At 40.3% G+C, this 144,179-nt stretch overlaps 1 protein-coding gene across 1 annotated transcript; it reads left to right on the top strand.

Annotated features, from left to right (window-relative positions):
* The first annotated feature begins 2,484 nt into the window (after window positions 1-2,484).
* Window positions 2,485-96,305, top strand: uvrag (UV radiation resistance associated gene). Its single transcript, XM_061740199.1, has 15 exons — window positions 2,485-2,784; window positions 8,156-8,273; window positions 14,384-14,418; window positions 16,535-16,696; window positions 19,211-19,285; window positions 19,412-19,497; window positions 28,224-28,329; window positions 33,955-34,081; window positions 40,817-40,901; window positions 43,283-43,370; window positions 43,668-43,728; window positions 46,624-46,789; window positions 60,547-60,622; window positions 85,290-85,381; window positions 94,967-96,305. Exons 1-15 carry the CDS (start codon window positions 2,680-2,682, stop codon window positions 95,796-95,798), a joined length of 2,214 nt encoding a protein of 737 aa, XP_061596183.1. The 5' UTR covers window positions 2,485-2,679; the 3' UTR covers window positions 95,799-96,305.
* The last annotated feature ends 47,874 nt before the right edge of the window (window positions 96,306-144,179 follow it).

Below are 144,179 nucleotides of genomic sequence, written 5' to 3' on the forward strand. Positions count from 1 at the left end.
TCATCATTCTAAATTTTAGAGATGTAAATTCACATCCAGACATTCCAGTTACAAAAAGATAGTGTAAAACATAAATAAAACAGTGATTTACAAACGTATAAATATTTTAACTTGTGAAAGCTTGCCAAAGGGGAAACTTAGAAATTGGAATTGAAATGAAAATTTGGATTCATACGACATTAGAAAATGTTCAGCTTTGCTCCATTCCTTTTGGACGAGCTTCAATTGAGACAAGATGGACAGTGTTTCTGGAGCTTGTTCACATTTGGCTTCTTATTTGCATAACAGAGCTTTATCCTGCATTGGATGGAATTGAACAGTGTTCATAGTTACTCATTTTTCACCTCATGCATATCCAGACTCAAGCCTATTTTTAGTGCACTTTAGTCACCTCAGGGTATAAAAATCAGTCCCCCAGCTTTGATTTATGGTCTTGTCTACTGTGCACAGAGATTTATCTAAATATTCAGAATCTTTTTCTAACATTGAAGAGATATTCAAAATGGTTGCAGTTATTCAAATTTGTATTTTGCCCATTCTAACCTCTGTGTATTTCTACTTTGGCCTCTGTGAGACTTTCTCTTTTTTATACCTGATCATGTTAATGACATGTCAATTAACTTACTTAGTCATGAAATGTTCCCTCATGCTTTCCTTTAGTACTGTTCAATTCCCCAGCCTTTTGGTGCCTATTTCCCAACTTTTCAACCTATGCTGCAACTAAGTTAGCTAATATGTTTCATTAAGTTGTGAAATGTTTCACTTTCAACATTTGATATGCTTTTCTATGTTCTATTGCAAATAAAATATGGCTGTGATTTTATAGTGATTTTCTTTAAAATTTTCCTTTTGCAATTGAAGCTGTAGGTGGCTGAAATTATTATTTTTTTTTCCAAGAAAAGATTCAGCTTTCCTCCATTTTTATACTACAGCATTGCTTTATGTCAATGATTACTTTAATGCATCATCAACAATCTTGTCATAGTTAGTAATATAGCAAAGTATACCCTTTCCTTATGTCCATATTAAAACAATGCAGGCAAACTCAGAACACAGTGCTAACTAACCACACGTAAATTGAACAGTATTTGGGTTATTACATTTCCATCACTGTCTGGTTCACTGTGGTTTGGATCCGCCACCAAACTAGACAGGCACAGACTGCAACGGACAATTATGTCTGCGGAGAGGATCATTGGGACTAACCTCCCATCTATCCAGGACCTGTACCTGTCCAGGACCAGGAAACGGGCAGGTAACTCTTCAGACCCCTCACACCCAGGACACAGTCTGTTTGAACTCCTGCCCTCTGGACGGCGCTACAGAGCACCGTACGCCAAAACCTCCAGACTCAGAGACAGTTTCCTTCACCAAACTGTTGCTCTGATGAACTCTCGTCACTCATAGAGTCTCAGAGTAATCAACCACTGTGCAATAATAATAATAATAATAATAATAATAATAATAATAATAATAATAATAATAATAATAATAATAATAATAATAATAATTACCACAATCATATGCTGTAACAATGCACCTTTCAATAACCATGTCTACCTCATACTGCTGCACCCTTCATTTTTTTTAAAATTGTATATATTTATATATAAGAGCCATTTGTCTATTTACTGTTTGCAACTATTTAAATCTGGCTTCAGTGAGCGAAACAACTGAAGTCTGGCATGTTCATACTTGGCCAATAAAAGCTAGTTAGTTCAGAATCAGAATCAGAATCATGTTTATTTGGCCAAGTCAGGTCAAACAAGACAGGGAATTTGACTCAATTATTTTCGCTCACTGTACAGTAAATAGGCAAATGACAGCTCTTATTAACATATATATATATATATATATATATAATTTTTTTTTCAAGTGAAAGGTGCAGCAGTATGAGGTAGACATGGTTATACAAAGGTGCATTGTTACAGCATATGATTGTGTTATTATTATTATTATTATTATTATTATTATTATTATTGCACAGTGATTGATTAACGGTTTGGGGGAAGAAACTGTCTCAAGTCTGGAGGTTTTGGCTACAGTGCTCTGTAGCGCCGTCCAGAGGGGAGGAGTTCAACTAGAACCAGAGAACCAGAGAACCAGAACCAGGAGTTCCTGGTGTACTTCATGTACATTAGAAAGTTAGTGCTGATAGTCAGTGTGATTAAATTATTTTCAACTTTTTTTAGTGGCCCAATTGGATAAATAAATAAAGTTGCCTTAATGTCAGCGCTTTACTGTCTGTCACCTGCATGTCACGTTGGTGCTTTGCAACTTCCTCATATTTTGCAGATTTGACATATTTCAACGGGCACTGGCCCCTTCCTGGATGAGAAACAGTCAAACTGACCAATAGCAGCTCGAGCTTTCAGAAACAAGCCCCGCCTCCAATTGACGGACTGCAGTTTGAGCCAATCAGGAACGCGCGTCGCGGTGACGTAGTTCCAAGCCGGACACGGATTTCCAAACCAACTGTGGCAAGATAGCCGCACTTCTGTTTACGTCCCACTTGCCCCGCACTGACAGCACTTGCACGGCGTGGATCACCGCGAACGGGACAGCCTGCGTCGTGACTGCGTCGCTCGCTCGCTCGGAGCTTCGTGAACTTTTCAGGGGCATGCTGAGGACGGGCTGTTGTCGTTGAATGAAGGGGAGCCGCTGGACGCCGACAGGAGGATGAACTCCATCAGCGGTCGGGCTCTCGCTCTGCCCGCCGCGCCGGTCTCCAACTCCGGGGCTTCATCCTCCCGAGCCCTGCACGTAGAGCTCACGTCCCAGCAGGTAAACCACAACCCACCGTGTCATCATGATGCACAATCGAGGGCAACTTCGAGCAAGAAGCCGTGTTAAACCTGAATTATGGTGCCAGCGTTAAATCGACGCAGAGACTACGGCGTAGGTTACGGCGTCGACGCGCACCGTACGGCGTAGGCTCTGCGTCGGTTTAACGCGGAACCATAAATCAGCCTGTATTGTTGCTGCGTTCCATTTACCTCGGAAGTCGGAACTGGTAACTGGGAATGACGTCACAGTCGAGTTATCAGCGTTCCAGTTACAAAGTAGGAAAACAAGTTTGTAGTTCGCATATACCACATGAAAAATGTAAATTACACTATAGCAGCATATATATGCCGAACAATACTTGTATACGACTGATTTAGTGTGACCAAAACTAGAATGAAGTGCTACGAATTTTTACAGAGCTCTCTTCTACTGTTTACAACCGTTTACAACCCGTTACAACCGGGGCAGCCATCTTGGAATGTGAACTCGGGGGTTGTGAAGACTCTCCCACTTTCCCAGTGGGAAATCCCACTTCGAGGGGCGTTCCAGTTGAAAATTCCGACTGGGAACTGGGAAATCCCCACTTCCGAGGACAAATGGAACGCGGCATGTGTTATGCAGTTGCAGCGGACAGGCCCGCCAGGCTGCTAGCAGCTGCTAGTTAGCCTACAGGAAATAAACGCACTTCTTCTGAAAAATCCTGACACTCAAACCAGTTTAGCTCTTTTCCATATTATTGAGGTTAGGATTTTAAATCAATTGCATCATACGACACCTTTTCAGTGCGTTCAAAGCCTGCATGTGTCTGTTCATGGTACCATAAGTTATGTGACAGCAAGTGACAGCTCAGCTGGGGGAGAGACATTCTGGTTTTAATATCAATATATATCACCCACACAGCTTTTATTGTCTTAGTCATGTCGGAGATTTTACTTGTTTTGCTCGTGTTTAAGCCAATGCATGCGTTAAAAAACAAACAAACCTTGGTAGTCCTTGCACCGTCCTCTTTTTTTTTTCATTCATTCATTCATTTATGAGGACGGCCAAAGTTGATGGTTCTCTCATTTGGGCCAAGCTCGACTGTAACAGCACACTGTTAATACAGAGATTACTGTATTGAAGCAAGATAGTGTTTATAGTGAGTTAATTCTCAGCAGTTTTCGGTATTTTGGTAAGGCTAAATCCTATAAATACAGTATGGTGTAACTTTAAGAAAAACACTGGATCCAGTCATTGTACCAAATCGCCTCATCAGTCCACATCAGGAATCTAATCATCTACAAGAACTGAAGTAAACGGTAAAGCTGACGAGATTGCATCCTCTCTCAAACTAGTTATATTAAAGTCTCTTGACATACAGTAACATGGTTTATGATGGCGCCACATGATCATATGCTCTATAATAGAGTATTTTGAAAAAGTCTTGTCGTTTTTATCAGAGTTTTGATGACATCCATATTTGTTTTCCAGTCTCTAACTGCTAACTCAAAAGACATTAACCTGGCTCTTTTCCGCCTAAATAAAATGGAATCCTAATCAATAACGTGGCAGATATCCGTATGGGATAGCGTCCTTTAAATCTGTTTAAGCTTTGTTCAGAGGGAAGTTAGGGGACTTTATCTTGAGGTGCAAATATGTGGGTTTTTCTATGGCCAATACTTGGCAGATTATTAAAAATCACAGATCATGGGCCAGCCAATTAATCATCCACTTCTAACATGATTACAATGTAATACTTTGCATATTGATAGAGAGATGGACATTTAAACTTTACTAAAAGAGCAAGTTGAGGAATTCATATGAACACAGTGTTATTTATAACTGGAAAGTTAAACTAAATATAAAATTGAGTTTCTATGTAAAACTCTTAAAATAAAATTACATTAAGACTAAGAATATTTTTTTCTTACATCTGTAAATATAACTATCAATATTTATTAGATTAACATTTTTAACAGTATGGTTTGGGCTGATGACAGATTCTAGTCGCAGTTTGAGATAAAGATGCAAAAGCCTACTATTCTTAGTATTTTATAACTCCTTCTCTTCCTCTTCAAAGGGTCAGACTTCTCAAAATACTATAAAACAACAAACAAATCATATGCCTTTACTCCAACACTAAGTAGAGACCAATGCGCATTTTCTTGTTTTCCAATGCACTGATAATTTTTCAACGCATTGACAAGATAATGTTTTACAAATCATCTGTAATAGCTGAGCTACAGAAATCTCAAATGGATTAAAAAAAACACATTCTTAATAGCATTCTTATGTTATACTGTTTTTTAAATTTTCATTCAACTTCTCATATGATTGATCTGCAACGTCAATAAAACTGTGACAAACTCATGTGTTATGCTAGTTGCATGTGCAGCCATGTGACTAAACGCACACACCCAAAGGCACTTGCTGAATGCTTGAATATGTTTGCACACCTCCTATCCCCTTTTGAATGGTGCTTATCATGACTCCCAGTCTGCAGTCACAACACCAGGTGAGCGCAGTGCTGTGCATTGTTGGCTGCAGTTTTTACATGTCCACTTGTAAGATCGCTGCTTGCTTTGAATCTGCTCGTCCCTTCGAACTGTCGGTACATTAAAAAAAAGGAAAAGATAATTCAAATACAAATAACCATAAAATAAAAGTAATGTAATAACTTTGGAAATTAATAAAGTATAATTGAAATGACCTAAACACATCCAGAATTTTCCATTTTAATTGCATTACAGTGGATCATTCTTTTGTTTGTTAAATTAACTAATTTCTCCTGAAAGTTTGTTAGTTTATGTAAATTATCTGTTTATTGCAAAAATCATTTATAAATCAATTCAAGACAGGAAAATTACTATACTGAAGTATTGTTAATTTAACCTGCGTTTTTTTTACATTATTGTGAACGATACCCCTTAAATCTTAAGTCTAGAAGATCAGTGCTACTTTTGGCAAATAAATTTAGAAATTTGCAGTCTTTTTTTTGATTATTTGAATCCAATTGAAATGGATACTAAGTAAAAAACCCCAGACATCTTGCACTTGGATGTAATGGTGAAGAATACTATATGAAGAGTGACATTTTTCAGGAAGTCACTGTTTCCTTCTGGTGGGACATTTTGAAACTGTCCAGATACGATGATCCCTGCTAGGGGAGTAAATATTTGCTTCTGAGGCTAATACTTTAGCCTATTTTTATTCTTTATTTGAATGGCTGTTTTTATGGGAGTCACTGTCCTGCTGGTCACTCTTCTTTCTTCCACTCACCTCTACCACGTCCACTGGGATCATTGTCTGGTTCAGTGTTCTACCCAAGGGTACTTTGAGATGTGTCATTGTAGCAAAACAACTTCATCAACTTTGTCTCAAATTCCCACAAAACCTTCCTTTTAGAAGGCCTTTTCATCAGTGTGGTCATTAGAAAGAGTCCCGCTTGTAGGAATGTTGTATAAGACTTGTTTAAAGAGTCATTACAATTTATGAATACAAATCCTTGCTTTGGTGTACTGTAAAGCTGATATTAAATGTAATATGAATGTAAAGTTTTAGTAATTGATTGTAGGGCTTTTTAAAGATGGCTGCATAAAAAAAGGACTAGGCCTATGTTCTAGGTTGTTGTAGTCCTGTCATGGTCAACTATCATGTTGTCATGTTTGTTATATTTTGTTAATGATTGTGGATTACATTTGGAGAAACATCTACCTTTCTCATCACCTGACACATATTGCACATAAATATTGTTAAAATTGTTATTGTTAAAATTATTTAAAGACAAGAGAGATGTTTATTGTTTTTATGTTCAATGTCAGCTGTTACAGCAAAAAGCAGCCAGAGGAATAATTTGTTGCCTCAGAACTACAGGATCTGTTACAAGTCCCCTTTCTGAAAGGGTGTTCAACTCAGGGAGGAACAAATATTGTTCAAAATTGTTATTATTGTTTAAATTATTCAAAGGTTCGTGTAAAGAAGACAAGAGATGTTTATTGTTATTATATTTTTGTTCAGCTGTTGCAAAGTTAAAGTAATAAGTGCAATAAATTTTATATTGGAAAAAAATCGTGAGAGAATCGTGATCTCAATTCTAAGCAAAAAGATCGTGATTCTCATTTTGTCCAGAATCGTGCAGCCCTAATTGATTGTATGTTCTGATTTATACAATGCGTATTAGATTCTGATTGTTAGTTCATTCTTTCTTCACGTTTCCCAAAAATGTGACATTGTGATAATGTTTTGACAGTGTTGTATAGTAGAAATAGAGTTTGTACATGGTAATACATCACAGCGATTCAGACCAAGACTTATGGACATCTAATCATTTACCACACAGATCGCGTGCCATACCAGAGTTAAATGATATTATAACATGTGGTCAGCTTTGCAGTGGTGCTGACTTTGATCTTTGGTCAGATTACACTTGGTAATAAGAACTATTGTATTTGTATAGCTCTAGTTTTAAAAAGTCTGACCTGCCACAGAAGTTCCATCATAGCTTTTTGGCTCAGCATGGCTTCCTCACTGGCCCATTCAGAAATGTGGAGTGACATTTTCAGGGGGGGTTGGTTGAAAATCCCCACTGGAACAATGGTTTTTTCTGTTTCTGAGGCTTGTAATCTTATAGGGAATCCCATGACTTGGGTTTGCGTGTATGACCACAGGAGAGAAACTGGGCTGGCTGGTTGAGAGTTGTAAAGGGAAGTTACAAATGTTATCTTTGTACCCCCCCCCTTCCCCATTTAATTTATTTCATTGTTTATATCTAAAATGTTTTTTGTTGAATTGACTCTTGTAGAATTAAGTTTAATTTTATTTTTGGATTAATAAGATTACTTAGATTCAGTTAATGTGAACGCTGGCAGCAGACACTTTTAATTTATGTATTATAAAGTCTTGACTCAAAATGGCAATGCTTGTTTGAGGAGTCATGTTTAAAATGATGTCTTTTCTTTATTGTTTTGGTGTAAATAAAAAAACCTGTGATAAGTCATTTGTAGAGCTAATGATGTTACAAGTTGTATCATGTGATTGTCATGGCTAACTGTGCGTGCCTGCTTAACTGCCTAATTAATTCTACCACGGAGAAGTCATCCCCCTGTTATGTGAAAATAAGGAAGCTGGTTTTGCCATGGTGTATTAAAAAACAACAAAACATAGCTATTTTAAGCTGTTTATGAATAGAGTAGGCAGCTTGATACATGCCTGATCTTCACATGAATCTTTCTTTTCAGTTGTCCCGTGACCGGATTGAGTATTTTCAGAACTTGCCATTGACCATCACATGAGCGAAATGAATCTCAGTACAACTTTGATGTGTGTTATCTGTTGTTAATGTTTCATCACTTTTTCTCTATCTCTTTCTCTGTTTTCCGCTGCCAAACAGAGACGATTGCGTCATCTCCGAAGCATTGCTGCCAGGAACATAGTCAATAAGAATGGCTCTCCACTGCTGGACACTTATTTTACCCTCCATCTTTGTATAGGAGACCGCATTTCTAGAGGTGAGAGTTAACTTTAATCACACACAGAGCCAACTTCTTCAAATATGTTTGTTTTCTTCTCCTTGCCATACAGAGGTTGGCAAATTTGTTGGTTTTCTCCTACAACCCCCAGCCCTCTGTTTCAATTCACATTTACCAGATTAATCACTGATTACAAATGGTATTTATTCCATGTTTAACACAAAAGTAAAATTAGGTGCATTTCCACAAGCAGAGGTTCTGGGTGTTTTTTTAGGGGCCGGATCATGGATGTGTGCCTCCATTACCAGAAACGGCCTTGCAAAAGAGGCTTCTGGGAACCTTTGCCAATCGCTACCACTGGAGTGTATGTTGAAAAGCAAACAGAAATGCAAGAAACATCTCTACCCTTTGCATGTTTACTTGCTTCTTCTTCTCTTTCCTCTTTTGCTGTTTGTTTTCACACGGATAAATATTCTAGCACACCTAAATTCATCATTTCAATTCACGCAAGAACATCCTAACTGCTTATCAGCCAAATGCGTCTGACTGTGGTATGGGTGAAGAAAGATGGAAATAAAAAAAGAAGAATATCATGTGTTGTGTAATATACCAGTATAGGAGCCCTTTTTTATGACTTAAGCCGGGCATAAACTGTGCGATATTTTAAATCGTATGAGACTGCCCCATCTCACACTGCACGACTAGATCGCGGAGTTCAAAAGTTCAGAGCCCACGATTTATGTTCTCACACTGTATGAGCCGATGCTCGGATGCGACCCGTCTGCTCACACTATACGATTATAATCCTCACGTCGGACCTCTGTGTACTGGAACTCGAGGCCGGTTTTGGGGCAAGAGTGGGCTGTTCCCACCCAAACGTGCGTCCTGCCCACCTGATCAAAGGTTATGGGATCCTTTATTTTTTTATAATTATATATATATATATATATATATATATATATATATATTAAAAAATCCCAAAATATCTGTACCGTTTCTGATTGGGTCGGCACTGCGCATCATTTTTTGACACAACAAAGAACGCATACCGCAAAAGTTGTCTCGGCGGAGGAACCCAACGTACCAGCAAAATGAGAAGAGAAAAAAGAGGTGTTCCGAACAACAGACAGCGCACACACTAAGAAAAGGCCAATTTATGGTTCCGCGTTACACCAACGCAGAGCCTACGGCGCAGGGTACGCGGCGACGCGCACCATACGTGGAAATGCAGTCTTTTTTTGCTATTAAAACATGATTTGTAATGTGAATTTGCAACACTTAAACTGCAAATAATAGTTTTTTGACGTGAGATCAGAGATTTGCGCATGCTCTCTGCGAAAGGATGAGGCAAATCGGGTCGCAGCACTGCTTCAACTGTGCGATGCCTTCACGAGGAGCGACCAGGATTTCAAACATGCTTGATTTTCTTGCGACCTCACGATTTGTGATCGGGAGCTCGTCGTGAGTTGTTAATCTCTCGTCGTTACCCCACGTACACTGCACGAGGCACGAGCAACGATTGGGTCAAAATCGGCCCGATCAAAAAAAAAAGTTGCACGACTGGAAAATCGGCTCAAAACGAGCCGATAATCGCACAGTGTATGCCCGGCTTTACTGATAGATAGATTGGTTGGTTGTTATGCTGGTGGTTCTTAATGTCTTGTGTGTACAATTATTCAGTTTGAAAATGAAGCACTGCTGAGGTTTGAACAGTGTTCTGAATGCATTGGAGTCACTGAAGGTGGATAGCAGAACAGTAGAGGAGGGGGATGTTGAAACTCTGAATATGTTGAAACTGAACTTTTCCGTTTCACAAAGTGAGGTCACTTAACCTCTAGCAAAAGGGGTCAGTTGAGCCGGTTTCAGAAAGTGAAAAAAATCATACTCCGAGTCTGTTACCGTGGTAACCGACTCTGTGGTAAACCTGGTCCAAAGCAGGTTTATGTCAACATACCTTGAGTTACTTTCAGTCTCCTTCCCTTCATGAAGCAGAAACAAGTTCAATTTAATCAGACAACGGATCATAGAATGTAATTTTAGAGACATCTAAATGATGACATGTCACATTTATGTCAGAATAGTATATTAATGATCTGAGTAGATTATAATGTGGTGAAATCAGAATTGTACTTGTGACACCCTGGCTGTTTTTAAAGAGTGTTGCGTGTCTTTTTTTTTGTCACCGTCAGCGTATATGATCCTGTCTCACAATTATCACATATGTTCATACAAAATACCTTAGGTTATTAATTATATCAGCTGATATTTACTTGAAAATGTCAGTTTTAATAATAAGGAGGTGGCTACTCTTATCTTCCATCACATTAGACAGTGAATGATGCAGAACTGACTGAGAAAAGTGACTAGAACGAGAAACATTTCCTGCTCAGACTTGTGAGTAAAGAAATGTCGCTTTAACAGTTATCACTGTGACTGGATGCACTCATATTTCTCAGCTTGAATTATTTGATCCTTTGATATTTTACATTCACATTACTCACTGTTCACATTGACAGTCTATTTTTTTTTTTTACAATTGTTTTCCACGTGTCCTAAAGCCTCCAAAGGCATCTATAAGCTGTTATGCATTTTATATACATTTTTATATCCGAAAACAAAGTCACTGTTCACATCGATATCAATAATTTTTTTTAAATAGTTTTCAAACCACATGACCTAAAGACTCCAGATCTATCCCGAATTGTTGCAAATACCTACATGAGACACAATTCTTTATTTTGCATTTGTACATGTAATGTTTTATATTAATTTTTATATCCAAAAAGTAAATGTTTGCATGAATTGCCTTTTTATAGTCGGTGTAACTGAATCAAGATGTGAAGTTGACTGAAACAACTTTGAACAGCTTTACTGAAACTGAAAACTCCGACTTTGTTGTTGGTTGGCGTTGGTTAGGGCCCACAGTAAACTGTGTAGTTGTTTAATAAACACCTCTAAGCTGGGAACGTCTCGTGAGTTTGTTGAGACAGTATTTTCAGTTTGAAGCTATTTTAATCGTTCATTGAGTATTTACGCAGCTGCAGACCAGCAACAAGGAAAGTATCGGTGCGTCCGAAATGCTATAATAAACAGTATATAATAAAAAGTATACTTAAGTTCGGCACACTTTTGAGTAAATATCAGTAGTATGCATTAATTCGGACGTACTATTCAGAGCGCACACATCACTTCCTGCCGTTGGGAAGAAGTGACGTGTCACAGCAGCAGTAGCAGCGCTCCGCTCCGCTCCGCTATTTCCCGTTTTTTCTGGACGAAACAAAATTACATTATATAATATTATTATATACGAATATTATAATATTAATATTATATAATAATATTATTATACTTAATATTATACTTATGACATATACGTATCACTTAGCAACCAAACACCGCTGCATTGCATTGTGGGAAGTTTCTGCTTAGCTAGTGTCCATCAATCCACACTAATACATTTCTCCAGAATAAGTATGGATAGTGCATACTATTGAGTACGTACTAATGTTTCGGACGCGCTAAAAAATCTTGCATACTCTTTAGGGTGGAAGTATGCAATTTCGGACGCAGCCAAAATCTATTTATTTACTTATTTCATGCTTACATGAAATAATGGGATGTAACATTCTTATCAAGTCACGTGCAAGTGGCTTTACAATTCGCTTTTATTCAGAAACATCTGACAGCAGAGGCGGTGTCGAGAGACTGAAGTCGAGCAAACTATTTTAAAATGGGACTTCGATTTTCAAGATCTAAGGGTAAAAAGGAACGTCTTAACAGTTGGATTAGGGCAGCTCAAGCCCCACAGAAGAATGTTCAAGTTGCAGGAGCAAAACAAACGATGGCCACTGAGAAAACACAGGGAAATTGCGTTCACCTGAGGACTGAGAAAAAAAAAAAAAGACAGTAGGACTGAGAGCCCAAGTCAGACGCCCACTAATCCAACGGAGGAGACTTCTTCTTTAAAACATACTGATCAGATAGACAGTTCACCCAACTCCCGTAGTAATAATGATAGATATGAAAACAAATCAAACAGTGATTTCCAGGTTTTCAGCTTCAGCTCTCTGAATCATCAACAAGTGTCTCTGAAGAAGACATGTTCGTTAACCACTTATCCAGATTTATACTCTGTGATTTTTTTATCACGGCAACGACAATATAGAAATCATATCAAAAGGTATACCTCTGAAAACCTCAGGACCAGGAACATACGTCTGGCGCACTTGATTAAACAAATATTACAGAAATTTGAATCTAAACAAATTAAGTTTTTTAAACGCAACATACATCATATAGCTGTAAAAGTAACAACTTGTCTTCAAAAAATATACAAATCAGATTTACTGGATGCAACATTAGATGTGGAAAACAGCGGTTTTGAATGGGGGTTCAAGTGTACTTTAGAAATGATCCTAGAGAAATGTATACCCCAAAAAACCACAATAAATATGTTCGGATGCTTATAGGTTTTATAACGATAGTGGCATTACCTCTAATAGCATTCGTTCTAATTTGAATCCATCCATCTATTTTATATACCCGCTTAATCAGCAGATTCCTGTGACCCTGAATTGGAATAAGTGGGTATAGATAATGGATGAACGTGTGGAAATTGCAGAAAATCGAGCAGACAATTTCCCATACGAAAGCGTGAAAAGCCTGCTGGCTCTCTCAGCGTCCGACAGTTCAGACGTCTGGGTGGGATTTGAGCGCTGTATATTTCTCTATGCCGGAGGATTTTTAAGAAGGCTCACCACTCATTCTGTTGAATTTCTGAGAGCCGACACAACGTAGTAGTATTTAGTTGTATCCGCGATGATGTCACGCAAGGCCAACTGCGCTTCAGTCTGGGCGAACCATGCAGATGCCGACGATTCCCAGAATTCAGGGAGTTTGAGGGTAACAGCGTTCGTAGACATGATCGTGTCGTGTCTCTGGATACGTCCAGCAGACCAACGTCGGGGTCACCAGTGTGGAAATTGCAGAAAAGTCGAGCAGACAATTTCCCATACGAAAGCATGTGTCGTTTATTGAAAAACCTCAGAACACCGAATCAACAAAAAGGAGCTGTCCAGCAACGCAACCGGCATGGAGCTCAACGTCATCATCACATTTAAATGGACCACGATCCCTGAACAGTCATAGTTGCATGAAATAACTAAGGACAGTAAATTACATGCAACATATTCATTTGGCATTGCATGAAGGACAACATGCTGCATTTAATAATGAACGGTGTGTAGACACACACACTTGATAACCAAGGTGAATTAAGTCCGTAACATTCACTACAGACGGAACATTAAGAGGCTGGCAAATCGACAGTGTCACATGCATCACCTCTCTCTTTATGCAAACCCTCAACCACAGAGCTCTGCATCACCTGACGTGCACCTTCCAAATTTTCTGACAACACATAATATTTTTTTGACAACAAGTTCCTGTTCCTTTGTGAAACAGCCCCCCCCCCCTCTCTCATCAGGTTTCTTTACAGAAGACACACTGGTGGCATAGGGCTTTCCTGGTGGATAGGAAAGCTACAGATGCTACATCTTTCTAGATGTGGGTCTGGTGTACCAGGCTACATGCCATTCCAACGATATCAAGCCAGCCTTGCATCACACATGAAGACGGGATCAATACTCGACTCAAATGAAAATAATAGAAACCCATCACTCACACTTGTGTTGCTAGTGTGAAGCCTGTCTAGACATATTGAGAAAAGTATACACAACTAGGAAGAGTGCCAGATATCCAGACAGGTTGGTTACATCCCACATAGGATGTAGGACCTTGGTAGCAGCTGTAAGGGGGCTCATATGAATCTATGAGGCAGCAGCTTTGATTAAAAGTCACACAAGCATGATCCCTGGACCCTTTACTCACCCCCATCTCAACTTTTTTGAGTTTTGTTGAGACTGCTGTTGCCTTTGGAGATTGACAGTCGACTAGAGTTTGAGTTGACTGAACCGACCCTGAACAGAGTTTATTAACTCAGAGTTTGTTGACTCTAAGTTATATGAAAGAACATTAAAAAAGACGAAAAAAAAGTAACATTCCAGACGTTCCATGACATGTTTGAGATTTGTGTATTTACACCTGTTGATTTTGCATTTCTTACTTCTACCTATTCTACTTTCTTTTAGATTTTTACAAGAGTGAAGTTATTCGAGACTCACTGGTGAGTATACGTCCATGAACATTCATGGGCTTTGTTTCTGTTTCGATGCAGTCATTACCCGCAACCAGACGCTGTGCTGTGTGCCTGTTGCTGATTGGGCCTCATTCATGAAAGTTGAGCAGAATGAATTTGTGCTTAAACAGTAAAAGTTTGAAACTACTTACATTTTAATGAATGCCAAATGGCTTAAATTTTGCTCTGCGAACAGTTTATGACGAGGTGTTAAAGAACAGGGGAGCAAAGTGCCTGTGTACCAGGGCTGCCACTAACCATTATTTTCTTGTCGATTAATCTATTATTTTTTTTAACTCAATGATTATTTTTTTTCCACTTTTTGATAGATCTTTCTGTTAAATGCCAACAAATAATACATCTTACCATTCTCACAATTGTTTTTAATTTAAATGTCATACCTGAACCAAAGCAAAGGTGTCTTAGGGCATCATTTGGTTTATTCAGAACAATCACCATAAATCTAAAATACGTTATTCAAAGCCCAAAAAATGCAAACGCTGTTTAACACGTTACTTTGTGTGAAAGTCCATAATTTGAACATCAATTCTGCCCAGTGTTGTGAGTCTGTGGGTTAACATCACAAGTGTTAATTGCTGCACAATTCACGTTGAATATGTACTCACTTTTTTAATCTCTAATGATCTTTTACCAGGTGATGGCACAGAAAGGGATGTACATTTGCCAACTGTTATATTGACAGACTACACAAACATAATAGAAATCAATATTGTTTAGTTTTAAGTGCTCAAAAAGATCCAAATAGGCTGTAACACTTTGAAGCAGGGAAGCCGCTAGCGTCATAGTTTTATTTTTTACACCAGAAAATGATCAAGCCACGACTTACACGTGAAAACTATAAAATAACAAACTACATTTAATGCAGCTAATGCGTTTACGTCGAAGCGTCGTTGCAGCTCTACTGTGTACGATTGATTGGCATGCACAAAGATACACAGGTTCTTGTGATAAAACCCCAGCTTTACGCAGTGTCATGAATCCGGTTTTTATTAACACAGTAACTTGTGTGCAAATCTACTTTCGAATTTACGATTTCGTGAATGAGGCTGGTTGTGTTTGCTTCCTCTACACAACGTTCTGCACTGGCCCATAAGAATTAAGTCGATGTTTAACTGTCCCTACGAAAGAAACTCCTACATGATATTTTTCTGTTCTCATGTTCATTTTCCTCGTAAATGCAGTCACGCTCAAAACATAGAAGCAGCCAAAGATTGCAAGCAATTACTACTGGGCCTGCTGCCGAGTCATGAGCTGACTAAGCTGCTCTTTAGGTGCTCTGCACTGCTCAGTCAGGACAGACGGACAGACAGGCAGACACACAGGCTAGCACACTGCAGGAGTCATGCCCCCTGTCTTATCCCACTCTAACTTCCTCCTTTTGAATTGTTTGTGCTTGCTGATGCTTGTTTTCAAGTAATCTGTCTTTCTCCTGTCCTTGTTCGTCCAGGGATCTCATTCTTGGTCTTCCTGTTTTTATTCCAACTCTTGTTATGTCCTACTGTGTCTGTCACTGAGTATCCAGTTTTCTTTTTGTTTTTTTTGCCTTGCTCGACCCCCATCCCTTATGATTTTGTTCGCCTGTTTCTGACATTCCTCGATTGCCCGTCCTTTGAAATGACCCATGAGCCCAAGAATTTTATTTATCTTTTCCCAGGGGGAGGAGGAAGCTTGTACGTGTTTTAATTACATAAATGACCACACTGCTCCGTTTAGCCAGCAGTCACGATGGCATTCTTGAAGTACAGAGTACAAAGAGAAATAGGCATCAGACCTTGAGATTAATGTTTAAGAAAATCATGTAAGTGGGTCACATTGTATATCTAACAAAAGTGACACAGATTTTTGCTCTCAATTTTTTTATCAATCTCATTACTGTACCATCACATGCCTTCAGTTGCCTGACAGATGATCTGAGTTGTTAGATTACCTCAAAGTAAACCCATCTTTACTTTGTGCTCATTGGTTCTTTTACCATTTACTAAAGGTTAATTCATGCTTGATAATGTTTGCTGTTCTCACTATGACAATCCTCACGTGTTTGTGTGTGTGTCTGTGTGTGTCTGTGTGTGTTTGTGTGTGTCAGAATCCAACTTGGCGGAGCTTGGACTTTGGCATGCTCCCAGATCTTTTGGACACTTCGGTGTCTTGCTTCGTGGTGAGGATCTGGGGAGGACAGGAGGAAGAATACCAGCTTCTCATTGAATGGAAGGTCAACTTGGATGGCCTCAGATACACAGGACAGCAGGTCAGCAAGCACTCATCAAAAACGATTTATGCGTTAGTCATGATCGTATACTGTGCAGAAATCTGGGGCAACAATTACAAAACATCTCTACAGCCATTAACCATAATGCAAAAAAGAGCAATAAGAATAATCCACAATGCTGACTACAAGGAACACACAAACCCATTATTCCTGAAGTCCAAAATACTCAAATTTTTGGATATTGTGGGCTATCAAACAGTGCAAATAATGTTCAAAGCAAAAAATGATCTGTTACCAACAAATATACAGAAATTATTTAGAATTCATGAGGGAAGATATGGTTTAAGGGGCAAAAGTAATTTTAATGTCACATTAATACGCACAAACAGGAAAGGTTTTTGTGTTTCAGTCAGCGGGGTGAGGCTATGGAACAAGTTTTCAATGGAATTAAAGCAATGTCCAAATATTAAACCGTTTAAAATAAAATACAAAGATATTATTTTTCAGAGGTACAGGGATGAGCAAAATGCTTGGGTGCAATGATACAGTGTTTATTTTTTATTTATCTATTTTTATCCTTATTTTCTTACACTAGTCAGTAGCTTATGTTGCTACAATGTTTTTATTGTCTTGTTTTGATTGTTTTTGTTTTTTTATTTTTATTTATATATTTTTTTGTATTATGTTTGCATAATGTTATGTTCGCATGTGTTAGCTAGTCATATTTAAGGAGAGGGGGTGAGAGTTTATAAGTTTTACTTCTTCTCACTCCCTTTCGAATATGTACTTTGTTATGTCTCATGTTAAGACGATTGTCTTATTTTCTTTCTTTTTTTATATGATTCATATTCGAAATAAACACTACTACTACTACTACTATTATAATACCATAAATATGTAACAGCACATGTCATTTCTACAAAGTTTCTACAATGACATTCAGATTAACATGTTGTTGACATAGTGGCGTTTTAGTGTCTTGGAGGGCTGCAATGAATAATTGACACAGTCGACATAAATCAATGACAAAATGAGTTGCCAGTGAATTAAGTAATTGATTATTATTTGTTTACGTCGTCACACATCTGTTTCATGCTGTGGGTTGGCACTTACATCAGACCACTCTACTACCTGAGCCACAGCTTCCCCCTGTTGTTTGTGGACCCCTTCTGACTAAAGATGCCTTTTGGAAAATAATTATGTAGTCATGTAAAAAAACAGTGCATACTAAGTCAAAAGGCAGAAGCTCTTTGCATAGACTACACCCTTACTGCTTCAATTATACATCTAATCAAATGCTCTTAATACACTAATCATCGGTACCTCAGCAGATGTTTTAGCTCTTTTACAGTTTTAAAAGATCTACATGGTGTACAGGTTTGGTAAACAAACCTGTCAATGGTCGCTTTTTACAATAATTTAATAATCAATACCTTTTAGAGATTACATGTAGTGTTAAAATGTATTGATTTATTTGTTTCGTCTCTTTTTTTTTGCCAATGGCTGACCAAAATCCTGTTAAAAGATACCAAACTGACAGGACTGCTGTGTAAATATAGGTTATTTACTATGTGGATGACATGTCAGCATGTGTGTGCATCATTCAGTATTAACCAGCCTCCACAGATCTGCAGGTCAAGTATGAAAGTACTCCACCGTACCTTCACACTGGATTTTAAACAAAGCTGTGCTAACAGACTGGACGGTTGCTCAACCGTCTAGTCCGGAGCATGCAGCATCTAGAATATACAGAAAATCAGTTTATGCGTGGATTAGTTGTTCATGTTTTAGTCTGACCATTTAAACATTTCAAGTCTTAACTGTAACATTTGTAGGTACAATGATAAAATGTGTTGAATGATTGGGGTTTTCAGAAGTGCTCCTGAGCTCGCATCAGGACAGTGTCTATTATAAATGCAGAGCGGAATTTGAGGCAGTGTTATTCTCATGGTATATTGAACGGGCATGATCTTCAAAGAAAGCTGAACAATCATGAAATTTTACTGATCAGGGGTGGTTAAAAGATTTGCTAATGTTTGCATTCTGTTCTTGTTTACGTTGCTCAATTTTTTGGGGGAAATCGGATTGTAAATCTACACTTTACACTTTTTTAAGACCCGCATTCCCCTCTGATTTACCAAAACAGTAAATCTTACACAATACTAAGCCCTACATTCCCTCATTTCTTACTTATTTTCTCTGCAGTAAATCCTCCTTTCATACATGGGAAAAGGATGATGTGAGAGAAGCTCACAGAGTTGGATTACGGGTTCTGATCTGTATGGATAACTCTTTTTGTCTTTTTAATCAAAGAAATATATTTTAATCTGACTGTGGAAGATGGTTTACCTTTTTCTTTTAGGAGTTTTTCATATTGAAACGGTGTGAGTAACATCACACTTAAAATCCCGAGGAGAAGCTCTGTGGTCTTTGCAGTCATCACAGTCAGGCTGCATAACAAGACCGTTTCATGCACATCCTAATGTGTGCTGTTCTTTGTTCTCTCCATCTCTGTCACTGCAGTCAGTTTCCTCTGTCTCGCTTTGTCCACAGATTCGATCCAGAAATCCAAATGAGATCATATTTGGATTGAACGATGGCTACTATGCGGCAGATTTCGATCTCAAGGTACAGCCTTTTTGTCTTTTTTCCTTAGCTTTTACATCTTAATGGAACGCCAAGTTCTAATTGAATTATCTCCATTCGGACACCAATTGGCTTCTGCACTGAAACAACGACTTGTGGCTGTTTCAGGACCAGACGGAGCAGAAGGATCACAGCCAGCTCCAGGTCGACCAGAGTTCAGTCAGGAACTCGTACAGTGTTTTCTCTTTGCTCAGGTAAGATTCTTGCAGTTCAGCAGTATTAAATCATATTATCATTTCATCAAGTTTGAACTTAATTTTTTCTACTTAAAAAAAAACAACTTCTTTCATCAAATTTATTGCAATCTCATAGTGTAGCAGCATCAGAATTCACTTAAAAAATCTCCAATATGTTTTTCATCCAATCTTGTTTCCATAAAGCTTTTGACAGTTTTTTCAAATCCTTTTTATTTAATAATGTACATGAATGACCTCCTGCCTTAAGATCTGCCTTTTGAGTGTTTGTTATCCAGCAGGTGGTGCTATACGAAGGGCAAGATTATTGAGCCATTTTTCAGGGAAGCTCAGCTGGCCTCCAACTTAATATGAGCCTAGACCAAGCCTGCATTGTGTTTTTAGACAAAACAGAACAAATGCCAAACATTTTAGCCACCTTTTATAATTAATGTAATGTCAAATTGAGTATTGACCACAGACTTTAAGTACTTTGATCATGTTAACTTAGAAAAATGCCTGTTGTACCATTTTACGCCACAAGAAGGCGACAGAGATTTATCAAGAAGTCCCTTGTGTGAGAAGAGCCCTCGTACGTAACTAAGAGCATGAAACATCATGGAACGGGCACATCTGTTGACAAACAAGTTTGTTGTTCCAACACTATATTTAAATGTGGCAGAATGTAAACAGTATTTTCAGAGTAACCAGGGCTTCCCTGGGGAAACCCTCTTAACTGGCGCCTGATTGGGGAACAACTAAATTATGCCCAGTTGGGCCAAAATAAATGCGTAACGGGAAGATTCAATTTAGACACTTCTAAAATGAGGATCCTGTCATTAGGGCGCACTCTCAAAGTTTCCACTAACTTCTTCCCTTTTTTAAGGGTGTCAGGTTTTTCTTTTCTTATTTACGGTAATCCAAGTCTTTGTGGTATCAAGAAAAAGCAGCTATAATTGGAGTGAAGTTCAACTGTTCACACCGATTCTAAGGCTGCTTTATGTCTAAATGAAAGGCGGCTGGCTCTCTAGGCAGCTTACAGGAGGAAAAAGTGCATTTTGAGTCATAACTTTTATGACCTCTGCTCTTGCTTTTCCTATTATTGCAGCCTTCCCTCACATCCTCATCGTATCCACGCCCTGTGGGACTCTTAGGAGTTTAACACGTGCACATTGATCCCAGTCTTTCCTCACGCTGCTCAGCCTGCAGCTTTTCACCCCTGTCAGAGCTTTCACTGGGCTTAGTTTGCTCATATATGCTTGGTCTATGATCATGTGCTGGAGAATGATTAATTAGATATTATACACTCCAGCAGGAGTTAGTCTCTACCCCACCCCTCTGTGCTAGATGGCTGTATGTTCTCCGTTTCTGACCCTGGGAGCACTGCATTTTCTCAAAGTGCATTCACTTTCTGAAGCATTTCTGCGAACTGTGGAACTGTGGATACACACATTACTTGGAGTACATTGCACTCGTGACGTGGTACCATTCATGACTTGTTCTTTGGGGTGGGAGAAAACAGTTAACCATACCCTGAAGGGAAACACAGCGTAAGACACTCATCCAGTTCTCTCCTAGTCAAGTACAAATCATATTTTTCAGCGCAAAGCTTTAATGGAAAAGGATGAGAATTGCTTTACTAAGAGCTTTTGATCTTGATGAATTATGGGTAATTTGTCAGCAGATTTAGTCTGTTCTTCGGCATGGGTCCCCTTGCCGACTCCCTTCGCTTGTGAGAGTAAAATGGTTATGTGGGCTTGCAGATATAACATGTGTCAGATGTTGAGATGAAGATGGAGCGTGCAGATCATCAGTCAGCAAACTCTTGTCTCTTAAAGAGTGGCTGAGGTGGAGGGAAAGCCACATCCTATGCAGAGATGGGCCCCTGTGAAGGGAGCATAAAAAGCCAAAGCAGACAGCGATGAAGATGATCCAGCTGCCTTACGAGGCAGTTCTTTTTTTTTTCTCCCCCTTTTTGCAGGAAAAAGCTTGAGGGGTAAACGGTAAGAGGGGCAGGATGACCTGGTAGAGCTGGTTTAACCTAGTAGCCCCTACAATAAGCAACACACAGATTAGATGGATATTAACTAAAAGGATTGGAAGTGGGTTACTGTTTCACTTTTATATCCATTCAATCATCTTTCATGGCATGGTGTGTGCTTAAATGGCAGATTGAAGTAGTGTTTTAAGTGGAAATACCTGAGTGATACTCACAGCTCGCTGAAAGTTGATATGTACTTATGCTGAGTGGCCTTTCTATTGGCAGCAAGACCATTGTGTAGGCTAAATATGAAAACAGTGGCTCCATGACACATGGTAAACATCATTCTTGGGGCACAACTTTCACGGTTCATTGTGGTGTCCCAAACTCCTGGAAGAGAAGCTTTCTTTTCTTCTCCTGTGATCAGAGCCATATGTAGCCTGCGTTTTCCCGACTTGCTTGTGTATGCCCCAATGTGAAGTATACATGTAAGTGCAGTATGTGTCAACAGAAGAAATGCATGGTAAAGGAAAGGCTCTATGGGAGGTCTAGTACCTCCTGAGACAGTTGAAGGAATAATGTTTTCCTGCGGACAGCCCCTGAGGTCTTCTGGCCTGCTGCGTGGATGCTGTGGGCCACAGGATGCTGTTATCGTCCTCCTTTAAAGCAGGCAGCTAGACCTGAGTCTGGATGGCCGTGGGGGTCTCAGCCAGCAGCAGGCAGACGACAGACCCAAACTGGCTGCACAATCTTAAAGCTGCACTCCAGGTTTTCATTACACTTAACTGGAGCTGACCTCTGCGGAGTGGGAATAACTTTTCTTTTACATTTTGTTTTAGTTTTCAGTGTTTTCTTTATGTCACCTCATAGAACACTCCTGGGGAGGAAAGAGACAACAAAAACAAACAAACAAGAAACATCTATTCAGAGAATGCATTTTGTCTAGACATGTATTTTCCTCGGTTGGCTGCCGTCTATTCTCTCCGCGGGTCAAACTGTTTCATATTGTCTTCTTTTGCCTCTTTGTCTCTAGTGGTACGGCCTTCCTTGTGTGCAGCGCTGTCTCTGGTTACATCTGTCAGCTTGTTGATGTTCATGGGTTCATTCCTCAAACCTCTGCAGTTATGCCACAGTACCAAGCTCGAGTCTCTGTGGTGTTTACACAATTACTTGTGTTTTCTGGCTTTCTACACACACAAGAGAAAAATTACCAGGGTTTGGCAAGAGGCCTTCACAGTTTTTTTTCCTTTTTCTTTTGTCCTATTAACTACAGTGTGACGATCAATTCGATATCTTAGCGTAAGACAAGAGCAGGATGCGTCACAGCGGGGATCCAAACTTTTTTAATAATCCGCACTTACCAAAATGCATAACCTCTTTCTGACCTTTTCAAGCCTAAACACGTCGCTTTTGAGATCCCGTTGGCGCGCCTGTATCATTGTTGTAGTTTTCATGTAAACATGGCCTGCAGCAACCTAACAGCTCTTTACGAAAACATCAGCCCGGAGGAGCAGAAATGCACATGCAGTTTTCTAAAAAAAACACAACACAAAAAAACTGCAGTAATCTTATCTTCCATTTAGTGTGGATGAACACAATGGCAAGGTGATGTGAATAGCAAGTGAGTAAATGTGTTGACATTCCTTTGCAATGAGATATATATATATATATATTTATACAGAATTTACAAGAGTTATTTTGTTGTGATTATCTGCTGTTGTGGTGTCTGTTTTGTTCCCAGTGGATGTGTTCAGGGGGATGTTATCACAGCACTGTGTTGAATTGGTGATTTGGCCACTCTAACCCTGATCAGTAGAGAGTAGTAGAGATTATGCAGAAATCATGTCTCTAATTCAGCATCACTGTTGTTTCTGGATGCTGAAAAAACTCTGGATCCACTTGAATGATGCATCAGGTGTAAGACTCCACACAGATGTAGATATGACAATAATTTCATTAACTGTATTATGATGTTGTACACCAAACCAATGTATTGCATTAAAAACACAACCATCCCATCTCAACGCCATGTTGTTTACACTGTGGAGCTTAACTAAAATGCCTAACATCTGGATTTCAATTGAACTTTGTCATCGAACCATTAGCTGAAAAAATAACAATTGATTATGCTTTTAAGGGTATAAAATTGAGAGTAAAACCTGCACACTGTCATAATACTTTGATAACATCATCTTGTTTCTTCCTGATGTGGTGAGGATTCGCCACATCAAATAGATAATTTGCAAGTAAGGCTCAGTTTCAGGTTACAAGGTTACAAAACTGTGGAAATATGATCTCCTGTCTTTTAGCCAGCCCTTTAATATCAAACATGTGCAACATTTTAAATGAAAACAAACAGAAATAACATATTTGGGTTTGAAGATCACAACAAACTGCCATAAAACAAAAGATAATCTCACACAGATGTTTCATAAAATCAAGGCATGCCTCAAACATTGGTCAAATCTTTTCATATCTCCGAGGAGTCTTGTGAAAATTGAAAGGATGAAAATTCACAAGAATGTTGCCTGTCAGTACAAAAGGGTTGATATTGCATGGATAAAATGTTTCAGGCTAAATGTTTCAGGCTTTCTCGCTCAGATAAAAATGGAAGATTTTAATTACATCATTCTACAACTTGCTATTATACTGTATATCGTTTTCATTATTTAGTAAAAAAACATTATCATGGGCAAGTTCAACTTAGCAACGCACCAGTTTGAAAAAACGGAAAGAAAGGATTATCTGCTTTTTAGTCGTTCCTAAATATGCAGCTAAAAAGTGTTTCCTTCTTGTGATATGTTTTTTTTTATTTTTCTGTAGCAGAAAACCCAAGTTAAAATATTGTACACACTATTAAATTGTAGCACTAAAAATCTATTGAATGCCTGGGGTAAGAAACGATCCAGGGATATTTAAAAAAGGGGAGGGGGGGAAAGAGGATGACATTTCCTGGAAAGATATCTGGAAAAAAGCAAGACAGCCCTTTCGTGGCTGGGAGGAGAAAAAAAAAAAGAAGCTCAGTCAGTCCAGATTATTAAACAGATTATATTACTCTCCAACAGAGTTGTATGAAATGTAGACGAGAGCAAACGAAATGTGTTCAAAGCAGCTCAGTTCGAGCCACTTCGCTTGGTACGTTGTAAGACGGGGATTAAATCAAAGAAACCTGATGTGGCCAAACAAAGCAATACACAATTATTTTTTTGTTTGTTTTTTTTCCTCTTCCATCTGCGTGACTTTACAAATGCATTTGCCATTTGCCAGCCTCAAATCCCCAACACCCCCCCACACTTAAAAGCCACTCAGAGACTGCTCAGAAACAGTTAAAAGGAAACAGTTAAAGAGTCTGTGACATTCAGGCTGCATCACCCGGGACCCCCTTACATGTTCTTCACCCCAGAGCCCAGCTGGATACGATACTTTCTATGTGGACTTTATTTACTCTGTGCCTGCAAGGGTTTTTCTCCAGGTCGTCTTCTTATGGTCCAAACGTATGTATGTCAGGTAAATTGATTGAAATTGTTGTTGGTGTGGGCATGTGCTGTTGTTGTTTCTCTGAGTGGTCCGTCATGGTCTGGTGACTCGTCCAGACGGTCCCCGCCTCATGCTTGGTGACAGGTGGGACTGCAGCTCTGAACAGGATGAGCTGGGCTGAAAAATGGAAGCTGTTGCTTTATTAAACAATATTACAGAATATAATGAAATGGGCACCAATAGAGCAATTCTGAATGTGAATGTATATATTAAAAGAAAAGTGTATTTTTATAAGTCATGCCATGTGTAAGGGATGACTAAGACAGAACATGAGGAATATCAAAATATTTGAATGTTTTCTTGGATGTGGTGTGGTTCATGTACTGAAATAGGGACTTAAGATGAAAGTGCTCTACGTTGATTGAGTTTCTTTTATTTCTCTCTTCTTTTTTCCCTTTGTTGTGTCATTTGTCAACAACAACAAGACTGCTCTCTGTAGTAGCAGCAAAGGAACTATTTAGTGGCTTTCCTTTTCCAAAATTACTTAAACAAGTGCAAGTCTTGCAGTGAATGCTTTTTTTTTTTTGGTAGTTTGATTAAGACCTTGCTGGTCTGCAGGTTGTACTGGTAAAGTAAGAAAGGACCTCATTACAGTTACTTTTATCTTTATACTGTCACTACATGGGACATCTAATGATATTTATTGAATATGTAACAATATCTTTTCATTCTGGCTCAGGATTTAGAGGTAAATGTGTGTCAGTCTTCAGTGCGTGACAGAAAAAGCTGCCCCAGAAAGCGCTGTGTGAAGTTGTGTGTGAATGTAGTTTGTAGTGTAAAGTGCTTTGATTCCTTGAGAAGCCTTGGAAAGCGCTGTATACAGGCAGTCCATTTACTAGTTAATTTATTGGTTTCTAAATATTCAGCAAAGGGTCTAAGATGGTTTTACAAGACTTTCAGCTCTCGGAAGACAAACTGTGTGCTCATTTATATCTTCTTCAGAGCCCTCTCTCCTGCACATCTCTGTAAGCCAGATGACACATCTGTATATTGCTGATTCCTTCCCCAAATTGCGGATACTGGACCAGAATCAAGTGTATAAACTGTGGCAAATGTTTACATCAAGGTAATCAGTAAAGGTAAATGAAAGAAAACAAATCCTGTTGGATGGAGATTTTGGCAGGTGTTCTCATATTGGAAACAAAAAAGGGGGAAGGGAAGGAGAAGGGGGCTGATGGGTGGTCTTTTTTCAGTTTTAGTTGCTTGGTTGTGCCATTCGGTTTGCTGCAAAATAAAACAAACTGATTTACTGTAATTAAAGAGTCTGTTGATGAACTTGAATGTGATACCTGCTGTTTATCAGGAAGTTTCAAAAGCATAATTATATCTGACACCCTTACAAAACCTTGTTCCATGGTGGAAGGAGCAAATGTTATTGTTTTGTATGATGTTTATCTGCATCACGGGTTGAGTGCACAGCCTCAGCCATAACTTCCTGAAAATCTGCAGAGGAGTTGTAATGTTCCTCGCGTGCTCGGGAAGCGGAAAGCTGTCAAGGCTTGTGTGTCAGCCTTCTCTGCCCAGTGACTACAGTGCCATCCTACCATGGGTGCACACTGGGAACAGCCCGGCCCGGCGCTGCTTTTCCAGGTTGTAGTGGTGGACAGGCATTAAGCCAAGACTTTAGGGGTGATAAGGAGGCAGACATGCGTGAAAAGGAGAGGGGAGATAACTATGCTAACCTGAGGGAAAATACATTATCAGATTCTCGTGCTGCAGTCACCCCCAGAGATGAAGCTGTCAAAACAGATTTACCCTGATGTTCTAAAGAACTATCTCTATACGCTATCACTATCACCTCAGACAGATTAACAAATGTGGGTAGAAAACATTCTCCTGTAGGATCACTCCTGCTCTGCTTATATCGTCATGCAAACCCTTTTTCCAGCTTGGTTGCCAGGAACAGGCAATAATATCCAGAGGTGACTATGGGAATTTCACGACCAAAAAAAGCCTCCTAGGATTTGTAAAATAACCCAACCAAGCTGCTAGCCTGATTAAGAAAGAAAAGAAAAAAAAAAGCCTCTGATACTAAACGCACTCACGGGAACGTTTCTGGAAGACCAAGAGTGAGCACGTAAAGACAAACCAGTTTGTATCCTCCTTCAATTCTCCAACCAGAATCCCATCTTCTTGTCTGCCACAATCAGCGTCCAGTTTCTCCCGGCTTTCTGTGATCTTTACCAGAAGTGAGTCAAAATCTTTAACCATGAAGGGAAATAAACACATTTGCATTCATCTGCAATTTTGCTGCTCATATCTTCCATGTAAGTCCTCCTTCCTTGGTTTAAATGGAATAAAATCTCATTGAACCCAACTATTTACTTGGTTCCCGCTTGAAATAAGAGCATTCATCACCAAAGCAAAAGAAGGCTCTGATCTTGAGGCCGCTTTTTTATATGCAGCTAAATGTTAGCACTTAAAACTATTGTTGGATCTTAAAACTTTTGAAATTCAAGATCGTTGCTGTGGTGTTTATGTTGTGGTATATATTAAGACTGAGGGTAACGGGGGGAAAAGAAAAAAACAAAAGGCTATGACAGCAGAGCCTCTCTGTGTACTTTTAGAGAAGGTTGTCCGTCTGTCGGTGGCCCCTGGACTTGGAGCCAGCTCTCTGGGAAACGAGCTGCTCCTGTGATTGATGGTCTGAATAATGTGTTTGCTTGTCATTTCTGCACTAATGTTGCTGCTCCATATTTCAGTGATGACAGTGACATGGAATTTGGTAATGCTCGTGGTTGATTATTGGGCCTTTTTGAGGGTTGTCTTTACTGTCAGGGACTAATAGCTTCAGGTTTGTCAGACAACGTGTGATTTTTGAACCGAATTGCGGTTGGATCAATAGACAGTAGCACTTTGCGCTGCTTTATACTTTGATCTGTCTGTTCTCAACTGTGGACTTTCTATACTGGATATGTTCTCAGTGTTGTTTTTGTCCATTAGTTCATGTCAAAACCTGTCATTAACTTTTACAGTTATAGAAAAAAGTAAACAAAGAGAAAAATACCCTGAAAAAATGACTACTCCCCACAATCATAATTCATAGTGTCATATAAACAGTTACACTAAACAATCAGGCTGGAAAAAAAAAGATAAATTACTGTTATACTCACAACCAAGTCAATTTTTACTCAACTAATCAATTTTAATCATCTCTTGGAAACACAGTTTCAGCTGTTATTGTGGTTAAATGTATTGTTAAATGTATTGCTCTTCCTCATCGCCACAGGCTTCACACGGCACAGAGAGCCATCAAACAAACCCAAACGACGGTGCAGAGGATTGGGAAGGAGATTGAGGAAAAGCTCAGGACGACGGCGACCTGCACTGAACGGGTGAGCACCGACGCCCACGAGCAAACCCATCCCAACTCCTCAGCAACTTCAGCATGCTAGTTTACTGCCAGTAGCAGTAGTTGCAATTTGATCGTGCTTATGTATACTGCACACACAGTGGCGGGCGGTGCATTTCACACATGCCTTCGGTGATGTCCAACTTAGTCAATAAATACCTTTCATTATGCAGCATTTATAACACCAGGACTGGAGAGTAGCTAGAAACACGCTTAAGCACTAATAGGCATTGCATCACCTCAGTTGTTTACAAAATGGGCTATTATCCGGCGCATTTTAAAAATCAACAAACCCGCATCAGCAATTAAAACAAATCTGGTAAGCTACTTTCAAAACATAAAAATAAAAGGGTTTGACTATGCATTGCTAATGCATTGATCTGCATAGCACTGCCGTGTCTCAAACTAGTAAGTATCCATATCCAATCACAGGATGCGTAAATGTCACGTTCAACGTGAGGGTAGCTAGAGGGTCTTACTGACACAACATGTGATCTGATTGGCTATCACAACTATCTATGAACTGTATTTGCGCCCGCATTGTTTCTTCTGAAGATCCCGGGCAGATTTCATACAGCCTGGCAACATAAGAGCGCTGAATTCTGATTGGAAAAACTCTAAACTAAAAACAACAGCACTGGAAGGAGCATAGTATGACATGAAGATAATATTAATACTTTTAGATATTTAGGGAAAGTCGATTCAAAATTAAATGTACCTTTTATCATAATTATGGTCATGATTTCTAGTTATGTTAGGCCAACAAAGAAGGCCTTGTTGGCCCTGACGGCCCACCACTGTGCAAACGTGATAACATGAAGCGGGTTTTGTGTTGTCTAGGATCACAAAACACCACCAGCTGTTTTTACTGTGATTAGCTACTGGTTTTTCTGCATATCAGCTTCAGTAGATTTTGTTATGCTTGTTAATACTTTCCAGGTTGAGATTTTATCACCTAAAGCCACATATGTATAGTAATCTCACGTTAAAGACATTTTGAGACGTCATTATAGCCCGGAGCAGCTTTTGAATGTTGTTTGCTTTTATGACCCAGCTGAAAACTGCAGACGGACTAAACTGGGTCAATGGGAACGCCTTGACCAAATCTTCTGATTCTCTGTAGCAGTCAGCACTGGCTGATATTATCTTGACAAATAAAAGGCTGAAATGTTATATATATATAAAGACGACCTGCTAGTTGAAATATGGTGTTGTTTAAGAGCACTAACAACATTTTAGAGCAGTAACTGCTGTGATCAGCGATAACGGCCCTACTGGCTTCTCGTCTAATAATAAACATCAGTATTTACTAGGATTTACCATTTGAGAAGTTTTGTTGCTTTTATTCCCCAAAGTCCAACATGTAATTGTATTATAAGTCATATTAGTATCACTAAAACCCGTCAGCGGCTACTTAATCTTTTGATGGATCAGCTGAAAAATGAAGGAGTAATATCCCGCTCTCCGAGTGATAATGTTGACCAAATCCCCCGTTTATGTTCCCAACACCTGCTGTATCCTCAACTAGGTTCCTCAGAAAAAACAAGAAAGCCTGAAGTCCAACATTTTTGAAACTGACAGCATCACAGCTGTGAAAATGCAGCGCTAATCCCAATATGGACTTTGTGTTTATTCTAAACATTCACTTCAAAAACATCCCTCATCTTTTGCTGCTACAAACGTCCTGAGGAATTGATAATAACTGTTTCTATTTTACCTGGTAGTGTTGAATGGGGAAATTCTTCAATTCTTTTTAGTTTTTTTGTGCTCACTAAAAGTGTCAATCTTTGACATTGTGTATGTGCGGGGGCAAATAAAACAGATTTAAAGATTTTCAGTGCCGCTTCTTGAGCCTCCTTTGCCAGCTGTTACAGCTGTTGCCTACCTTGTTGCTCTTCATCAGCTTTTGCCATGGATCATTCTCTTGATCCTCTCCGCAGAACCTCCCCTTACCCATTAAAGCTGCTGCACCAGCGTTGGCCTCCCCACATTAAACATTGAGGCTTCATAATTCTGGCTACAAAGGGTCCCTTTCAAAACCTTGTCTCGGACGTTTCTCCCTCTGTGAAACATTCCTTTAAACCCCTTTTCAGGGCTCAAACCAGCTAATAAATCACATAATCCTCGTCTTCTACCTTTCTGTGAAAGCTCTGCCACTTGGAGTGAGTGGAGCATTGTGTGGCTCTTCTAAGGGTTCTCCCTTTTGAGAGCTCTGTACTATCCTTATGTGCACCTCACAGTGAGCATGGATCAAAGGAGGACCGAAACGAGGCCACCAACCCCAGCACATGGCCCTTTCACCCTCTCACCCACTCTTTGCCATTAATCTGCTGGGTTGGAACACACTCTCCATGCTTTCTGCTTATTTACTCAGCTGACCCACTGCCGTTTGATGTTCGGTAGGAGTCAGACAGACCCTGGTGGTGGCTTACAGTCTCTCTCCTGCAAACACACTCACATGCCTGTGACCTCCTTGTCAACTAAGCCGCTCAGTGAAAGTGTAGGAGGGTCGTGGTTCGTGCCAAAGCCAGTCGTGGTTAACATGCAAGTATCAGGGTGCGACACGCTGGAGATATGGAGGCGCTATCAGTTGTTTCTGACAGATTCCACTCTCTGTTCTCTCCTCAAAGCCGTCAGAAATCTTCAAGGAGAGACATATCTGTGATTCTTCAGATCCAGGCCACGATGACTATCTGTGTGTGTGTGTGTGTGTGTGTGTGTGTGTGTGTGTGTGTGTGTGAGGGAGAGAGAGATATATCACAGTTGTTTGTAGGTGTTGATAGGATAAATAACAAACATATTCCCTGTCATATCTCCATTATGCATCTGATTCTCCTCTGTAGCTCTGTTTTGGTCTTAAAGCTCATATTACACAAATATTTCTTTGCCATCAGTTTATTAATGTTGTCTCATAAATCTGTTCATTCCTACTTAATATTTTTCATAGTATTATTTTGTTCCCCTTTTAAGTTCTGCAATCTATCCAGAAACATCTTGTGCTATTTCTATATACAGGAACAACACAAATGTGATTGACTCAGTCTGCTGTTATCAGAAATAAATGAAGCAATAGGCTGCTAACTCACACATTTCATGGGATGTGTTTAAAAAAAAAAAAAAAAAAAATCTCATCTACCTGCTTGGTCCAAAGACAAGTAGGCCCAATGATTATGTGGCATTTTTATGAAACCTTACATGCCAGGTGGTCATTTATGTGACCTACACCGGTAGGTGAGTAGGGCCAGGTGATGCAGACCGTGTCTCCTCTAAACAAACTCAGCTATGAGTTAGCAGATGCATGCTAAACCAAACCAAAAGCAGTCTGTTACGACACATCTACAGATTTTTCGCAGTTGCCGACAGGCTCTGGCTATGACTGAATCCCTGCTGACATGATTACCTATGAAGTTTAAAATAGTTATGGTAGCTCATGTCACTCTGCTGCTAATCGCTCTGCACTGGCTTCCAGTTGCAGCGGGCATCAAGTTCAAAGCTCTGCTTCTGGCTTACCAAACAATTACCCAAACAGCTCCTGCCTACCTTCACTGCTTCATCCAGAGCTACACCCCCCCTCGTCGGCTCCACTCTGCCAGGGAAAGACGCCTGGTGCTCCCACCACAACATGGCGTGAAATCAGTAACTAGACTCTTCTCCTCCATTGTCGCCGATGGTGGAACCTACCAAACTCTGTCAGATCTGCAGGGTCTGTACCTACTTTAAGAGCAAGCTAAAGACTCAGCTCTTAAAGGAGCACTTCTACATAGAGTAAACGTCTCTGCTCATCAGAATTAGTTAGAAGATTTGCCGAGGTCTTTGCAGGACTCAGCACTGAGTCAGCTGCATGCACTTATGACAAGATGATCCCATGATGGTGTCTTTTTAGATGCAGCTTTCTTATATAAAGGGAATGTTGTCTTAGGTGGGAAGGAAACAAAAAAAAAATAATAATAATAATTCTAGCACTGGCATGGCAGCACGTGTGTCCAACTGGACTCACAGTCTGACCAGCACTTATCCATGCTGGACCCTCATATGTGGTTTTATTGATGTGGTGTTCTCTCAGATGTAAGTCACTTTGGATAAAATTATCTGCTAAATGACAGTAGTAGTAGTAGTAGTAGTTAAAATCACGACATTTTGTTAGAAGTGATCATTACTTTAAAAAAACAACAAAAAAACAATACAACAGCAATCCCCATTAAAGAGTTTCTTTCTGCATGTATTTAAATATGGTGTATTTTAAACATATCTACAAAATGATTTCTGCATTAGGAGATGGTAGCAGTACTTAGTTGGGCAGGGTAGTACTGAAATATAATGTTGCTCAGTAACAAAAAACAAGTATTCTTCATTTCCATGAGTCTCCCCTCGCAGCATCCTACCTCATAGACTTCTAACTTTTTCTCAAAATGTTCCAGTCTAGATATTTTCTACTTCCTCTGGTGCCATTCAAAACACATTCCTTGGTGTGATAACACACTGATAACGTCACCGTCTGCGCCAGTTTGAGAATGCCCTCTGTTTACACCTGCCTGACTGGATGTCTTTTCAGGTTGAAGTTGGAGGGGGGGCAGCTGTTTCCTCCTACTTCCAGTTTATGCTGCGATAACAGTGTATGCAGCTTTATCATCATGAGAACACTGTCACAATAATGACACCACGGTAGACAAAAAGCATGCTCCGCACATTACTGTGTGGTACGTTGGCGGTGATCTTGGTACCGAGACGCACAAATGGAGTAATTTTAAAATGAAAACATTAAAAAAAAAAAAATCTTAAGCAAGAAGCCAAGAAGTTAGAGTTGTTCTTTTAACCGGCTGAGGCCAGATCCAGCAAATCGTGTCAGTGAACCTGCATGCAAAACCTTTTAAGTGGTTCAGCTCTCGCATATGCAACATAACTAATATCGAACCGATGGAGCTGTCAGACAAACACGCTCTGCACTCCCCCATAATCGGCTACAAGAAGTGAAAACACATGGAAGTGAATTTAATATAGTTTTATCCAAATATAAAGAGGAGCATTTGAACAGACCACAATTATGCTTAGTGATGAAATGAACACATTTATGCAAGATTGACTGCAGAGCTTTCAAGACATAACTATATTCAGCGCAAAATATGCGATTGCATATGGCAAAATAAAATTAGTATTTTTAGAAATGTTGCAAGGAGGCCAAATGCAAGTTTGACCCAGATTCTCATGTGCTCACATCTTATCGGATCAGCTTCTTGAACACCTAAAGCCAGAAGTCCACACCACTTAATTTAGGCAGCCGTTCCCATGACTGGAGCTCACTACTAAAACGTTAGACCAATAACACTAAACTCAGGGCTCAGTGAGATGTTTTCGGTGGCCAGGTCGTTCTTTCTCACTTGTCATTAGTTTAGCTGTTGACAGTGGATTCGGGATTATTAACTGCAAGCATTTCTCTGTGGATGTGTGTTAAATCAGTGAGACACGGGATCAACCTGCAAAAACAAAGCGTGTTTGTGAAAGAGCGAGATGGAATTTTGGACTCTCGGCAAAATGTAATAAACCCTGAATTTTTCTGAATCTTTGCCCCTCATCATATTTCTCTGGTTCTCGTCTTGTTTTCTGTGAACAGAAGAAAGAGCGGGAGTGCATGCAACTGCGTATCGCTGTGCTGCGCAGTGAGCTGCAGCGGCAGAGGAAGGCTCTTGGCAGAGAAGTCGACGTTCAACGGAAGGAGAGAGCGCAGCTGCAAAAGAAAGGTAAACCAGATGGAAGCTGATTAAAATCACATCATCTACAAATCGGCTTTTAATGTTGTGCAGGAGTTATACATTGTTTTTAATTTCTTTCACCTTAATTGCAGAAAAATAATCAATGTGTTAATAATAGCTGAAAACCACTGTTTTTTCAAATTAAAAATGTCATTTATACATATTTTTAAACAATTAAAACAGTTCTTTTGAAGGACTGTGAAATACCACCGGGCTCCTTCGTTTTTGTTGAAAGGTAGTAGTCAGAAGCAACAAACAATTTATCCAACTATATGAACTGTCTATTGATGCACTCACCGAGTGAACAACATTTGTGTTTCTCCCAACTGTTAGAATAAACACGGACACAGAAGTGTTTAAAAGAAACTGAAAAGCAACTCATTTTGCCGTCACTCGTGGTGTAAGTCAAACATTCAAATCACTTGTGTAAAAAGACCTAATGCAATAACATGTTCAGTTAATTCCTTCAAAAGTTCTTGTCAAAATGTTCCTCGACTGGCTCTGCTGCAGCTGCGAGCAGAAAAGAAAATGGAAGAAAACAGTATTTCTGACATTGTTTATTTTAAAAAGGAGACAGAACTACCAGAGGGTTTTTCACTTCAGCACACTGTAGAATGGATAAAAAGTATTTTAGGATCAAATCCTTTCTTCGTCAAAGCATCTATGTTATTCCCAGTTAATTAGTTATTAATTAGTTCAGTTATCACTGTATTTTCCATTTAAATTTAGTTACAGAAGCGTTAAGAACGTTTTTATTAACAAGATAAAACATTTAATGTGTAAAACTATGGAATCAGTTCTGGAAATACAACTCGCAGAATGTCTCAAGTTCATTAGACGTGTCATTTGTAACTTGAGCACATGTTTGAGCTCATGAGGAAAAATGACTCGCGCGTTCGGTCAGAGCTTTGTTGCTTTACGCAAACATACATGCACAAACATTGTGTACAAATATATAAAACCATTGCTGCGGTTTCTGCACTTTGTTCCAGTCACTTAACCGAGAATGTTTGTGCAGTGGCGTCACTTCAACGACCCTGTGAAGTCTGCAGCTCGTGGGTTTCACTGCTGTGTTTACTGGTCATAAAAAAAATCAAAACTCTGTGTTTGTGTTACCGGGCAAATGTATGCATATACATTTGTCAGAGGTTTGCAGCGCATGGGATTCCACTCTGCTTGGGAATACTGTGTACAGTTACTCTCCCACCTCAAGAGGCCCTTTACTTGTGAATGAAATTATAGCTTCCTGTAAAATGTAATCATTAGTATCAATAACGAAGTTCCTGTCAACATTTTTACTGTTATTTGCTCCTACTCTCAGGCCGCCATCAGCATTGACGTTTTTGTCAAAGCAGGTTGTTTTGAGATCTGTTTGGCCAGAGGATAGGGCATAACTGAGCCCTCTGATGTAATGATTGGTAGAAATACACACACACACACACACACACACACACACACACACACACACACACACACACACACACACACACACACGTCCTTATTTTCTTAACTTCTTAACTCTTAACTCTTTTCTGCTTCTGTCATCACTGCGTCTCCAGCTGTAAGACTGTGCTGCTCTTATGCCCCACAGCTCATTGATGGGATGTTTACAGACAAGACAGGTGCTTGTTAAGAGACGGGTTCAAAAGAGAAAAGGTATTTTTGGTTAAGCCGGCGTTTTATCTCTGAACTGAATCCTGTTGTTTGTTCATAGACTCAAAAGTTGAAAGCCACATGCTGCTGTACTCTTGTGCAGTTGCAGCTTGTTGTTTAACTCTTCTAATCAGCTCCAATACATTAATCTGTTTCACGATGGGAAAAACCAGGCATTTATTACAGACAAAATGCTTTCTAAGACATGTGTTTACAGTGTCTCACACAGCAGCTGATATTATGTCTGATTGCATTTACATTGGCATTAAAATGTGTTTGTAGTTTAAATTTCCTTTCCCTCGTTTTGGTCTTTCTGTGCAACAATGAAAAAGAAGAAAGGAATAAAAAAACCTCTTACAAAATATAGCAAAGGCCTGATCTTTTTACGCACTTATCAGTCACAACTATAGAACAACTGACAGACAAGATAAGCAAAATTGATTATGTTGTCACAATCGCATGTGTCAGTAAAAAGTACTGGGCTTCAAGCAAGCAGTGACTTATTTAAACGGATGTGTTGGAAGCAGTAAAAATGGTTGTAATTATCTGAATGAATCAGAGAGCTTGTGGCGGCTCAACCGCTGAGTCTGAGCATCTCTGAAACGGTAGGCGTTGTTGAGTGTTCCCAGCGAACGGTGATCGTCACCCAAACTGGTCCAAACACTCAAACCCAGTGACCTGGCAACAGATTTCTTGAGTGATTTTTATTTATGCTCATAGTTATTACAGCCCCGGTAATGACTAAGACGGAAGTCTGAAGAGGCACAGTTCACTGAGTTTGCTTTTTTGCAGGCGTGCAATGCCACAAACAGAGTGTTGATGCTGAGAACTCTGACAGCATGGAACAGTGGAAGTACTTTAGGTGGCCTTGCCTGATGTTGATGTTTTTTAAAAATATATATTTTATGCATTACATGGACTCACTGTAGCAAAAATGTTGGTTTTAGCAGAAAAAGGTCAGGGAGAAGCACACACAGCTGGAATACAGCATACAAGGATAGTGAGTGTGATCCTCTGGGTAGCGCTCGGTCTGGAAACCATGCGTCCAGGCCATCATCTCGCTGTAACTTTGAGTACTACTTAACTGCACATTGTAGTACACCGCAGACCTCCCATCATTGCAAAGGTATTTCCTGATGGCAGTGGCCTCTTTCAACAGAATAATATGCCCTGCCACTCTCCGAAAGCTGCTCAGGAGGACTTTGAGGAACATGACAAAAAAGGTGTTGACTTGGCCCCCAAATTCCCCCCATCTCAAATCTATCAACCATGTGTGGGATGTCCCGGATAAGCAAGTCTAGTCCAAGGCCCGGCTTGAAAATGTGAGGGACTTGAAGGATCTGCTGCTAATGTACCGGTGTCTGATACCGCAGGACACCCTTTTTACTGAGTCCATGCCTCGACAGGTCAACGCTGTTCTGGCGACATGACGGGTCCTACGCAGTATTTGCAGGTGGTTTTAATGTTGTCACTAAAAGTCTATGTGTGTTGATTAGATTAGAAGCACTTGTTGAATATGTTTAATTTTTCACACATTCCAGTGTCTGTTAGATCCGGCTATCTTTTAACGGGTTATTGACAGTTTAACAGTGTATATAAATACATCCTTATGCAGCATGTCCCCGGAGGGCACACCGTATCGACTGTTAATCTCCAGTCTTCGTCACGCTCTTTAGGATCTCATCTGTAGCCGGCCGTGTGGTCTTCCTGCCTCTCACACATTCTTAGGGGCCATTAGCAAATAACTCTTATCAGCCGTTTATGCTCCACAAACCAGTTTGTCTCAAAAACAAGTGCCCAAGGAAACCCAAACATGTGTGGGCTCTGCAGGTGTGCGCATGAGCTAGAAGGAAAAGATGAGATGAAAGAGCACGCTTTTTTTTCCTAACTAATAGAAAGTTGCCGCAGACGTGTTGATGCCTGTTCTGTGTGTGTCTTTGTCACATCTGTGCACACTCTCAGTGCCATCCTAGACAGTATTAGCACAATGAGCAAAAGAATACGTTAGCTGTCTGAATCATCCTGATGACAGGTTAATGAGTAGCTGTGCCGTGCCTGCTGATCCATAGTAATGGCAGTGAAATTGTGACAAGTGTAAAGAAAGCTTGTTTTTTTTTTGGGGGGGGGAACACACACACACACACACACACACACACATACAGTACATATGCTATATGTCTCTCATACACTCCAGAATAGAAGATATATATGACCATGACCACAGTTTTAGATTTTGCAGCTGTGATTTTTAAATAAAAGTAGTCATTTCCTTTCCCTGAAATGAATAAGTTTGGTTTTGCTGGGGTCATGCCCTTGTCGCAATTTCCTCCTGTCTAATTTCCCTCCTTCCACCTTGAGCAGACAGCATAAATCAGGCCCGAGAGCGGCATTTATTGTACTAAGCAACAGTCATTTTTCTCATGCTCTGCATTGCAGCCGGGGCTCTGGACCAATAAATGTCAGTGGCAGTGTTTCCTAAGTGTTTGGAGCGCCGTTTTGTGAAGGGGGTGTGCAAAGTTATTTGTCACCTCTGAGAGCAGGTCTCATGTTGAAGCCATCATGATTCAGGCCCGTTCAGCAGAAGCTCAGAAGCTGTGAAATGCATTCCTTTTTAAACTATTTAGCAGTGATCATCAGCTCTTTCTCACTGTAAAATTGCATCTGATTCTATGGGGGATGCTCAGTTCATTCATAGATGTTTTATTTTTGTAATTTTCAATCAACAGCCATTCAAGAATGTCTCAAAGCCAAAGAAAACCTACCATGGTGGTGTAATAAAGTAAAAAACATACAAACCACAATAACTGAGATTATTTGCAGTCTTTAAATGTGATAAGACTGTGTTTGAAAGTATGTGTTCTTCTCACTGATATTTTGTTTGATTTTTTTTTTTTTTTTCTCATAAATGAAATCTTTGTGGGTAACAATTTCAGAAACACGAGTGAGGCAAAGTAAATTTGCTGATAAAATGCACCTGACTGAGACATTTGACAAGAAAAAAACTGATCCTGTTCCTTTTTGCGTATGAAATCCACTTGGCGGGTGTCACAGAACCTCTTTTACTGCTCAGGTGATGACACCAGTTGAACTGTCCAGAATGATCAGGAATACCATGAGAGTTAGGAAGTTTAGCTTGTGCGTTTTTGTATTAGCTGATGTTGACTCGTGCTGAAAGTCTTTGACCCTGTTGCACACATGAATCAGCGCATCATTAGTAACGTCCATTCTTGGTCCGCTGCAGGAAGTCCATTTCGTACCAATGAATTACAAAAGACAGGTTGATCTGAATGATCCTATAAAAGCAGCAGATGCTGCCTTTTTGCAGCTGGATTATCTTTTGAAGTCCTCCATCTGCTGCGAGAGGCGCCCCGCTGTGCTTTGGCTCACAGCTAATACGAGAAAAGTTGTATTTTCTCAACATTACGTTCATAATGAAGCTTCTACATGTTTATATTTGTTTTTTTGTTTTTTTATTGACGTGTGAAGAAACAAAAAATCCAGGGTACCACTTGTGTGTGTGTGTGTGTGTGTGTGTGTGTGTGTGTGTTTTTCTGCTATGGATTGTATTTTGATACTGTACCGCTACACAAACTAGAACATGTTGGAAGGATGAAAGGAAGACAAGATTGATGGATAGAACAGATAGGATGGAGCTGGGCATTACATGAAAGCGGTAGTGCAGAAGAGGCCCATGCTGTCCATGTTAAAGTATGTTTTGGTGTCATCACTCACAACAGAGGTACGGCCTGTCTGATCTGTCTGATGCCATCTGTCTTTGCAGCTAATCTGATAGAGATGTTTCAGTGTGTGTCTGCTCGCTTCATCCCTCTCTCACCTTATACCCTCATGGTGCCAGTTTGAGAAGCATGCGTGTAAGTGGAAATATGTGATAACAAGTACGTCCCATCATCCATCTGATCAAATGTGGTTTGATCATCTTCATCGCTTCAAGCTCACATTCGTGCCAGTTGCTGACAGACTTGTCACTTTTCACGATTTCTCTCATTTTTTGTTTTGGTCATTCTTCAGGACCTCAGTAATCCATAGACCTTAAACTGTAAGAGATTTCCTTGTTGATTTTTAAAGTTCTAGACTTGGACTTGCTTTGATTACACATTTAAAATGATAGTAAATCTGTGTGAAATGTGTTTTTTTCTTTCCTCTGATGTTTGTTTCTTGCTGGTCATGCTTGAACATCAGCGCACATGTACACTACTTACACGCCAGAGCTGGTGCTAAATACTGTGACACAAGTTTCACAAAACACTGCAAGGCTTCCCAGGATGAAAACATTTCAGCCGTAGAAAAAGCAAAATACTGTTATTGACAACGCAAAGTCCTAAACACTTGAGTCAGAACAATTTAAACTGTTAAAATGTTGTTCCTTGAAGACGACTGCACAGATCAGAATTCATTGACTTCAGTGGAAGGAATTGAAAACATTTTTTTCTTCTTGTCAAAGCCTCGAGTTGCATTACCTCCTTTCTGACTTCCAATCTATATGTGAATTGGTGGATTATTCATCTCTCACTTGTCCGTGGGGCAAAAACATCTTGGGATCATGGATGAATTTGAAATGTAAACACCTGAAAACACCTCACTTGACAACAAAATGGGTTGTGAACCTTGACAGTTTCAGAAATGGTGAAGCTTGATGTCTTAGGGAGGAACATCACCACTGATTTTAAGAGCCCTTTATCACAGAGATCTGAGAAACAGATCCTAAAGTTAAGCTGATTATACCTCTGTGTGATGTTGTACTTCATTGGATTAGCCTTTTAGTATTGCAGTTGCAACACTTCCAATTATCACCATTCAAAGCGTATCTCCCCGAATTTATTTATGTGGCCTGCTGTGTATTTACAGAGTCTGACGAATCCTATGATCTGCATACATATGTTGTTTGTTTTTATGTGGTGCCAAAAGGCAATGGTTTGTGTCTGATCAAACAGGCTGCATGAGTGCGCTTGACTTTAACAATGAAACACGGGCCCACCTGGATGTTCAGATGTAGTGGAACTGAGTAGCCAAACCTGATCATTTACATTTTTGTCTTTTTGTCTCTGTCAGAGGATGCATATTCTGTTCAACACGAGAGTCTGAAGGACGAAAAAGAATCCTTAAGCACGCTGCAGAAGGAATGCACAGCCAAGAGGTATGCATAAACTGTAATCATTTTTTATGTATTTGTTTTATTTCTGCCTGGAAAAAACTCGGATGGATGCATTTATGGCGGTCAGCCCTCTAAATCCCTCCTTCTGTGAACTATACGGCTCAATTAGTTTGTCAGTCTTATTAAATTGCGTTGAGATCGCGCCCTTCCTCTTGGACCCTGCCTCACTCTTTCAAAACAAGCTGATCTCTCTGTGCTTTGCGCTGCCTGTTCATGTATGTAAAGAGAAGGTTTGCACATTGTGTGTAAAAGGTCCACTGCCTGTTTTTTGTCTTGGCCTGTGAACAAATGTTTGCGGTGGGTGCAGATGCAGCTTTATTTATCTGAAAAGTACCTGGCAATTCCGAAGGGGAAACCAAAGCTCTGCGAAGGCCAGACGGGGCGCGAGACCCGGCAAACAGGAAATTAATACCGACACTTGTACATCTGCCTAACATCCACTACTTGGAAATATGTGAAGTTTGTTTCATTGAAGCTTTCTTTTTAACTTCTTTTTTTTAATTTAGCCAGAAAAGGTGTATTTTTAGCACTCCGATTTTTTTTTTTTTTTTACCCCAACTTTGTCAACGTCTCATGGAGTCTGTTAAACATGTTTCTAGCATGTTACTTTTACTTTCTATGAATGTGATCTTCTGAGATGTTTTTATTTAATAACAGAAGATATCAGTATATCCAAAATCACAAGTTCCTAAGAAGGCAGACGAGTGTGAGGGCAGCAGACTCTCACTAGCATCTTGTAGCACTTTTCCACGCAATGCAGTCCCAAATGAAGAAAGTTATGAATCCAAACCATTCATGAACTTTACTAATCTTCAAACAAGACAAGTTGAAATGCAATTCATAGACTTGACTGTAGATGACATCAAAGGAGTGCGACGGTCAAAAGGCCGTTGCTCTCTGTGGTGCATGACACCTCAAATTTCCGCCTGTTCTTACAACACTTTAATATCCCACTCAGCAGCCAATTAAAATAATTCAGACAAAAAGGTAACATATTTTAATTTAGGGACTATTTTAACATTTCACTATTTTGCAGACTTAATATTTTTCAGGTTTTATATTATTGAAATATGTTTATTTCCCGTCTGCCTGAGACATAGATGAGATCATATAGTAGATGGAGACACCATGTTTATTTCTCTGTTCAACAAACTGTAAGAAAAAAATGAAAATAAAATAAAAAGCCCACCTCATGTATGTGTATTCCGAACCAATGTGGGGAGCGTCTGCACATCTTAAGGCAGGGGTCTGCATGGAGCTGATATGGTGGGTTAGCCAGTTATATAAACCAAAGCCTGCTGGACACATGAGTCGTTTCACATCAAACGCTGGTCACACACCAGTCTATCTGCTCTCTCACTTACACAAAGCTACTGCACACTGAGAAAATAGAAATAATAGGAGTTTTCCAACCACAGGCAAAGCCAAATAGGAAATTCAAGTGGAAGGTGAGGAGCATTCATGGAAGGATGGATCACATTCAATTACCACTTTCTCCTAAAATCCCTTTTCATCTGCAAGAACTGCTCCTCCAGCAGTGGTTATTGTTGCACAAGACACCCAGAGAGAGACTTCTTAAGTCAAACTTAACACACATCTTTGCTTCTCGAGCACTCAGCCTTTCATAGATAATTAATCTCCCTTCAGGGATTAATGTATTTTTTTCATTGAATTTGACCTGAATATTGCGTTTGTGTAAAATCATCTCGACGATTACCTACTGACATCACCTGTTAGATATTTTCCTCTTTACTAGTACTAAATTGACCTTTTACCAAATTATATTTTTTTTTCCCCTCAGATCTGTTTCTGGCTTGACCAAGAATATTAGAAAATTAAATAAATTTTTTTTTTAATCTACTGACTGTAAAGGAATATAGGTAAATTGAAATAAATTATGATTTCAATTTCTGAATCACTGTGTATGTATTTTATGTATTCGATTTTTCTTGTTTTCTTGTTTCTTGTTTCTGATTTGGCTTCGTAATCAAATTTAAATGAGACTAAGTGGAGGTACTGGACTATGGAGCTTAATTGTTGGATTGAATTAGACGTTGACCTGCGTTCCTTCTCTGTAAAGTTTCCCGAGATTCATTTTGTTGTTAATTGGTGCTTTAAAAAACAACTAAAATGAAGTTAAATGTCGTTGAATATCTACTGAATTGAAGGGCAGATTCAGATGTCCTCCTGCTCCAAATCTCTTCAGAAGTCTGTTTTTTTTTTTCTCTCTTCGTGCATTCAGTTCTCATCCCTGCTTTATCTCTCTTTTGCCTCGCGGCTCTCTCCAGCCTCCGTCCCTTTGTCTCGTCCTGCCAGTCTGCTGTGTCATTGTGTCTTTCTTGTGTCTGGTTTGAACTCCACAGAGAGCAGTTTCTCAAATCCAACGCCCAGCTCACCTTCCGCTGTCGTCAGCTCCTCTCTGAGCTGTCTTATATCTACCCCATTGATGTGGTAAGTGAGGCCTGATTGTAAACTGCTGCATTTTGTCTCGGTGTTTGCAGAGATCATCCAAAGTTGTCACAATTCTCTAACATGTCTCACAGACACTTCGTAATCACTCAGTTTTGTAAGACATTTGGCAAACTTAATAAGTTGAAATGCTGACACCACGAGACAATAAGAGGATGATTTAATGTGAATTCCTCTGCCAGATGCCAAGCTGGTTCTTCCATGAGGTTTCATTTTATTTGGGTCTGTTTCTGTTGGCTATATTGACTTTAAAATGAAACTTCTTACTTTAATCCACAGGTCAATCAGTCAGATTATGTCATCTGTGGAGTGAAGCTGCCGAACTCGGAGGACTTTCAAGGTAATTTATGATGTGCCTACTTGCTCTGAGTTACGGATCTACTGGCTGTGGAAATGTGTGCTGAACAAATGTTATGTCTTCACCCGAAAGGTTGTGATTAAAGGTAGATTTCTCTGAGATTTTACATTGTGAAGTTGAAAGATTTCATTGACCAAGTCTTTTTATTTTTCTTAATTTTGGTTATTTATTGCAGTTTAGTGAAATTTCTACTAATCCAGTTTTTGACGTGAATAAATGACCGATCTTCTACATTTTGCTAAAATAAGGCCTTTTAAATGTCTTAATTTGTCTTAAATCTCAATCCAAGGGTCTTAATTTTTGAATCCTTATATTGGAGGGAATATATGACAGTCATCATTAAAAAGTTGTCTTGCACTTTGAAAAGGAAAAGTTTATTTAATCCTTTTGAGGAGAATACACTTGTTATCCCGACACGCGCTTGCTTGACCACACCTCAGTCAGTGGGCTTCATTTGACTTTGGGCTGAAAAATATAGGACTGAGCGGGTTGATCAAATTTGGGCTGCTTTTCCTGGTTTCTACTGAATATTTAGGATAAATTATTGACAAAAAATGTGCCTTTATGGCAGAGAAAAGTAAAAAAGGTACACAATATACTCACTGATATTATATTTGCTTCAATCTACTCAATTTAATTGTAGTCTTTGTTTGGAACCTGAACTTTTTTTGGCTTCATTTGCTTTTGACTTGAAATTGATACCGAATTGAATAATTGACGGTTTTAACATGGAGGATGTATGATTCAGGCTGTTTTTTCATTATTTCAGTGGGTTTTACATCACGTTTGGGCTGGAACCTGACAGCCAGATCTGGCAACCTTGACCTCAGCGCTGGATTTCTTAGTGACTGTCTGTCGGCATGTTTGTTGTTTGAGACCCGACTTAGTTCGGTGTTGAGCTTGAAATTGTTGCAGAGTTTCCATGTTTTGAGTTATTTTGAGCATCACCATTACCTGGGATGTGATTGCATCTGCTGGCCGTTCCCCTACTCTTGGTTGTTTTGCTGTCAGCAGGGTTTCCTCGTCAGAGGTGGTTGACATTGCTTTCAAACTCTCATGCAACAAACTAACAGCCAAGTGTGTGTGCATACGTTTTAGATGCTCAGGTTAAAACATTTAAAACAATTTTTCATTCCCTTTTTTTTCTTTCCCTGGGTTCAATGAGATGCTTGGAATGAGTTTGTATATCATTACTTCCTAATGTATAGTTGCAACAGTGAGGATTCAGTAGTCGTGATAACTGCTGCAGCTGAAATGAATAAATGAATGAATAAAAAGGTGGAATGGAAAGAATTCCTTGCGGGAATCTTTAAACACAGAAAATGTTTGAAGCTTTGCCCCTGCCTAATTGCTGGTCACGGATGTCAGGTTTCATTCTTCTGTTTTTCAGTACTATTAGCTCTTTCTGATCTTTTGTTGGCTGCTATTGCCGGAGTTGGTCAGCACTCCCACAGACTTATGAAGTCTTTTCATGGGATGGATTAAGATCTGTTTGCACCAACCTGGTGAGACACATGCACAAACACTGCATTGTTCTATATCAAAGACATTGTATCAGCCAACAGAGCTTAAAAAACAAAAACTGGCAGTTCTCTTCACAAATCTCAGCTTTGTGGAGAAAGTTACAGGGGGAAGGGGGTTTCGTACCATATGTGGAGAGATGATAAGAGTCGCTGTTGGAACAAGAAAGACGTGGTGACTTCATGACCCCTGAAGAGGTTGGATGAATTTGGTTGAGACCGGTCTAAGGCACTTGTATAACGTTGGGAGCAGTCGGTGTCCACTCATCATCCCTTCCTCACAGCTGGTGAGCCCCAGCAGGCCTCAGAGTCCATAATTCAAGAACAAGCCTCCCAGTTTCCTCCTCTCTCTGCTGTCACACTCCACCTGTTAACCTTCTTTTAATGAAGCACAACAGCAGACCATAGTGACAACCAGCCCATTTGTGTTTTTCCTTCAAGCTGGAGGCTCGTAATCCTAAATGGGTAGATACCTAACAGTGAGTAAACAAACTGCGGGTCTTTAGTTGGCTTAATATTTCCAGAGATCAAACTGTTATCTCTGGAGATTTGATCTGGTGGCATAAAGAAAGCTGGAAGGAAAATTATCCAGTGTAGGGGTTCTGTGTTAAGTTGAAAAACACGCAATTCAGTATGAGCCAAGGGATTCGCCACAATGCTGCCATAGCCTATTATTTCAGAGCATATAGATAAAAACCACAGGGATTTTAAGTCTTTGCCTGCAGCGGTGTCCTGCTGTTGTTCGTGTAGGCAAAACCACTTTGCATCTCCTCTTGAAACAATTTCACAAATGTAAAACCTGTTGGTTGTTGATGATTTGGTTCATGAAGGCATTCAGTGATCCAGTCCGAGTTATTTGAACTAACAAGGAATTATTCTGCTGTACGGGAAGTTTTTGCTTCTCAACTACATATCTGCTAATGTTCTCTGTCTCTCTGTGTGTTGTCTTGTATTCTGCAAGCCTTTTAAAAACACTTGAATCCACACATGAATCCCCCTGATCATCTTGCTGCTGATACTTTTCGAACAAAGCTATCTTTTGTTGGATGTTTATACAGTTTTATTTAGATTCACATGATGTGGACGTGTGTTATGTCAATTCTATTTATTTTTCCATGGAAAGAAATTCTAAGCAGAGCAGACAGTGGTGTGTGCTGTATGCTTTGAAGCTTTGTACATACGATGCTGATTGTTGGTTTGAATAAAAGGCTGCAGTTTTGAGTTTGATTTGCTTTAAATGACACGCCCAGATGCTTTGATGTGCTGATGCCCAAATCTTAAACATCAGGATTTTCTTTAAAAAAAGAGCATATTTCTGAAATGTTCACTGCTGAATAAAATCCTCTTTGTCCTACAGCAAAGGAAGATGGGAGTGTGGCAGTCGCCCTGGGTTACACGGCACACCTGGTCCTGATGATCTCGTGCTTCCTTCAGATTCCTCTTCGGTATCCAGTGATCCACAAAGGTTCCCGTTCCTCCATCAAGGACACCATCACTGATAGGCTCACTGACAAGGAGAGAGAGTGAGTACACTCTGTACCACACAACACAACACCACATTTACGTTATAGTTTGCTTATGCATTTAGTTCACTTGACGCAGACAGAGACATTTTTAAGCGGACCAGAGTTGACTTCTGTGATCCGCTTCAGAGTTGTTTGCACATTCATTCCACTAAATAACTGGACTTTCTGAGCAAACGAACTCTGGTCTGTTTGAAATGGACCAAACAGCTCTGGTGTGAATGCACTCTCAGAGTTCTAATTAGTCATAATTAGTCATAAAAACTGATTTCAGCTGTCACCTGGAATGGATTTTGTCAATATCTTGTTGATTTCTTTGAGGTTGCTCTCCAAATTCCTCCATGTATGCAGTACTCTGCCTTTACACATTGAAATCTCAACTTTTTTTTTGTTCTTCCGTTTGAGCAGTGCTCACTTATCCCCAAGAAGAAAATAAAAAGCATTATCCAGGGTTGTAAAAAGACCACAAAAGTCTTTTGTATCCACCCACAATCACGCTGACTGAACCACGGAGGACCAGTCAGCCGGTCCGCTTGGGGCCAGCCAGAGCAAAAGCAACATCATGGCGACACAATATTCTCTTAAAATAATAAACTTAAAATAACTGTTTTTAAGTTTAAAAGGATCCTTATTAACAGGAGTAGAACTTTTTAAAAATATCTGTAAACCACCCCATTTTGAGGAACATTTATGGACTTGCACTGTTCACAGTAACTGTGGAGCAGCGCCTCAGCACTCTTCCCGTTTCTCTTCATCCTACTCACAGTAAGGATCCGGACTGCTGCTCATCTATCTGGGTCTGCATGTGGGCCTTCTGTTTTCAATCAAGATTCCTCAGTTTTTGCTACTTTTGTCAACATATTCAGCTGTGGAGGATAAAAGATTGAGTTTTTCTCTGATCTGACAAACTGTGACCTTTTTTGCGCAAGCGATGCTGGACTGTTCTCTGAGCTTGCTTTACTTGTCCAAGCCAGTTTTGCTGTTGCCTTTTAAACAAGCCAATTCAAAGGCAATGCATAATCCATAGATCCATAGATCCATAGATTCATAATCCAACAACAAAAGTAAAATAATAATCACAGGTGCTTAGTTAAATCACATCAACAAGAGAGACGGCTCATTTACTCTTGTTATAAAGGAGAATATGGGCAGGCTTTTTGTTGTGTTTCTAGGTATTTTCCCTCCATTCCATTTTTTTCCATTACTGTGGGTAGGGTAACTTTGATTGACAGATGACTCATCCTTCTGGCTTGAGAAAATCAAGCTCAAAGAATCCCAAGTTGACACTGTTGACGTTACTTTGTTTCAAATACAGTCCTTCTAAAATTATGTTGCAAAGATACAGTATATCGTTCGTAATTAAATGTAATCAAGACTATAAATGTTTAGACTAGATCATGGAGCCTCACATGCCATCATAACTGCAGTATGATGGCCATGTTGTTTTTTTTTATTAAAATAAATCAGTAAAATGCTCATATTTTGGAAGCAGCTGTACAGATGTCACATAAATACATTTTCTCTCTGGTACTTCATCTTTGGGCACTATAAATGCTCATTAAGACCTTTCAGAACATTCAGAAAAATGTTTTTTTTTTAAGCCCTGGTGAAACTGGCATTTATATATTTCACCTAAAAACAAGAGCCCCTGTGTGTGTTTGTGCGTATTTTGGCAGAATTTGGTGAAATTGCACAACGGCCAGTAACTCACAAACCTTCCTGAACTTCTTTTCTCTTTCCAGTTAACATCAAGTGTCTTAACAAAGTAGAATTACTGTATTTAGTATTACATCAATTGAATGATTAATTTGAAACAGGATTTTTAGCCCTTTTCCGGCAGAAATACGTGATATTAATGGCTTCATCAATCCGGTGAAGTCATGGCATTTCTACATCCAGGTCACTTTTCCATTAATTTGATTCAGAGACATATTTCAAAGTTAAGGACAGAGCAGTGTTGTGTGCACAGTATTTGCCATTTACGTGAGACTGGGGAGTAAATCAAGTGAAGTATGTCACTAGTCTTCGTTGAGTCATAAATTTCTCACAAAAACATGCTATGTTGTCACAGCAACTCATATTGACATGCCAAATGTGCAGTTGTATAAAATATGGTGGAGTTGGATGGAAGCAGCTGAAAATATCACTTTTCTGCATGTTTATGCCTTTTAACAGTCTGTTATACTCATGAAGATTTAATTTCAGCACTGTGAATGAGAAAAATCTATTAATTCCACATAAATATGATCTTTTGCTTCAATCTGAAGACAAATAGCAGGCCATCATTGCTGTCTGAGAGTACCAAACACACCTTTGTTGGTTCCTCTAAGGTCAACGGTTTCTCACAAGTACATGATCTTTTTGCTATCAAAAGTCACTTCAAGCTAACAAGCATTTTGCATCGAGCAGTCTGATATCCAGATTCACAGTCAGACAGGAGGAAGACAGATAAAACATCCTTGAATAGTCAGCTGGTTATGATCAACTCAGGTAAAAACTGAGGCGGGGAAAGTTTGGACAGCACCATGAATTATCTGCTTAATGTGATCTGTAGGATCCCTTATATAAAGTTCCCCCCCGCTGCCACGAATGTGCTGCAGCTATTGCGCCATGTTGAAAGTGATACGTGTATGTTACGAGCGCAAACCTCGTCAGGTTGTTGTTGTGAAATGTTGCAGAAAATCACATCATATGACACATTTAGTTGCTGTCCCACTGATGCAGAGCACTGCAGGAGTTTCTGTGCTCTTACATACACGGTCTTGCAGGCTTTCACATCTTTTATGTGTGATTGATGAGGGCTACGGTTAGGATCGTGCTCCACAGCTTTACAAAACCCCCCAAAATAGACATTTTATGACCTTCAGATTGTTTTATGATTTCAGATTGACGTGATGGACAAACCCTTTTTATTAGATTGTGTTTGGATTTAATAGGCTTTATTGGACAGTAAAGTGACAGTATGTGGGGAAACAGCTACCAATATGTATTAAATATATCATAATACATTTGATTTGAAAAAAAAAAAAATCTCATTAGACTAAATCCTAAGAATACTTTATTTATTTATATATGTATCTATTTTATTTAGTATTCAGTCAAATAATCAAACGCAACAGGTTTGCTTTAAAAATATGTTTTATTAATGTTTTCTGCTCAGTTTCTTGTTGATCTGCTTTGCTCACTCTCACTCACTTTAGATAATCTCATAATTTTTATGTAATTGAGCTGTTCATTTTTTTTTTCAGTTTAAGATATGGCACAGTACATCGTACACAGCTCTAATAATTTATAAAGATGAGCCTTGGTAAATATGTTTTTAAAAGTAGTGTGAGCTGCAAAAATGTTTTCGACCCTCTGACCAAAGTTAGCTGGTTAATGATCCCGACTCTTACTCAACTGGGATGTAGATGAAGCAGTGACTGCAGTAACTGGAGGCTGTGACCTCTACTCCTTCACCCGTAACTGCACTTTAGTGTTTCAAGAAAAGAAAAAAAGTCTTACATCCGCTATACATCAAACTACCGCTCAGTGCCAACAAATGGTTGTTTTGTTTTGGCTCTCCCTCAACCATGGTGCCTTAATCTTGTTAATGTATCTTATTAACTTTTGGCTATTTCTTTGATCACAAATGTACCTCTCAGATAATGTGATCCCTGAAACACATTGGACGATCACCTGAATATAGATGCTCGGTTTTCAGGCCATCACATGTCTCATCTGTTCTAGTGCATAGTTTTATTGCTTGGACAGGAGAAAGCACTTTAGTTGTTGTCTTAATTTATTTTAAGCTGCCTTTGGGAGCAACTTGAACTTCCAAGTGTTTTCAGTTTATTCAGGTGTTCAGAGAGCTGAAACTGTAAATCACATTACCCACTTTGACAGTGTCTGTGTCATGCTCCGGGGTTGTAACCACATTGCTTCCTATCGTTGCAGCATTTTATCATTTTTTGTTGATTCAAGAGCTGCTGCGGATTGAAGAAAACTATGTTGACATAGAGCATAGCAAGTGATAACCTTATAATCCATCTTCACCCGCCACTTCGTCAGAGCCGCTTGTATGACTTATAACCTGTGAAAGGAACTATAATTACAGCAAGGGCTAATGTAATGAAATTGTTATTTGCGTGTGTTTATGGCCTCGTAACTATGCATCAAGAAGGAATTTTTTTGGGAATTCGTGCAGTGTGATTATAAGCGCACGCATGTGATGGACATGCTTGGTATGCATTAAACATTCCACACGTACGAGACCCCCTCACGAAGTGGGAAAGGTGGCGTGATGAGAAACATTTGCGATAATAAGAAGTCTCTGTGATAGCTGAAGGCATGCATTAACCCATCATTTCCTCATCTTTTCAATGCAATGCACGATACTGAAGTTGTTCATTTGTTTGTTTTTGCAGATTTAGGGACTTTCTCAAATTTTGTCTGCTGAGTTTTACAGCCAGATGTAAAGAAATCAGTCGTTTGAAGTCTTTCAGTGGGTCGTTAAAAGGAATTATTTAAATTGGCGAGAGAGGACATGCAGGCCACATGATGATATTCAGCATTAAATGCAGTTATTTTCAACATACTGGACTAGTCAGGCGCACCCTGCTTTTCTTTTCTTTATTTTAATCTCATCAATGCTCTCATGTCATCTGCTGATGGTTTTTCAGGGCAGACACAAAAAAAAAACAAATACATTGTTCATCTATTTTTCTGCATTCATGGTCGCCAGTAGAGGTATATTTAGGAAACCGTTGTGCAAATAAGCGCTGACACTTTGACATCCACATGACTTCCACAGAAAGACAGACAGCTGGGAGAAAGTGTGTGAAACGAAGAGAGATTATCAGGTAACCCAGTGATTAAGTGGCAGCCTCTTGATATGGGTGATTATGTCTGACAACAGCTGCAGAGGCTCACTGGGAGTCACTTAACACATTTCCAGTCCTACCAAGCAGGATATTTACATCGGCGTCAAGCAAAAATAAAGTTAACCCGTCACTTAGTGTGACTAGTTCAAGGTTGGTCTTAGGTGTCCTTGAATAAGGTCAAATGTTTCAACGAACTCCCTCCCTCCCTCCCTCCCTCCCTCCTTGTGAGGCTATGGTGGGCAGCAGACACGTATCACAGCGATGTGTTGGGAGATGGAAAGCAACTAGCAGGGCTCTGAAAGTGTACAAAAAGAGGGTAATTAAAGTGTCCGAAAGAGTTATCCAGTGGTGATAAGTGAGGTGGTGTTGGATCACTTTCTCAAAGTGTGGATGGATTAGCAGTAATTCACAGTGGTGCACACAAAAGAACTTCATGTGGTTTCAGTTGCATGCTGCCTATGGAAGGCCCAATTGAAAAGTAATTGTTCTAACATGGCTTCTGCCCTTATAACTGATGTTGGTGGGTAATTAATCTTTCTGACTTCACAAATGTTGTACTTGAAGCTCGACAGCCTGTAACCGTAGCTCTGCGGCAGTGAAGTGGAACTAGTACGAGTCCAGATTTGTGTGTCTAACTATCCGACCTAAAATAGGTGTAAGACCTCTGGCTCATGTTGAGCGTGAGATTTTTCCTATTTGTCATTGTTAATTGGACTGTAACAAGCAACAGAGCTTCATTGCGGTGAAAAGAATGTGGGTATATTTTAGCTTTTGGGTTTGGTTAATATGACTTTACCCCTTCCCATCTGCAGGTAGAATAATGACTGCCTTATTTCAGTTTAACAGATTTTGCCACCAGACAACCAGTTGAGGCCTGTGTTGATTTGTTACCCCACTAAATATGGACCAAAAAATGGAAACTGACCTTGTCCAGTAGGAATGTTTAAAGAAAGGCGTGGAAAAAGACTGAACTTTGACTTTTTCAGCCAGATTCAACCTTTTTAGGTTCACAGGATCTGCATTCTTCAGGCCAGAGAAGTTCTCTGCAATCACCGGACATGTTGTGCCCACATTTGCTCATGTGAAGCTCTCGGTTCCAGTGTTTCTGATTGCATGAGGCAGAAACGGGGAGATGTAATCCAGATGTCCAGTGTGTGATTGAGACCAGAACCCAGCCATTATAAATCAAGAGCAACCTCTTATAGTTGTAGAAAGTCTTGAAGTAAATCTTTATCACTGGCTGAAGGAAAATAGATGCAAGTGGCATTCACACAATTTTTGCTTGGTTCAAGCACAAAAGAAACCGCCCGTGAAGGTGCTGAGTACTGCAGTACGGGGACATTAAAATCAGAGGAACTTATCAGACCCAAGAAATGGGCCTGTATCATTTCTTTTAGCATTGTCCATGTGGACTCGTGAGGAGGGGGAGGTTCGCCCAGCCTCCCAGCCTAGCCGGTCTCGCCTATAGTTGCACAACAGGAGCTATGAGGAGCACACTTGTTTAGCAGAGCAGACTATTTGCATGATGCATATAGGTCGAGCTGTTGCACTGGTAAAACATGCACACATCAAATTGATTTGAAATAAGGAGACATGTGGACAGTTCACTTAAATTTACATTCCCATAAAACCGTATATTATTTTTGCTTGGTATCAGTTTATGCAGGCTGATTTAAGTTTTATCTGCAGATGTTTCTAAACGTCTTCTCAGGCCAGTGCTCCGCATCAGTAGAGTTAATTTTTGATAGCTCAGTAACATTATCCTTCTCTTTTTGTCTGTCCACGTTCAATGACAAATGGATGTAATTGCACAAATATTCAGCTTCAACTGAAATTCAAGACAGTGTTTAGTCCCGTTGCAAAATTAATCAACCGAGGCATTATCCATATAAAAAATATGTGTTATTAGGGGAGGAAAAAGAGATGAACAAAGACGCACTTTGTCCAGTATAATGAGCCAAGTTCCAGTATTTATTGTTTCAGTGTGATATGCACGTGTTTAGTGGTGGTTCAGTTGCACTCTTTAAAAGAAGAGATGAATAAGACGATCAGCTTGAGAGCCAGTGGATTTAAATAAAACTTGAAAATGGCCCATTATTTAGGTCATTATGTCATCTACAAAGGCTCTCCGGGACTGGACAGAGTGTTTACTTGTCTTTTTGAGGTTTTCTGCCAAATCGCCTCAGGACAATGCCAATAATGGTATGTTTATAATAGCTCAGAAGGAGTAAGAGTCTCCACTAGGATGACAGTTTTAGTTGTATAAGCAGCCCTTCATCCTGAAGCCCTGCTGTTGTGCAGCCGATTCAGGCAGTCTTTGTCCATTCGTCATTAAAAGCATAATAAGAAGCATCTGTGCCGCATAGCTTCTTGAAGGATACTGTAGGGTGATTGCGCGCTCAGTTATCTGCAGGGACAAAAATGTGTGATATTATTGCATTTCTTTACACCTCATTTTCCATTTTAACAACATGGTTTTGAGGATTTTGAGGCCGTTTGTCATTTGTTAAATGAGGACATGTCTTGTGGACTCTCCCCTGTCATTGCGAGTCATACCATAACTAAAAGGTTTGTTAGAATGGATCGTCTCTTAATTTCACAGATTGATAGTGGTCAGAGGAATATTGCTTATTGGTAATGTATAACATTTGTGGTTTTAAAAATCTCAAAATTTACCACTTAATGGTAATTTGGTAATTTATTTTGACCCGGGTACTTTTATTTTTTTCCCCAGGATTGGTGGACTTAACTTAACATCTTCTTACATATTGAATTTATTTGCAAATTTGCAAGGTAAGATAAATGTGTTTACTGGGAAAAAAAGCAAAATAAGAAGTAAAACGTTCACTGTTCTTCTGGATGTTGTGATGAGGGACTCTGAAGAAATGTGGTAAAATGTTTACTCTCCCAAGAGATTAGAAAAGACCTGAAGTTGAAAAGACAAGATATGAAACATCTCCGGTTCATTCTACCTGCCCGTACCAAGCCTAGTTTTCCTGATTTGTGTCTGTAATTTTTGAAGGGGGGCATTACAACAAAAATGTTTAGCTGAATTGTTTTAGCCAGTATGTATTGTTAAGGATGCAGGTCGGACTAAACTTTCCATTCTCATATCTGCTTGTGATCAAAAGAAAGAAGGAAAACAAAGGCAAGGGGAAAATGAGCGTGTGGAGTTTTGGATTTTAGGTCAGTGGACCCCTGGATATTTTTAAGAGCTGCGATGAAAACTCGCTATGACAGAGCGAGCAGCCGCCAGATCATTTAAGAGACACTTTAACAGCATAAACAAAATGGCAAAATGATTATGCTGGGGTCTTAAGTGCAGCAGCAGTCATTAAAACAGCATTCACCGACAGATGCTCGGTGTAATAATTTCTCAGATATTGAAAATTACAGTTTAGTGTGATTTATATTGAGACTGCAGTCATTAGAGCTTTAACAGTTGCAAAGCAGGTGGGGTTTTTTTTTGGGTGTGTTTTTAAATCAAACTGAAATGATTAATGGTCCCATGCTATTTGAAACTGCACTTTGAAGACTTTGTGAAACACCACCCACCGCCATTGAATACAGAGGTGTCAGCTTGTGAACCAGAACTTGTTTTGGACATTTAGAATATTAATGAAGGTGTCTAAACAGGCGAGGCAACACATGTGGGGGACTCGGCCCATGTATACATGACTGCAGGTCAGTCAGTCACTGGAAGCTTTTCCACCTAATTCTCATGAACTGCGGCAAAGCCGAGCTCGACCACCCACCAGCATGTCCTCCTTTAAACTCTTAGACAATGGACCCAACATTTTAGCTTTCTAATTGTTGTAAAACCCCAAAAGAAATGTTGCTTTTAAACCGCCTGTGTGTTGTAAGCTAAGTATATTACAAAACTCCTTTTCTCTTTGTACAAATAACCCACATATGTGGCCATTAAAGTTGGGGCAATAAAAGACATCATGTGCTCCTGACACCTGCTAGTAGCCCCCAGAGGTGCAGTCCACGGACACGGTGTAGACGGTGGTGCTCGATTAACCAAAAGATGAAAGAGTTATGACTCACCCTGCTATTTAAAAGAAAATAAATAAATAAAAAAAAAATCCCTCAACAGAAATAACAGACAAGGTGAGCAAGAGTTTTAAAGGGAAGTGGACAGGAAGACGGAGCGGGGAATGTCCTCCTGTTTCATCTCATCATTGGAGCAATCGGTTTATTGGTTGTTCCTCCCTTTTTAACAAGAGTCTCTGCTTCATATTTTAAGATTGTCTGTGTGGATAACCGGTGTCTAGAAACTGCAGTAAAAAATCTGGCAGGCTGGAGGCGTTCATATTTTCACCCATAAAGCTGCGGGACTTTCCTCAGAGGTGCTGCTTTTTTTCTTTTGTCTTTTTTTTTTTTTTATATACAAAGCCTTAGCCCCATACGTAATAATTACACATATTTGCGCTACACGCACAACCTGAACTTGCACGTAAGCATCCCGTGGTGACTGCTCTGAAAGGCTGCGAGGAGATGAGAAAGAAAAGGAAGGCAGTATTTCAGTGAGAGTGGGAGAAAAGTGACAGATTTTCTTTTGCTCTCAAATCACTGTCATTTTCTTTTCATCTTTTTGTCTGGTGCGTGCCAAGTCGATATTAGTTAAACGAAAACAGACTGCAATTCAGTAATCAGTCTTCTGAATGAAAGTTAAAGTGAGTGGGTGTGCTGATTACGGGGCCTGTCATATTGGGTTTGCTGTGTTAGTTTCACAGACGTGACCCTTCATCAGAGCTGCCACCGAGGGGAGCGGGAGAGGGATGTGCTGACGGAGGAAATGACTTGTTTAGGGAAAGTGTAGAAATGTGTGGAGGACAGCCCAGATAGAGATGATTAGAATTGATATATATTTACAATAAATCTAAACAAAAGGACCAAGTACGTTCTGCAGAAGGTGCGAATGGCAAAACAGGTGAGGCCTAATTTAAACCAATCCAAGAACAAAAGGTTTGGATCCAGGAGCTACGCAAACTTGATGCCACATACATTACTCGTGCGGGCTCGTAGGTGAATCTGTTTTTGTTCTGAGACGTTCATGTTGATGAACAGACAGGGTACCAATGCTGTGCTGCACAGTCCGCCAGGACTGTAATTTATTTCATCCTGTCTAGTAAAGTAGTCTGTTTCAGCTTGCGCTCCTGGCTAAGAGATTAAAAAAGGTTTTTTTTTAGTCTCCTTTTTCTTCTGTTTTCATACGTTTCTCCCACACGCTTGCACGAGCATGTCTACTTTTGTAGCTGCAATGATAGCACTGGCGGTCTGTCCCCAAGGCCAGAGCTGGAGTAGATGCGAATAATAATGCAGAAAAAAATTGCTTCTTCTTTTCAGAAAACTTTAAAAACCTGATAAGATACAATAATATTAAAAAGAATAACAAGGAAGATGCCTTGTAAGTGTAGAGGTGGTAATTTCTGGGTACAATTTGATTTGATTATGATCCAGAGGATATTGACACATGAATTAAAGCACTGATGTATCTTGTTCCTTCATTCATTTTCCTGTTATATTTTGGTGCTTTTGAAGCTGTTTTTATGAAACATTTATAGTACTGTATGTTCAATTATAAACTGAAGAATTGAAGAGAAAGTAGGGGGTACAGCAAGTCAGCTTGAGTATTAAATTTACCAGCATTTATTCCAGTATTGCAAATAACCAGTAAGGAAAAGCAAATTATGCCTCCAACAACATTGTTGGAGTACATGCAGACAAGCAGATTCTGAATCATGAAACCTTCTACAGCCCAACTTCATCAACTCCAGATGGTGTTTCACCATCTGAAATCATACTCCTGTATGAAAAACCTCATACAAGACCGCATACCTAGAGAACATTCTGGAAAACAAACTTCAACCGTAACGCCTGAAGTGACATGGATTCCTGTCAGAAAAATCACAAAATCCAAAACCACTTTCATACAAAAATGAATAGACAAACAATTCTGTGGCTGTGGATGTTCTTGTGTCACATGATCGAGCTGTCCTACCTGCTATTCCTTGGCTCAAGGATTGGCTTTAGTTGAGATGTCAACTTTTAATTCGATAGAAGTCTTGCATTCATGGCTTTTTGAGGATGCCGGTTTGATCTCTCGCTAGTCCATCTCACGTGTGCATGGCACTTCTGCTTTTTCTTTATTTTTGTTTTCTTAAAATTTCATCAGGGCTACATTTCCCATTAACAGCCACCAAACTGATTTTTCATATTTGTCATTTGATACCAAATAGTCCCCATCTTGATGCATCTAAGAATCAATTTTTGTCCCCCCACCCTTATGTAACTGTATCATAAACGCCCTTGGCTACCTCCCTTCCCTCTCTCCTGAGACCTCTTCCCTCCATCCCCCCGGTTGCTCTGTAATGATATATTTGACTTCACTGGATGTCCCGTGAGGAATGCGTGATATTTGCTGAACCAGTCTCTTTTTCTTTTTTTCTTTGTTGGTGTGATTTCAGCCTCAGCGGGCAGTGGTCATTAATCACGTTGCAGTAGTTGTGCCTCATGTGTGTTCATGTGTTTGAGTGTGTGTGTTTGATATGGCTCTGTTGTCCCTTTCATAAGTGTCCATCAGCAAACAACTCCTATCTGTTTGTGTGGAAGTGATATTGGGTATGCCAGCAGTGGGACGGGAATGCCTGTTGTGTTGTTCTTCCTCTCTCTGGCAGTCATTTCCTATTGCCGAGATATAAGCTCCGGCATGTCACTTTCTCTGCAGAGCCCTGGCCGTGTCTCAGGGATATGGAGGATGAACAAGTAAAAGGCTGTGTGGCCCCCAGGCTACAGTCACTTTTTTACTTACAGCAGCCTTCTGTGAGGTTTCACTCTGGAGCTGCAGCCATCGCCATCTGTTAAAGGTTTGCCTTTTAAACTTCCCAGGGCTGCAGTGTGCCGTGTGAGTGAAGAGGTGTTCACAGCGGTCACAGGTTCACAACGCCGTCTGCAATCTCCAGACAGGAATAAAGATGATACAAAACAAACTTGGAGCGCAAGGATCAAAGACAAATAAAAGAACGTGATCTCATCCTCAGATACATAGTGTGTTGATGTTTGTGTCAAAATATGTATTTTATTGAACATTTGTTGTCTGAAAAGTCAGCTGCGTGTATATAAATCTAGGTTCCAGTGTTGAGTATGAGTCCGTAGCCTGGGAAGTGTATTATCATCTGTTTTCTCCCTTTTGCCACAGACACCTATTGGCCACATTAATCTGCTTCTACATAGGATTAACAAAAGACTGTAACCCAATAACTGGGGAAGGAAGGAAGTATGCTGAAAGCCTATAATCACTCGTGTACACACACACACACACACACACACACACACACACACACACACACACACACACACACACACACTGCACTGTACACATGCAAACACTGTTGCCTTATTGTAGCAGAGGAATGTCTCGTGGGTATAATCTTGAACTGGTTCATGATTTTTTTTTAAGTGCCCACAGGAAGTAAACACTGATGATGTGACTCCAAACACAAGTCTGTGCTGCTGCTTTGACATAAGGACTCGGTGACGCACGCGTTATCAATTTGTTTTCAGATGGAGACTGCTCCTTTGTGGAGCTACCCTCCACGTATGCTGTACCTTCCTCGGGGGGAGATCAGTAGATGTAATCACATGACTGGAAGGGATGGATGCTATAGAAAAAAACAACTTTCATTGGCAGCATGTCTGTAAACCCACCTCAGTATAACACCCAGAGCAATCTGCCCCATCCTTCACGAGCTCTCCCTGCGCAGCTATAAGACATCTGGCTGGCACTGATGGGACTTTCCCAGCATGCTGAAAGGAAAAGTTGTCTTTGTTCCTGCTCAAAGGCGGATGGACACTGTGTGGATGCCTCCTCTCCCGTTTGATGTTTCGGTAAATTATGGTACTATTGGCATGTATGGAATAGGATCATAGGCTCGGATCAAGATTCTTGAGCGATCTATAAGAGTCAGCAACTATAAATGCTGCCGACTACGTGAATGGACACTTGAACAATGTGAATAATTCTTAGCCTGTTGTAAAAGCAGATGGCAACGAGTTTAATTTAGTTTTTTGGCATCTGATTAGCTAGCAATGAATTTCCCCTTTTTTTTTGTCACATTTTTTATATGGTTAGAACTAAGGTATATCACGATTTGTTGTGCAGATCAAATGCTGTTGGAAAATAAGTTGACTTGCAGGTGGTCCTAAAGTGTTCATTGCATTGAAAATTAAGTTCAAAGTTCATTTTTTCTTTTATATTATAAAGGGGATAACCTGCCAACGCCACACACGACCACACATCCAAGGTTTTATATAAATAAACTAAACCAACAGGGTGGGGAGTGTCAGAATTATTCTTTAACTGTAATTAAAACCATCAAACTCCTTCACATAAACTCTGCGCAGGACTACATCTAAGCCATTTAAAGGCTCAAGGGAAGTATTTCTAAGGAAAATGAGCTTTCTCATGTTATTTTGTGGAACAGATATGAGATCTCCTGGGTTTAATCAATGCGTAAAAGAACATTTAACGGATGCAGAAGAATAAAAAAAAAAGAAAAAACACCATGAGGGCTCTTCAGGATGTTTGAGCCAACATGTATCACCAGTACAGCTTCAATTGGACTTTTATTTGGTTCCACAAGTCTGTGAAAGTTTATTGAAAGAATGAGCAAAACATGATGTTCCAACGACGGGGCTCCAGAATCTCCAGAATATTTTCGGCTGAGTTTATATCATGACTGTTTGTTGATCTAAGCTTGTCAATTTCATTTCTTTCAATCAGCTTTGTGTTTATAATTCTGTCGTGTTCCTAATGGATCACATGGGGAAAATAAAATTCACCTTTTTCTTTTTAACTGTGAGCTCTTCTTTGTCTTCTGTGTTTTGCAGATTCCCTTTGTACCCCAGAGGAGAGCGATTTCATTTTGAATACGGTGTCTACTTACTAAACAAGAACATCGCCCAGGTAATACATGGAGATGCATCCATTATGCACATGTGCTGTTAATGTGTCAGAATTATATTCACAGATAAAAAGACATTCTCATAGGTTTAAAAGTCTTATATTTATTTTGAGAAAAGTCCAAAACATTCTGAAACTCTTATTTTCAGTCTGCGGTTTTAAGGCTTTTAATTCAGTGATTTGTCCAAAAGCTGAAATGTAAAATTTAGATTCTGTTGGCAACACATAAATAACTCTTAATACTAGGCAAAGTTTATTTGTATAGAACATTTCAAGGCAATTCAAGGTGCTTTACATAATAAACTACTGCAAAATCAACATTATAGAAGTACTTTTCATGTCTTCCTCACTAAATCCCCAAACACTAAGTAATGTGATCAAAGCTGAATTTGCATGTTCACTTGTATTTCCATCCATGACTTGGACATCATTCTTCAAATAATGCTGATATTATGTATTTGAAGTCATTTTTCCTCGTTTCACTCTTGCCAGCAACCCTCCTCACCAGCTCCTCCCCCACTTACAAAATATCTTGCATGGTAGATATTTAGAACCTACAACGTGTCAGAAACCACGTCTTTGAAGTGCTCAACCATAAGAATTGTTGACCACCAATCAAATTCACATTTGCCTCTGATCTGGAACATTTGTCTGCAAGCTCAAGAATTTGTCTGCAGTGTGAAAGCTGGTTTTAACATTTATGAAGTGTGAGTTGGGCTTGAGGAGTGCAGTTGTTTCCCAGGTTTCTGGACCACGGTGGAGATGCGGGATGATCAGGCTAATTTTTCTGTGGTAATGTTAACATGCTCCATCCCAGCCCTGCCCATGCACGTTTCTCCATCTTTATTCTTATATCAACAGTAATCTACTTTGATTGTTGATTTCCTTTCTACAGTATGTTCTACGTAAAGTTTCATAAGTTTGTAATCCAGCTAATTATGTTGAGGTCACTGGCAAAATGTGTGAACAGCATGAAGGACCTACAGTCTCCCTGATGATGTAGAGCCCGCAGTCTTAAAGATTAAAGATTTTCTTTTTGAATGTCAGGGGAATAAGCTGTGACAGTTTTGAGGTGCGCGCACAATCCTGGTTTGAAAGATCAATCCATTATTGGTTTTGGTCTTTTCATGTGATTTGTTGAACTCGTGACCTTGCCATTCTTATTAAAGTGCACCTAATATGCTGACCTTGATGACTCCCTCCATTTATCCCCAGGGCATTTAGGGCTGACTTTTAACAAGTTGCATTCCTTTCCCTGTTTTCCTCCTTGTCCAGGGGGGGGATAAAAGGCCCCTCCACTGAATAAGAGGGGGCAATTAACCCGAGCAGGTGGCTGATTTGAAACTACTGCACAGCCCTGCATTAGTGTTCATGCTAATACCAGACCACATGCCATGAGGCAAAATCCAATCCTGGCATCGTCCAAGCAGTGTTTAAAACCTGACATAAGAGTTAAAAGTAAAACTTTGTGACATAATGGTATTATATTGACAATAGGAACACAACAAGAGAGTGACATAAGATAAACAAAGGCCAATCCAGTCTTAAATCATTAGTTTTCACTTCAGATTTGGATCCCTGGTTTTTCTTACTCAGCATAGCTTAAGAGCAGAGTTGTGCAGTCTGTTCATGTTTATATGAAAAACAGTTGGCATGAAGTTATTTAATTTCATATTTCCACCTTTAACCCCGCTACTCACCCACCCTCCCCTTCTGCACCCCTTTTGATCAAAGCCACACATCGAGATCCCTTCTGAGATTTCAATTTCATGAATCTCAACCATGTGTTGCCATCAGACTGTGCGCTCTCTCTTGTTGAAAGCTTAATTCTCTTGCTGATAGAAGGCACATGTAAGTGGCTTTAGGAAAAATATTCTTGACTGAAATCTTTATAAATGTTATCAGATTTTTAAAAAATATTTACTGTAGGAAGTTGTGTCAGAGTGTTATCACAATCCACAGAGATGTCTTTTAAGGGAAATCTTGTTATTAATTGTTTAAGACACAGTTCTTAGTTATCATTGAGCTGGCTGTCTGAAGGAACACGTTGTACTGTATATTTTGAGCTTCAAAAGGGTCTGCTACGACGCAGATGAAAAATGGTATTCAGACAGCAGGGTGTCCTCAACAAGGCTCGTGAAATCCCTGCAGATGGATTGGACTTGAGGTTTTGAAGGCAGGTGGGAACCATCAGCTTTGACACAGGTGGTCATACAAACTGTGTAGAAAATTGTGTTTTAAAAAAACACACACAAAAAACTGGCCCACTCTTCTCAATGTTGCTTCACTTAATCAAAGTTTGACGGTATTTTTTTTATGCGCAGCTCTCTTAAAGTCCTGCCATATAATTTTAATCAAGTTGAGGTCTGGACTTTGACTGGGCCACTGTAACACTTTCAATCTTTTTTTCTTTTTGTAGCCTTTATGTTGTGGGTTTGCTGGTGTGTTTTGCATCACTGTATTCCTGATTCATAACAGAGTTATGGGGAAGTATTAGCTGTTGAACAAATAGTCTATGATGTGCTCAAGTCCTGCGGCTGCACAAGCCACCAGAATTATTGCCCCGCCACAACTGTGTTTAAGAAATGGTGAGAGGTGTTTTTATGTTGTGCTGGATTGAGGCTAAACGCTGGGAATTCTGGCAAAACCGCTCCATATACAGTATGTATTTGACTGAACATTGAACATTTTTCCAGTGGCCTTATTGTTTTTTTTAATGCAACTTTAAACCTTTATTTTATTTCAAAACCTTTTAAGAACCAGAATTTCTTTGTTTTTTGTTTTTTAAATTTCATGCCCTGATATGTTGCACCATCTTTCAGTTCAAATGTTTCATTACCCCCTTATTTTATCAATTATTCTTGTGACAAAGGAGATGTACAACAAATTAAACACAATTCTTACAGATTCGTAGTAAAAGAAACTAAATTTCTGTAGAATGATTGGTCACTATAGCAGTTTATACATTAAATGAGAATAAAACTTCGTCTAGCAGCCAGGAGACCATCTGTGTTTTTAGAGGGTGAAACTTCAGCTTATATTCAAACTACTGTGATATAGAGTCCATGTGTGCTTCAGATCATCTATCAAAAGATGAGTTATCAGGTTCACTCTCAAACGTCAACATTTTGCCACATAAGTGGTCCAACTCCATATTTTCGTGGTTATGAGCCATTGTTTCAGAGCTGAAGTTGTGGTTTACATGTCACATTTTATTAAAGAAAAAAAATCCACTGCAGACATTACTCACTAGCAGTTTGAATAATTGCTTCGCATGCTTTAAATGTTTCAGTCTGAATCTTACGTGACATTTAAAAAAAAAAAAATTAATTTCTTAATGTTGTAATTTTTAAACCCGATACTTAGGACAACATAATTACAGTTCTTCTTTGAAAAGTTTTAATAATTAGTCATTCTAACATTTACTTAGACTTAAATTACATTGCACATGGTAGAAATTGGCCCTTCTCATTGGCCCTTTGTTGAATTTGTAAATATAAACCCATTTGAGCTCTCCAACACTTTAAGTAAAAACATTGGAGGGGAAAATATGCACCACTTTACAATTTGCTATTCCTTCACAGAACGCTTGAGATGTCCTGGCAATGAGAATTTAAAGTGCTTAAACATTTCAGTGCTTATTTATCCTGCAAACACATCTGTGATGTCGCAAAGTACAGACTCTTTGTTTTCCTATTCACTTTCTCCACACATTCTGCATTGGGGGCAGGTCAGGACAGGCGGCCCAGTCCAGTACCAGTACCTTCTTCAGCCATGCATGATTCATATGTGCAGAATGTGGTTTTGTATTGTCTAGTTACAAGATTAGTTGATATTACTAAAGAAAAAAAAAAGCTCAGTGCTATTTTTTGCCTTAATGCTGCCATCATTGTAAAGTACCTTCACCGAGGGTATTTGTACAACCCCATACCGTCACAAGGTATTTGTCTTTGGTCCAGAACACACAATGTCCTTGTCTTCCCCCAAAAATCTTTGAGACAGAGTAACTTCCTATTGCTTCCTATTGAGATTGGCTTTCATTGCAGTATTTGAAATTGATATTGGGAAGCTGGTGAAGGATTGAGACCCTGCTTTCCCCTGTGGAGGGAAACGTTTACCATGATTATTGAGGTCAGAAAGTATTGCAGAAATTTGCAATGTCTAAGTGAGTCCTTCATACATTTTATTTTATTTTTTTATTGGCCGCAACTGAACCACTAAAGAGAAATGCAATTTTTCTTTCAGCTTAGGTATTAAATGTTTGGCATCGCGCTGCAGCTTTTGTTGAAGTATTTGTCGCAGGTAAGTAAAGATTTTAAACCTGGGCTTGGAGTAGCCATCCACAGGGGGGCACAAACGTTAAATCTGCCATGCCTCGATCGGCAGGGAAAAATGAGCCAAAGTAGTGTGGCTGACTCCAACGGGACGGCAGCAGTTTTTGTCTGGAGGACAGCCATGTCTGCGTTCTTACTCCCCGGGTTATCCACATGGCCATGTTGTGAAGCGGGCATGTGGGGCTGATTAAATGACAACTGATGCTACATATAATCTAGTTTTTTAGGAGGAGGGCAACAATTAGTTTTCATTCACTTCACTTGGTGTATCATATTTTGTGGCCTCAGGCTTGGTAAACATAGTATTGGAAATTATAAGAGTGTATCTTCTGCGGCCCAGTCAGGTCATCCCTGGGTTCACCTTTGTTTCCGTCGACTGGGGAAAGACGTCTGCACTGTTCTGGCTCCCGAGTCGGACCAATTCATACCGTGAACTACAGGCAGAGTGCCATACTAGTGGTCTGATGCATACGTCAGAGAGCCTGCTGCCATAAAGAGTGGCAACTGTGGCTCCATAAAACACAGCTATGACTCATGGGGAAGCCTGCTGAAGTTAGTGGTTAGAGGAGGTGGCAGCAAGCAGAACAGGAGCTGCTTGAATGGAGTTATTCTTGGGGAAACTGTTTGGAAAGGTTATAAGTGATTAAACAAGAGTAACTTTTTCCTTTTAAGAGTAGGATAGTAAGAAAAAAGATGATTTTTCCCTGTGTAGTGTTATATATAACTCGGAGTACTCGCGTGTATGATGGCATTTAAATACAAAGTATTTCCATGCGTATTGTCTATCTTGCATTATTGGCACGGTCTTCATCCGCTTAAGTCTTTTTGTTTAAGGTCCAAATGCCAACAATCAGCAAAAAAATAATAATTTCAGGCAGGGTCTAAAAAAAAATAGAAAGAAAGAAATTCCAGTGTCAGATTTGGACTTAAAATGCTGTAGTCCTGTAATTTGATGCACAGGCATCTATGTAGTATGCAGTATATATTATCCTTTACTTGCAAAACACAGAATTGCACATTTGTTTACTCGAGCAACTCAACAAATTTACCTTCTCTCTTTTTTCTTCCAAATGGTGTATTCTGAACCTCAGCCCTGCCTTCATCTTCCTCACCTGTGTGGCAAAGCTGGTGACCTCAGTCCAAAATGACATGACAGAGTCTTAGCATCACCCTTTGAGGTCTTTAACTCACATTATTCTGCCTTTGATAAAAACCATATGACGCATGGACATGTAAAAACTGAACATTACACAGGTGCTCTCCACCTCAGAGTAAGTGGCCACAGCAGTTTAAATTCACCAGTGAATTCCCCAATGATGCAGATTTTGGACATTGTATGAGGTTTATAACTCTATAATGTCTACAATGGAGCAATGAGGGTACCGTTATGGCACTTGCTTGTTCCACAATTTGCAGTCATGTAAACAGATTTTTTGTTTGTCCCTGTTAGCTGTGCCTCAGAAATAAATGCAGGCAATACGTTGTTTCATATCAATTCCAATGTAAACTGTGTTGCTTTGTGGCGTGATATACTGCATGTAAATGATCATGATTTTAACTTCAATTTCTATTATCACATTTCACAAACATCCTTTAAACAATTTATTCAGCAGAACTAACAGAATAACAGAGGAGCTGTGATGTGTAACTTCATACCCCAAACCCAGATAAAAAGATCACTGCAAACGTGGATCTGTCATCGGAGCTCTAACATTGTTCTTTGAAGAGATGGTTTCTCGCATCCGGCTATATATGCAGTGTTTATTCCTATTTTCTGCCTCCTCTCTTTTGCTTGGATCCCCTTGAATGAGCAGAAACTGGATCTCCAGCCTGTTTCTCAGCAGGATTTTTCTGAGAAATTAAACACTTTTAAGATGGAGCTATTTCAGGTTGTTAGTCTTTCCCTCCTTGTCCAGCCGAGGCTTGTGGTCAGTGATTCATGTCTCTGTGCATGCCACGGAGCTTTCCTGACCAAGAAAAAGAATAGTGAGCAGTTACATCTCCTCTGCTCCTTCAAACAACAGCTGTCAATCATCTGGCCCGCTGCCTGTTCACATTTCTCATCGTAAACAGACCCGTGAGTGTTCAGGAATCATACTGTAGCCTACTGTGAACTATTTCTTTACCTGAAGCGTGGCGATTGTTCCTGAGCCTCTGCCACCTTCCTCGCTCGAAGACCGACCGGCCCTGGAAGTAATCTGGCAACTTCAACTGCCAGATGTGAGATTTTGTCTTCCTTTCTGCATAATAGCCACATCCGTTTTCCATTTTCCAGCAACTGATATGATAAAACACATAATGGACAGAACAGGCACCAGAAAGGTACAGCTAAATCAGTCATCAGTCTTACGTCCAGCCATAACAGGAAAGAAAAAGAAGAAATTAGGTACTAGGTGATGGTTATTTTTTCTCTTTCTTAGTTTCTTAGCATTATGAGGAATAGTTTTCCATGCTTTCAACATAACTTCCCACATGGCCACACGCTGCACAAATGGCAGACTGTCATCCGCTGCCGTATGAAAGAGGTCGGTCACAGCGCTTGCGTCGGGCAATGTGTTTCATATTTAAATGGCATTAATGTGCCACTTTTAACAAGTTCTCCTAAGTCTGATGACAGTAAAAAGCACTTCATTAGTGTACTTTATTCATCACTTTTCAAGCAAAAAACATTTTTGCCAGCTTATGAGCGGTTACAGTGAGAATGGTGTAGATTGTTAACAACCTGACTATGTTGACCCCCCCCCCCCCCAAACCCAACCACCAAAATTACTCAAGATTAGATCTGCCTCAACTATGTAGCTGACATTGTCCTGTAATCGAACTTGGGTTGTACGTTGTATGTGTTGGACGAGAGCTACCCGACTTGTCATGATAATAGTGTGTTTGCTTGAGTTTCAACAGTCCAATTATACACAAATGTGATTCGGTGCTCATCTGCGCTTTCGTTGTTGCAGAGTTTATGTATTGAATACCTTAACATGTATCCTAGTTAAGAATTAGCTGTAATTCCTATTTTCTTTTAATGTGTCTATTTTTTATCCCGTCCTAGTTCCGATGTTTAGACCCATGAATTAGGAGCTCCCTGCCATCTACTGTATGTATCTTGGCTCCACTGCAACAGTTCAGGATGAAAAGCTACTGAGAAATTATATTTAGATAACAAGTGTTTTTTCTGCCCTCGGGGAACAGCCTGTGGGGGTTGGGGGTGGATAAACTCTTCCAGTGGTAGAGTTGTCCTGTTTTCCCTGAAACTCTGCATTCAAACTATCTATTAAGCAAACCCACGCTTTTATACACACCTCTCCAAGTCTTAGGGTTTTTCACAGCTTTACTGTGTGGTCCTAGTTTTCCATCACAAACTTTTGTTGTTAACTACAGCTTAAATCCAGTGCAACTTATTGGTCAGACAAAGTTGTTGGTGGGTTTTTTTTTTTTTAAATAACCAGAAGTGGAGCGGTCTTTTCCATAAACAGATATTTACCATTTACTGCTGAATTAGGGAGATTGCAGAAATGAAGCAGTAATTCTGAGCCGGCGTGCTTGCTGCACCTAAACCGCTGGATCTCAGGTGTTTTTTATTAAATGAGAGGAGAATGGGACTAGAGGATGCACCACAAATGACCAGTACAATGCAGAGAGGAGCTGTACTTTCTGTTGGCCAGAAGCTGAGCTTTACAAGCAGGCCTCAGACCACACTTCTAAGTGTATGTCGCTGTTATGTGGTTTCTGTGCCTGGGTGTGTGTATGTAGTGAGGTTCTTGGTGTGCTGCGATTATGCTTGAGCTCCAGCCTTTTATGAGAATTCCTCTGGACAGCCACCTATGACTTTATGAAACACTTAAGTCCCTCTAATTGAATTTCCACATTTTGTGGTTGGTAGTTCCAGGTTTGTCCATCACCGCAAAGAGGTACGAGTAGAACTCCTTCCACTAAATTCAAGAGCAAAAGTACATTTTAACCCTGCATTCACGTGAAATTGAGAGTTTGGAAAGAAATGACACGAGCAAATGTCAAGTTTTTGTTGGTTTATTTACTTATTTATTTACGCCTGTCTTCAGGTAGTCAAAATGTTATTGTTGGCATAGAAATGGACCCAAGTCTATCGTGAAGAAGAACCGCTCAACATATGGATTGCATTTTTTTATTTTCAAACAATCAAAGAGCAGGTTTAGATCCACAGATCACGGAGGGAAATGTTTGATCTGCTTTTGTGTATCATCTTTTACAATCACTCAAAAAAGTCATGTTATGATTATAATCTGGAATGTAGTTTTCCCACAGGTCAAGCTGTGGATTTCTTTTTTTTTTGGCAAAATGATTCAGAAACAAAACATTTTCTATGATTCAGAGAATGTTGGCTGCTCGGCTCCGTCATTTATTTAATAGTAGATCTGCAGTATCCAACTGTTAGGAATTTGTAGTTGAGGCCTGTTTGCTTGACGTTGGCTGCTCTGCTCTCACTTCACGATATCGCAGTCAACATTAGCGTCTGCGTTGCTAAAGTCTGCCACTTCTCTCAGATCTCTTATTCATTTAGTAATATCAAAACATGTTGGCTTATTGAGTGGGACTGTGAATTTGTAGGTATCACAAGTCAAATTTGGCTTCCAGTCTGATATGTAAGGTCATGATTCAAGTTAAGAGATTCTAAGAGATTAGATTCTTTATTCAGAATTGAATTACAACTAATCTTTAGCTTTACAAAACACTTCTGATTTCACGATTTATTTCAGCAACACCATGAAGTTCCTTGTTTTTTCTGTTTCACTGCCAAATTACAAAATAAGAATGAAAAGAAAAGCAAGTTGTTTTCCATCCTGAAAGTGCAACCGCCTGCTCGAATAGAGGTCTCTGCTCTCGTCTAAAGTCACTGAACCCGAAGGACTTTCTTATGGGGAGTGGTGGGCTGAGAATCACATTGGGTTTGTTTTACGCAGTGCAGGACCGGATCAGCGTGGCACCGAGCTAGGTAAATAGGGTTTGATGTGGGCACAGCGCTCTGTGACGAAACCTTGATCCACCCAATTACAGATGCTCTGACAGCACAAAAACATTGAAGGGGATGCTTTCCTCGACTACGCAGTACGAGTTTGAAGACTTGCTCTGCTAAAAAGAGAGAAAGTTTCATTTGAAAAGCTATTAAAATATATATATTTTAACAGTCATAGTGTATTGCATAGTAATACAGGTGTTTCCATTTAAAAACAACAAAAACAAATGAGAAAAAAACATGAAATTAGATGAGAATAAGAGTGTTAAAGCCTCATTTAAAAGTGTGCTACCACAGAAAAGAGCACATGTTCAATGATACCATATTAATCCCTGAAGGGGTTTTTACTTTTATTTTATTTTTTTTAGGTCAAGCGGCTGCCGTTCAGTCAACATTGCTCTCACCTGAGTCGCGATAGAATGGGCTTATATTTCTAGGCAGGACTGAACTCCTGCCTACCCCGATCTGTGTAGAAGACCTTTCTGTGTAGGACTGAGGGCCCCGTGTTGTTTCATCTCTGTGTTTTGAACAGGATGTGCGGTGTTGTTTGTTATGTTTCCAACATTCCTCAGATTTCTTTATTCTTAATTAGTTTATTTGGTTTTTGCTTCAGTTACTGGCACCGATAGTCTTGTCCCAACAGATCATCCACGCATGCAACGTCTTTCTCCAAACACTTAATGACCACAGCTTCTTCAAGAAGGACAGTTTACTCCGTTCCTTCTGCTGGACACCCCCAGCGGTGCATCTCATCATCTTATTATGTAGCCCTCCACCACCTACACTTCATCTTCCAGGACAAAAACATGAGTTTATTCCAAGTTCTCCTACATTTCAGAATCATCTATTTTGTCTTGTTCATGTTTAGGTGGTGATTTTTCTTTTTGTTTTGTTTGTTTTCCTAAACCACACCTCCAAAGTTTTTCAAATAAATAGGCATCACCTACAAACTCCACAAGAGAGTGTATGCACTCTTTTACTGAAGGGATATTATGTTATAAAATATAAACATTGCATAATGCAAAAGGCGTCCAAATGCTTTTTTCACAGACGACGTCTCTGGCTGCAGTTCACACACAGATCTTCTGCAAGCCAACAGTCTCAGGACCCAGCAATGTCCCAACAGTTGCTAGAGAGCGTCAGCAGTGCTCCGGGCAAAGCTAAAAAGGCCGCTTTTTCTAAATGTGGACAAACAATCTGTTTAAAATTGAGCTCCGTAGTTTATTATTTGTAAATTAATTCTGAATCTTTGAAAATAAGAGTCCTAAATCACATGAGGATATGCATAAAGAAGAGGACTAGCCCCCACAGTCACTCATCACCACCAGCAAGCCTAGTCCAAGTTAAACAAGTCAGTTCTCTGCCCACCCTCCAGAGTTTATCGCTTTCTTAGATCACACTTGTGTCAGTGTGTACTACTGTATCTGTAGTTTGTAGATCCTTTCTATTGTTCTCTTGGTAAAGTAATTGGAAATTGGGTCAAACCATGCAAACAAAAGACTTCTCTCTGATTGTGGATTTTTTTCTGGTTCGCCAAGGGGTACTGTAGCCCCTGGGGCCCTCGCTAACTTGTCACAAGACTGCAAAGTGCAGGGGCAAAGTATATTTTATGTCAGCAAGGGAAAAACTTGTTTGCGTTGGTAATTCATCAAACCATGTGAGCTGCCATCGGGGTGTTCGGGAGGTATTGGGTCATGACTGCAGCCTTTATTGTGGCTAAATGAAATTAAGCAACTCTAAGAATAAAACAATGCTGGCCCCAGCTGGTCAGTATTTAAAAAATGTCATCCTGGCTCTGTTTTAGTCCTTCGATCCAGTGCTGTTCCTCCCTACATGTGGGTCCTATTATGGCCCTTTGACTCTGGCCAATCTGCAGCTTTTCATGTAAATTAACACAGCAGCTGCAGACCACAAAGCCCTTCCAGGGGCACTTCACATCGAGCTAAGAGAGGTGATGTCTCTTTCCTCTAATTTGGCTTTTTTGGAGTTAATCTCAGAGTTACTGAGTTTATTTGAATGCAGCATCAACATCCTGCTTGTGTTATAAAGGCTCACCTCGTTTCTCCCAACCTCTGGTGTCGGCTGCTTTTACCAGGGCAGGAGGTGCAGATATGGGTGGAGTGTCCTCGCTGTCGCATCATGATCTTTAGCATCGTTTTTTTCTTTATTAATGGGGCGTATGTGATGAGGCTATAGGCCTGTTGTCCCACAGGTCATATAACCATTTTATAGTTATTGGGGAAAAGGGGCTAAGTGGCTCATGAAAGCAGTTGTTAAATAAACACCTGCTCAAGTTTAGAGAGAGAGAGAAAGAAAAGACTGTGAATGGGTTTCTTTTTTTCTTCTTTTTTGGATAACATTCTGTTCAGACCAGCTCTCTCTGAATTCATATAAGATACTTTACAAGTTATTATTCGTTTTGAAGAATTTAGTTTTGAGAAGAGAGCTGTAATTGCTATACATTAATTAGTTTATGACCATTCACTGGCTTGTTACAGCTTCTTTTTTTTTTTTGATATGTTTTTATTGGCAGATTGTTTCCACAATACAGAGCAAAACAGATGAACATACCTTTTTTTTTTTTCTCCCTCTCCCCATCACTCCCCCCATGGTTATCATCATTAAGTTTCCTTTGGGAATAGCAAAAAATAAATAAAAATAAACAAAAAATAAAACGAATAACAATAAAATTTAAAAAAAAATAGTAAATAAATAAAAATAAAAAGATACTAATATAGTGACATAAAAGTAGTAGTAGTGCAATGACTGTAAACTTAAATAAGAAAATAAAGTGAGAACGAAACCGAGATGGGTTATCTAGAGATTAATAATTATTTCTTAGATCAATAATTAGCAATTTCAGTAGAAGTAACAAGTTATACTAGTAAACACTTGAGTCGGAATGTTGTCATATATCACCTCCAGAGTTATATACCAATGTAATTGGGCTGTTACTATTTTTAGGGATAGAAAAAGGAAAAACAACAAGAAACAAGAAACAAAGACATCAGCTCAGTCCTTTGGAAGTACACTCAAATTTTCAAAATAGGTAATAAATGGTTGCCAGCTCAAGAAGAACCTTTCTAATGAAGTTACAGCTTTTTAATATTAAGTTCAGTATATATTAGCATGTTAGAAAAGACTGATCTGTGCTATTGGGGCACCAGTGCTGCTACTGTCAGTGTTCAAAGTCAGAAGTGGTCAGGCGAAGGTTGGATAATGTACCGCCAAAGTTCAGAAGGTAGTGTCTGACTTTCAGTACTTACAGAGGAGCTCCATCTTCTACCATCACCTGATGGAGGTGAGTGCTTTGACTGAGGATAGGTGGTGGAACTCCATTTATTCAGCAAATGTTTTTTATTGTTACCATCATTCACTCACTCACACAGATGAGCACATGAGGAGCGATTTGGAGAGAACTCAAACCCAAACAGTTTATTTGGGCGGCAGCTGGGTTCCGTTTTGTTGTGTGTTTCGCTTTTACAGAGTTAGGTTAACAAACAATAACCAACCTGTGGGAATCGGTGTTTAAGCGTAGCTAAAATAAACCAGAGCTCTTGGCTAACTCAGGTTTTGACTGCATCCCGCAGCATTAAAGCAGTAGTTTTATTGCTGCATCATGTATAGCGGATAGCTACTGTATGGTTTTAGTTTATGAGAAGTTTAACATCCTGGGGCTTTTTTTCTCTTTCTTTTCCAAGCAGCTCAAAGATCATTTCAGCCCAGAGTCTTATTCATTTCAACTGAGGTTCAACGTTCAAGCTGAAGTGAGCTGAAGCAAGCTCGGTTTGGATCCCATCTTCTCCCGGCCTTCCTCTCCTCCATTGTAGAAACATATAAACAAGTGCACTTCAGTTATTTTCCATCACGTGCAGATTTTAGTTGTGTATATTTTCTTTAGAGCACAATTGCTATGAAACAATCAGAAATGAACAATTTAGACATCTTTTTTTAGAGGTCTTATTTCACAGCTTTAGCTGGACCACAACACATTTTCTGTTATCTAGAAAAGTTGTGGAGACTTGCTCTCCTTCCCCCTCTTCTCCCTTTGACTGGGAACTACAAGAAAGTAATTTCAGTTCAATAATGGTATATTAATCCCAGATGGGAAATGATATGTTGCAGTAACTGTCGCTGTTTAAACTGTAAGAGTGGCTTTATTAAGTCATTTTCATCCCAGAATGCATTGTACCTGCAAAGTAATGGTGGGCACTGTGGTGTAAAAACATGGGATAAACATAAGCATCATAAGACAGGGTTAATTATTACACTTTTTTATCCTTTAGAGTAAGAATGGTATCCACTCCAGATGCACCCTGGTCCTGCTAACTAAATATGCACCCATCTGCAAATGTAAACACAAACACCTAGGCTGTAACTATCGTACGTCAGTGCACACGTTTCAAGCTTTTGCCCCATGACTGTCACAGCTGTCAAACTTTGGATCACAAAGTTATTCTCGAGGTTTGCTCTTCCTTCCCTCGGGTGTGAGAACGTCCTGCTCAGCTTTCTGTAGCCAATGATCTCATCGACATAATGAGAGGTGCTGGGTGAATACTTATTTAAATATTTGGTTGTGTTTTCCGGTCTGTTCAGGCTGTACACTAACGCCTCACACGTGTCGGCTTTGATGGACTCCAGCCCTCCAAAATAAAGATTACAAAGGAAAAGAATGGGTGTATGTTTGTTGGTCCAATGGGGTTTATTTATTCATTTTTCTATCAGTGCGTTGGACATGTTTTGTTTTTTTAACTTTAATTGTATGTGATTAGTTTTAATGAACTGGTGGGTTTAAAAGACCTGACTTGACCTGTGTTTCACTCTTTAGATCAGTTCAGTAGTGGCTGTTATCCAGCTCATTAGAGACTTAAAAACCACACATCCAACCTCAAACTTAGTCCCCCATGCTGACTTAATGGAAAAACCTAGATTGTTGCCCAAGAAAAGTGTGTGTGTGTGTGTGTGTGTGTGTGTGTGTGTGTGTGACGGGTGGGTGGGCAGGAGGGGTTGGGGAAGAAATGTACAGTAATAGAAACACAATAGTGATTTGTTTGATGTTCCCTGCCCCTCTTCTTAAATCCTAATCAGATATAGTCCATTCAGGATGAAGTTACTTTTAAATAAATCATGCATTTTTATATTTGTTATGAAAATGCTTGTGTTTTTGTAGAAAGGTGCAACTATTATAAGAGGAAGCATATGGAATGCTGTCAGGTTATTGTACACAATCTGTGTGCAGGGGAGTTGAACTGATTATGTATATTTCGGTCTTCCTGTTGCACATGGAAGCTGGCAGCAGCTGGAGAGGAAGTGGAGCAAATTAATCTAATCGTTGTACAGGCAAACAAATGAGGAGCTGTTATTATTAAACATTCAGTTTAAGCACGTTGAACTCTGGACGGACGACAAAATGAGCTTGAATCATCTATTCTAATCACAGATTACACACCCTGTCCGTCTTAAAACAAATCATGCACTACTCAACGTTAGCTTATAAAGAGTACACTCCCTAAATATTGTATAGAGCTCACAACTTCTTTGACCAGTTTGCTTTTTGTATTGGACTGTGTTTAAACTCCAAACGCTGCAGCCCTTTTGGCAGCATAAAAATGTTTTAACGTCCTTAATGCTGTGCAGGGTCACAGTTGAACAAACCCAGATGACCAGAAAAGGCTCCGGGCGCTCCAAAGTAAACCGGATGGAGCTTATATTCTTTGATTATTGTGGCAGGATTTAAGTCTGTTCTCAGAGCCAATGAAAAGAAGAGTCAAAGGTTTATATGTGTGTATGTATTTTTGTTTTTTGTTGGTATTTATTGTACTTTTATGCTGCTTTGAAAATGTGGTCCCTTTCAACTCCGTACTGTATTTGCTGAATGTTATATTTCACAGCGAAATAGTTTTAAAGTCGTGTTTGTGGCCTGGCATTCACAACTAGACTGTTAGTTGTAATGTTTGTACTTCACCCAAGCTGCCTCGCTACTAGAATGCGCTTTTTTCTTTTTTTCCTGGCTACCGTTATTTTAACATAATGCAAGTACTAAAGAGTTCCACCATTTTTAATTTCCTAAATTAAGTTGAGCTTTTCAGTAACTGCATTTGTGCCATACTTCCTGTAAATTATACAACTTCTTATTATTCTCATGTTGGAGTTCTTTCTGGATGGATCAGTGCTGTCTTCGCCACCGGCGCTTGGACAGATGACATTAATCAGATCTGCTCTGCAGGAACTCCAGCTATGAGTGTGCAACTGGCATGCCTGCTAATATTTAACTTCAATAATGTTAAACTGAGAGAGTCATTGTTCTTATACAAACACACATTTACGCAAATGCACAAAAAAAGAAAAATCCTCTTAAATGTGCACACCAGCATGTATAGACAGTGACAGCATGTACAGTGTAATGCTTGCAATAATCCAGGCTAATTCCTATCCCATGTGGATTTACGAATGGCGGTTTGTTCTCAAATTTACACGATGTCCACACCAGCTCACGTTCCTCCACAGAGCAATTTAAAACAGCGGATATGATACTGGTGAAATAACAGCAAGATTTGGCTGAAAGACCTCTCTGAACACTAGACTGAATTCTGAAATTGTCATCTGCGAGTCCCGGTTCCTGTTTTGGTTGGCCTTGTAACGTGATCGTTTTGCTGTCATCGGTGCTGCACTCGTACCTGGCAAACCCTCTCGTTATGTTTTTACAATCTTTGGAAATATGATCAGCACCCATACCAAAAGTCCGGGGCAGTTACTTTTTCCATTTTTCATTTTCTTCCTTTTTTTTGGTTCACTAATATTTGGATGTACAAAAACATGTACACAGTGACAGTAAGCAGGCGTCTGAAAGCAGTACATTTCCAATTGTGGGAAGTCAGCATAATGTTTATATAAAATCACCGCCAGTCAATAAAAAGGAGGCTAAAATAAAATAAAATACCCATTCACAAGAAGCAGAGCTGAGTTATAGAGTGTGTGTGGGCTGCAGAAAGCCTGAATAGACACCTGCCCACAAGCCACAGCGTCGTCCTCGGCTCTCCGCGACTGTTTTCCGACCGGCCTCATGGAAACACTAGTGTTAAAACTAATCGCTTGTTAAATACCACATTATTTTATTTGTGAATAATAAAATGAGTGTGAACAAAATCTGGCTAAAATAAAAGTACATGGGTTCATTACTGCGTTTATGTGCTTTTATGTGAAGCAGACAGTCAGTGTGTTCAAGGAGGCTTTCTAAAGTTGATGTAGTTTTTTATTGCCAAAAAAACAAAGAAAAACCTTAAATTTGGTGTTGTTAAATTTGATGTCAAGCTGGCCCAACACATCTCTCTCTTTGGCTCCTTTTCACTTTTAATACCAAAAGGTTTTGTGGCTTCTCAGAAAAACAAGCTCTGATTGTTTTTTGATATGAAACTGTAAAGTAGTTCATCAGTGTTCCCTGTAGATGTGCACCTGGGCTTCACATCAGAGCTGCCATGGAGGATTGATGACGGTCCTAGCTGCCAATACTGCTAACAGGAAGTTGACCTCAGACATGACTTCAAAAACTAAGTGAGCTTGTCCTGGTGTCGGGTTACCTACTTTGACTTGAGTATCAATGTGGCTGGGGTCATTAGCCTCGAGGGCCAAGCAACACCCAAGAGGGCTGACATTTCCGATAGGTGTCACTGTAGCCCACCAAGACCCACTGACCCCGTCATCTGACCAACGCATACAGATCGCGATCAGTATGCATGGCTACCACCTCCCAGCGACTGGGGTCACAGATGACTAACGTTGGTCTCTTGTCACTGGTGGTCTCCCTAACCGAATTTCCAATTCATCTCACACAGCCCTTCCCGTAATTATGTAAATCTGTTGACTGAATTTGGCAGCAATATGATACTCAGCAAAGTGTAACGGCAAGTAATGCGACAGAACGGGGTGGTTTGAGTTAGGACGCAGCGAGCGCACCACACCTGTATTACATTACTGCAGCGTGGAGACGGAAAGGAGGGAGAAAAGAGACCTGGGGATGAGATCCAGCAGCGTTAAAGGGCATTAGATGACGTAGAACACTCTACGTGCAATTCACAAAAAACTATTTCAGTATACATTTGTTTGAAATTTATAAAGATGAATCAATAAATAAATCCCCTTATTTTTATTAATGTTAATATAGCTATAGATAATTCTGTTTATAAGACATGATTCCTTGTAGAAAGAGTTGTTTGTTTCTGTGAAATGAGCTTTAGCGCTTTAAATGTTGGAGGCTGATAAAGTAATGAATGATTAAGCTGTGACTTGTACAGCTCGCAGTGTTTTGTTACATCTCTCCAGTCAATTGTTAACATTTAACAACATTTCACTTTAAGAGTTCCTACTGTTGTTTATGTTGCACACCTCCGTCTACAAGACTCACCAAAACCATTGGCTTCGATTGCTAACGCCTGAACACGACCTCTGTGTTTTTCATCAACTACTAAAAGCGGATGTCTAGAAAAAAAAAAAGAAGCTTGTTTTGTTTCTTTTATACAGAGGATTGATTTGATTAGTGTGAATATAACTACAAGTCTTTTTCCTTTTTTTTCTTTTGGCTTGACAGCTGAATCTGGAGTGTCTCAAACGTAGGCATATTTCAGGAGTCTGAAAGCCGTTTATGAACTCGGCAACACTTAATATTATCCTTGATTAATAGCTGTAAAGACATCAGTGAACCAATTTTATTTCATTGATGCAAAATACATCCATAGATGCTCTGTTTTATTTCATTTTTTTTAATCTGATGAACTTTCCATCTTCATAAGGCTGATAGTGGTACAGCTGACCATCGTTAGCACCAGAACAGCTTTACTGTCTTGGGAGATATTGAACTAGTGTCTGACATTCTATTAATTAATATCCCTTTATTTAATGTTTTGATGATGATTATCTAGAGGGGCTTCTTACACATCAGTACTTTAATTTGCCTTCGGTCTGTAGAGGAAGTAATAGTGTGAGACTTGGAAAATCCCATGGAAAGTTTCTTGGATGAAAAGTAATTTCCCCAACAGTCAGGCCAATGCCCTTGCCATCGCCCCGACATTTACGACTTATCAGTGGGGTATATGGCATGAATTATGAATGAAATAATGACTTTTAAACCAAATGAAAATAATAATCTTAGCTCACATCTATTGTGGAAAATAAATACCTTTTAACAAGCTGCGTTTAAGACAGCAGCGATTCTTCACACTCCAAATTTGTGGAAAGATATTTTTTGTGGTAAGCAAACGCCTGCGGTGTTTATGAATTCTGATTTGTAGTTTGGCTTGAAGACGGGATGATAATGACTGCAGCATGTATTCAAGGCCAGATCACCGTGTCAAGCTCCAAGGAAGTGAGTTTCCCTTGTGAATGAATTATTTGACCCTAGCCAGTTTCAAACAAACGTTTCTGTATATTTATAGAGACACATGAAAGGCTTTAGCGATTAATCAAGTTGGATTTCATGTTCCACATTCTAGCACATGATCGTTGATGTTGCGAACCTCTTTTTACGCCATGTGAAGTTTCACCATCAGCCGTGGAAAAGCTTTAAATGCAAAAATCAGAAGGCACCAAGTCAAAAATTAACAAGCATGCCAAATAATAACGCACAGGGACCTTAGAAATCGGCGTATTTTAGGCACACACTTTCTTGTCTTCCAGGCACACACTTTCTTGTCTTCCATCAGGACAGTTTAGCTCCCATCTGTGCCTATTTTGTCTTGGCTATTTTGTGTGCGTCCTGGTCAGCATTTCAGTCTAATGCGTTCAGTAAATGAGCGAAGGCTTTTCGGGCTGAGTTTCATTATGTGCCCAGGGTCGGCCAGATGGGCGGAATCATTGAAGTGCTGCGTCGGAGCAAACATAATCAACCATTTCAAATCCACCACTGAGCTAGAAAGCGCTTCTCAGAGGGGAAGTTCTGTCCAATAGAGATCAAATGAAGTTGTTGGGGACAATCAATTGAACACACTGAAGAAAATTCTCATGAGTACGGGCAATTTTACACCATGTTCCCGTAGATGCGTGTCCTGCAAAGTGATTTTGAGTTATGGAAGGATTTACCAGCATGTGTATCAGTTTTCAGTCCTAGTCTTGGATATATTGTAGTTGCTTGTGGTAGTTTCGTTATATTGTGTGGCACCTTTAGAAAGGAATATCTCTTCCAGAATTTTTTCTCTCCAAGTTTTCTCAAGTCTGGGTTCGCTGCTCGGCCACAAGAGGCAAGAGTTGTAGTCGAGTCAAACTATACTGAAACATCAAAACCAAATATTTGATTGAAGTCTCCCCCTAGATAAAAACATCATACTGATGTTTGCACAGTATCAGGCCGCATGGATGAATGAAATGTTTATTTGACCAAAGCTGCATACAACTTCTTCTGGTTAGTGTATTATACATTTAAAAGAATGATGCCAATGAAAGGACTCTGAATTGTTTATGTGGCTGTCAGAGCTGCTAACAAAAACTAACAATAATTGGAACAGTGTGCCACTGTGTGAGTCAAGTACAAGAAACAAAGATGTAGCGAGAGAATAAATCGAGATCATGAATATATATATATATACTGATGGTGACAGCTGTAGTCAGAGGAGTTAAAAGTTCACCTGTTGCAATGATGAAAGCTGGGACCTATAGTCTATTGTGAAGATAGGCTTGGATGTAAGGCCTGTGTAATAAAATCATTTATTTTGACAGATTTTTACTTTTAGTTCACATGGATGTCATCTGCTCAGGAATTAGTCAACTGGACAAGAAAGGCCACTGTCCTGAAAGATTGTCGATGCCAGGTCGTCTCTTAAGGCTCCACAGCCTTCACTCATTTATGAAAACTAACGTCTGCATGAGCCTCGTAGACTGCACTGAAATATTCTGTCTGCCGTTTTAGCACAGGGATGGCGTAGGACCGAACACCTGGTCAGCCCCTTTTATAACAAGCTGTCATAGAAACTAATGAGCTTCCTGATTACTTTCCCCAAGGAGCATGTAAAACTGATACTCTTTCTATTTTTATCCCAGTGTACAAGGGGTGTGCTGACTGGAAATCACAGGCTAATTGTTTACAACGCAGGTCAAACATGCACATGATATTCCAGAGTTTGATATGAAGACGGAAGCTTTTGATGCCGAAAGTGCATTCGTCTTAATGAAAGTATCGGCGGGTCAAGTATGCATCCCTAGTGATAACACAAGATTGCTGCTAGAACAGGGAGGTCTGCACTCTGAAGCATTTCTTTTATAGCTAACAACCAGCAGAGAAAGGCAGGAAAGCAGGCCGATATGCTTTGTTACCTGGACCACCCCTCTGTGCCACATCATTAGTAATTAACTTCACAATTCTCAGCATCCCGCCCACATAAGTGGTCTAATCTGAAGGTGATTGGGACTGACAGATTTAGGGAAACTGTAATATGCAACATAAGCAAGGTTGTGTTTGTTTAGCCCTTTGTTCTGAGCTCAGGGCAAACAAGAAGGTTTTGCCAAATGATGGGTGGCATGTACTGTAAACTGACTTGTTCCTGCAGTCAGCTATAGTGTGTTTATGTGTGGTCATGGCTCCAGCGGATTGGCAAGCGAGGCCTGTATACATTGCTGCATTCTTTGGGCTTTTACATTATCTGGTGATGAAACAGGATGAGTTTCCCAAATTCTTCAATGTGATTGGTCAGTTGCACTCATCTTCTAAACTCTCTCGCACGCACACTCGTGCCAAACCTCTCAACCAATGTTGCAGTTTCCATATCCTTGACGGAGTTCCGCTGAATAGGTAAACAGGCCCGGTAGTGTCCAGACACTTAATTGCAAGCAGCCATGAGGAGAGCAGGAGAGATCTATTTCACTATGTCATCATATGAAAAAGCCCCTTTGGGTCTCCCCACCTCCAGCAACTTGGTCTTCTCGCCTTTCAGCCGTCCTCAATGGGCTCGGGGAGTTTCTCACCACGATCTGGTTAGCCCCATTACAAAGAACCTTGTGGCCAAATCCAGCTTTCATCACAAGGACGTAAGAAAGAGAAACGAGAAATGACGAGCCGTTTCTTTAGGCGAAGTGATTGTGAGCAATGCACATCATGTGGTTTCTGACACAGAAACACCGATAGGTTCTGTATCCCGTTGGATGCAGCGCAATCAAACTGTTGGGTTTTTCTTATTCAGTGTCAATTGCAACACATTGGCAGATATCGGTAATAACATACTCCCGAGGATCAGTTTGGGTTTCCAGGCCAGAATCTAAACCTTCCCACTCATCTGTTTGTTTCCATCTTGAAATCAAAGCTTTCTCGGCGCCAAATGTTGCAAATGACACCCAGCTTTTTGTCATTAAGCTGCCTTGCACATCTCTGCCTTTTTTACCACATTCTCTGTCTTTTTTTTTTCTCCAGATGATTTAGCCGGGTCACTAATGTTCTTGTGTTTGTCTAAATAGAACAAAGTTGGAAGGAGAGGGCTGATGTGTGCATATTTGACAGCCTCCATCCAGTGTAAATGCCTTTGCAGGATGAGGGCTATGAGTAACAAATATATACACATACTACTCTGACAGGAGACCTAATGCGGCTTCCACCAGGGAGGGCCAGACCAGTTTATGAATACTGATGGTCTGCGTGGTTGAGCACGAGGTCAGCTGTGTGGATTCTTTCTTATGACCGTATCTAACACAAATCATTACAGCAGTGTGAGGCAGCAGCGCTGATGGCGCTCTTCTGCTGCCAGACAGACACGTTGCTCACATGTCTTTGGTGTCCACTGGCAGAGACTTGGCAAAAGCTTCAAAATCACACATGGAGGTGGTTTGAAATAATGTGCTTAAGACAAATCTTGGATCCGCTGCATTTTTCACGGCCTCTCTTTGTTCTAATGGATCACAACGAACTTCACCGTAAGAGCGGGAACTCAGACTGTGTCGTCACGGGTCACTCCTCCTCAATGTACTTTTTTCTGAATGTTTCCTTGATGTAGGAAAAATAATGAGAGGCATGCACTTTCATTCACTTCTTCTGCCAAACACACTGATACTTGTGGGCGTGCACTATGTCACTGGGCTTCTGTGAGACGTGCATTGAGGTTATTACATACACTTCCGAGTGCTGGCCAAGAAATGGGATTTAAAATAGTTTCTTTTTTTTTCCTGCATTCATACTGAGAAAGAAAGCTTATACTATTTAACATGCCATAATATATATATATATATATATATATATATATATATATATATATATATATATATATATATATATACACATATTTTTCTTCCCATATCTAATCCATGATTTATGACTTTATACTTTTTGGACATGAACCTTAAGTAATATACTTTTTTCATGTTTTTTAAACATCTGGTAACAGAAAAAGCAACCCCCCCTTCACCATGTTGCTGTTTTTCTTTTTTAGTATTTTTAAACTGTTGGTGTTATTGATCTTGGCCGACTGTTTCAAACCCAGTTCCATCATCAGTTGGTCAGACCCTGAGGTTTACTCTGAACCATGAATGGATCTCTGTGTTGTTCTCGTAGATTTTGGACCGTTCCATCACCATCTGGTTTAGAGGTGACACCCTTGTCCAGCTCCCACAGTTTGAGCTGCTTTCAATAAAACCTCCTCCTGATACCATCAGGACTGTTGCTTCCTTGGCTCGCCTAAAAGATACGTGCTATTTAAGGCCAGAACACACACGTAGACAAACACACTTGAATGTGTTATACACATGTTGTACCACTAATATCATACACTGCAAGGGTTATTCTGGCAGCTGTTGGAGAAAAATGGGATTCAGCTATTTTGTTTGTGGAAATCTGATACAAGTGCATGTGTTCTGTGTGCAGAGTCGACGTGAATGCTTTATGCAGCTACCCTTGCTATTAATCAAGCTTTATGAGACCAATAGTCCCGTTAAAGCAGGTGACTAAAACACTCTCAAAGTTCTCATTTTTCTGATGATATACATGTTGCTTCACATGATTTCATCCGAATGTTTTTCCTTATTCACTGAGGGAAAAGCCTAACAGATGGAATGGTAATTTCTCCTGCTCCTCTTCATTGACTTGCCACAGAAAATAACGGGATTTTGGGTTGAGCAGCACTTGCTCTCCGAGTGACCTGGCAAACAAACCCTGTGACCACTCCTTGGTGTGGTCCGGTACTTTAAAAAGAACACAAAATTAGATCTTTCTCATGTGTCTCCATAATGCCATGGCTGACTGAACCACAGAGGAGCAGCAGCTGCTGGTCTGGTGAAGACGAGCCCATGTAGAAGGAACAAAGTCAGATGAATGAGTACCACCTGCTCCATAACTGTGCATCTTCATCCGGCAGAACACACTTTTGATTCCCAGGTGTAGGAAATCTAAATTGTTGTCCTCAAGAATGTAATGTTTGCTCGAACAAATGTATTTTATCATGATACCCTGACACCCAAATATCTCCTCCTTAAATGTAAAACAAAACCATCTCAAGACGGACTTGTGACCTTTAACCTCATGGGTCTAAACATTGATTTCTTTTTCTTTTTTTTTTCTTCTGTTATATGACAAAGGAGGACGTTATCCTGAGTGAATGGGTTATCACAGTCATGTGCAATTAATCTCTTCACCAGGAGTGTGTGTGGGGAAAGAAAAATGCAGTGTAGTTGCCGTGGTACCCAAGTGGAAACAAAACAGATGTGTGCTGGTGTAGGCAGCATGTGTGACAGAGGGGCCTCTGATATATACGCTGGACGTGCGGCATGATGACTCTCTGCTGTTCATACATACAGGTTAAATAAACTCCCCGGGACACGAGCTGGCATCGGTGTGACATTACTCGACTATTGGAAGAGAGTTTTCTGGCACGAGAGCTCGAGCTTTGAGGTGGCTTTGTTTTTGTTTTGTTTTTGTTTTTTTTTTATTTTGGGGGTTTTTCTCCACTGGATTTAATTCTGTCATTAAATAAAGGACTGTGGTACAAAGGAGAGACGGCTCAAGGCTAAATTTAGAAGCAGATCTACCAAAGGAGTGAGGTTTTGTCCTGAATAGATCTATGCTCTTTGACTCATTTTGTCCAGATGTTTTATCCAAAGTTTTTTCTTGCTACCAGCGTCTCTTCTTCTATCAACATAGAAAAAAGAGCTTATTGTGCGCATAGTTGAGTCCGAAGGGGAGAATAGAAATGCATCATGGTAAAGGAATGTAGACTTCCGACCTCCTCTGTCGGTGATCTTTCTTTCTTCTCCAAACATTAAGTGCAGCCTTGTCAAAATGATACGTGGTGGTGCTGGCCCACCCCGAGCTGTATCTGTGGCCTCATTGAGGTGCAATATGTTGTTTTAAGGTTAACAATATAGTTTGTGTTCCCTTGTCTTGCAGCTGAGATATCAGCATGGCCTGACCACCCCAGACCTGCAGCAGACACTACCCAACCTGAAGAGCTTTCTGGAGCATGGGCTGATGGTGCGATGGTAAGAATGAAAAAGACGTGCATCACCACAACTGTTGCAATAATCAAATCAGGTTTAAAGATGTAGAAAACTAACTCATATTTACACAAGTTCATATTTTAATCAAACTTTCAGAAATCAGAATCAGAAACAATTTCTTATACAGCCATTTATTTTTACTCATTTATTTTATTTTATTCATATTAGTATTATCAGAAAAGCTATTCCATTTATCATCTAACCGCATGAGCACAAAACTTAAAATAACACGCATAATGCCAGCAACAACAAACAAATCTGGACGAGCTCAGCCAATAGCTTTTTCCAGAATATGAAACACTTTCAAACTAGTCCGGTTGGCAAAGTTTCCCTGATGATTATAATGCTAATTGTAAGTTGGCCTTCTTGAGGCCTTTTCTGTCCAGCATGAAAAGCTTCTCTTAGTGCTTGCGTGTCTGTCAGTTGTATACTCTCATTGTGCTGTCAAGTGGTCAGATTGTATTTTTGCAGTGCAGTCAGTGTTGGAAGTAATTCTTTGCAGACTCAGTTTTTTCTCTAGCTGATCTTCTCTGCTGTAGGTTTGAGGGGATGCATTCAGCTTTGAGCATGTTCATCTGTGATTACCCAAGGCCCACAACGGACGAGAAGGACTCAGTCGTACACAACCGCTCCCTCCATAAAAAATGCAACGGCATGAATATACAGTGTGCTTTCCGGGATGTGGCCCATCATCACGAAATTGGTTCCATTTAGCATGCTGATTTGAATCGAAATGAGTTGTCTGTGCAGAAAGCGTAATAAAAGACACGAGCTGCACAAGACAAAGTGGCAAGATATTCAGATGCTGCAGACGTAACAGTATGATCACTCGTTTAATATGGAGCAAGTCGTCCTTGTGTCTGGACAAAGAACATCTGAGTGTGTGCTGCCAGAATGTTAGCAGTAGATGCATTCTGTGCGGATTTCTTACCACAGTTGTCATCAGGTCCAATCGGATTTGTGCCGGTGGAGTTTGCAGAGTAGTGAATGATGAACAGTAGTTTGATGCCACATTTATTAAGTTTTGACATCAGGCTTTGTACTGTTTTTCAGCTTGGTGACATAGATTCGTAGCAAAAGTAGCTTTTTGAAAAAACATTTCAGGAAAAAGTTGCTATGCTTTTTAGTAGGAGTTGCAATGCTTTGGCTTTTAACGACAGACCACTTCTGGATATCATATGTAACTCACGTTTTTAAAGGAGCAATGTTTGATGAGTTTTGCAGCAGCCACTTTTTCCCTGTAAAGTGGAGCGCTTAGATGTCTCCCTCTCTTCCTCGGCAATCGTTTGGTCTGTAAGTAACCTGCACTAAAACCTGAGTTGGTATGCTTCAGACATCAGCTCCACGGCCCTATAAACGACAAAGCTGGCTTTGATCTCCACTTGTCTCTGAAGGTCAGCAAAAGGGAAAACGAGTATTACAAACATTAATTGAATAATCTTTTGTTTTGAAAGGGAAGAAGCCATGAAAAGCCTGAGCGCCCAAATCAGCTCTCCACTGGCCCCTCTGCTTAATGGAAGGTGGAAGGGCCGAGAGATGCAGGAGATGAAAGCACAGGTCCGCTACCCTGAAGCCATGCACACGGGTGCATGGAAGGCTTTTTAAGTGGAGCTGGATATTTAACAGTTCTCCAGTGGTTTGCCAAAGCCACACTCCTGTGTGACAGCAAGACCACAGGAACATGGACAAAAGTTGCTTTGTATTGACTCAAGCAAACAGCTGAGTGACTAAAGAAAGAAAAAAAACAGCTTTTCTTCATCATTTTAAAACATACTGCAGTGCAGACGCTTCAGAAGAATTCAGCATTGTCAGGAAATAAGCTAATTGAATTTTTCAATCAGTCCTGTCCAGTAGACACGGGCGTGACCAATCTGTTAAGCTGATCTAAACTTTCCTAGCAGGGACAGACGGTCCGTGCAGCCACTCCAAAACTGGCAATAACATGTGTACTGGTCCACAGGTGAGCCGTGGTGTGAGGGGGGGAAACAAAACGAAAAAGTGAAAGTCTCCAAGGGCGTAGCTGTTCAGCAGAGCCTGTAATAAGAGGGATATGCATTTTACACACAGTTTCCTTTCCAGATCAGTTTCAGTCTTATGATGGGGGAAAATAGTAAATTCAGATACGATGTCTTGCACTGGGATCCATCTTATGAAATATGGATGTATGAAGAAATTTGATGGCATCTGCAGGTAATTTTCCTATGGACTGGGAGCGGCTGCTGGCTCCCCACCCCCGCCCCTTGCCACTTCTTTCTCCCTTGCATCCAATCAAGGATGTTGTTATGAAGACTATGGCCAAGGAAACTGTTTCCAGAGCAAATTTTGAAGCCGTTTCCTCCATTATATAAGTAATTCAGCATGCGTCCTGTCTGCAGGGTGATAGCTTTCCATGTGCCAAGAACCACACCATAAGAACAAAGTAGGATCATCTTGGACATGTTGTAACTGTACAGGTCAGAATGTAGGGACGCTTACTACAAGTGGTTTTTCTTTGTTTTGTGTGTGTTTGTTCTGTCTTTTCTAAAACAGCGGCCTATATGTTGCTCATCTGACAAGCTGTAGGTCACGTCTTTATACATTTCCAAACACTTCAGCCTCAGAAATACATCATGACCTGACAGGGTTTATACAATCCAGCTCTGGTGAAAAAAAAACATGTTTTTGTTCCTTACTATCACTGAAAGATGGAAACCAGCAGAAATATGGTGAATCTATTACCCCGAACCAAACGGAGGCAGGACCAGAAACCAATCTTTGCACACTGCAAAGTCTGCCGAGATCAAAGCAAACGGGTTCAACGTGCTCCCTTTTGCTGCTCCACATATACTGAAGGTCTGGCAGACGTTCACAGGGTCCTGATTCCACTTGGTTCCCTGGAACCAGGACTGTGAACAAGGGGGAAACAAAGGCCTGGCCCAGCGATTCAGCATGCAGCCGGTGGACGGGAATCTCTCCCAGGTACTCCAGAGCGAGTGCAAACGGAGCGTGTATAATGAGGATGTGATATTCAAATGGAGTAGTCTTGTCACTGGAAAATGGGGAAATACATTTTGAAAAGTATGTCATGCTGGTCAGCTGCCCTGTGGGTTTGCTATGTTTTCTAATAATAGCTGATGATTTTGGAAAAATACATTATTTTACCCTCATTATATCATATTTGAAATGAAAAGTATTTTAATCATTCCTAAGGGAACTTAAATGGTTCCACTGCTTAACTGTCCAAAGCAAAGTAAAAAATGGCCAATTTGTTGAACAAGCAAAGAGGCAGGTAGATCATGTATTTCATCTGAGAAGGTTGAATCTTTTGGCACTGAGAATCATTGGAAAGAGTTAATGCAGCTGTCAGGAAAAAACATCGCTCTCACAGCTTAATGTAGAGGAGCTGAAGAAATCTCAGCCTGAAAATATTAAACTGATGTATACTGAGTAGCTCATGCAGCATCTTTCTTTTCAAAAATGTTCTCCAGCACAAAGCCAGACCTCTTAATCAGTTTAATCAGTTCTTTCAGTCTCTGGCTCAGATGCTAATGCACCAACCGATGACTGCAGATGAAACTTCTCCAGCACAGACTAACAGAACATATGCAACCTCTTGCTACAAACACAGCATGACCTAAGCCTTAATTAAAAGCCCCGCCACTCCCTCACTCACCATCCTCAACAACACGGTGTCTGCTACGGACACTCTCAGACTTCTGGGATTCACAACTTCCCAGGATCTGAAGTGAACCTCCCACATAGGGGCTGTCTGTAAAAAGGCAAAGCAGAGCTTTTACTTCCTGAGACAGCTCTGGATGTTCACCTTTTACTCTATCATCCAGCCTGTCCTGGGCTCCTTCATCACTGTCTGGTTTGGATCAGCCACCAAACATGACAAGTACAAACTACAACAGATGGTAAAGTCTGCAGAAAAAATAATTAGTGCCGACGTTCCCTCCATCCAGGACCTGTACCAGTCCAGGGTCAGGAAACAGGCAAGGAGCATCTTTGCAGACCCCTTACACCCCATACACAAACTATTCTCATTCCTCCCGTCTGGTAGGCGCCACAGAGCACTGCGCACCAAAACCACCCGTCACAGAGACAGCTTCTTTCCCCAGGCCATCGCTCTGCTGAATAGTAATAGTCACACACTCCAAATCAGATTTCTTGTTTGTTTGCACAAATCTGGTGAATAAAGTTGATTCTGATTCTTCCTCAAGACCTCCAGCCTGCGGCTGAGGAGAAGTCCAGGTGTCTGTGGTCCTCCACAACTTCCACTTCTTTCCAAGAATGGAAATAGTGTTTGGCTTATTCCTAGTCCTAATAAAAATTCACTTGTTTTATCTTGGTTACGTTCAAGATGACGTGATCGCTGGTCAAAGTGGTCAGAGACGTTGCTGTAAATACCTTTTCCGCAACAAAAGCGGAGTCATCTGAGCGTTATTGGAGATGAGAGGACTCTTCTGTTGTACTGAAGTCGTAGATGTGCAGATTGAAGAGAAATGATGAGTAACGCCTTGTGGTGCTCCTGCACTCCTGCCACAGTTAGGCATAAAGAAAACTGCAGCCTGTTTGTCAGTTAATGAATTATCCAGTTGTAAAGACTTACACCCGTGTTTTGTGGACTGTCTCACATCGCAGTTCAGACATAATTTAGTTGCAAGCGTCAAAGATCATGATGCTCATAGCACCTCCTGCTTCATTTGGATTAATGTGGCTCCATGGAGACTTGTTCCCGGTGGACTCTGGCAGGGCTGCCCTTTGTCACCGTCCTGTTCATAATTTTTATGGACAGGATTTCTAGGCGTAGCCAGGGGCCGGAGGGGAACCACAGGATTTCATCTCTGCTTTTTGCAGATGACGTCTTGGCTTCATCAGACCGGGACCTCCAGCATGTGCTGGGGCGGTTTGAGGCCGAGTGCGACGCGGCAGGGATGAGAATCAGCATCTCCAAAACCGAGGCCATGGTTCTCCACCGGGAAAGGGTGGCGTGCCTTCTCGGGGTGGGGGGAGAAGTCCTGCCTCAGGTGGAGGAGTTCAAGTATCTCGGGGTCTTGTTCACGAGTGAGGCGACGATGGAGCGGGAGATTGACAGACGGATCGGTGCAGCGTCTGCAGTTATGCGGTCGATGTACCGGACTGTCGTGGTGAAGAAGGAGCTGAGTCGAAAGGCGAAGCTCTCGATTTACCGCTCAATCTACGCACCTACCCTCACCTATGGTCATGAACTTTGGGTAGTGACCGAAAGGACGAGATCGCGGATACAAGCGGCCGAGATGAGTTTCCTCCGCAGGGTGGCTGGACGCTCCCTTAGAGATGTGAGGAGTTCGGTCACACGGGAGGAGCTCGGAGTCGAGCCGCTGCTCCTTCACATTGAGAGGAGTCAGCTGAGGTGGCTTTGGCATCTGTATCGGATCCTCCTGGACGCCTCCCTAGGGAGGTGTTCCAGGCATGTCCCACCGGGAGGAGACCCCGGGGAAGACCCAGGACACGCTGGAGAGACTATGTCTCTCGGCTGGCCTGGGAACGTCTTGGACTCCCCCCGGAGGAGCTGGAGGAAGTGTCTGGGGTGAGGGAAGTCTGGGCATCTCTGCTGAGGCTGCTGCCCCCACGACCCGGGAACGGATAAGCGAAAAAAATGGATGGATGGATGGATGGATGGATGGATGGATGGATGGATGGATGGATGGCTCCGTGGAAGCGGGTGGATGACAGGATCTTCACCTGCAGCACCAGGGAGGGAGTATGAGGGATATACTGAGGGATGATCATTTTCATTCCTTTTATGTTCCTCTTTTCCTCTCATCCAGTATCATAGCCCACCACAGTTCCTGCTTCAGTTAAAAAAAAAAAAAAGATTCAATCTTCAGAACATTTCAAATGGCATTTGATTTTAAATCTGCACAGTTAACCTCATTTAATTCTGTTTCAGGTGTAGTTGATGTATCATTTGCGCTTTATCTTCACTTCATGACAGATGTTAGTTGCCAGCTAACGAATCTGAATCAGAGGAAGGTCAGGTGTTGTTGGTTGTGCAGAGCCTGCTGTGTTGTTGTTGTTATGTCCTTTAAAGGCTTTACAGTCGATCAGTCTTGTCAATTTAAAGTCAAAACAAAAGGAACACCAAGCTTCCACCGGAGTGCATATCCATTTTTAGCTAAGTTTACTGCAGACGTTTCATGGGCTCTTATTAAACCACATGAAACAGCTGAATCTTGTCTGCCACTATTTGTTTTGGCTCCGGCCCCTGGCTCGTAGCAGGGTTTGAATATGAACAGGGGCGTGCTGTGAAGCCTGTCTGGGCTTTGGGCCGTGGAAAAGCTCAGCTTCCCTAATTTCTGAATCACCTTGAAATGTGCCAGGTTTGACATTAGTAGTGGAAGTGAAAAGCGGTGGAGGAATGAAGACTATTCTGGCCTGTCCTGTCAGTCTGCTTTATGATTTAGGCAGACAGGTCTTCATAGCAAGCAATCAGGTTGGGGGTTAGGTAGGGCAGGTTAGGTTGCAGCAGAAGGTCTAGAGCTTAGACAAACCTGAAAAACTCCTGTTGGCGAGTAGCTAGAGTTACCACTGGAGGGAACATTTTTCTACCAAGAACAACATATTTTTTTGTCCTCAGCAGAAGCGGTAGTTATGTCTTCCGGCCTAAACATGTCCACAAAATGTAAAAGTTTGACCCTTTTGATCAGAAAGTTGCATTATTTCTTGGTAGTGTGCATTCTTGTGAGATTATGTTAGACCTTTCTAGAGGTTTATAGCATCAGAGTAAACAGACTTCTGACATGAGGAATGCCGAGACATTCCCAGCAGCATCATAACATGCAATATAACAACTTCTAATAAACTGCAGCATCTAGCAGAATGCATCAATTTATGTGTGTGTCACACCACAGGGATGCTCGGCAACAAATCAGGAGTGCATTTTGTCTCAGTAAGACTCTGCTGCAGTGAAGATTTAAACCCTGTGAAGTGATGCTGCGCTCTGGTAACTTGAGCATGTTGACACCGACGCTGCTGCCGCATTTTCTTGTCCAACATTTTAGCATCACAATAATTCATCGTGGAGGGAACATGAGTGTTTGTTTGCCACATTCCACCATAGCGATGCACGTGGTGAAGATTTAACTTAAGAGTATAAATGCAAACTCAAAAGGTTTTATCTTCTGGAGAGATTGAATATTGTGTACTGTATGTGCAAAACATCAGGACCAAAGATCGACTTGGAACTTGCATTGAAATATTTTGTGATGAGGTTTATCTGGCTGAGATCTTCTCCACGCCCGGTCTCTTGATAACTATTTCATTTTTATTCAATAGCCTTCATGTGATGACCAAATTATTATTATTATTATTTGTTGCTATTGTCAGTCATTTGTTTGGCATTTGTTTTTGGTAGAAAAGGCTAGTTGGAGTCAGAGCATCTGGATTTTTTTAAAAAGCCAGTTGTAGGGAGGAAAGGAAGAAAACGACTGATTAACATTGAAATTAAAGGCCTTGAATCAGCTGCTGTCGTTGGGACGTGCAGTCACCGATTCACTCACTGTTAGAGAAACGACACACTGGAACTTTAACTCGTGGCTCATCATCAGTCATCCTCACTTGGCCTGAACAGCATTTCTTTTGTTATTATCTTATCTTCAATTACAGCTGGCATCTTATGGCATCTGTCTCTCTTCCTTTGATCTTAGCAAGGTTTTGACTTTTTAGGAATGGGATCCATAAAAACTCATGAGGGTTTCAAGTGGAAGGATTCTCTATTATCACTCCTGATTATTTATTGATTTAAAAAAAAAAATCTTTTTTCCATGAAGAGGCTTTGTTTCACTATTAAACTTGCTCGTTGGAGGGAGAGCATTTGAATTAAATAAATTACGTGTTTGGTGGATATGCCCTTCATATGGTTGGCTAACCACTCAGCATTTATATCTGTGCGCGTCTAATTATTTTTAAATGTCAGTTTTCTCCGACTGTACCTTCACTCTGTGGATGGTTCTAATTTGCTGTAACACTTTGAAGTCGACAGGTTTGCCTTCAGCCTAGACATGCCTGTCCTTCCCTGTGAGCGGAGCGTCCCGCCTGTGAACCCTGTCAGGACCACCTCGGCAGGGTGTCTGACAGGGTTAAGCTCAGCCGCCTTTTCTTCAGGCTGTCATGTGTTTGGTAGAGAAACCATCCAAACTCTTCGCTTCTACACAGTAAATGAATCACGCTTTCCTCACTTGCGTCTACATGCAACTGTTACACAGAAGACTTCCTTGGTACGTGCCAGACAAGAGGAAAGTTATTGATCATGACTGCACATCTTCAAGCCTTTAACCAACATATGAATCTCATACATGGGGCCTCGGTTCCCGAGTTAGCAGAACGGTCACGTTGAACAGAGCACTTAAGTAGTCTAGTAAATTATACGTGGCTGTGGCTATTGGAGGAGGTGGAGAGGGCCCCATTTAAGTAGATTTATGACTCCAGTCCTGGGGCTGGGTGGGGTGTCCAAGATCTTGAGTCTGTTATCTGTTTGGGAAGAAAATGTCTGACATACTTGGGCGGACGCCTGCTGCGCTCTTCCAGTCAGTAGAACATGAGTCTCGACTCACAGGCTGCTCAAATGTTTTCTGAATGCTGTAAGGTGGAGTGATTTACAAAGAGCTGCAGCTGCCCCTGGATTAGGAGCATGCAACTGGGTGCTCTGGGTGGAAGTGTGGTGATAAGCGTTGGCCCCATTAAGAAAACCCACTTTCATCTGTTGTTTTGCTCGTTCATTTGTTCCGATTAGGCATGGGACGATATGAAAATTTCATATCACGATATTAGTGGACAAAAATATCACGATTACGATATTATCACGATATTAGCGTGTCGCTTATAAAATTCTTAAAATGCAAGGAAAAACACTAACCGCGGATCCACTGGTTCCTTCAGAACATTTATTCTCAAATCATTCTCAACACAGTGACACTTGAGGTAGAGAACAAATAGTGTACTGTAAATGTTATGCATTACAAAGTGTAAACTATAGTACCGGTACCGGTACTTATTTGAACTTTCTTTTTTTGTAAGAAAATACTTCCCTGAGATTCGAAAGAAATAAGTGACAAATAGAAATAAAGTGACAAAGTAGAGCCAAATGCACACTGATTGTATTACTCTCTGAAACTTTAACAGTGGCTGGCTGCCTGCTACTTAGTACGGCTCTCTGGAAAAATAATAAAATAAAGGCACTGCTCTGTAGTATACAAAACAAAAGCTGCATGGCCAACACAAAGATTGAGTGAAAATAAAGTGCCACAGTAGTCAAATGCACACGGATTGTACTACTCTCTGAAAAAATATTAAATAAATAATAATAATAAATAATATTAATAAAATACATGAAAAAAAATAACACTGGCTTCTACCTGGCTGGTAGCCTTGTGTGACCAAAAAAAAAAAATTTGCGATAATTACAGTACCCCACGATAACGTTATCGCGGCCGTTTTTTATCGCCTAGTGCCTAGTTCCGATAAGTGATATATCTGGATTTTGTTTTGTAATCATTTATGTTTCCGTGCACACTCACCAGATGTCCCTGTCTTTGCTTCTCACAGTGACCGACATAACGTCTCCAGCTCCATTCCAGTGCCCGCCAAGTCCAAGCTGGGTGTGTCTGCCTCGGACATGTGCCAGAGTAGCCACACCAGCTCCCCCGACCGAGGACTGAGGAAGAGGGCGAGCTCCGAAGCTGAGGCACAGCTCAAGTACAAGCAGGGCTCTCATCCCACCTGTAACACAGGTACAGGTGGAGAGCAGCCCCCCGGTGGCCACGCGCCATCGTCATCAGCACCAAAACACCTGTCCAGCTCCCTCGATGCCAGCATGGCCTCGCTTAACCTCACCACAACCATGGAGGCCAATAAAGAGCAGGATGAGAGGGAGGAGGGAGGGCACACAGACACAGCAGCAGAAAAAAACCAGAAATCCCAAATTCCTGACAAACAGCCTGAGACGGCTCAAGAAGAAGGAGCGGCTGAGAAGCATCCAGCCAGCAGCGCTTCTACAACACAGAACCTCGGTGGGGAAACTGTTCCTGCCGTCCAGCACACCGGGGCCATGAACGGCTCCCTGGTTGCAGGACAGGCACCGCTTAGCCTGATACCAGAGCTGCACTGCTCCGTGGAGCAAGCGGAGGAGATCATGGGCACGGAGGCCACGGGTTTGGGCCTGGGCCTGGGGATGGGGTTAGGTCTAGGACTGGCGGATGAAGCTCGGCTGGAAGACTACCGCTGCATCCCCGTGGAGCACGCCGTGGCTGTGGATAGTGATGAACAGGTGCTGGGTGAGCTGGACGTGGCCGGCTTCGAGGAGTTCTCCAGACGCATCTATGCACTAAATGAGAACATGTCCAGCTTCCGCCGGCCGCGCAAAAACTCTGACAAGTGAAAGGAGAAAGCTAAAGTTGGGGGGGTGGGGGGAGCTTGCACATGGGGTCTGGACAAATCCAAGGCAGGGAAATGAACTGAGAGGTGTGGTCTTCACTCCCAAACTGCACCATAAAACTGGTAGGAGCTGTTCTGGAATAACCAATTTGCACTTATTGTAAACATTTCCATAGTAAGAGTAAATTACAACATCTAAATGTGTTAAAAGTTTTGGGACAGAAAGCATAACTTTTATTTCTGACACCAACATGATTTTTTTTTTCCAGCATCTTATTATTCACTAATGGATTTGGTCTCAGTTGCTGCGTATTAAGGGTTTCCAGTCTGACATTAAACTCAATACCACTTACACTATGGGCAGAAATATGTGCCACTAGAAACTGAATTTGAATCATAGAAACTGAATTTGAATCATTTATATTTGAATTTGAATTGCTCAACTTGAATAATTGCATTAAAAAACTGAATCTGAATCACATAATTTGAATTTGTATTGTTTAATTTGAATCATTGCATTGAAAAACTGAATCTACATTCCGAAAAACTGAATCTACATTCAGCTCTCACAATTCAAATTCAGTTCTTGAAATTCAATTTCAATTCTACTGTGCCAGACATCCGGGTCTTCTGGAGGAACAGCAATCGAGTGCAGATACAAAGAACTCGGGTATCAGTCACGTGACGTTTTTTGTTGTCAGCGCCATCTTGAGGACCGACCGGGGACATGTGTTTAATGCGTGTGTTTTATAATAGATCCATGGTTTAATGGTGCCTGTACTGCTTAAACAACCTTAACTTGCTCAATTCTCAACAGATTTTCAAACAGTTTGGTTTGTTATGAACGTCGGAGATGTAGTTATGACACTGCATACTTGTGAATAATTATAAACATTGAAAAACGTACTTTTGTATGAAAATAACAAGAAACAGATAGCTATGACATGGTATTTATATTAAATGAACATTTCTATAGTATTCTTAGTAATATTTATATTTACATTATCACATATATTATTACCTTATAACATGTATGTATATATATATATATATATATATATATATATATATAATGACATAACATGTATTTATATTATTACATTATATATATATACATATATATATATACACACACACACATGTTATAATGTACACATATACACATATAATACACACATTATGTCATAATATAAAAACATCATAATGTAATAATATATAAACATGTTATAATGTAGTAATAATATATATATATATATATATATATATATATATATATATATATATATATATATATATATATATATATATATATATATATATATATTATAAGGTAATCATATATGTGTTATAATGTAAATATAAATATTACTAAGAATACTATAGAAATGTTCATTTAATATAAATACCATGTCATAGCTATCTGTTTCTTGTTATTTTCATACAAAAGTACGTTTTTCAATGTTTATAATTATTCACAAGTATGCAGTGTCATAACTACATCTCTGACGTTCATAACAAACCAAACTGTTTGAAAATCTGTTGAGAATTGAGCAAGTTAAGGTTGTTTAAGCAGTACAGGCACCATTAAACCATGGATCTATTATAAAACACACGCATTAAACACATGTCCCCGGTCGGTCCTCAAGATGGCGCTGACAACAAAAAACGTCACGTGACTGATACCCGAGTTCTTTGTATCTGCACTCGATTGCTGTTCCTCCAGAAGACCCGGATGTCTGGCACAGTAGAATTGAAATTGAATTTCAAGAACTGAATTTGAATTGTGAGAGCTGAATGTAGATTCAGTTTTTCGGAATGTAGATTCAGTTTTTCAATGCAATGATTCAAATTAAACAATACAAATTCAAATTATGTGATTCAGATTCAGTTTTTTAATGCAATTATTCAAGTTGAGCAATTCAAATTCAAATATAAATGATTCAAATTCAGTTTCTAGTGGCACATATTTCTGCCCATATTACACAGACTTCATTGCAATAACAGCCTTTAACCTTTTACACAAAATCTCTGCTCAACTGCATTTAAGATTAACATCCACAGCCAGACTGCAGCCTCAGCAAAACATGTTTGTAATCAGTCTTCTTGTCGTTGCACTGAAAGTTGTTTGCTTTCCTCCTTACTCGAAGAAGCTTTTTCTTTTCTTTTCAAATATCGTTTTTTTCTTTCTCTTTTAAGAGACGGCTGTCCCAGCACTTCCACCTTCAGCTTTAAGGTTCCACAGTATCCATTCAGGTTGCATGACAGTGGATGTGTGCAGGAGGGAGCAAACCTGGGCATGTACGTGTGCACTTCATATCAGCATGGAAACATAGTCACACAATCGCAGTAAAAAAAAAAAAAAGATCCCACTAGTGAGCTTTGAACAGAGCAAGGTTTCGCTCTGCCAAGAGGAGGTGGGAGCTGGAACCGGTAGCCCAGTCTTAAACTCCGTAACTGTGACTCACCTCATCCCCTCCACTCTGACAGGCAGACCCACCTGTCCTTCTCCACATGGGCTCGACTTTCTCCTTCAGGTCTTACGATGAGAATCACGAGTTGCTGGCTGGATCTCACAGCAAATGGCAGGGATATGGTGCAATTGTGGTGTTTTTGTTTTCATCTGTCTATTCTTTCTTTTCCTCTATTTTTTTTTCTTAAGTTAATGTACCCTATCAATATTAATTTTATTCTCGATGTCCATTTTTTTTTTTTTTTTTTTTTTTTTTTTTATACAGTCAGTAGACCAAAAATCCGTTCTGTTGCAGGATCTATTCCTGGATCTATTCCTGGATCTATTCCTGGATCTATTCCTGGCTCACTAACTGCAACTGTCTCGATCCCACTGTCTGTGATCTAGTCCTGTGTCTCGCTGTCCTAAATGCTTTTCTTGCACTTGTATTCAATTATTGGGTTATTTATGTCTCTAAACAAGTGTGTGAAAACAATGCATATTTCTTGATTACGTCACTTATAAATATCTTCACATCTCAGACTGATATTAACCTGATGTGAGGATCCCGGCTGCTCTGCATCTCCTGCCGTGATGAGATTGGACTCTCCACCAGTGGTCCACTGTGTTCCAGGTCCAGTTATGTGGTTGCTGATGTTGGGAAGTATTCTATGTAAAACTAAAATATGAAAAGTGTTAGATCATTTCCATAAACTGCTATACAGTTCAGTAAGTGACCATGTACATATACTTTTGTATGGAGATTTTTTTTTTTTTGGTTATTAAAGACTTGCAGTCCAGTGGGATGAGTTTATGTACTCCTTTAAAGAAGTTGTCTGTCGAGATCGGAGGATACAAATATATTTATCAGTTGATAATATAAGGACAGATTAAGTAGATGTAATTGTGAAAAGAATGAGCAAGCACATACCTGAACTGCTCAAGATACCAGACTTTTAATTCTAATATTCACATTTCTTAGCTTTATTTATCATAACTTTCTTGAAGTCCTTATTTTGATGTTTGAAACAAAATCCGCCAGAGTGCACATAAACACTTGCACCTCTTTTCCACATACCTGTGTTCACGAGCGGGCCGACCAGTTTCTCTGGGAACTCTGTGGGAATCCCTGTAATCTGCAACAGATGTCCCAAAACTCCACCTTTTTTTTTTCTTCTTTTCCGCTTCTGAATTTAATTGGATACAAGTCCTTACGTTCCTAGCGCGGGTTTTATTATGAAAGATGTGCTTCTACGATGTGACCGATCTGAAGTGGTCCGGGATAAATGAAGCAAAAGGCAACATTGTAGCGTGAGAATACATCACCCTGACAAATGTTTCAAACAGAAATGGTAGTGATTTGTCTCCGCCGTGCACATTATAGTGACAGGGATGCATTCTTTTTATTCCTCTCACATGTCCAGACATATTTAACAAGAACAGAATGCTAAAAGAAATTTACAATACTTCCAATATCTCTTTGTCACAACGTTCTTGCGTTTCAGGAAAACTCTGAAATCCAAGCCGTCCTTTTCCCTTCTCGCTACACTGGTCGTGGACTCGATTATGCTGGAATCTGAGAGGGCGCACTTTCCCCAATGTTGAATATTAACTTCTTGAAATCAGCTTTTAGTTCAGATGGGTATCAAAAGTAAATACATTGTAAATCAGGCTGCGCTTCACCTCTAAGAAACACTTTCATGTAAATCTTCTGCTTGCTGACTTGCAGAAAAACAAACTAAACAATGTTTTACATTTACAACCTAAAGGGACACTTAAATAAAAATAACAAGCAAAAAAAAGAAGACATGAATTACTGTAATTGTAATTTACTAGTATCTTCAACTAAAATCTCATGATGTGTCTGCTATAAAAATTGGGTTTGCTCATACCACTGCAATGAATTCTTGGGAAAAGATTAAAATATTTGCAAAAGATCATGACTTTTTAGACATAAGCGAAGATATTTCAAGCTTTGACATTCTACCGGGATAGTTTAAGTCATTTGCATCCAAAGTTTAGTTTAGAAGTACATTTTAAGACTAGTGGGCTTTTTGGGAAACTTCAAACCATCAATTTAAAACACTTTATTTATTTCTCTGTCTGAAAGTCCAGAAACCATGCTCATGTTCTGTTCTGTTCAGAGAGAGGACTCTCCTGGTTGAAGTATATGCAGTCCTTTGCTTCCCAAGCAGTTATTTATGTTTTGAGTGAACCTTCAGACCACCTGCCCTCCATCTGAAGGACGCAGAGCCACTGCAGGAGTGGACTGGATGACCAGGAGGACGTCACTGGACACATGTAAGATGACTTGAATGCGAGGCTGCCCTGCCAGCCATATCATCTCTTTTTCTGACTAGTTTTATTACCTAAAAATGATCAATGATTAATAATAGTGAAAGGCATTTTTGTTGCCAATGTTGAGTTATACATTTACATTTTTGTTTTTTTGAATAATATTTTTGTAATATTAGAAATACCACTAACTGTATCAGTCAAATGTTTGTTGAAAGTTATTCATCCAGATTACACAAACCAATAAGCTTTTTTATCCAACCATGCAGCGTCACTTTGGACGTACCAAACTGTGTTTGACTGTATTCTTCCAAAACAGATGCACAAGAAATATTATTCAGTCTCAGTGTGACCTATTCCATATGTTTCTAATTTGGCATCTCATAAAAATTCCAATCTGAACCACAAAGAAGGAGTAAATGTAAAATCCCTGCTTCTGTCCAGAGCTGAAAAGTGCGAGTGCCCTGAAATCTAATTACAGTAAAAGTCAAATAAATGCCACCAAAGCACACGCACGCAGACATGCAGACATGCAGACATGCAGACATGCACTCACTCACTCACTCACTCACTCACTCACTCACTCACTCAAACGGGTGTTCAAATGTGGCAAAGAACTGTGAGATTTCAAAGTTCAAGTCATACAGTTTGTCTTTAATCAGTTATCCAAAAAAAAAAGAAGATCCGTAATGTCATCAGATGGTTCTGTACCTGGTTTATGCCCATAGAAGTTTCACCAAACTGATTGTGTACTCTTACCAGTTGTTCAAGTGGTAGAGCATCCATCCATCCATCCATCCATCCATCCATCCATCATCTATTCTCGCTTATTCTCATTCAGGGTTACAGTTTTTTGAACTAGGAAGCTGGATTCGTAGTAGAACAGATGCAGATTATTTATCTTCGAACTGGTTCATCAGTTGGAGCCTTTCTTGAACTTATTTAATGTTTCATCAATTACTTATTTTCCTTTTGTGTCCTGAAAAATTGATTCCTGATGTTCTCCAGGGTTTGCAAGTTCAGTCCAAATAAGAGGTCAAATCAGGTCATGGAAGTGCAAATCCCTCCATGGTTGAGCCTCTTTGCTGGACGTCACAAAATGCTGAAATGCTTCAGCAGTATATCTTCACAATTTGAGGGGAAGTCTAAAGAATCCGGGTCCATTTTCCCCTGAAACGCATCAATCCCTCACGAGCAGGTTTTTAATCTGAGAGTCTGGAAAACATCCCGCGTGAACTATTTTACGTGCTCAGTTTAAGTTTCTCAGATGGAATATGGTGCTTTTGAGCCTTATGGGATTGAAGTGAGTCAGTTGTGAAACACAATGACTTCAAGAGGAAGTGCAGTGGCATGAGTCCCGTTTAACATTTAACTTCAGTAGCTGGTGAGGCTGCTGAATTTTTGTCTTCTGGCTTGACAAACTGGAGTCGTTCATTGGTTAGATTAAACCCCTGAACGGTTAACTGTACACAGCCCCAATACTTCTGCTCTGAACTAATTAGAGCAGCTCGATTGGTTTACCAAAAACAATACAGCCATACCACACAAACACACACACACACACACACACATGCGTGTGGTTGTACATGTGACTGAGCTTACGCTGCAGGAAGCTCTTGAAGTAATCCTCGTTTGTAAAGAAGTAAACCGTCCTACTTTCTTTAGCCTCATTATACACTTAACTGAGAAACACACAGGCGTTCTCGTGGTGTTTCTGACTCGCTTTGTTATCGAGGCTGCAGATAATGCATCAATTTGTTCACATTACAGCACAGAAAAGCCAGTGTTTGAAGCATATTGAGAGCTCGTGATTCTCCTGACTCTGTGATTGTTACTGCTACACCTTTCTCTTTCAGGATACCGATAGATTTTTAAAAGTTGCTTGGATCAAGATTTTTCAGGGTCACTTTGTAATAATTGCTCGGGGGATCATATTCTGGGCCTCTGGAAAGCGCCTAGAGACAACTTGTGTTGTAATAGACACTATATAAATAATGTTGAATTGAACTGAATTGAATTTTAATAAAACGCACATTTGCTGAATCTGTTTGCAGATTCACGTAAAGCATTTTCCTGCTTCTTAATCCTATAAGCTCCTATGCGGCCAGGTTTCTCCCTCAACTAAGCCCCTGAGGGTGCCTGAAGGACTTTCATTTTTTCTCGTCTGCGAATGAACTTTCCTCCGACTAGAAACTGGACATTTGTGCCATCGCTGCAGGCAGACCTGCTCCGACTATTACACAAGTCCGTCTGCCTGTACGCAGATACACAAGTTGAAATCACAGAGAGTTCGCGGGACGGTTATCGACGTTTAGAGTTCATGAGAACAATAACTGAGGCAAAGAAAAGGAGAATAAACAGGCTTCATTGTCTTTTCTCATGCGATCATCCACAGATTTTTGAACTCTGTATAAAAAGTTCACAACTGCGGCACTTCACGATATTCTGTAGTGTTCGTCGTCACAGGCACCTCACAAAAAACACACAAGCTAGACCGACACCACTGGCGGTCTAAGCCCACTCCACTTGGCCTTAAAACTACAATGTGTGACGGCAATAAATCTGCCCTTTCCCTCTGGCAGTGGTCTCATTGACTCAGCTTATTTATTTTAAATGCACCCCTCAAATTGTGCAATCCGTCAAATCCTGCCCACTCAGTGATGCAGAAGAATCCATCTCAGCAACTTTAAAAAAGAAAGAAAAGGATAAACAGAGGAGGATCACCACAGCCATCAGCACCTCGTTTATTCAGCTGCACATCACCTGTCACAGTCAAGTCCAGGTCAGAGTCGTTCACTGTACCGTGGTTCTTCTTCCTGCTGACTGGTACCGTATGTCCTTGTCCTTACCTGCTCCGGTCTCCTGCTGTTACTACCACTCTCCTTATTTTTAAATGTTTAAAGCACGTGAACACATTGGTATTTGGTCATGTATGAAAGAAACTTTCTAAATATTACTAAAATCATTTGGTCCTGGTCCAGGGTGACCCAGATTCCTCCCACAGTCCAAAAACATGTATGTCATATTTCTAAACTGCCCATGGGAATGAGTGTGCATCGTTGTTTGTCTGCATGTGGGACTGGTGACCCGTCCAGCTCTCCTTTTACCTGAGGAGAACCCGAGGGCTCCCAGTGACCCTGAAGAGGACTAAACAAGCAGAGATGATGGATGGAAAACCTCAACTTATCAGCTGTTATCCATCCACCCACCAGCGCTTTACTCTGAGCGGGTTTTGCGTGAGCTGGTTTGCAGATTTTGCATCCATGCATTGTTGATCCACACAGGCTCTAACAACCATTATGTCTTTTTTTAAACAAAATATTTCCATCATCCTATATGTGTTTACTAAATAACAGAGAGAAATAGCATGAACTCATCTGTCTGCTAATAGCCTGGAGTCAAATGTGAGACATCCGTCTAACAGTTGGATTTATTCTGTTCTTGCAGCAGGACAATTATTCCAAACACACAAACAAATTTACATTAAAATGGCTGAAAAGGAAAAGAATGAAGGCACTACAGCCGTCCAGTCCAAGTCCAGACTGAACCTGACTGAAAGGCTCCGTCAGGAAAGCTTGCAGACCTTAATGAACTGATATTGTAAAGACAGGTGGGCCAGAACCTCCTCGCAGCGATGGGAGACCGCTGACATCATACAGAGCCGGATACAATGCTGCTGAAGGGGCTTTTACAAGCTTTTCACACACACGTCCAGCAAGTTGGTTTGCTGTTTGTTACATAAATAAATAAATAAATACCGTTAATCACATGGTGTAGATGCAAAATGTGATGCTTTTTATATGAAATTGAATTTGCCTCATTTGTAGACATCAAGATTAGATGATTTGTTTTATTACTATACATGCAAGCACCTGCAAATAAAAGAACGTGTACTTTCTTTTTCTCAACTGAATGTTTCTCTTGTAAGATAGTTGGAAATGAAATCGCTCCTCCGTTTGTAGTCAAGTGTCTTGCAGGTCAGCTTTTTCTGGTATTAATTCATGAGAACATAAGAAGAGCCAACTGCAACATTGTTGAGGGAAGAATCTGTTTCATGTTTGAACCAGGTTTTGACACAAACTGTAAATTCTGGTAAGGAGAGTTGAAACTGGCGTCAGCAGACTGTTATTAACAAAGCAGAAATGCTGGAGGCAGGAAGCATTTAACCTGCTGTAAAAACAAAACAAACAAACGGAAGAACCCAACGAAACAAACGCATCAGAAGCACTGAGTGGTTGCACCTTGAGCACTGAGACACCTTAAGGCCGTCACACAGTGACGGGCTGCATCAATGGGACACTCTGCCAAAATTAAAACCAATTCCAGCGGCGATGAGGAAGTGGGTGACTACGCCTCCACGACTTCACAGATTCACATTATCTACACATTGATAAGATTAAACAGCAAACCTTCCCAAAGCTTTTTGACCCTCTAAAATTCCTCATTGAGCACAGCAATGACTCATACAGGAAGATCCAAAGGAAATATCTAAGAAACTCTGGGCCTCCTTCACCTCTAAGGTCAGCGGCTGTGATGAAAAACCGGCACCCATAACTGTTGCAGGGCATGAACCCGTGCCAGCACACTGGTACTGTAAGACTCATCCCAAAACACTTGAACCACTATCAAAATCTGTTGAGGGAAAGTTTAGTCAAAGACTAGTTTGTTTAAAAGAAAGATACTCAGTTACATCACAACCTTTGTGTCACAATCCAAAGCAAACATGGCATAAAAGAACAGCATGTACATGTAGTGTCCTGTTGGAGGATGCTTTACTGAATAAAGGTGGATTACCGTAAATGAGGAAACCATGAATTCTGCTCTCCAAAAGCCTAAAAAAGAAAACATCTGGATTTCAGCGAGTTGAAGCTCAAGTCACTAAGTTATGCAGGAAGATAATGATACCGAACATTTACAACCACCTCAGAATGACTCAAAGGGAAGAAAACGGATGTTTTGGCAACATTTAGTCTGAAATCCACTCAAACCTTGTTAAACTGAACAGATGGAGCTCACAAACCTTTTGGCTTCAGTTATCCTTCCTAACCTTGTATTTTGTATGAACAGAAATCGCTTCTGTTTTATATCGATTTAATTCTGATGCAGTTAAGAATGATGTGAGGTTAAACACGGGTACAGAACTCTCACTGTGAGGGGATACTTCTAAAATAACTTGATTTTGTAGGAAGCGTTCAGACTTTGTGTTAGATTTACTGCCCATCACCACGTGTTCTAATGTCTCTCACTAAAGCTTGATGACATGGGACACGAGGACAGATCAGCTAACAGGCTTGGCCGATATCCAGCTCTGTCATTTTACTCTTCAAAAAGTCACCAGGTACGTTCTCATCCAGAGGAGAGTTTAGAGTCTATATGTGACTGTAGCTCTTTATGGATGGACTACGGTCAGGGTGCAGGCACTGGGGGAGACTCCCAGCAGCTCCAGAGGCCTCTCAGACCTCTCTGAGCTTTGACAGGTCCCCAGGGCTCGCCTGGACCCATCCTCGCTCTGGCCGCTCAGCACCGTGCTGCGGCGTGTCTCAGCTGTTTAAGCCATCTCAGAAACATGACTGTCTGCCTGGATGGAATCCCAGTTACCTCTGAAGTCTCCGCAGCAGTAAAACCTCACTCCTCACTATCACTCACAGTCGTTCCCATTTTTAAAAGGCAAGCCTGAATCTTTCCCAGGCATTTAGGAATTTCGACTTTTATGAGGCTAACTTATTTTCTCCACATGCTCCGTTCGGAGGGTTTAATGAAATGCAGGGGTGTCTCGTTGATTTCATTGCGGCAATATCGCGACTGAAATTTGGAGCACTGTGGAAAATTCTGGGTAAAAATAATATCGAAATGACCATCACGTCTTTATAATGGACGTTAGTGAAATTAAATCCAACTGCTCAGGACTGATGTCATTGCGCTCTTATGAGGATTTCATGGAAAATTCATGCTTGTAGACGTTGTGGTTTCCTATTATTATCTTTAGTATGTTTGAATGACGTAATTGACACCTGACATGCAGACGAAGAGGAGAACACTCCCAAACACACAATGGGCTTTACAACAGTCCCCCTACAGCGAGCTGTCGAAAACAATGAGAGAAGGCATATCACAGCGCAGACGGTGGGATTAGATGTTTGCTCAGTGATCTTTTGCCTTTGTACGGTACACATTGTGTTGTATTTGGTTTACATGTTTTGAAGAAGATGTACTTTCATGGATCACATCATGTTTTTTCCTCTCTTGTTTCTGGGGGTGATTCCCTTTCTCTGTGTGTCTTTAATGTCTTGCCATGCTTTGAATCCTGGTCCTGAACTGTGTCCTGCTGACCTGCTACTGAGGATTAAGCACCTCTGGAAGGCAACTGATGATGGGAAACAGGAGAAGAGGAACACCAATAAACTCTGCCTGTTGCTTGCTCTTATTAAATCTTTGAGGAGATTTAAATGGAAGTCCCATTTGTGCACAATTATACTGTCCTCTGTGGATCCTAGAGAGTCTAGATGTTCTGTGAAAATGATGACTTTCCCACTTGCACTGTTTTATCAGTAATGACCCAACACCACAGCTCAAGATGAAAGAAAGAACCACTGAAGGAGTTAGAGGAGGCTGATCACATGGCGTGCCTGCAAAAGCTTCTTCAAGAACTACAAGGATATTATAAAAACTGTAAACAGAGCTTTAGAAAGAAAGAAAAAAATGCAGGGATACCTCATAGCAGCTGTCTACAATCGTGGTGGAGGACTGGGAGGACCGGGACAACCTGGAGGACCGGGAGGACCTGAGTACCTTCCAGTCATTGAGTTGATCACAAACTCTGTTATCAAGATTATTGTAGATTTAAATGTGCGGCCACCTGTCCGGTAGCTGAAGCTTGGTGAAAACTGACTCGTTCAACAGAACAAAGGTGCCAAACACAGCAGCACATTTACAACAGAAGGCTGACGAAGAACATAATCACAGTGCTTCAAAGGGTTAAAAATGTAGATACAAAATAATCATGTTTACCTAACATACATTTATTTTGTTCTTTTTGCGTTTGGCATCCAGTGCAGTGTTGGTTTATTCAGTCATTTCCATTTAAACACACCATCTTGATTATTTTGCCCATGTATGCTTTTATTAGGGATGCCCCAATACCATTTTTTTCACACAGAGTACGAGTATTTTAATTTGTGTACTCACCGATACTGAGTACCGATACTGAGTACCGATACGCAGAGCCGTCTGGGAGATTTGCGAGGCCCTGTGCGAAATGGCTGGGGGGGGCCCTCGCACAAAATTTTTGGGTTTTTCCAAAAACCCAAAAATTTTTGGGTTTTTCGGGTCGGATCGGGTGTCTATATGCGCAATTTTAACTCTCCAATTAGCAAAATACTGGATACCTTCCCCTGCCTCATCATCATTTGACTTGCCTCGACGTGGGGCCCCATGGCTGCTTGAGGCCCGGTTGGATTGGTGATTTTAAAAAACAAATTTATCAAACTTTGCCTTTCAGAGAGGATCTGAATCTGTCTCATTCTCTCGACATTGTGTGACAGTTTGTTCCAACTCCACCGTCTGGATCAGAGCCCCTTGTGTCTGCGCTTGGTCTGACGCAGTTGTATTGAACAACAGACACGCGCATCATTGCACATATATTTATTGATATGCACAGACTAGTACACATTTAGGTCTCTAATGGAACGTGATTGTTAATATTTATAAGGGGAAAAACGAAAAAAAACAAAAAAAAACATTTTTTTTTTTTTTTTGTTTTCAAAAACGGCCCATAGCGCGAGGCCCCTTGGGGCGCGAGGCCCCGTGCGGTTGCACGGTTCACACACCCCTTGCGGCGGCCCTGCCGATACGATACTTCTACCACAAAAATAACTAGGCTAAAAATGCAATTAAAAATGCAATGAATTGGAGGACAGGTTTTATTTGCAACAGAAATTCAATTTTAAACAAAACTCAGCCGGCCGGTGTTCTGCTGATTCTTGCTCCCTGCTTCTTTGCTACTTTGTGGTTCTGCGCATGCGCACTGTCGATTTTCAAAGTTTGATTGCCATGCCCATCATTTCTTGCACGATGTAAAAATGGAAAGAAAAGGAAGTGGGCTAGGGAGTAAAACACAGTAAAATTGTAGCTCTACAAAGGTAGAAAACCATTAGGTAGCATTTTTCAGCAGAACACCAGGTTTTCCTCCGCGGCCCAGTCACACTTGGAGCACGCACGCCCCCCCTGGCCACGCACCGCGCCAACAGCCCCCAGTTTGCCTTGCTTCTGTCGTCGTCCCTTATTTTGAAATATGTCCACACTGCTGACATCCCGCTTGCATTAATTGTCTTGCCTGAAATGGCGCTGCCAGTCTCACTCACGGGTCACTCACTCTCTTCTCATCACCACGCTAAGCTTAGCCGACTAGCGGCTAACTGGAACAGCTGGCTGAACAGCGGCGGACGGCGGCTGCTCCGCTGCTAGGCTACACACTCACCCGGGGAGCCGCGGGTGGCTCAACATCTCCCCCTAGAGGCGCTAATTAGTAACAACAACAATGAAGTGGTATCGGTGCGTGGTATCGGAGAATTTTTGCGAGTACGAGTACAGTATATGAGAGCAGTATTGGTATCTGGGCATCCCTAGCTTTTATTAAAGCAGCACAGAGGAGCTTTTGAAATGTTTCACTGACGTGTACATCAAGTTCTGAGCTGTCTTCCATGCAATACCCCACTTGAAAGAGCTTGAGTCATCTACTCAGAGTTTTAACTGGATCTCACTCAAATGACCAGGCAGCTTTTGCTTTTCCTTCTTTTATTTCTCAGATGCAAGAAGAACAAGCCGTTTGTCATTAGCCATCAGGTCAAAGTGATATACTTTACATGCTCTTAATGCATAAGCAAACAATCAGCACACATGGGCATCGAATAGTCACGCTGCCAGGCGACGGACCCGGTGGCTAAGCTAACACTAGCACAAACAGTCTTTTGCAGCTATGAGCTTTTGTAGCAAGAGTTCACAAGTTCGGCATCTTACTGGCGGCCTCTCTGGTGTTTGTAGCTCTTCTTCACATGTGCTCACCGCAGGTTGCAACAACGAGCGAACAGTCTTTTTACCTGCCGCTGTCCGCGCACCTTTTGCCTCATCTGTTTCCTGTGATGTGCGTCGCCTTAATACCGGTCCGGACTGCACCTCCGGTTCTCGTCAAAGTGGAACTTTTTCTCTGTTGATCTACACACACTCACAGTTTGACTTGACAGTGTAACTCCCCTTTACCATGCTATCTACGATTTACTTTGATCTTTCTTGAGCTTTAGTTGTTATCGCTTGGCAGAAGACATCAGCAGTAAGACAATGCTCTGAGCAAATATTCATTCACAAAGTTGAAACTGATATTTGAACATGAACGAATGTCCTTTGTGTTGCTTTCACACAAAGGAAAGTAATGAAAAAGTAATTTATTTGCTTTTATTTTTTGTTTGTTCTTCCCCCCCAAGTTCTACGCTTAGCCCATGAAGATAATGATTTTTCAAAGCTTTATGCTTTGAAAAATCAAATAGTTCACATTAGTAAACCTCAAGCTGTTTGCTAGAGCTCATTTGTTATGTGAAGCAGTGAATCGGAGTGATCTCCCTCACTGACAGACCGGCCCCCCTCCAAACAAATGTTGACAGGGTTCAACAGTGCAGGCAACACGGGCGGCAGGTGTTCACCAACATTTCCAACGACACTAAAGATCATCAGCTCAGAGCCACGAGAACAAAGGAGCAACCAGATTTCCTCAGTCTTCGTGACCATCATGCATCCCGGCCTGCTATAAAAACAAGACAGGCAGCAGAGTCAAAGGTAACGGCCTAGCAAAGAACGGCTCAACGCTGCAGCGAGCGTGAACTGATTAGCTCAGTTGAGTTGGTTTTTGTTGTAATGTTTGATTGTTGGGGTATTGTTGAATTGATGTTAGTGTTGTTTACACAGACAGAGTGTTGCATGAAAGCTAACTTCCTCTTTCTCTAACCTGGACCTAGTTAAGCAAGCTCCCATGCACGCGTAGTTTGAAACTGGCCCCTAACTAAAACCAGACATGGAGACGGATGATAGGAACTCCTGCCCCTCACATGTTCTCTCGTCCTGATCTACCATGCATATTTAAGTATGCAGACACACATGGAGGCGGTGCAAAGGGACATTCTGTCTGGAATGCACGCACACACACAATCACACTTTTTTAGTATACATACATACAGGTCATTTGAAGTAAAGTTTGCAACTTATATTTTGCTTTCATTTAATTGTGTTCACAAATTTTCAAGATTATTTGAAAGTTTATCTAATTGTGCACATGTTTAAATGTCTTTTAACTCCAAAATCCTTCAACTTTTAATTGTTTTTCATGTTGGTGTTGATTATGAAGTTAATTATCATTGAGATTTCTAAATCAATACTGTAGGGTAAAAAAGGTCAACGACACTGAATTCATTTTCTTTTTCCTTAAGAGAGAGTGATGAGAAGATTTACATTCCCTTGACCATGAAAAATAATGATTGAGATTCCCAATCCCGCCAGCATCCGTGGGTTTTGTAAGCAGTCCTGAGCTTTCTACAACAGACTACTGTCTGTTCTTCCGTCTTTGAACCAGATGGTCAAAGCCACTGATACGGCGCCAAGGTGGTCTATCTGAATGTGTCCAAATGTTAACGTGAGCATGGCTCACCTCAATCGTTTACTATGATAAATGGTAATTCTTGAAAGTGCGTTGAGCCTGAAACAAAGCAGATGCTTCGGTGCGAGCAGATGTGAAGATGACGAAGTGATTGCTTACAACATGACTTGTGAAATCAATCAATTGCTGCTTGTACTGATCACAAAATGTTTTGTTTGTTTTTGCTCTTTTGGTTTGGATGCTGCCTCTGCTGATATACGCCATATTCAGGTTTAGATTTTTACACAACTCACATCGGTTCAGGCTTTGAAATATCCTGATCGCTACGAATGAGTCTGAAAGGTGGCTGGCATTATTTATATGGAATGTGAAGACTTACTTGCATGGTCGCATTTTCTCTTGTCCTCAGTTTTGTGCCTTGGCAAGTAACGAGGATCTGTGTCTGAAAGTATCTATTTTTAGTTGAAGACATGAATATCTTCCATTGCTGGGATCTCGGGTGGCACGACTGCATGAGGGAAGTCTGCTGACACCTGATACGCTCCAGCCAGAGGCACAAACAGACAATCAAACAATTAGACTCACCAATCAAGCAGACCCATGCAGGTGCAGGGAAGACAGGTACGTGGAAAAGGAACACAGAAACTGTAAATTAAGATTCAGCCAGAGTCAGAGAGATTAGATTAGAGCTTTATTTGTCACACAGCCAGCGTCCCGGCACGGTGAAATTACTGCCAGTACAACCCATCAAGAGAACAGAAAAAAGAGAAATGACATGGGTACACTGGTGCAATTAGCTGAGAAAGGATGACACTGGGAAAGAGGGGGGATAAAGAGGCATCTCCACACTGTGTGAAAGATCAAAAAACACCTCAGCACCAGAAAAGCAACATACTCATAACAATTTTAACATCATAATGAAGCCTTGAATGTGTGGAGGGGGACAGTGGGAGGGGGGTCCCAGCACAGCCCGTCCAAGTGAGCACAGGAGCCTTCATGGCGCGGCTCTCCAACCTGGTAGCTGTGTTAGGAGGGGTGATGGGAGGGGGCCAGGGAAGGCGTTGAATAATGGGGGAGGTGTATTTATCATTATGTGCATGTTTTTATGAGTGGTAAGTCTGAACTATGCCCCAGATCTACTCAGCCATGGTCCTTGATGTCATCAGCCGGCTCGGTATAGTTCTGATTCAGGTACACAGGTGTCATGAGGGGAGGGGGGGGTTGGTGGGCGCAGAGCGTCTTGTTTTCATTCATCCAGGGAAATTGTGACTAGACCGGCCTGCCAAGCCGCTCTGTCAAGGTCAGATTGTTGTATCAACAATTGTATTTGGGTCGGGCAGATTCCAGTAGTTTTCCGTCTGCCTTAAATCTCTCTGGTTCATCTCAATGGCGACTCCAAATAGACGAATTTGTGGTCAATTCCCGCCACGCTGAGCTTCCGATAGCTACCGCAGCTTATTTGGTCCAGTTTAAATCAAAGGACAGATGTGAGAAGGATAAAGCATCAAAAACAAGCACATAGGCGCTTGGTGCGCCTTCCGCCGCCATCGTCACACTTCTGTCTGCGTTTATTCCTGCAGCCGAGTTCGTGCACTCAGCTGATTTATGACGAGCAGCAGCAGAGTTCAAGAGGTCAAAAACTCGTTTCAGAAGTACAGTTTAGTGCTCATATCTTTGTCTTTATTGTTGTGAGATCATCTTTAAAGGAGAATCATTGTTTTATTCAGCTACAAAAGCATTTTATAAGTATTCTTTCTCTGCACAGAGCTAAACATTTTGAGTTATGTAACACAGGCAGTGATGTAGCAAGCAGTGATAAAAAATAAAATGAATAAATAAATCCAAAATAAATACATTGATTGAACTGCAGTCATTTTTTTAAATGTATGTCACAGAAATAAAGAAGTTTACTCCTCTATTGATCTTTGATATATGTCTTTATGTGACTTTTGTATGCTTTATATGAATCAATTTAAATGTCAGACCTGAAATAATATTTTTCTCAGAGGTTTTATTGAGCTGCTGCGTCAGAAAGTTGTCAATTAGATTCCTGACATTAATAAATGAGTCAACCATCAAAAATAAACTCAGCTTGAGGTCTGTTTTCACGCTCTCAAGAGTTAAAAACTGTTTTCCACCTGAGTTTGTATTTGGCGACCTCTTTCAAGGTCGAAAAAAACAAAATGAAAGGAACAATAAGGACTAGAAAAATAACTCTTTTACCTGATGGTAAGATGTGTAAAATGTCTCTACGGACCTAAATGACGCATCTATTTGCAGTAGTTTTGCAGTGCGTACGTGTAACAACATGGGCGTGACCACGAGGAGATGGCTGCATAAACTGCACTTTTAATACATTTTTTATACACTTACAAAGTAAAAAATACTTATGTTTGTTTGTAGAGACCCTATTCACACTATTGCTAAAGTGGAATGACTTTTTTGAGTCTTGTCGGAGGCTTAAACTAGCTGTTTGTTGTGATGTTGGTCGATTGTCCCAAGTGTGAATGTTTTGCTGCAAACCCAGATTCTGTTTCACTCATAACTGCTTTCATTCACTTTATTTTGGTCCCTAACAAAAGTTCATGTTCCTCACCGTCTAACAAGAGGCCCAGACCTGTTTTAACTCTCGAATGTTGTTCAACAATGTTGTGCAGAAGAGGAGAGGATTTATTTTCCTCTTATACTCGAAACCCCCTACCTGCAAACAAAGTGCTTGATGTTTTGAAAATATCTGTCTAGTTTCATCTGGACTCCATCCCGCTGACGGGTGCACTGAAACCAGCACCAAACACAGCATTTGGTTTGAAGGGCCGTTTCCCAAGAGGACACAGATTACCCCTGTGGAAAGACATCTCATGGCCATTTGTTCATAACTGCGTAGTAAAATATCACCGCTGATAAACACAGCTGGAGACATCAGCCTTGTCCTTTGACTAAAGTGAATAAATGAGCTTGTTTAACTTTTATTTTCCTATTAAAACAGTAACTGTGGTGATAGGACCATGATTGTTTCATTCATCCGATTTCTTCTGCATGAAGCAGATGGAGCCAGGTCTTCCACGTGAAACTTCTCGGTTGAAAACGTGTCCAACACTGGTTCTGTTGCATTTCTATTTACTGAAAGATATATCCTGGGTCTGTCCATCCATCCATTATCCACACCTGCTTCATCTGAGGAAGGATGCATACCCTGAGTCCGTGAAAGAAATATCTCTCTCAGACTTCTTTTAAATGAAATATTCAAATTTTATTTACATTTTTAATTAACCGCTGCAATAAAGGATGAAGAATAGAGATGGACTGTGGGGTGTCTTTGAGCTGGAACGGGAACAAGGCTTCCTCCATTCTCCACTCATTTGTTTATGATTTCATGAAGCCTTTGGGTCAAAGATTAGGACAAAATAAGAAAATGGCATTACGGTCAAAGAAAACTGTTATTTTGGCAGAATATCAGCCGTTATTAAGTTATCAGTTCATTGAATTTACTGGATTCAGACATTGAGTGGACCTGACTAGCTGAGTTGTAGCAAGAGTATGAACAAAGGATATTCAAGATTTGAGATAATATTATTAGGTGTAATTTATTTCTTTTCCCAGGAATGAAACGGAATGAAATCTATGATAATGAATACATATTACCGTGACTTTTATACTGTCGAACTGCCACAGCTCAGCTCTCAAATCAAGTCTGAGCTTCAGAGAAAACAATCTTTGGATTTATTTGGTCTGTAAAAAAAAAAGCAAAAAGCAGATTAGTTGTAAGCCTCTTAAATTATCCAAGGACAAGGAAGATATGTGCCTTCCAAGGAGTAAAACATATCAGCCAGCAGAGCTAAAAGACTAAATCTGCGTGTACCGTAGGACAAAACCATCTGACTGCTTAAGGACACTAATTCAGCCAAGGTGGTGACTCGTGTGTCAATACCCAAGACGGCAAAGTTTACATCATATTATCTTTATTGATATTAGGATACAGAGACTTTGAACCGTCTTTAACCTGCACTTTTATCTCACATGTCTTTACCTTTTATAAAAGACACATGTTTTGAAAACCCAGAAGACTGTTTATCAAAATCATGTCTCTTCTCAGGATTATCAAAACTTTCTGGACAAACAACACTACTGCTATCAATGTCGCTAACAGTTTACAAACGTTAACATGCTGAGAAAGTGAAAATATGAACCAAACCATGAATATCCAGACAGAAACTGTAATCATGATATTTACGTTGACAGCAGATACTGACAGGTACCTTCAAGACCGCTACTAAAACATCAATACTGTACTTAGGCTTAATGACTGACGTTTTTTTTATTAAAACATGAACCAAATCCTGCTAATAAGCTGGGGATAAGAAAAGTATTAGATGTCAGTTTGGATTCCCAGCCTGATCTTGTCACCAAAAAGCAAACCTGTGACTATTGTTACTAGCAGACCTTACTATAACTGGTACCGGCTTACACAAGAGGTAAACTATTGTTCAGATGATTTGCAGCACGTCCAGTGCTGTTATCGTTCTCAGTTGAGGAGGCTGCCTGTGTCTCTCTTCCCTCTGTTCTTCATCCTCTCTTTCTGCTCTCTCTTTTCCTGCTCTGCCCAGCTGGTCTTCGGCAGGACGGTCCCCCCTTATGATCCTGGCCCTGCTCAAGGTTTCTTCCCTCCTGTGGCAAGGATTTTTTCCTTGCCACTGTTTGGCTTAAGGCTTTTCTCCCACTAGGGGAGTTTTTAGCTGCCATTGTTTATGTAATAATTGCTCGGGGGTCACTGGGTTTCTGGAAAGCGCTTACAGACAACTTGTGTTGTAATAGACGCTATATAAATAAAATATTGAATTGAATTTGATTAAAATTTTGAAATGAGCGGCGGTTAGTGTAGCTTAAAACAGTCTCCCCTGCTGTAAACGGCTCCAAATGAAATATCCGAGCCCTTTTTAAGCCTTAACAACTATCCAAATGAAAGAGAACATAGGTACAATCTCTGACCTCTGACACGGGTTTATGGGCTCTGTTTAAAAGCCAAAGGAGACAGGGGCCATCGCTCTTTAGAGCAAAATTGTTAAACGTGCAAATGGGCAACAGCAGTTTTTTTCTTTGTTTTTCCCCCAATGCATAGGGGCCGACTGTCAAACTTAAAAGAGAGGTCAGATCTTGTACAGGTCAGTCATTTAGATACCTATAAAGACTTTATTCGCATAGCAACCATTCCACAAGTCACATCCAGGCTTTACTGCCCTTTTTACTACATTTTTGGTATGCAAATTAAGACATTTTGAACATTTTAGTGGCACATGAATTATTTTTTTTAATGATTACTTTGATTTTTTATTATTGAACAATTAGAATTAGTAGTATTGCACTAAATAAACTTGAGTGGTAAATCAACTTAAGTTTAATGCATTTAAAAGTGTGCTGGTAAAATGTCCAGCATAAAAAAAATGTAAAAAGCTGATTCAGTTTGATGTCAGCTTGACTCCAAAGCCACTTCTTTACAGTGCTTCTGATAATGGGACACACATGGCCACTGTCGCTGATAATCACTGAAATTCCAGCATTTCATAAGGACATTTTCAAGGTTGTTAAACTGATTCGCTACTCTCCCGGCTAATTACCTCGTCATGTGTGTAATTGTCCTATCATACACATCACAAGTCTTTAGAGCAATTACACACATCTGATGTTCATTGTCTCGCATGGAGACCATTTACAAAAGGAGGAAGTGAAATAGTGTGAGAGGAACGAAAAGTGTGAAAGACAGCCACTTGAGTGTCTGTAGCGGAGGTGAGATTTCCACGGAGGGGCTTGGGGCCAAGCACGCTTGAATAAAAAAGTCCACCCAGCAGGTTGGACATCCCTGCCTGTGGATTTACTAAAGCCACCTGGCATCACAGAGTCAAAGCTTTCATCTTGGAAAAAGGAAAAATGTCCTGTTGGCTCTATCGCCAGCATTGACTTGCCTGGAAACAGTGGCTGCTGGGCTCAGCCCAAGCCCATTAAACCCTCCTCCACCTCCGGGTCCAAGCGTACTTGCAAAGTACGCTTGGAAAAAGTAAATCCTTTCTTCTTCTTTTTTTTTTAACAAATAGTGTTATCTAAACAACACTATTTCTTAAATCTTCTTCCATGTGGTCAAATTTTCAGCAAAACAAATCATCAACATGTCACGTTAATTTCATACAAATCATTTCTGGTTTTCCTCTCAAACTGGCAAAGGTTCTGTGAGGAAGTTGAGGATCTGGAGTCATTCTGGAAAAGCTCCCGGTATTTCACTTCAACATCTCAGAGCCTTTGGGGAATATTAAATTCTCCTGGTGATGAAACTTAAGAAACAAGGTTGCACGCTTCACACTCTCATTAACTGTTTTGCAAGACGCAAAACCATTTAAGCTGTGGTGAATGAGAGCAAAGCAGACACTAAAGACCATCTCTATCTTATTTTGCCAGAAACTGCCAAGAAACTTGCAGAATTAATTAAAGCAAACTTTGCACCTTTATCTCATGCGATATCCTTGGAAATGTCACTCTTCCAATTAATATCATTGCAAGAAATAACATGGGCAGGATCAGTCATCAGTGCCACTGCTTTGAATTTCTCATTTGAATCTGCATACTAACTTGTATTTTGTCAGAAAGTCGAGGTCCAGCAGCCTGTCAGCTGCAATTATAATACTGGAGGAACCATTCAAGCTCTTTTGCTGAGTGGGGCTTTGCAGCTCAATTGGATCGCTGGAAGAATTATAGTAAGATAAGCTAAAAAACCCTTGGTGTAGCTACCCGAAGACAAAGATGTAGACAAATTTGTTAGTACCCTTCCATGAAAAATAGATGATCTCTGAAATAACTCCATTGTTATTTACTCCACATCACAAATCACACATTGCTTCTGATTTTGGAGTCATCTGGATATTTGACTGAATAAATCATTGAAACCTACATGACAAAGAATGTAAATTATCATTATATTAAAGCCTAAGTTGATATTTTGTTGCACAGCCTTCAGCACAAGTGACTTCCAGGTTGTGATCTCTGTAGTTCTCAATGAGACTTCTGCATCTGACAGCAATTACTTTGTCCTAGTCTTCATGTACACTTTCAGGTTTGAAAGCTTAACCTAACGTAGTTTTAAGACTTTTAAGAGGATTCATGCAGTTTCTGATCTTTTTTCTTGACTGAAGAAAAGACAGATCAGAAATGTCAAATGTTGTTCCCAGAATCTCTGTGGGAGCCCATCTCCCAAAGTTCTCTGATCACTCCTGGCACCACCGTCGCTTTCAACACTCTATATCTTATTTCCTCTCTCAACCGATGTTACTTTTCCAGCTTGTCATGGTTTATTCTTTTTCTTTTTGATGCTGCCGTTGCTTGGAAATGCTTCCCAACATCCATTTAGCTAGCCATCACCAGTTTATCCGTCTGGATTTGAAACTCCCCAGGTTCTTGGTTCCGTCATTCTCTATCCCTCTTGGAGGCTTCTCACATCTTGTGTGCTCTTTTTTTCTTTCCTCTCTTTTACAACCTGCCGTAATGAGAAGGATTGTTGTGGGGGGCATCTCTGCACAGCCACATCTGTGGTTTATGGCGTGCTAGAGCCAGGCCTCCCCTTGTGTTCAGAGCTTGTTGTTCTGCCGCTATGATCGGTGCCTCGGTGCTATCTTTCAAACCAGCCTTTACAGGTCACTGGCAGGAATTCTCAAACTCACAAACAGAGGAGATCCATGAAGACATGCAGTCAGGAGTAGTTGACTTGTATAAGGCTGGAAAGAGATGCAGCAGTCCCCAGTCAGAACAAGTGTGAATCATAAAAGCAGTATAATAATATGGTTACTCCTCGTAGAAGCCAACTCTGCTAAGATGACAGTAAGATACATGATTTGAGCTCTGATATTCCGGTCGCAGAGGTCACCATCACATCAGTTGAGGCTCAATCATTATGGTTAAGCAACTCAAACAACTAAGACACTCTCAGATAAGTTTGTTTTACGTGTTATATGTCTGGAGCCTCACTATTACGATCTTCACAGTTTCAAAAATTCCCATTTCCTTGATTTTAGGATGTGCACATGTGCATCCAGAGGCATGAAACTAACATGAACCATAAAATGCATCAGTGCTCATCTTTCTGGCTCACAGAAACACACGTCCTACTGCCACTAATCACCTCCTGTTATCACCACCTCTTTTTGGCCCTTTCCATATCCAGTTTGGCATTTCCCTCTCTTCCCAGTCGTCACATTAGAGGTGGATACAGTCTGGTTGTTTTCCCTCTCTAAAATTTCAGCTTAACTTTTAGTGAATGTATTAAAATATTTTGGATCCAACTGGAATTCTATAAAAATGTCATTTAACTTTCCACAGACTATTTATTTTGCATAAGAAGAGAGGAGGAGACGCGTTGCACACAGCATTCCAGATGAATTACTTGGCTTCGTGTGAAATTCCCAACAATAAATCACCTGGTAGATTTGCAGACAATAAAAGTCAATGTTGTGTTTCATAGCTGCACACGTTGCTTGATTTGGGCGCGTAATGGACGAACACTCATTACTTTCTCATTACCTGCACATCAATTTTTCCAACACAGTTTTTGCCTGCTTCCCATCACAAGCACATTTTTATGACTCCTTCAGCTCCACTTAATGAACATGTGACGTTTGCTGAATCAGAAGAGATTTCCAACATTGTTCGTTGATTTGTTGACATGAGGAGATCACGTTACAAAGATCTGTCATCTGCACCTTTTCTGAAGCATGTAACACATTATTCTTATTTTGCTAAAGTTGAGAGTTTTAGGGTAAAACTCTGCATAGTTCCTTGACTCTAATGACGAGCTCTGTTCTGCTTCCTGTCCAGTCCTGTTATTGGTCACTGACTAACATATGCTATGTATTACTTTATTGCATGTTAAATGAAACTGGGTCCTTCTCACCAGCAAACATGGAAGGAGTTTAAAATCATCCGTCTAAATTCGTCTAAATTCATTTTCTGCCTTTAAAAAAAAATATATATATATTTCTTGAGATTTGAAAGATCTCAATGTCTTTGTTTTATATTCAACAAGGAGATCAGAAATGTGCTTTTGCCCTATAATACTGACTCATCTGATAACGATCTACTAACACTGAAACGCCTATCCATAACCAGCGGCTCGTGTAAAGATGTGAGACGCCACGTGTCATGGTGATAAGGTCAGATTATTGCTCACAAATGGAAAAAGCACAACGTCTCCCTCTGAAACAGGATCAGGACCAGGAGAGAGCTGCACCTGATAACCCCGGCCTGTCAGGAAAGATTTCATGGTGCACATTATCAAAGGCTGAGAACTGATGTCTTACTTGTGTTGGTCTTTGGATGAATAACATTTAAACCTCACACCCCCGCTTCTCTTTGGGAGCATCTGGTCTAGGAAACTCATATTTACTTCCATCTTCACCCAGTTCTTAAACACGGTATTCAAACCACCCTGTCACTCCCCGTTAGTTAAGGTTTAGGCCTGTAAATCACTTGATTAGGTTTTGGCATCTGCTCAGCTACTTACGTGGGTGGGTTTAGAAACATAAATGACTTGTCATGTAATCAAACCTCAACCAGCATCATGTTAGAAATCCATCCATCCATCCATCCATCCATCCATCCATCCATCCATCCATCCATCCATCCATCCATCCATCCATCCATCCATCCATCCATCCATCCATCCATCCATCCATCCATCCATCCAGAGCCGTCTGGGAGATTTGGGAGGCCCTGTGCGAAATGGCTGGGGGGGGCAAAATTTTTGGGTTTTTCGGGTCGGATCGGGTGTCTATATGCGCAATTTTAACTCTCCAATTATCAAAATACTGGATACCTTCCCCTGCCTCATCATCATCTCTTGCCTCGACGCAGGGCCCCACGGCTGCTTGAGACCCGGTCGGATCGGTGATTTTTCTAACAAATTTATCAAACAATTCTTTCAGAGAGGCATTAAACTCTTCCATTTTCTTTAGTTTTTTTCTTTTTTCATCCCCTGATGGAAATTTCCTGATTCTGTCTCGTTCTCTCGACATTGTGTGACAGTTTGTTCCAACTCCACCGTCTGGATCAGAGCAGCTTGTGTCTGCGCTTGGTCTGATCAGTTGTGTTGAACAACAGACAGGCGCATCATTGCACATGTATTTATTGATATGCACAGACTAGTACACATTTAGGTCTGTAATGGAACGTGACTGTTGATATTTATAAGGGAAAAAAGGAAAAAAAAAATCAATTTTTTTTTTTTTTTTTTTTCAAAAACGGCCCATAGCGCGAGGCCCCTTGGGGCGCGAGGCCCCTTGGGGCGCGAGGCCCCGTGCGGTTGCACGGTTCGCACGGTTCACACACCCCTTGCGGCGGCTCTGCATCCATCCATCCATCCATCCATCCATCCATCCATCCATCCATCCATCCATCCATCCATCCATCCATCCATCCATCCATCCATCCATCCATCCATCCATCCATCCATCCATCCATCCATCCATCCATCCATCCATCCATCCATCCATCCATCTTCTATGCCCATTTTATCCTTTGCAGGTCACGGGGGTCTGCTGGAGCCTATCCCAGCTCATTACAGGCGAGAGGCATGTTAGATATCAATTGACTTTATTCACCACAAAACCTGTTTGGTATATTTGAGTTATTCAATACAAAGCTCTTTTGAATCCTGTGTATTCACTTTAAGATTACTTAACATCATTATTATCAAGTAATCTTCAGCAAATCTCCTCTATATTTCCTGTCTTAGTTGTATTTATAACCATAGATACATATGTTACTTCAAAGCGTGTTTCATCGAGGTACATTTCAGCATTGTGAGGTAAGATGGGAGAATGAAAAGTTACAATTCGTGACACGTGGAAAACTGAATAGTCGGAAAATTCTGTTGCTTCCAAGGATTTGCAAGAAGCTGCGCTTTACCGCGGGAGATTTGGCTGCTGCAGGTCGGCTTTGTGTTACTGGGCTGTAGGCCACGAGACCGCCCGCTCATTCACACTGTGTCTTCACCAGTTGGCCGTGCTCGCGTTCCTATTGTCTGACCTCAAAGACTAAAGCAGCCCTTCATGTAAAGACAAGTCCATTAAATCTAAACTCATTTTATGGACAGAAATGTCCTGATTGCCCCTCTTGCCAAAAGCTAAGAGGAGCGTATGAATATCTGTCATTACTTAAAGGTAAATATACATTTGCTGTCAGCAGCCAGGAGCTTATTCTGGCACATAAATCTGAGTAAAATAAAGCCACAAAGTAGGGTCTTACAAAGGGAGAGAGAGATAAGAAGACAACTTTCTGCAAAGCCATCACTAATAATTTATTTATGACAAAAATATATAAAATAGTTCAAAAGTGACATGGGATGATTGATACTACGCTCTTATCTGCACAGTCAGGATCAAGCTACAGACTAAAGCAGACTAGGGTGGTTTAAAAACACAGAGACAATAATGGAGAACTAATGCTGGTTTTGATGAAAAGGGAAGAAAAATATCTTTGACCCATATTTAATGTAGCTTTCTCACCACCAAGAAAACTGCTGTTAAACTGTAATGTTTTACATAAAATGATGTAACATGTGAATCTGTAAGCTTAAGAAGCTCAGTTTGAAGATCTGTGTCTGCTGAGCTGCCAAACAGGAATATGTACGCAACGCTTTCATGTGACAAATTCAAAAATGGTCTTAAGATCATTTACCAAGCTATAAATGATCGTTGCAAAGTTTGTACTTTTCAGTCTTGACCTTAAATAGCAAAGATGATCTTCAAACCAAGCCTCACATAGTTTCAAGTGAGCTACTTTTCAATATATCGACATCAAAGTAGATAAAGGGCCTGCAGGCTTCTTTCTGACCACCAGAAGAGATGCAGATGGCAGCATGAAGACAGGAAGTAGGTTCCTGTCATTCCTGAGGTACTGGCATTCATTCCTTACCGGTATAGGAGTGCAGACAAGCAGGGCAATGCTGTGTTCATCTGCAGATGTGAGGTGTTGTAACGTAAAACGTTGAAAGGTACATATGATTTCTTGAAGTCCACTTCATGACGTGGGACCTGAGCGAGTCTGTCTGCAGATGTGGGAGGGGTGGCGTGTGACGGGAGGGTTGCTCAGCATGAAGAGCATGAAGGTTCCTCACTGACTCAAATGTCTGCAGGATCCTACTAATGATGATTGTGGCCCTCTCAAGGTGTTTCTTGATCCCTCTGGCGTTTGTGGCGACGATGCTGCTGCTCCCCGGCGAACCAGAGTACAGCAGGTGGCAACCGCCACCGCAAACAGGTATGAAACACGGTGGGCTCCGTCAGAGAGTGAAGGCATGGAGCGGCTGTTGATCTTCTGATTTAGTCTTTCCACAACTACAGCCTTCTCCTTCATTGCTTTTTTAGATACCTCTAGGTAATCAAAGAAAAAGAGTTATATTTCATAACATAAAAACATAAAACCCACCACACAGAAAGGAAGAAATAATAGGATGAACTGAAGTATGGTTTCATGAATCCCTGAATGTTGTGATGAACAAACTTAAAGGGGACCTATTATGAAAAACAGGTTTTTTCTTGCTTTAACATATATAAAGTGGTCTCCCCTCAGCCTGCCAACTCAGAGAAGGAGGAAAGCAACCAAATTCTGCAGTGTCTGTACAACCGCCCGGATGAGCCGTCCAGCGTGATGTGGCTTCTACGAGCCATTCAGATTCTGGTCCTGTCGTTACGTAACGACGGGAGGGGTTTACATAGGTTGGCCTTCGATGCGTGAAACCACGCCCACAACTAACTCCGCCGGCCGGAGCTTCTGCCATTTTTTCATAGCGGTGTATCGCGTCATTCAGGCAGCCAATCAGCACAGTGCCTCATTATCATAGCCCCGCCCACTCAGAATCCGGCACAGATAATGAGGTTAGAGACTGGGATGCTCATGGCTCAGAGGCTGAATTTCTAATTTATTTAGCAAAAACAATCAAAAGCTTGTTTTTAAGACATTCAAGGCCTGTTTAAAATAGGTATTACAGAAGATGCCATAATAGTTCCCCTTTAAGGATCTGAGAACCAGCAGCCACATGGAAAAGTGTTGCTCAGTAAATGTAATCTTGTTATTTACGATAAAGAGGACAGCATTCTTATCAATCTGAACATTTTTCAGAGCTACACTGCAGACAAAATACACAAACTCCCCTATTGTGTGATACGGTGAGTATTATTATTTTTTACGCCAGACATGCTGAATTAGTCTGCATCAGCTGGACTGGCCTGTGTTTTTAACACTCTTCCAGGAGTCTGTTGGAGGCCTGCTGCCCTGCAGCCACACTGACCTTCAGCAACCAACTTTTCTTGGAGGGGAAGCTAAACTAATGTTGTTGTTCAGGTTCTATTAATGTTCTGATATAAATAGAGTAAAGCAGGTTTGTGTCTGGAGCATGGCAAGACTGTAAGAGCACCTACTAATGTGAAAGGGAGATACTCCTGTATATTTTATTTCTTGATTAGCAAACAGTTGGAATTCTGCAAAAACAGAAGTCAACTGGCTGAAGCTGATTGGATTTCTTATATCTGACTGCCTCAGTTTGGTTTAGATAAAAACTGTACTTTCGAGGAAATCCCTGCTGGAATTTCCTAGAAATTATCTGGAAATTCCAGGGCTGTTTTTCAACATCGAGACAGATGGTACATTCTGTTTTAAATCCTTTTATTGGTCCTAACTTATCAACCTAAATGTGATAATTCACATATTATTATTTTTTTTTTCTCAGTCAAGTTGAGGTTCAAAATATCCTTTTCCCAAATTTCTGGACACTATTTGGAAACTTGGTGCCGGCTACTCCCACAAGTGGCTAATGCCGCAGGGCATATTACATCTGCTCGACATACAACGCTGACATCTGCGGCATTAGCGGTACTGAGGCCAGTGAGAAGGCAGGAGAGCTCCTGTCAGACCTCCCTACACGAAGAATCCACGAATGAGTGAAAAACACTGCCTCCCAGTTATTATCAGTCTGTATCATCAGGTACTGGGCAACTAATCTGTTTTTATTTTGTCTTTAATATTGAAGACAGCTGTGCGAACGTGTGGTTGCATACATCTATTTTGTGTTTGTAAAATGAGACCCAGAACATTCCTCACCTTCCTCTGAAACACCAGTGGTCCATTAGTGGCCCTTGAAATACACACCAAACCTCCTCTGTTATAAAATGGTGGAATTACACCATTAACATTATTCTCATTACCGGTTTAACACTGAAATCAGACACAATATCAAAGTCTTTGGAAATGGGAAGAATGACAGACAAAATGATGGTGACTAAGCTTTAGAAAGCACATAAGAACTTTCAAGGTGCTATTATGTCATTGTAGTTTTGGTTAAATGTGCCTGATAATGTTCCTGTGTGTTTGTTCAACCGTGCAGAGGAAGAGGACTAATTTGTTGTGATAGCTCTTTTTCTGGAAATATTTTGCATTCGCCTTCTGGACTTTATTATTCTGTGTCCAAAATTACTTTGACAACACAAAGTGTGCAAAACTATCACATCTTTTCACAGGATATCACTTAAAACATTTTTTTAAAAGCTAACTGTTTATCTTACTGGAGTTTGCTGTACATCACTGAAGAAATAACAGAGTCTACCCATGATGCACGGGTCAGGACCTTCACAACCCAAATTGCCCAATTCAGGCCGCAAATATTACAAAGGAATAATTGTGCTCAACCGGCTACGTGACCATGCTTTTCCTTATAAGAGTGCTTTCTTTCTGCATTCTTTGGGCTAGAATTTGGAGGGAAAAAGGGATTGAGATAGGTTTGCTGAACTAAAATATTTATATTCCTCGGTCAAAAAAATTCTATCCAAAGGTAAACATGGCTGCAAAGGCAGCGATCAAAGGGTGTTGTGAAATATATTGGAAACAATGCGAGGTGATTTTACTTGTATGATACGCGAGCTTGCTCTGCCAATATTTATCCACAGACTCTTGAAGCAAATTAATGAAGATCACAAAACCAGCACTACTGCCATTTTCAGAGTCAACATTTGTAAATAGTTCCCACACTTACCAACTCTCAGCGGCGAGAGATTTGCTTTTACATTCGCCAGTTGTACATTTCTCTAAAGTGGTCTCCACTCTTAACTTGTGGATGTGACACTTTGCAAGTCAGCGAGTGGGAGTTTACGAAATAATTATTGCTTAAATATTGAAGGTTAAACTGCACATATGCATAGATCTATTCTGAAGTGACACCCTCGCTGGTTATTTTTGGGAAGTGTCCCCCAGCTTAGCGACCTCCCACCTCTACTGTCAACGAAAACCAACTAACGAGACTTCAGACTCCCATCCTGGTGACAACTGTGCATGGCCTATTGACACCGTGTAGTTTCGTCAGTGGTACAAAATGGTCTCCACTTCCAGCCTCTTCAGTGTCCAAACACAGTTAAGTGTTGTGTAACTGGATTAATGAATAAAATAATGAATTCTGACTGGGTAGCACAATTAGCATATTTCTCAGTTACACTTGGGTAATCATTTAAAAAGAAAGGTATTTATGTGTCCATGTCTAGCACGGCAAGGCAAGTTTATTTGTATAGCACAATTCAACACAAGGTAATTCAAAGTGCTTTACAATTAAACAGCAAATAACAAATAAAATGAAATAAAATTATTAAAAAAAAGAGGTAAAATAATAAAAAGCACAAGTTTTTTTTACAGCAGGTACACATCTCATTCTTAAAATAGCAAGAAGTAAAACGTACAAAGACCGGGTCAAATACAGTATTACAAAAGTAATCTGTAACAATTCGTACGGTGAATTAAACTAATTTGACAATTCAATGCCACAATGCCTGTTAACAGGTCTTGCAAGAGTTTCTGAGACAAACCTATCTTGAACTATTTTCTCCAGTGAGGTATTTTGTACTGCTCTTGAGTACTCACATCATCCCATGGTTCATGTCCTTGTGAAAGTGGGGGTGTGAAAGTTGCTCAGCTGAAACTTATGACCACTCACTTGCAACTGCTTACATTAAAAAGCAATTAATCATAATAGATAAGGGATGTTTTTTAATCTTTCTGACATATTGCCTACATTGAAACTGCAGTGAAAGCTGCTCTGCTAGTGATATGAGGTCGATGTGATGACCAACAAATGTTTTAACCGTGTTTTATAGCCAAAGTAGACTTGTTAGTTGCCTATCAAAAGCAGCAGGAGGAAGAGGATGAGATAAGCCGTGTAAGGCGCTGCCAAAAGGCATATAAAGTTTTTGTGGAACAATGGTTACGATAGATACTATCAGGAATTTCTTATGCAATAGGAGGCTTGGCCAAAGAAAGCAGTCTGCATGAAGCTATGCATGCATGAAACAGCCGACTGAAGACAAAAAGCACACAGAGAGGGCAAGATGTCAGCGAGCGGTAACAGACAGCATGCAAAATCAAAAAGAGAGAAGAAAAACACACATTGCCTGTGGCTAACCCAAAGTATAATTTTCATTTAAAAATGTCAAAATCAGAAATAGTGCGCAGTGTGTCTCGCAGATGTTTCAGTGCTCTTGTTTAAGCCTGATAAACCAGCGTTCATGTTACACTTATAGAGCAATCTGGCAGAGGAAGAACATTTTTCAAAGCTTTAAATTCCCTCTTATTCCCCATAAATATTGGAAGCATTTTACATCAGAGACAAAGGGGTCCGAATCAATAATAAGTTGGATAAATGTCACTTTAAATTATATCGGCAGGGAAGCAGTTTTTATCATGCGTTTGGGCTGAGCGTAGACACCTCGTAACAGAGATTGATGCATTTAATCAAATGTTCCCCCCGGCCTTTGCCATTCCAAGGATTTTGTCCTGGTTATCATAACAGTAATGTCTAATGATGGTGAAATGGCAAGCGACAGAGCAACGGTTGAAACTATTTAAATCTATCAAGAGCACATTAAAATAAGTGTACACTGATTAACTGACTAGTCACAAAAAAGTCACACACTCTCTGGAAAACAACGTCGAGCCATATTAAAGTATGATTGCAGTCTAATGAGGAGAGATTCAAGTGGTTGGAGTACAGATTTCTTGTGCATTAGTCTACATGCAGTCCACTCACAGAGGACTTGTCCTTCATTGGCCGCCTGACAAATGTCCTGTGGACACTGGCTGCAGAAATATAAGTGAATGTATTAATTCCTATCCTGCACTATAGATTAAAGGAACACTTACCCTATTTCCAGCTTCATTTCTATATGTCACGGTTAGTTTGCAGATACGTGATGTTTTAATGGACTTCTCTGTCTTGCTGTTGCCAGCTGGTGCTGGTTCACTTGTGCACTGACAGACTCTGTCAGGAGACTCATTCAAGAAAATGTGTCTAACTTAAATGCACTTAAATGCACTCACAAGAGCCATGACGGAAATGAACAATGAAACTAAGGCTGTGGACTTGGTAAGTGCAACAGTGATGTCTGATGTGCTCTCTCCTCCACTGTCAAGTAATGCAGATTATTGGTGCAGATTGGTAGGAATGCATTGTTTTGGGGTTTTTTTCAGACAAAATGGCTCAAATTCCTTTGTGAATTATCTTTAGATGATGGAACAAACAAAGTTTTGTGGCAACTTGCAATATAAACTTAAATAAAGAAACTGTTTGTAAAGCCTGTCCTTTCTGTTTATGTGAGTTTGGGATTATTTTTTTCTGAAGTCCCCTGAAATAATTGTAAGTTGTGGGGCTGTGTTCTTTTTTTAAATGATATATGTTTGCTTGATAAAAACATATGATATATGATAAGGGACGTATTTCTTCTTTTAATAATGTGGTCTCATTTACCCATATGAATGGATTGATTGTTACTTGTTTAGCCCAGGGATGGACTGGTGACCTGGGGCCTGTACTACGAAGCAAGTTCAACATACCCAGGATATCTTTTCCTTATCCAGATTCACTAACCCGGACAATTGCAATCACGCTAAGCGGTCACACGACGGTGGTTATCAACTCGGTATATCAACCCAGGTTTCTCCAATCTGGATATGAGCGCGTGCACATAAAAGGGGCGGTGTTTTCAGCGCATGACCAATCGCAAGCATGGAGAAGTCCGCTGTCAGAGCCGCTTATTTCAGTAGCGAAGAGCAAACAATAATTTTACGGAAATATGATGAGTATAGGCATATAATACAGGCAAAAAGCAACACAGTTGCAGCTGCAAAATGCAGGAAAGACAGCTGGCAAAAGATCGCTGACTGTATAAATGCGTAAGTTCATAGGGATATAAACATCACTGCCCCATCATTAGGGCATAAGTAGATCTGACTATAATTACAGTTGTCTATTCTGTTAAATGCATGTGTTGCTTAGATGTATTCGTATGGCGTGTATGACAATTGTAGCCTGTTTCCTTCAGCTGCAACCCCAGCGGATCGAGTAAAACGCACATGGGAGCAAATAAAAAATAAATATAAAAACATAATTCAAAGCGGTAAGTAGGCTCACTTTCATATCTTAGAAGTACAACAAGTACAAGGCTTTAGTGTTTCTATCACTCTCTGTTTTAGGATGATATCAGTATACAAAAGCACAATGAAATAGCATTGACATTACTTGCAGCAAACAGAAAAAAAAATGACAAGAAGAAGACAGGAGGGTCCCTGAATACGCGTTCTCTTCGGAGGGATCCTCTCACGATCCGCGCACCGAGCTCCACTGGATTCTCTTCGAAAGGGCATGCCATTTTCCAAGAGAGCTGATTGGTCAGTGGGCGGTGCTTTTATACCCGGCGATCTGTATCTCGAACATAACCTGCTCCGGAGCAGGTTAGCTGTTCAGCATAGGTTACCATGGCGATGTACCCCGGTAAGAAGTGAACCACCGTCGTAGTCCTGAAAACCCAGGGTTAAACCTGAAGTTACCTCGCTAACCCCAAATCCCGCTTCGTAGTACAGGCCCCTGTTCTGGTTGTACCCTGCTCCCCTCTCAATGACAGCCTTGTTATTGAAATATGTGTAGAATGTAGTTTGGTGTTGTTCAGTTGAAATAAGCAAGACTTTCCAGGACAAAGTCAATCTGATGTATGTTGTTTTCAGTATGGGTGTCTTCAAAGTTACCCATGCTGTTTACACTAATACCCTCATCATCACAGAAGTTGGGATTGACCCTGATGCTGAAAATAAATGAAAATGTTTTCATTTTGCCATCTGGAGCTCGGACCAGAGGAGACAGTGGAGTGTTATGCTGCGTCCGTGTTTGTGGTAGATTCACTGCTAGTGTCACACCCTGCCCTGTTATTTCATGCTGTGGTGAGTGAGATCACTCACCTCCCTGCTACGCCACCTCATCAGCTTCATGCCCCACACCTGTTTAGTCCCAGCTGCAGCTCCTCACTGCTCATCAGCCGGCCAGCATTTAAGCTGCACTGAGGCCTCACTCAGTGCCAGATTGTCTGTGCAGCGTGCGCTACGGTCCAGCACTCATTCTTGGGTTGACGGGTTGGTTCCGACTCTGGATTTCCTCCGATCACGTCTTCTTGTCTCGGCTCCGACCTTCTGCCCGCTCTTTGTCTTTCGTCAGCTCTCTCGGGATGTAGTTTGCCCCGCTGATGGTCTGCCTGGTTCTGATACTGCTTCTGCCTCCATCATGATTCCAGCTAGCCCCTCCATGGAGTTGTCGCCATCATTGAACACACACAGGAATAGTGAGCACTCACAGCCAGTCAGCTCTGTTTTCTGTTGGTTCCTCGAGTCTTCCAAGGATTACCTGCTTCAAGCTGAAGAACCTTCCTGTGGATAATGCAAACACTTTTCTACTTGTCGTTATACTGCACTTGGGTCCTAAAAATCCTCTTGTGATGGTGGTTTTTAGAGAAGTTTCTTCCAGCGACGCCATGATTTCCACTGTAGAAATCTCTCTCAAATGCACCATTGCACAAATATTCAAACTTCAGGGCCATTAAAACATTTATTTGTTTCGGTCTCCTGAATAGCTTTGCTAAGCACTTAAGAAAATATCATATTAATCAAATTCAAAATGACCACACATTCCTGAAACAATATTCCATTTCAGTGGGAGATAAGTCACCGATTTGGAAGAAATTACAGTTAGTAATTTACCAAATCAGTGCATTCCTGATGACCTACATATTGTATTTGCTAATGACAGACGCGGCTGCAAACAGTCTTAACAAATAGCATCCTATCATGTATGACCTCTCCAAGTGGGGAGAGGTAGAAATGCACTTTTCTAATTTGTTTTGTTGCTTTGACAGCAACGACGAACGCTTGTCAATGGTTAATATAGCTCATGTAACTGAGGAACCAACTGAACTAACGGTTTGATTCAAAAAGATATAAAAAAAACAATGAATGGACAAACTACTTTATAATACTGTATATTAGGAGTCCCAGTAGTGAGCTCAGCTGATGTACCGGTGAGTCACAACGTTATCAGCTGCTGATGTTGCTTTTACTGTGAAGTTTGTCATCACTTATTGTAGTGCAACAAAGATAAAAACAGCAGGCTTCCAAGTCTCAGCTATTCAATGTGAGCAATTCAACCTCGTCATACTCTTATTCAAATACCTCCAAAATCTGTGTAGGAGTTTGTGGGACAAGTGGAAATCAGTGATGGATAAGGCACAAAGTACCCTGTAATATGTCACATACACAGTCATTTAAGTTTATCAGAAAATACTGACGAGTAGATTCATTGTCCCTACCCCCTTCTGCCAAGCTGGCGTTTGTTCTGCCCCCTTCAAATGTTGATGCTGATTTTTTGTTATTCTTGAGGTTAAAGCATAACAAAAACATACAATAAGTAAGAACTGGATTGATCCCTGTCCTCAGTAATGAACCACAGAACCACAGGGCTTGAGCTGGGATCTGCTCTCTGGCATCATTAAGGCTTCAAAGATACCACACACACATACAATTCATAGCAGTCATGACACACAAAAGCACTCAACTCCATGCATCATGTTGTTTCTTCCCTCAGGATCTTATAGATTGCATTTTGTTAGATTTGCACATTGTTTTCCTTTCTACTTGTGCTAACCAGTGATTGGCCTGAAGACCACTGTGTCAGTAATAATCATCTCCTACCTGCTATAGTGCTCTACATAGCATGGTCACCATATTGTAATGTTAACTTGATATTTTGTGAGAATGTTTATACTTTATATAATGCACCCAGAGTATCCCACAATGCACCATGAAAAGAGTATATAACAGATGGTTACTACATTGGCAATATTATGTTGATAGGGTTACATGAACTAATAAGGAAGGATGTATTAAGTTGGGAATTTAAAACTGACTATATAATTAGAAAAGACTTACAGTCTGCACTTCCCCATCTCTGTCAAGCTAAATTTCTCACTCACTCATCACTATCAATCCCTCCGTCTCGCTCACCAGTCTTCTGGCAGCTTGCTGCTGCTGGTCCAGCTGAAGTAGCTGCACATTGAGAACGGGCTTCAGCTATCAATCTGTCACTGCCCCGGCTCCAGAACCTCATCTGGAGTTCCAACAAGTCCCGATGTCCAAAAGGAGTGCCACACACAGTCATGTTTGTTATTGCATAAGAATCAGTAAAGTCCCCTTTCCTTCGCTGGCGCAAAGCACATCCATATGGAAAAGCTGGATGCGTTAAGTCAACAAAGCTGTGGATTTTGTGTGCCTGAAGGCTGGAATTTGTGTATTAACAATTATCAAAATTGTACCTCTCCATACTCATCTCTGTACAAAGCGTTAGACTGGATCCCCATTACTATTTGTACTGAATTTCTGCATGTATTTGTTACTAAAAATATTAAATTGATCAGTAACTTTTCAAGTGCTCCGTTCAGATGTCCTGGCCAGGTTACCTGCTATAAATCCACCAGGAGGTACCGTAAAGCTCAGGCGTGATGTGGAATGAACAGTGGTCTGAAACTGCTTACTATCCATGAAATATAGTTTTAGTTTAGTTTAGTTTATTTTGTTTTGGTCATTTACATTTTAAGATGTTTGCATATACACACTGTATATGTACAGTATACACACAGGTATAAATATATATATGTACACATTTCCTTTTTCTTTTTTTTTCTTTTTTTTTTTTACCAAAAAGGTATAAGCTGAAGCCTCATGGCTTATTTTGCCTATCCTTTTCAACAAAGGCAGACTTCAGAAACAAAAGATACTAATAAGAAGAAAATGAAACAAATGAATAAAACAAAGAAAATAAACAAAGAAGAGAAGAAAATAAATGTGGTCACTCACGATTTGAGGATAGCTGCAGGAGGAAAGTTGCATTAGACAGTTTAATATGAAGATAATTTATATTCTATATTTATCCATTATTTTCGATTTATAATTTTTTTTTAATTTATAAATTGAGCTACTTTTTTTTAGTTCCTCATCCAGGCGGTTCCATTGTTTCACACCTTCGACACTGATACACCTTGACATTTTTTTTGTTCTTGGCCATTTCTGCTCAAAAATGCCATATCCCCTTAGGTTGTGCCTGCTTTCCCTCACCTGGAACAACTCCAGGACACAGTGTGGGAGCATCTGGTTGTGTGCCTTGTACATTGTTATTGCTGTCTTGAATTTGATTAAATCGTATAATTTTATGGTGTTTGACCGGATGAAAAGTGGATTTGTTGGTGCGTAGTATTTAGCATGGTTGACAATTCTGATTGCTTTTTTTTGGAGTAGAAATATTGGGTTTATGTTTGTTTGATAGTTGATAGTTGTTCCCCCATATTTCCACACAGTAACTGATGTGTGGAAGTACGAGGGAACAATACAGTAGATACAGTGAGCTCTGGTCCAAATTTGCTTTCATTTTGTACAGTATAGCTATTGTTTTGGATAATTTTGATCTTAAGTTATTAATGTGGTTTCCAGTTTAGTTTGCTGTCAATTATGATGCCCAGAAATGTGTTTTCATGCATCTGTTTGTCAATCTTGTGGTTTCCAAAGATGATGTATTTTGTTTTGCTTAGATTTAATGACAGTTTATTGATGTCAAACCATTTTTTTATACCTTGTAAGTAATACAACCTGCATGTTGCAGCTCAAGTCTTAACGAGCAGAAATATTTTGCTAAATGTAGCGAGTTTATAATACTGGATCCCAAAAACTGAGGAATGGGGGGACAGTATCAGTGCTGCTGAATCATCTGACATTTTCATGACATCCAAAAACCTAAAAGCATCTTAGCTCTATGACCAAATTATGTTACAACATATGAGTCCTTTTATTTTAGTTTAAAAAAGATAATACTTCTCCCTGCCGACTCCAAAGTATGCCTTCGGCCATAAAAGAGGACATTCGGTTTCAAGTCTGAGTATAATAATGTGTTTTGCATATATTGCCTCTGTGTGAGGCAAGTTATTTTGGTAGAAGTTAAAGGAAAGCGCTTTCCACAAATCAAAATCTACATGAAGTGTTGGGGTTAGGGTCTCTTTGGTTTGTGGATCTCCGCTCTAGAGGGCTTCTCGTGTACTCACTGTGGAAGTGGGGAGAGGTGACCCAGATTTGCTCTTGCAGAGCGAGCCATCAATGATTATTTAAAGATTTGGATTCATGGGAACATAAGACCATCAAACCGCTCATCTCACGGGGAGCTTGGAACCCAGAAAAAGGAGTAATAAAAAAAGGGAATATTTTCAGACTTCAAAGAAGACACAGGACAGTTAGACAAAAAAGAGCACATGTGTAATGGACAAACTCAGTGAAAGCATAACTCCAGACCTGCTCCTCTAACTTATACCTTAAATGGGATCAGCAGTATGTGTTTGGAAGACAGATTTCTACTTGCTACTTGCTGTACAATTAGAAAGAAAAGAGTGTGCTTTCATCCAGTAATACTGGACACAAAATAGACATATTTTTGCCAGTGTTTTCCATCGCGTTATGGGTCTTGTGATGCAGTCAGTAACTCTGCAAGACAAGATGAAAGCTCTCTTCTTAGATTTCGCAGTGAGTCATCCATCCACTGAGGTGAGTTATTTGTTGTTTGTGGAGGGAACAGAGATCTGGCAGAGGTGTGGGACTGCAGAGACGAGCTAGTGTGGATTCCCCAGGAAGCAGCAAGCTTTTTTTTTTTTTTTTTTCAAAATGGGTTTAAAGCAGACTGAGCTTTTAGTAGTTTGGCCAAAGCTCAGGTATGCCAGATGTTTCTGTTAAAAAAATAAGTTTGTTAATCAAAAAAAAATATCTACATTTATAAAGAAAACACTTTAAAAACACAATATTCTTGGCACATAATTCAAAGGATTATGTACTTACTTGTGAATTATTACACAACTAAGGATGTGAAAACAGGAAGAGGAATGATTCACATGTTTTATATGTTTAATATTTTCATTCTCGATTCACCTAATCACCTTGGGGAGAATCACTGCAGTACTGGTCATATATCTAGGGACTGACCTGGTTTTGGCTTCAGATGTGTGCTCGAGAGAACGCATATTTATAACTTTTTACCGGGTCTATTGCACTGTGCAGTTTCCTGCTCATCTGTTCAGTATACATCTTCTTCCTGTCATGTGCTGCAAAGTAGGGGTTCTCTCTGGGACCGTTGTCATAAGAGTAACAAACTTATAGTTTTGGTCAGTATTTACTAAACTACCATAAAAGGGGGAAAAAGTGCAAATCTTTTCTTGTATGAACAACATCCACATTATTTAGGCAGACACACAAGTATTTGATGTTAAAATACCTGTTTTATTTTCGTTTAAAAGAATTTTTGATTACTTATCGGTAGTGCCATCTCACTCTTCTAGTCTCATGTCCCTGCTATCAGCAAAAACCAGTCAAAGTAACCTTGGACTACCATCGCTGTTGTCCCTTTACAACATGAAGCTAGCTCACAGAGCTATCACTGACATCATGACAGAGGTGACTATGAGGGTCAAGAAGGCGTTGTAAGAGAAAATGAGATGTGGACTGACATCAAACCAGTGTTACAGAGGTGTAAAAGCAATTTAACCTCCATGCCTATAGGGGGACCTAAAGAGCAAAAAATTGCATAAATTGCTTCATGCTGCTTTAAATTCACTGAGGAAATCAAATGACACTGACCGTCTTGTCTGAATAAAACATTTGTGAAAAAAATGGACTGTGTTTAAATAGCACTTTTCAAGTCTTACTGACCACTCAAGCACTTTCTCACATTAGGGCACATTCACCCATCCATGCATACCGTCATACAGCATTTTTAGTCTTTAAAGGTCCACATTTACTTTTCTGCTGATCTGGAAAAGCTCTTGAGCCTATGCCGCAGACATATACCTAGTAGCTACATAGTAGCTTTATTCAATCAGAGAGTGTGGGTTTAGTGTCCAAGCACACAATATGGGCTGCAAGGCCAGGAATCAAACCAACTTTCTGACTGGCAAACTTCTACTCTTCCTGAGCTACAGCTGCCCCATAACATCGTGCTATTAACCGCTGCAGACCAAGCTCTCTACCTCTGCAAAAAGCCCAGGTTGTGGAACTAAATACCAAACTCTCCACATCCCAGACTGATTAGCAGAATGTACCAGATCAAGTCCTTTTTAAACAGATCTCCTGGAGCCCACGCAGCCAACAACTTAGCAGTCCACAAAACCAGTCTTTAGTGCTCTAACATTTAACAAATGAGACTAAAGAATGCATTACTCACCAACTGGCTACAGGTTGATACCCTCAAAGTGAAAAAAGAGATTACTTTATATGCTTGAAGGTCAAGCATGGCAGTGGAGGGGTGGAGTACATGGGCTTTTTTTTGTTTTGCAGCTTGTGGTGACTATGAACTCCCCTGTTAGTCAAACTATTCTTATTCTTCTGGCTACTGGGTCATGCAAAGGATACCAAACACACCAACAAATCTACAACAGAATGTCAGAAAAAGTCAGGAATCGATGTGTTGCAATCAACCCATCAAAGGTGAAGCTTCAATTGAAATGTTCAGATGGGACCTCAGGAAAGGTGTGTATTAAGAACATTTTAAATCAACTTCAATGAAAGGAAGCAACCTTGAGGAAAACAGCAGGAAAAATGTCTTCCACATCAATGTGAGAGGTCGATATATCACAGTCATCATAAAGTGTTGGACCATCTAAAACAGAGGAGTCAGAGTATGACGTGCATATAGTCAAGCGTGCATTCAAATATGTACTGTAACACAAAATCTATTTAGCTGATTTCTTTTTTCATGCTCTAAAGATGCCAGTACTCTAAATCATTCTACTGTACGTCTAGGACTTGCATTTATAAAGAAATGTCAGTCCCTAAACGTTAAGCTTTTTATTCAAGTACCATTAAATATTACAACCATGACTTAACCAATTTTTGACAGTTAAAACACGTGGATGCAGGATTTATTCAACAGTGCTTCTCTGGCTGTTGACTGAGACTTCCCTTCAAACACCGGACTTCCCTGTGACCAAACTTCAGCAAACGTAGATGTAACCTTTTCCAGGTGTGCGGTGTGTTTCAGGAACACCTGCAACTCGACTGACCTTTTGTTGTCTTGCGGCAGCGGATACTTACTTGCAATAAGAGCCACAATAGACAACATGTCACCATAATCCCAGTTACAACAGAGCTAAGAATAGACGCCAAGTGGATACTGGAGATGGGGATGAACAAAGCAGGTTGAAAATACACCTTCAATAGAAACAAGGATGTATTTTAATCCATGCCAATGCTTTGATATCCTGCTTGCTAACCTTTTACGGCTCTTCTTACTGGCCCCTACATACGAGTAGCCTCTGGTCAAATCGAGACTCACTAGAGAGTCATTAGCAGGGATCCGTGGCCCTATAGTGGCTGATTCTCAGGCTTATAGGGAGGTTTTTTGCTTTAATATTGTGAATGTTTGCATGTGAAGATGGATGTGAACATGATAGCTTACCAGCTGTTGGCACTTGAATTGAAGGCTCCTGCTTGTGAAGCGACACAGAGAACATGTACAAGAGCTGATAAGTATGCCACAGCCGGCAGGCTCGGCTGATTGTGGGGTCAGAAATTTTCTCTGACCCCTTTGGACCCTAAACAAATGAGTCCCGAGGTATTTGGTGCACTCATATCCGATGTGGTGCTCTGTATATGTGAGACACATGTGCTACAACTTAAGTTGAAGGAATAAATCATCTTGTATGGGGGAAATAAGGAGGATTTCACGTTAACCCCCAAATGCCCTTTACTCATATGGGATCTCCCCTTAGCTACAGGGATAAATAACATCCAGGGAAACTCTTACACAGCTGAGTATTTATTCTTCTTGAATTCCTCCCTCTGAATGGTAACAGGATCAGCCGTACTGCAGGCTATGAGGTAGGTATGAATGTTGAATGACATCAGTGCAGCAGGGCAGCATTGTAATCCACAAGGGTCCGTGGTGTAACATCATGCTACCTGCCACACCTCCAGGGCCATACATCCTTCAAGGTGGGACCCCCTTTTGCACCTTTGGAAATAAATCAAGTCTGCGAGTGGCAGCTCGGTGGTGTAGAATACTAGGTTGATGAAGAAAAATCAAAAACAAGAGACAAATGTAGAAGGAAAGGGAGTGAGGGTGTGTGGACGGGTCAACATTCAAGTTATGAGGCTGCTTTTCCTGACACCCAGGATGTGTTTGTCTTAAGACGTGTGCAACCTTCCACTTTCAATGCATCTCTTTTTATATGCTGTGTTTTTATGAAGTCGCTCTGAATACCTCTCCTTGACGCTTTTCCATATGCTGCTGTAACTTTAACTGTGTCCCATCAAACGCAGCCCCTCAGCACCCTGTCACTGCCGGGGCAGCAGCATTTAAGAGCTGTCAAAATATGTACAGGGAGCTCAGTATGCGACTGTAACTCCATCCTCTCAGTGTGTGTCTGTCACTTTACCAGACAGGTAAAAAGACACTGGGGTTGTCTGATGTGCTGAGAAACGGGAGTTAAGAGGGAGAAAAAAACTCCCAAGAAATTGGGAAAAGGAAATCAATGGAAGTGAGGGTGTAAAACGGTGAAGTAAAATAGAGGCTGTTAAGAATAAGGGTGGGCAAAAAGCAAGCAAAAAATAATCAGTTACTGGAGAAAAGAAAGAAAAAAGAAGATCATACTGTAAGTACATTGATGTGAAAATCCCCGTCACTTCTAATCAGCTAATAATACAATCATCAAATTTAAATGAATATGACCTCAATTGATCAAAAACATATAACAAGCTACACAGTGTTAGTTGTTTACCAAAATACAAAATTAAATAGACATTGTGTGGAAAAACAAACACTATGATCCAATAGCTTGTCAAACATTTTTTTAGCAGTAAGTTGAACCAATCATGTTAAAGTGAAAGCATCAGTCTCTCACATCATTGTGGATGAATTTTTGCTCACTCTTATTCACAATATTGCTTCCATTTTTTTATGCACTGCTCTTTTCAGCATTTATTTAGAGGATTATTTTGATCTTTTCTTTTTTCCCTGTTGCAAAATCTAATTTCAGTCAAACTTCAGCCCTCATTTGGCTGACTTTTGTTGTAAGGGGAATCAATAGTCTCAACTCATCACCCTTCCCTTGCTTTGCTTGACGGTTGGTCTGAGGTGAGGGTAGATGGGTTTGGTGTTCAACAAATAAGGCACCGTTCATTAAAGTCAAACATATCCAGTTTTGTTTCATCTGTCCAAAGGACATTGTTCCAGAAGTATAACTTTGCAAATCTAAGTCTAGAGAAAATAAATGTCCTTCTGGAAATCCTTCCAGATATCTCATCCTTTGGAGTTTTCTTCTAACTGTTAAGAATTTTAACATTTAAGATGGCAGCTGAGGTCTGTAAAGTCTGAAATATAAACTCTTTTGTGGAACATTTTATTGCTATTAAAGGAACAAATTACCTGTTGGCCTCATGTGAATAAAGAATCTTCCTCATACATCAGAGTTGCTAATGGTGTTCCACAGGGTTTTGTACTTGGGCTGTTAATTTTCACTCTTCTTATGGTTTAATTAGGTAGACGTATTAGAAAACATAGCAAAGATTTTCATCATTTTGTAAAAATGCTCAGCTATACCTGTTCACGAAGCCAGATACCAATAAACTAGCTGCATGTCATGTCTTTAAGACTTCTATGATTGCTTGTTCCCTGCTACTGAACTCAGACTGAGGTTGTTGTCTTTGAACCTTAGCACTTGAGAAATACACAATCTACTCATTAAATAACAGTTAGTACGTTTACATGCACTAACAGAAAGTCGGATTGTTGCCTTAATCCAACCGATATCACATTTTTAAAAGCCATATATACACCTTCGTCCGGGAATAGTCAAACCGAACTGAAGCTCTTGAGATCGAGCTATTAGTGCCAGATTATGCGGCCCTAATCCGAGTTATTTCTGCATATATACGCAACCCACGCTTAGCCGAGCTAGTGACGGCCCCGGGACTCCCCCTTCCAGAAGTGACGACACTGCGAAAGCCAGAATATCAACACAGTAGGAGAAGGAGAAGACAAACAACAAAGAAAGAACCGGAAGAACGCCAACGCAAAAGTGTGTGTGGTGCCACATTTCTCAGAAACTCCAGTTTAATCCTTAACTAGATTGTTGCCAATAGCTTGATTTAGATTTGCATGTGAGCGCACTGAGTGTGGCATTACTTCTGAATCAAGTACTCATTCATAAAACCTTTTAATTCAACGCTCACATGACTGCGGATAGCGAGGATAGAATTAGAATTAAAAATCCTTACAGTGTAGGTTACTACTACTACTAGCACTAGTACTACTGTCATTTAGCAGATGCTTTTATCCAAAGCGACTTACATATGAGAGAACAACACAAGCAAGAAATGGTTAACTTGGGCAACTTATTACATAAAGTATCCCTCATCATCTCTCTCTCGTGTTTGAATGCTGCAATTTGCATCCTGCTGTTCAGAGTAAAAGCTTCTGGCATCTCCAGACAGAAATTCATTTTTGCGCCTGGAAGCGCAGCAGGCTGGGATTTTGAGACAGAGGGGAGCTTCAGAGAAGCATGTTATTATTATCTTTGAAGGCAGAGTTCTGGACCCCCCTATTCAATGTCCCTCTGCTGGTCGGGGGTCTACACTCACTATCTTTTTATTACTTTGGCCTCATGCAACTCAGTGTCAAATCAATCAGAAAAAAAACAAACTATCAGGTCATACCTCAGTATCAGCATGAAGGTAATCAGCTGCCGGAGCTCTTAACTGTTCCAACTGTTACATTCAAGCTTGTGTAAAGTTTGGTCCAGAATTTTTTGTACATTTGCCCAGAATTATTTGTGCATAATTTCCCTCTAACAGCTCTCATATAAGCTGTGTCATGGACAGGTGTAAGTATTTTTTTTCCAGATTTTGTTCTCCATCAACCAGGTAAATAGTTGACTTGATTCCAAATGTAAAATGTGGAAACATGCAGTAAAGAAAATATATGGAGAAGAAAGCTCAAAGCGAGTAAAACAGACCACACTTTAAATGAGAAATCAAAACAAATAATTCAGACAGACAGCAGGGACATCAGTAAAATAAATCCCAATTCAGAGAAAAAAAAAATCGGGTCACTTAATACAGCAGAATTGCAAATATCATGAACCCATATTTTATTCACAATAGAACATAGAAACGTTGGAAATGAGGAAATGTACTATGAATTTGATGGCAGAAACATGTCTCATAAAATTGGGACAGGGTGATATTTATCACTGTGCAGCGTCCGCTCATCTTTTAATAGCAGCCCATATATGTCTGAAAACTGAAGAGACCAGTGGCTGCACTTTTTAGAGAAGAATGCTGTCCCATGCTTGTGCGATGAAGGATTCAAGCTGTTCTGCAGCCCCGGGTCTACTTTGTCATATATTTCCATGACATACCAGATGTTTTCAGTTAGTTAAAAATACATAAATTAATGAATAAATACACATTTTTTTATTCATTTTTTTTATAAATACACATAAATATACAAAGGCCAGTCCAGCACCCAAACTCTTCTATGAAGTCATGCTTTTGCATAATCGATGCAGTATGCAGTCTAGTATTGTTTTGCTGAAGGATGCAAGGACATCCCTGAAAAAGACATCTCAATGGGAGCATCTATTGCTATAAAACCAGCATGTACATCTTGTGCAGTGTTGATATTTTCTTTCCAGATGTCCAAGCTTCCCATTCCCTAGACACCAAAGCATCGCCACGCCATCATAAATGGAGGCTATTGAACTGAGCACTGATAACAAACCAGTTGGCCCCTTTCTACAGGACATGCAGTGTCTATGGTTTCCAAATATAATTTAAGATGTTAGTTAATCTGACTAAAAGAGTCAATTTTAAAGGGGACCTATTATGAAAAACACATTTTTTCTTGCTTTAACATATATAAAGTGGTCTCCCCTCAGCCTGCCAAATCAGAGAAGGAGGAAAGCAACCAAATTCTGCAGTGTCTGTACAGCCGCCCGGATGAGCCATCCAGTCTGATGTGGCTTCTACGAGCCGTTCAGATTCTGCTGATTTTCGTTATGTAACCAAAATGCAAACCACGCCCACAACTAAACACCGTGTCCTAACTGCATGTGAGCGTCCGACTATCGCATCGCACTGCGTGACATCGGACGCTCTCTGTCCATCTCCCTCCAGCAGCTGCCACTTTATTGAGGTTTTTGTAGTGAAATGAGGAGGTATCATAGAGATAACCTCTCATTTCAACTAACTGGATCAGCCGTTCCTCATCCGTGACCGTTTCCTACAGCGCTTTCAACCGGCTTTCAACGCAAGAGACAGGAAGAAAATAGAAGCAGGGCATTCGACAAATGTTCAGCTCAAAACATACAAGGCCTGTTTAAAATAGGTATTAGATGCCATAATAGGTCCCCTTTAAATGTCAGTCCATATTAAATGAGCTTTGGCCCAGATAAGATGGTTGTGTTTCCTAATCCTGTTCCCATATGGCTGCTTTTTGATCCTGATTTGTGGATGGCACAGCAAACCATGTTAAACAGTGATTTCTGGGAGTATTTCTGAGCTCATGCAATGTTTTAGTTTGCAGAACAATGCCTGTTTTAATATTGTGTCCAACGATCATGGGGCATTCAGTTTTAATTTTGTGCCGTGTCCCATGCACACAGAGATTTCTGCAGATTGTTAGAATTGTTGGATGATTTTATGTTTTGTAGATGATGAGTTATTCAAAGTCTTTACAAGTTTCAGCTGAAGAACATTATTCGGAAATTGTTTCACGATTTGCAGATGCAGTTTTTCACGAAGTGGTGAACATCTGCCTGTCTTTACTTCTGACACATGGTAAAATGTCTCACTTTCAACATTTGATATGTCTTCTTTGTTCTATTGGCAATCGGGATTTATGAGACTTGCACATCATTGGTGATCTCATAATTCTGTTAGTATTTAAATTTTGTCCCAACAGGAGTGTGCCAAACTACTACATTTTGAAATACTCTAATAAAAAAAGATCAAAAAATACGAATGTCATTGGCATAACCAAAGAATCACGGGAGATGATCACAGAATCGTTTTTGTTGTAAAGCAAAATCCCTTTACTACATCCATATCACATTTCCTCCATAAAGACATCAAAAAGCCAAATACTGAGCATTCATTGCAAACAAGAAGATGGGAAGACCAGACATCAGACTTAGCTATAAAAAGAAAAAAAGGTTTTCATTGGACAGATCAATAAGATCAATCTGCACCAAACTGATGAAAGAAAGAAAGCATGGCGAAGGCATGAACAGCTCATGACTTAAAATACGAAACATGTGGATGCAGTTTTATGTGGTGGGCATGCATAACTTCAAATCACACTGGGTCACTTGTGTTGATACTGCAAGACCAAAGTAGTTGGATTAAGACTAAACCATGAACGTCATGTCATGTCCAAAGTTGGCTTCCCGTCTTCTGTGCGTGTATGAGATCGTACTGGGTCACAATATCTAGGAAAATAGCTAGGAAAATAAAATAAATACGGCCTCAGAGGAACAACATATTTCAGGGAAAAACTGTTTTCATCATGTAATTATTTATTTCACAAAAATGAAGCC

Source organism: Cololabis saira, chromosome 14 (genome assembly GCF_033807715.1).
Source record: "Cololabis saira isolate AMF1-May2022 chromosome 14, fColSai1.1, whole genome shotgun sequence".
NCBI lineage: Eukaryota > Metazoa > Chordata > Actinopteri > Beloniformes > Belonidae > Cololabis > Cololabis saira.

Bases quoted from the DNA above. Each gene is read 5' to 3' on its own strand.
- uvrag (XM_061740199.1), top strand. From the start codon at position 2,680: ATGAACTCCATCAGCGGTCGGGCTCTCGCTCTGCCCGCCGCGCCGGTC. The intron at 40,902-43,282 runs GTATGCATAAAC...TGAACTCCACAG, and splicing joins AAGGAATGCACAGCCAAGAG to AGAGCAGTTTCTCAAATCCA. The intron at 43,371-43,667 runs GTAAGTGAGGCC...TTTAATCCACAG, and splicing joins ATATCTACCCCATTGATGTG to GTCAATCAGTCAGATTATGT.